This window comes from Vulpes lagopus, chromosome 1 (genome assembly GCF_018345385.1).
Source record: "Vulpes lagopus strain Blue_001 chromosome 1, ASM1834538v1, whole genome shotgun sequence".
NCBI lineage: Eukaryota > Metazoa > Chordata > Mammalia > Carnivora > Canidae > Vulpes > Vulpes lagopus.
In genome coordinates, this window is record NC_054824.1 from 57,855,160 (window position 1) to 57,975,551 (window position 120,392).

The 120,392-nt window shown below is 40.1% G+C and overlaps 1 protein-coding gene across 8 annotated transcripts; it reads left to right on the forward strand.

Annotated features, from left to right (window-relative positions):
• Positions 1–42,919: 42,919 nt before the first annotated feature.
• ADGRF1 (adhesion G protein-coupled receptor F1) lies at positions 42,920–119,849 on the forward strand. Of its 8 annotated transcripts, XM_041773051.1 has the most exons (23): positions 42,922–43,025; positions 71,454–71,541; positions 77,153–77,340; positions 77,500–77,632; positions 79,354–79,498; positions 81,755–81,954; positions 82,082–82,165; positions 82,259–82,343; positions 91,121–91,199; positions 93,055–93,147; positions 94,468–94,525; positions 96,703–96,852; positions 98,111–98,284; positions 99,942–100,042; positions 100,888–100,946; positions 104,904–105,064; positions 106,602–106,765; positions 108,411–108,599; positions 110,523–111,896; positions 113,572–113,613; positions 114,610–114,669; positions 118,343–118,409; positions 119,631–119,849. In XM_041773051.1, exons 9-23 carry the CDS (start codon positions 91,170–91,172, stop codon positions 119,702–119,704), a joined length of 2,796 nt encoding a protein of 931 aa, XP_041628985.1. In that variant the 5' UTR covers positions 42,922–43,025; positions 71,454–71,541; positions 77,153–77,340; positions 77,500–77,632; positions 79,354–79,498; positions 81,755–81,954; positions 82,082–82,165; positions 82,259–82,343; positions 91,121–91,169; the 3' UTR covers positions 119,705–119,849. The 8 variants fall into 8 exon arrangements, with proteins under 8 accessions (XP_041628995.1, XP_041629000.1, XP_041629008.1 ...); XM_041773061.1 differs by having other exon boundaries at positions 42,920–43,025; positions 81,755–82,165; positions 118,347–118,409; XM_041773033.1 differs by having other exon boundaries at positions 81,755–82,165.
• The last annotated feature ends 543 nt before the right edge of the window (positions 119,850–120,392 follow it).

Consider the following 120,392-nt stretch of genomic DNA (forward strand, 5'->3'; position numbering starts at 1 on the left):
TCTCTTTATACTCCTTCTGTCTTCTATTCTCCTGGGGAGCAGAGAAAGCACATGCTGTTACTCTTGGGCCCTTGGGGCAAGGTTCTGTTGAACTATTTTTAAGTTAGGGCAATAACATCCGTGAACAGAGCAGTAGCTGCCGTGCAGCTGCTGACCGCAGATCCATGGTAGTGACATGGGGTCCTGTCCAAGAAGCGGCTTCTAGGACTACTTTCATGGTTGAAGGAGAGGAGAGGCCAAGGCAATGGTAAAGGTAGGTATAGAGGCCTTTCATCAGTCCCCTTGAGAACCCCTGGCATCGAGTGCTGCTTCTCAAACTTTGAAGATTACCACACCCAGCTGGATGGATGGCTTGTTCTGACATAGATTGTGCCCTGGGCCTCATTAGGCCGAATTTCTGATTCACTAGGTCTTGGGTGGGGTCTAAGAATTTGCATTTCTAACAAATTCCTGTTAAACCAGCTGATGTTTTCTGGTTTGAGGACCACACTTACAACCACTGGCCTGGTACATTGTTCCCTCAACCTGCTGGTGGCTACAGTGTTATGGAACCACCGTGGGGTTTGGAACCATAGAGGTGTTATTCAAAGCTTGTTCCTATTCCTTCTTGCCTGTATGACCTTGAGCAAGTTCTTGAAACTTGTTGGGAATTAGTTTCCTCATTCATGTGAATACACCAACCTATGAGGTCATTTATACAAAGCCCCTCTGCACAGGGCTTGGCAATTGGTAGGTGTTTACAAAATACTGTTCTTCCTCACCAAACCCTCCTTTTCTCTTACTGCCTTACTAATACAGTTGAAAAGTCATGCTAAGGGCAAGACTGATGCTAGACTGGAGGGCACTCACCCCAACCAGGCCAACCATAGAGCTGGAAACAGTAGGCAGGAGGCAGGAAGTTGGCCGCTACCTGCCCTACCCCTGTACACCTCAGACTGGGGGCCTGCTCGGCTTTCAAGGGGTAGGGAGTGACAAGCTAGTGTCCTGGGGAAGTTGAACTTGATACATGATCTAGTCTCAGTATTCACCAACCTGTGGGCATGCGCCTGTGCCACTGGGCATTCTCAGAGCTCTGTGGGGGAAGGGGAGGCAAGGCACAGCCTTGCCTGCTTTCCCCTGTCTTACCACAGGATTTCCACCCACTGGACTTAGTGACTTTTCTTTTAGCCTCTCAAGGGGTTTCTAGCACTTTCATGATGGGTCTTTGCACACATCATTCCCTCTGCCTCTTAGGCTCTTTCCTTACCTTCTGTCCAACAAGCTCCTACTTTGCACTATCCTCAGATTTCAACTCTGTTGCTGTTTCCTCAGGGATGTCTGACTTTTAGACTATGCCTGAATAGCAAAAGCTCTCTTAAAACTGTGTACAGCTTTTTGATTAAATTTTGAGTAATAGCAGTGTCTCTATTGCACTATACTGGTTTGTGAGGGTAAAGTTCATGCCTACTTTTTCCTAATATCTGTATGGTAGAGAATTATCATGCATTATGGCCATCCAGTATTTTTGGACCACCTTCTTAAATTTGGCCAGTTTTCTTCATTATGAGTTTTTTCAAGAAAGAATCCAGAACTTATGTCTTCCCTTACAACTAGAGTCCAGGCAGGTTACCCAGGTTCTCCCAGTCACACTAACCTATGTGAGATTGATCATGAAGTACTAGGTGAAGAGCCAAGTAGAGGAGGCATCCATCATTGGCCAGGATGCTCTCAGGGTATTAGGCTTTCAGAGGATAGCAGTGATGAAGCTTCTGGCACCAGATGGCCAGCAATACTGGGACAACCTGTTGTGCTTATGCCCATTGTGGGGCAGTGGGGTCTGCCTGGAGTCGGCCTGTGGTTTGACCAGGAATTGTTCACAGGGAGTAGCCTCCAAACCAAATTCTCTGGCCCTCCACATTCTGGGAGATAGCTAAAACACATTAATAGTTCAACACTTCTGACTAAACTGGCTAGAATGGCTTTGTAACTAAGAATCTATGCAATCAATTACACTATACCTCTCTGGTGCTTAGCATAGTACACAGCATATGGCGGGTATTCTGTGATATTTGTTGAGTGGGATAATTTAGTAAGTCTTTACTATGATTAAGCATTATGCCCATAGGAAGTTATGTGGGTTTATCCTCACAAATTTATTAATATCACTACTTATGTATAATGCATAATCTCTTAAGATATTTGCTGTCACTCCTTGGGAGGATTAAATTTATCTGCTTCATTGATATAGGCTTAGCCATGTCTTGCTTTGGCCAGTGAAATCTGAGCAGAAGTGATGTGTATCACTTCTGAACAGAAGCTTTAAGAGCCAGCATGTGATCCTCTGTCTCCTTTTCCTCTCCCTCTCTGCTAAGAGTCAGGCAATACTCCAAAAAGAGGCTGCTTTGTTAGCTGGGGTCCTGGAAAGAATCTGACATAGAGCCAGATGAATCTGACCTGCAGTAAACGTACAACATATTGGAACTGCAAGCCATGGAGATGTTGGTGGTGTTTGTTTCCATGGCGTAACCTAGTCTGTCCTCTAACGGATACACTCATTTACAGATGAAGACACTAAGATCAAAAGATTATCGAGACAGGATTTGAATCTGGGTATTTTTACCTCAGATCCCATTACATCTTAACCATATGCTAACCCTGCCTGGCTTAATCAAGAAGACAAAAGAAAAAAAAATAATCACCAATTATGTATATAATCATAAATGAGAAATTAGAAACAACTACACACTCTAAACATATTTAAAACATTATTAAACAGCATTTTGCAAGATGACTTGGAAGTGTAACTGGAGACTTGGGTGAATAGATATTTTTCTAAGTAACAAAATTAACCTTAGAAGTCATAAAGACACAAAACAACAACCACCATAAAAGAAACTGAAAAGATGATTGTTCCCACCCACTTCCCTGACTCCTACACCTGCTGGCCACTGCTTAAAATATTTTTTAGGCCTAGATTGCTTCATGGGTGAATTGTTTCAATTTCTTAAGTAACAGATAATTCCCTGCTATTTAAACCATTCCAGAGCTTTCATACAAAGCTTTCACGTTTTTTTTTAGAAAGCCAAAGTAACATTGTACCAAGACCTTACAAAATAGCACTAAAAAAGAAATGTAGCATTCAATCTTACTTAAGAATAAGGATGACAAATCCTTAAATTAATTATTAAAAATACATAATTCAGCAAAAGAATAAAATACAGCAAGCAGAATTCATTTTTGAAGAGTAAAGATAGCTTAGTACTTGACATATATTATGATCATACACTATCCTAATGTAGATCAAAGGGAAAATGATGTTCATCTCAGTTAATGGCCAAAAAAAGGCCTTTAATGAATTTCAATAATTAGTTTGTTTCAAGATCTATTATTTATTTTAGAGGAGGGGTATGGGAGGAGTGGCAACGGAAGAGGGAGAGAGAGACTCCCCACTTAGGTTGGAGCCCAACACAGAGTTTGATCACAGGATCCTGAGATCATGACCTAAGCCCAAATCAAGAGTCAGACATTTAACCGACTGAGTCACCCAGGCGCCCTAATAATTAGTTCTGATTTTAAAACATAGATGAACAACTCAAAACACATAAGAAAACTACAATAGATGGATACTTTCTTTACCAAATGATAAAAAAGATATTTCAAACTCTAGTCAGCATCAGGTTTAGAGTGAAAACACTAGAAGCCTTAAAAGCCTTGGCTTTGCACTCTCACACTGTTGTGAGGCACTGTTTGTTGTGCACAGTCTATTATTGTTAGACAAGAATATAATAAGAGATATAAATATTACATTAATAAAACAAAGAGAATAAATTAAAAAACTATTAAAACAAGAGATCTCAAAAATTGATGTTTTTATAGAAGTAATAAGGTCACACACACACACACACACACACACACACACACACACACAGAACTTCTGTTTCTTCCTAAAGTGCAATAGGAGAGACTGAATTTACCATCCCAACTGATATAACCAAACACTGATGCATGCAATATAGGAAACAACAGCTTTGAAACAGTGGACATCAGGTAACAAAGGACATTGATTCCTGAGAGAGACAGAAAACAAATATTATGAGTCCTATGATTGCTCCAGTTTCTTCCATTAGAGAGTTCCAGGTTGTGATGGAGGAAAGGGAATCAGGGAGAGCTTAGCTGACTACCTGAGTTGAGATTGTTTCTGCAAACAGAAATAATTCAAGGAATAGAAGAAAACTTTACAAATGTGTAATTAAAATCTTCAAAGAGTTAAGAGAAGTTTCTGTATCCATAGAATGAGGTCAACATTCTAGGGGAATAAGGCCAACATTTCCATTCAAAGACAGGAAAGAATTCTTGGAAGTTTAAAATATGAGAGAAGGAAAATGAAGGGAGGTTGGAGGATAAAGTTGGAGAAATCTTCTTGGATATGGGGGAAAAATACCAAAAAAGTCCCCCAACAACCCTGAAAAATAGAGGAAAAAAAAAAGAAACTTAGAGAATCGATCTAGTAGATAATAAGGTTCCAGAAATATAAACAAACAAACAAAAACTGAAAGGAAGGAGAAAAGTACTAAAATGATACAAGTTTGAAGGGGGGAGAGGAAAAAAAAATAACACAAGTAAACATCTTATAACACCAGAAATTGAGTTTTCTGATAGAAAGAATCCACCCATGACCTTGTACAATGAACGGAAAAAGACTCATACCAATGAACTTCATCATGAAGTAACCATAAACTGAGAATAAAGAGAAAAATCCTCAAAGTTTCCAGGAGGGAAAAATAGACCATTCATAGCACAAGAAAAAGAATGACATTGTCTTCTCGATGTAAATGGGAAGGAAAAAAGACAATGAAGAAACATATTTATAATTCCAAGGAAATTATCATCATCATTACTATTATTTTGTGTGGAGGAGGAACTGAATTATATACCAGCCAAACCAGCAAAACAAGGGCAAGAGTAGAATAAAAATACATGTTAACACTGGCAGTGTCTCAAAAAATTTCTTTCTCGTAAACTCTTTTTCAAATGCTACTGTAGAATGTTCATTTCAAGAATGAGGAATTAAATGACCAGAGGGAAGCATGGGATCAGAATAGAGATGGAAGGGAGTCCCATAGTGGCAATAGAGCAAGCTATTCTCATTGGAGGACAAGGAAGGATGGCTCAGGTGGGATTTCTTTGGGGGAAAAAAGAATTGAATTGATAGATTCTCTGAGGGAAGTGACCACATGGAAAGAGCTCAGAGGCATTTTATAATTCTTTTGGAGGGCTTGATAGGAATTATCATCAGTAAATTTATCCACTTAAATGTGTTATGTAAGTCTTGCTCTATTTCTTTTTTTTCTTGTGAACACAAAATTAATTATCAATAATTATTATTCATCTGACTCTTGAACAGTGCAGGGGCTAGAGGTACCTTGCAAAGTTGAAGATCTGTGCATAATTTTTGACTCCGCTAAAACTTCACTATGAATTGCCTACAGTTGACTGGAAGTCTTACCAATAGCATGAAACAGTCAATTAACATACTATTTTATATGCTGTATGTGTTATATACTGTATTATCTCGATCATGTAAGCTGGAAAAAAGAAAGTGTTATTAGGGAAATCATTAAGGAAGAGAAAATACATTTACAGTGCGGTGTTGTGAAAACCAGCCTACAGTTATTCACGCATAAGTGCTCCTGCACAGCTTATATCTGTGTCATTCAAGAATCAACTGTGCTTTTCCAACATGGAAGGAAATTTTTCAAAATGGTTACATTATGACTCTCACACAAATATGAAGTAAACACATGTCCAAGATTTCATTGAAGCCATGAATTACAGAGGAAACCAGTAAGATGTTACAATCAGTTCAAGACAGGACAGACCTATGAAGAGACAATAAATAACACTGAAGTAGATTTCCTAATAAACACAAAAACTGTCTTCTGCTAGAGAGAAGTCAGCTGAATTTCCACCGGACACAATTCATTTCCATCTTTGTGGACAATATTCATTGGCAATACTATCAGTTTTCTACAATTTCTAAAGTTATAGAATAGCTCAAAGGCTATTCTATGTGAAAAGCGTAGATTCAATAGAATCAGACAATTCTGGAAGGTCCACTGGATAATGTCTAATATTCCACTAATTTTTTTTTGCCTGTTTCAGTTTTTTATATTCCTTCTGGCACAATATGTAAATTTTAAATCCTGTTTTTATTTAAAAGTATAGTGGGAAAAAAAAGGTATAGTGAAGGAAAGCATTTGTGCTATTAGCAAATTAAAGGGATATATAGTATTTGCATAATTGACCAGAGTTGTGCTAGTAAATTTTAGAGCATTTTATCTAAACTGCAGGCAGAGCTCCACAAGGGACACATTTTTGAGATACACTTTAACATTCCTATGCCCTTATGACAGGAAGCCTGTTGTAGTTAATCCTTATTGCATATTGCTTTTTTGCCGGATTTTATTTATTTCTTTAAAGAGAGAGTGTGAGCTGGGGGAAGGTCAGAGGGAGAGAGAGAATCTCTGTGCTGGGTGCAGAGCCTGACGTGGGACTCGATCTCATGACCCTGAGATCATGACCTGAGCCCAAATCCTTCTTTTTTTTTTAATAATAAATTTATTTTTTATTGGTGTTCAATTTGCCAACATACAGAATAACACCCAGTGCTCATCCCGTCAAGTGCCCCCATCAGTGCCTGTCACCATTCACCCCCACCTCCCGCCCTCCTCCCCTTCCACTACCCCTAGTTCATTTCCCAGAGTTAGGAGTCTTCATGTTCTGTCTCCCTTTCTGATATTTCTTACTCATTTCTTCTCCCTTCCCTTCTATTCCCTTTCACTATTATTTATATTTCCGAAATGAATGAAACCATATGATGTTTGTCCTTCTCCGATTGACTCATTTCACTCAGCATAATACCCTCCAGTTCCATCCACGTTGAAGCAAATGGTGGGTATTTGTAATTTCTAGTGGCTGAGTAATATTCCATTGTATACATAAACCACATCTTCTTTATCCATTCATCTTTCGATGGACACCGAGGCTCCTTCCACAGTTTGTGAGCCGAAATCCTTATTGCATATTCTAAAGGCATCTTCTAGAACCTTAAGGTCAAACATTTTAGTTCATATTGACACCCATGTTTTCCAGGGTATCTAAGTGGCAATAGTTAGGATAATAACAGAAGGGAGAAGACAGGGGCACCTGGGTGGCTCAGTGGTTGAGCCTTTGGCTAAGGTCATGATCCCACGGTCCTGGGATCGAGTTCTTCATCGGACTCCCCACAGGGAGCCTGTTTCTCCCTCTGCCTGTGTCTCTGCTTCTCTTGGTGTGTCACATGAATAAATAAATAAAATCTTAAAAAAAGAGAGAGAGAGAAGACAAGTGCCAGAGAGTTCAGGGTGCAAAGTTCTTAGTCCACAAATCTGGTGTGAGGCACAAAATCTCAGTACTATACTTAGTATATTTAGGATGGGTATGTAGCCAAGTATTTGACTTTGACCTTGGAATTTTCTTCTTTTACCACAGTCTTCCTTTCAGCTGGCCTCTAGGTTCTGTCTATGGAGACAAATATGAATGCAGAGTTGGTGGAGAATCCTAACTCTCTGGAAGAGGATGGCCTCCTAAAAACATCACTATTTTTGAGTAGTAATGATCACGAATGGTGAAAGTTGTTGTAAGACTTGGAGGAAGAGTTGTTGTGACTCACATCCAAGAAATGACCAGAACCAATAAGTAAAATACGGGGGTAAAGAAGGAGAGTGACCACAGCTCTGCAAAACTTAATTGGTAACAACAGTCTTATTGGTAGATTGCTGTCTTTGACAACGGAGAATGTCCTCCTTTCCAGGCACATATAAAATGCTTGTTTTCTCTATTACTGCCAATAACGGTTTCTCTTAAAGGACCCAACCTAGAAGATGTTCTGTTCTATGGATTCAGAGTCCTGTTAATAGCTCCACTCTTCCCTCTCCTAAAGACAGTTTATAGAGTTAAACAAAGGCATATCGGGATCCCTGGGTGGCGCAGCGGTTTGGCGCCTGCCTTTGGCCCAGGGCGCGATCCTGGAGACCCGGGATCGAATCCCACATCGGGCTCCCGGTGCATGGAGCCTGCTTCTTCTTCCGCCTGTGTCTCTGCCTCTCTCTCTCTCTCTCTCTCTGTGACTATCATAAAAAAAAAAAAAAAATTAAATAAAAAAAAAAATAAATAAATAAACAAAGGCATATGTTGAATGTCCTTTTCTCCCCACTAACTTATTGGTGTGTGTGTGTGTGTGTGTGTGTGTGTGTGTAAGAATTTGGAGGTCGGGGAAGGGAATGAAGTTGTGTGAAGGTCTCACCATGCATGAGGCTCATTGGCATGTATCTTATCCTGTGATATAGGGATTTTTATCTTGATTTTATAAATGAGAACACCAAGGCACTGTGCCCAACACAAAACAGCCAGTCATCTTCAGGGTTGTCCTGATTGCAAATTCTCTTCCTGCCATATCAAACTGTCTTGCCAGAGGTGGGGTGGTTGTTCTTGTGTGAGTCTTGTGCTCAGCTGTGATCCTCTTCTGGAGCTCTCCTCTCTGTACCAAGTTTTGTTTTCCAGTGTCATACATCTTCATTCTCTAGCTAACTACCTTCTGAGATCTTTCTTGGCTCCACTCCCACCTTCCCCCTTTAGCATTGTCTGTGACATTTGCAACATGCTACTCAGGCCCCTCTCTCGGGGTAGCTCTGAATGTCCTCAAAGGTCTTCTCTCCCCTTCGACCTCTTGTGGCACTTGACTTTTCATTGGGCATTTATGTACACTTTATGTTAAATGTCACCTTTCCTACAGTTCATGCCTTAGATCCCAAACTAGACCATAAAAACCTGAGGGCAGAGATGTTGTCTTAGGCCTTTCTGAAAGTCTTTCCTTCAATTATAGGACTTTGCACAGGGTAGATGCCCAATAAGCAGTTGTTAAACACTTCATGAATGAAAGCTTATGCAAGCATTTCCCTATATACTTCTTTCCCTGTTAATATGAAAGTAACTATACCTATTTCATCAGAATTCCTGCAAAAGGGTAACTTCTGGTAAATTAAATTTTTCCAAGACATGAATGAGTAATCTGGGCTTCATTTATTCCAATATTCCTAAGAACAGCTGATTAGCTTTTCCACAGGGGTCTGCATGTTTGGTGTTATGGAAATATGTGGGGATTTCAGAGCAGACTGAAGGGAGAACTAATTATCTTATCCAGAGTTGTGTCCACTGTCCTTGTTGGGGAGGCTGGCAAGGACCACCCTGCACAATCCTGGACACAGCAGGGTTGTCAATAACTGATGCCACCACACTTCGTACTCTTCTCCTCCCCTTTGTACCACTCCCCTCAGTTACTCAGTACCACTCTGCTCCTCTTACCTCCAACCCTTGTCTCTCTCTATCCCTGCAAATGGAGGCCATATGGGGCAACCCTGATCCCAGCGACCTCCTTTCCAGGGTGTTCCCAGAAGAGGACATTTGTAACCAATCCTGCCTTGTCCTCTACGTGCCTCCAATAATGACTGGCTTGGCTCAGTCACTTCCTGGGTATTTTCCCACAACAGAAATCTTCAGGGTAACCCCGTGAAACCCAGGGCAGCTTCTGTTACTGAGATAAGCCACTTCATTAGCTTTCATTATGTTCCCATCATTTCCAATAAAATTCTTTCCAAAATACCACTTATAAGACACGCAGCTGCCTATCAGTGTAAAAAAATTTTCCATCCATTTGGTTCCAGGAATTGAATTTCCTCATAGGAGTCATTGCCCAACTTTGTGTAGACACGATTTAAGACAAAACTCTCCCATCTAACATGATGGGCTTTAGGAGAACAGCTTCCAGGTTTCTCTACAAGGAATTTGAGATACCTGCATTGCAAAGCTTTTTTTTTTTTGGCTCTCACAGAACTGGAAAATTAGTGATTGAACCGCAGCTCCCCTCCCCAATGGCTTCGTAAATTAGAGTCATTTGCATTTTTACACTCTTAAACCATTCATAGAAAAATCCCGTTTTGCCTTTTAAAAGCCAAGTAACAATGTTAAAATCATTTGGCAGAAATATGTCATTCAGTCCTCTGATTTAAATAAGGGAGAAGGAAAACCATTCCTCTTACATCCATCCTTAGGGAAGGAGAGGTATTTCTTTAAGAAATTATGGGTGAGAGTAGCTCCCTTTAGAAATCATTCAACTTTCTGAGATGATGTGCTTAATATCAGTTATCCACTTTCCTTTCTCTGTGCCATCCCCAGAATTTTTCCTGAGAAGCTAACATTAATCTGCTTTATTTCAAGGCCTGTATTTGATTAACCTTATTTTTCCTTTCATTTGGGGATGACTGATTAGCAAGCAGAAATTAAATTTAAAAATGAAATTTCTCTGTACAGTGGATTTTTTCCAACCCACTAGACTTTGCCGGCAATACGAATGGGATCTCCTGGAAAACCTTTACTTCATTCTGTACTGTGGCTGAGAGAAAGACAAAATGCATTTGGGACCACATCTTGAATCACAGATACTAGGTGCTATAAACCTAGTCTTCTGACCCTGTGGGGTGAGATTTCCAAGTTCTCACAGGACAGGGTCTTGGAAGGAGGAGGAGAAATTTGTAAAGTCCCGAGGGCAAAGGAATTTGATAAGAAATACTTCAGATAGTTGTCAACTTCAAGACTGGAAGTGACCACATATAGAACTTAACTCCTTTATTTTAAATATTAGGAAAATGAGATGCAAAGGTAATTATTGGTGAAGCCTGGATGTGTCTACAGGTCTGCTTAGGTTTCCCTGTGAGAGATACTTTCTCTAAGACAACGTCTTCTGAATCCTTGCACTGCTGTAGATCTGGTCTACATTCAGCCTATTCTGAATTTTTAAAAAATATTTTATTTATTTATTCATGAGAGACACACACAGAGAGAGGCAGAGACATACGCAGAGGGAGAAGCAGGCTCCATGCAGGGAGCCCGATGTGGGACTTGATTCCAGGACTTGGATCATTCCCTGAGCTGGAAGGGAAGGCAGATGCTTAACAGCTGAGCCACCCAGGGATCCCTTTTCTGAATTTTGATCAGTTGCTCCTTCTTATAGGGAGTTCTCTCAAGTGTCTCCCAATAGCACAGTTCATTCTTTCCTGTCCTCTGTTTTCTTGATCTTCCTTTTTCTCCTGTCTTCAATTTCCTTTCTCTCTGATTACTTATTAAAAGTACCAATATGTAATTCAGGCAAAGGCCGCATCAAGAGCAAGGTAACTGACTTAATGGTCATAATGAAGATGATGGTGTTGATAATGGCAACAATACCTTACCTTGCCGTTGTTTTTTCCAGCATGCACATCTCTTTTGATTTCATGTTCTTATCCCATCACTCCAACCCTGGGAGATGAATACAATTTTTGCCATCTTGTATGGAAACCAAGTCTTGGGTAAGTTAACTGATGTACCTAAGGACTCAATCCAGGAAAGGAGATGAAATCAGGGTTCAAGCCTATGTTTTAGGACTCTGAGTCCAAGACCATACTGCTTCCCTGGAAAACGGTCTGATCAGAGGGTACGTCAAAAGATATCTACCTGCCAGCTAGTACAGGGTGATTAAACCACCACAAAGATTTTAGATAAACATAAGGGGAAAATAAATGTTGACAGGTCAATAAAACATGGGAATTGTTCACTAAGGGAGATTGTGTAATCTCTCCCTTAATAGAGAGTTTACCTGAAGCAAGAGTTCCCACTTACTCCATGAAACATTCCAAAGCTTGTTTTCAGAAGACAGTATATATCCAAAACACTAAAAGACATGACTAATAGTAACTTCAGGCATATTACTCAGTATCTTCAAAGTCAGTTTCTTCATCTGTGAATAATAGGGTTTGGGGCAGGATCACCCAAAGTAATAGAAGTAAGTACCCTGGCACATAGCAGGCATTCAATAAACATTACCAATATTTAATGATGGTAATATTTCACTTGTATGAGGAAATAATAGGCACAAAGTTTTGGCAATAAGGACATTCTCAGCTGTGTTTTTGTAAATAATAGTGAGAAATTGGGAACAACCTAAGGTCCAGAAATAGGGAATTGGTCGAAGAGAGCCTGCTGGTACATCTAGGTGCTGTACTATTAGACAGTCGTTTAAAAGACTATAAAATATGTTGCTACATGGTGAGATGTTTGCAATTTATTGTATTCTAAAAGGCAAGCTACAAAATATTAAGGACGATGTGATGTTTTTTGGCTAAAGTGTGTGTGCATGTGTAAATCTGGATTGGTTTACCTTACTATGGTAACAATAAAAAATTATGAGTGCTTTTAATTTTCTTGTTTTTGCTTATCTGTTTTAAATTCTTTCCTCAATATTGAACATGTTTTTACAAGTTCCAGGCTTTGTTGCTGCCCCATATCTTCCTTAGTTCTTCAGGTCTATGCCGTAGACGTCATTCACTAAGTCCTCAGTTAACAAGAGTTTTCTTAGTATCCACTGTAGGCTAGGCTGTGCTCTAGGCACTGGATGTAGAGGTAAATGAGAGGGACAAAGCTGTTCTCAAAGAGCTGCTTGCATTTCAGTGGAGGGAAGATCCAAAATAAACACATAAAGAAGGTGGGGTGACCCCACTTCCAAGTGAGGTGTGTATTTCTGGGGAAGCCACTCCTAGCAACAGCCATTCCCAGCTCCTTCAAGTACCCTGCAATCTGAGGTCCAACGTCATTTATCAGTCTAGAGGCTGCTTATCTCTTGTTAAAGTGCATGATCCCCTTAGGGGTCAGTGCTGTGTCAGTGCTGGTAATGTATACCTTGTATGAGTCATTTCCTGAAAGTAGATGATCTGACCTTGAAAGGATGAGGGGGAGTCAGTGAAAGCATACTAAGAGATGGGGATCACAGCCTTGCCAGTTTTAGAAAAGCAAAGGACATGAAGGTGGAGTCCGATAGGGCCTGGGTGTGCAGGAAACACTGAAGTGCAGTGAGCATGCCATTGGGGTTGAACGTCGTGTCCTTTTTGAAGTTTCCATGAACTGATCTTAGTTCCAGCAGCTTTCCCATAGATCTGAAAACCCATGTCACTTTCCCTTCTTTGTCCCTCCCCCAATGCTTCCCTTCTAGTGTTAAAATTTTTTTTCATTTTTTTCAGGTGCAGCATAACTGTTATTGATGCCTTAAGCCTTGGTTCTTTGGATTTCCTGACACCACTTTATCAGATGACGTTTCTCCTATAATGATTAACTTTTACGATTGTGTTGTAGTTATGCACATAAGTACTCCACTTCTCTTATAAAGATAGATGATCATTAAGGACAAAATTTATGTCTATGGATCCAATATGGTTCAATGACAACTTTCAATGGACATAAAAATAGTGTCCTTGTGATGGCAGTTTCTGTACGTGTTCGGTGTTTGACAAGTACTCATGGCTTGAAATGAATGTAAAATATGCTACATTATGAGTGTCACCCAGTCATTCACACAGGGGTTTTACTCAACAGCAAGTTGCCATGGCAATGGCCAGATTGGATCCCCTGCCATTGTGATTCTGCAATCCCATACTTGCCTCTGGGCCACAACCCTGAGAAAGAGGCAAAGCCTAGGTCTGAAAGTATTTGAGCCAGGGGGCTGGTATTGAGCCACATGGTGAAAGAGAAGATCTAGCCGCCAATCTGACTGGCTCAGTGGAGTCAGTACTGTGGCATTTGCTCCATAATCTTGTGTAGATCAAAGGGATCTTCCATTTTTTGGAGGGTAAGGGAGAATCAGGAGAAAGAGAAATATATTTGGATGGCAGGAGATTTCAATGACCAGCTATGTATTCAACAACTGAGTTGAATTTCATAGGTGTCAGTTGAAATGCCTGCGAGGTTATTTTTCTTCCCCCAGCCAGACTTTTGAGGCCCTTGAACAACAAGTAGAGAGGGTTGAACCTTTGGCATGTATATTTACAGACCATTAGAGACATGAGACAATCACAATAATTCCTGGAGGTAAATCTCATCCTCTCATAGTCCAAATCAACTTTACCCAGCAGCGTGGATATTCTAAACCCTTCTTCACCCAGCACTTTATTGTTTCCCTAGCAACCTGACAACTGGGGAAGCAGGATGGGGAGGCCACAGCAAACAAAATGAATTACAGCAGAGGTGTATGGCTGGCGGAAAGGGCACAGTAGAAGGTGGAGGGACTTGATGTTTCAAGCCAAGGAGAGCTCCTGTGCCCGAGACACTACAAAGCCCAGCACTGTGAGTTTGCAGTAAGGAAGGAAGTTTAAATCACCAGGCAGCCAAGTGAATGAGGAGAGGGAGAAAGATCTCTAGGCCAAGATCTCAAATTCCCCTTCTCATAAAAAGTGGTCTCGAGAATTTATAGGATTTTAGAGAAAGCATGAGTGAATGGGATTGGAAGCTAGAAAAGGTGACTAAAGATCAGGGAATTGTTGTTCTATGATGGTGCAGTCCATCATCATGGTTCCTCACAGGTTGCCTGTTCAAAGATGGGGTATTGACATGATCAGGGTGTGGAGATTTGAGGCTCCTCCATGTCAAAAGTCACCTGTGGGCATTTGTGGAGGCCCAAGTAAGAAGGTCTTGACCCATCTGAACTGGATGGCAGTGGCCTCTTAGCTCCTGGAAAACAACTTAGGCAAGTATCATGTGACTTGTACATCAGAGAGCTTTCATCTGGAGAGGCAGTTATCTATCTTTACATTGTGTTACATGGGCTGCCTACGTTTGGAAGCAGACAGTTAGAAAGTTTATTGTTTAAAAAAAATGGGCCCCTGGGGAACCTGGGTGGCTCTGTGGCTGGGCATCTGCCTTCGGTTCAGGTTGTGATCCTGGGGTCCTGGGATGGAGTCCCGCATCAGGCTTCCCGCAAGGGGCCTGTTTCTCCCTCTGCCTGTGTCTCTGCCTCTCTCTGTGTCTCTCATGAATAAATAAATAAAATCTTTTTTAAAAAATGGGCTTTAGGTTATAGTTTACTTCCCTTTAGCTACCCTAAACATAAGGCAACAATAATTGAGCCTTGTTTTAAGTAGATTGAAAGTAAAACTTAAATTATAAAGCATCCATTTTGATCTTACATGGTGTCTTTTCTTTCTTTTCTCTCTCTCTCTCTCTCGTGTTTATTTCTCATCTCTTTCTCTCCTAATACTCTTGGCTATGTTAGTTCTCATATCTGCACCAGGTAGACATTTGAGCATTGGCAAGTTTCAATTTTTAGGAAGAAATAGCTCAGGGGCACCTGAGTGGCTTAGGAGGTTAAGCCTGGGACTCTTGATTTTGGCTCAGATCGTGATCTTAGGGTCATGAAATGGCTCTGTGCTCAGCAGGGAGTCTGAGATTCTCTCTCCCTTTCCATTTGCCTCTCTACTGTTGCCCCAAAGAAATAAAAGAACGTCTTAAAACAACAACAAAAAAAGAAGGATAACTCAAGGAAAAGCAAAGTGTGAGGAGTCATTTTTCCTAAATCATCAAATTTGACCATGATTATTTTTAGATACTTAGCATTTTTATTGTTATTTTTATCTGTTTCCAGTATTCCACTGGTACCAGTGATACCACTGGTGTGCTGTGGTATCACACATGGAAGTGCTGTATAGGTGTTTTAAACATATGATGGTGTTGAGGCATCTGGTCCTGCTTTCTACAATTTCCTCCTTCCACTCCATGTGGCATACTTTATTTCCTGGTCAAGACCCTTCTTTTGTTGTTGTTGTTTAGTACCCAATCAGGAGTGAGTAAATTAAAAAGAAAAAAAAGTCCAGATGTAAGGGATCCCTGGGTGGCGCAGCGGTTTGGTGCCTGCCTTTGGCCCAGGGCGCGATCCTGGAGACCCGGGATCGAATCCCACGTCGGGCTCCCGGTGCATGGAGCCTGCTTCTCCCTCTGCCTGTGTCTCTGCCTCTCTCTCTCTCTGTGTGTGACTATCATAAATAAATAAAAAAAAAAAAATAAAAAAAAAAATAAAAAAAATAAAAAGAAAAAAAAAAAGGAGTGAGTAAATTATGGAACGCACACCCCTGTGATGTCGTGCAGTAATTTTCAAGTGGTGCAAAAATAATTTGTTTTCATAGTTCAACATTTACTGTGCATGGTTTGTGTTCTAGGCACTGATCTAAGCCTCTGAAATACAGAACAAACAGATGAAAAGCTCTGCATATATTCTTGTTGGGGGAGAAACAGTCACTATTGAACACTATAGATTAACAAAGTGACATAATTTCCCACCAACAATGCAAGAGCGATTCCTTTTCTCCATATCCTCTCCAACATTTATTATTTCCTGTCTTGTCAATTTTCACCATTCTCATTTGCATTGTTGGTGGGAATGCAAACTGGTACAGCTACTCTGGAAAATAGTGTGGAGGTTCCTCAAGAAGTTAAAAATAGAGCTACCCTATGACCCAGCAATTGCACTACTGGGTATTTACCCCAAAGATACTGATGTAGTGAAACGCCGGGACACTTGCACCCCAATGTTCATAGCAGCAATGTCTGCAATAGCCAAACTGTGGAAGGAGCCATGATGTCCTTTGACAGATGAATAGATAAAGCAGATGTGGTCTATATACACAGTGGAATATTACTCAGCCATCAGAAGAGACAAATACCCACCGTTTGCTTCACCGTGGATGGAACTGGGGGGTATTATGCTGAGTGAAATAGGTCAATCGGGGAAGGACAATCATCATATGGTTTCACTCTTACATGGAATATAATAAATTGTGAAAGATATTATAAAGGAAAAGGAGGGGAACTGAGTGGGAAGAATTAGAAAGGGAGACAAATTATGAGAGACTCCTAACTGGGAAACAAACAGAGGGTTGCAGAAGGGGAGGTGGGTGGTGGGATGGGGTAACTGGGTGATGGGCACTAAGGAGGGCACTTGATGGGATGAGCACTGGGAGTTATACTAAATGTTGGCAAATTGAATTTAAATTAAAAAATGTAAAAAATATAAAATAAATGTACGATTATTAAAAAGAAAGAAAGTGACATACTATGTGAGATGGTCACAAGTGCTGTGAACAAAATAACATGGAGGTGAGGGCAAGGGAAAGTGAGGCATGGTGGTCTTAATTTTAAAATTGGTTTGTAGGGTGTGCCACACTGAGAAGGTGACATTTACTAAAAGGTTGAAGAAAATGAGGGACAGAGTCATTTTGAAATCTGGGGAAGGGCATTCCAAACAGAGCAGGTCCGCTTTGGCAAAGGCCCTTGGTTTGGACTGTGTGGCTGGTGGGTTTGGAGAAGGGGGTTGGGGCTTAGGGTAGCTCACAGAATGCACTGGATAAAGGGTAGCAGGTGGGGGCTCAGATGAGGCAATGGGGCAAGGCTTGTGGAGTGGGATAAATACTTTGACTATGAGGGAAATGGGACTGTTTAGAGGACTCAGGCAGAGAAGGAACCTGCATTTTTTTTAATATCTTAAAGAGAATAAAAAGACCATTTAGAGGGTACTAAAGAGTCCAGGCCAAGGATGAGGCTTCTCAGACCTGGGTGGTCATGGTGGAGGGAGTGAATGATCAGATTCTGGATGTACTGCTAAAAGATTTTTCTGATGGGTTGCATGTGGACTTAAAAACAGAAATCTCAGTACAATAGGCATATGTACAGTTGCTTGGTTATACTGGCACATGGTAGATAGAATATATGCCAAACTGTTAATAATAGTAGCTGGAGGGCTGGCAAGGATGGTTGGGAGGAGAGTTTTGGCCTTATAGTTGTACATTTGATTGGCCTGCTGGAAATCACACCATTGCTTTCTGTGGCATGAAACAAAAAATCAGTGACTTCTTTGTAAAAAGATTCATCTCTGATGCCTTTACCTGTGTTTACATATTGGTGGTGCCCACAGAGCAGGCTGTCCGAGTCATTTTATTCACCACCTGCCAAAGTTGCTTGGTACAGCAGGGATAGATGCGTACCCTTTGGCCTGACGTATATTAAACACAAAGAGAAGACATCATCTTGAATGCTTTTGCTGTCTATGGTGGCACGGGGGTCTCTGAAGGAACCCCTCAAGCAATTTGAGTGCTTTGTGCCTGTGGTTACCCAGTTGCTTCTTAATATCTGGTGTCATTAACACGGGGGAAAAAATGCCGTGTGATGCACTCAGCCTCTCAGTCAAGAGATTCTGTTGGCGGTGGGGGGTTGGGAAGGAAGATGGTTACCAGTGTTTCCCCTTGAAACTTCTTCCTTACTTTTCCTTTTCTCTATCTCCTTTATTGCAAGTCTGATGAAACCAAGATGACAATCAGAGGAGACAGCGCTAGCTTTGTCCTGTGACTGTCTTCCAGAAACATTCCTGCCTGGTTCACGGAATTATCATCGCGGTGAAAGGAAGGAATGCTTTCTACAGTGCAAGGAGTTGTGGAACCTCTGTTTATCCTATTCCATGGTGTGTGTGAGTGTGGGGGAGAGCAGGGTGTTGTCCACATCCTGCATAAAAGTATTTCCAGTGTGCTTCAAAATATCTGTCATCCATACAGAGAAACCTGCAACTCCTCACCATGTGGCCTTGGAGAAGAGAACATGGACATTTTTGCTGAGGACTTGCCTTCACCTGTGTCTCCCGACAGCACTTCTAGAGTGTGAAGGTCGTTGTCTTCTAGATCTGGAGCTTGGTGTTCTGCATTTTTTGTATCAGATTTTATTCTGTCCTGTTTACTCTGCTGGAGGTAAACGTGAAGGAAGCGTTCGACCCATTTCCCCACGATCCTGAGATTCTTTAGGGCATGAGAGGCACATCACAGCCAGGGGACAGTCCCTACCTCCCCGGTTAGGTGTTGCCTGGTCTCCATCAAATTTGCCAAAACCTCCCAGGCACCACCCTGTCGATGTCGTTGTTCGGTCTCTGCTGAGGACTTGCGCGTGACATCCCCTTTGGCACATAGGTATGTGCCACCCTATCCTTTTCTCACGTAGTAGAAGCTGTGTGTGTGGAGTTAAGACACTTCCATCTATGATTGTAAACGACTTCTGTTAATGTCGGTGTGCCTTTTCAATAGATGCTCCAGTCTCTGGGTCTGAGAATGCCATTTTGGTGGTCCTCCAAGCTGCGTGTCCCCAGACTTGAACTTACAGAGCACATTGGCTTTGCTCACCCTTCATTGTCTAGGAACCTTCTAGCCACCAGCAGGTTTCCCTTTTGTCTTTTTTCCCCCTTTCAACGTGCACAAAATCAATTGCTGCTGAATCCCTAAAAGCAACATTTCCCTAAATTCTCTGAACTGTGACAAGACTCCTGATTTCTTCCCTCAGCTCTCTTCTGATACATTACTTCTGTCTTTATTTATTTCTCTGGTTAATTGGAAACAATGAGAGAAACCAAAGGGTTCCTTCTCCCATCCGTTGTAATTCACGCATATTTTCCCTGTGCTAAGATAAAATTCGACTCTTGTTCCTAAAGAGGGCATTGGTGTGAGAATGCAGCTACCCTTTCACACTGCCTTGGTTTATCCACACATAAACTGTGCATTATGTCTTTGACTCCGGTGTCTACTCATTAAGTCATCCAGCTGTTACTGAAACAGCTCTTAGGCCATGCATCCTTCTGCTTCCTCCAATTTACTGTTGTTGTTGTTTTAAAGATTTATTTCTTTATTGATTGGAGAAAAGAAATAGAGAGAAAGAGGGCGAGAGCATATGTGCAAGTGGGGGGAAGGGCAGAGGCAGATGGAGACGATGAGAAGACGACTCTCCCCTGAGCATGAGCCTGACCTGGGGCTCAATCCAATGACCATGAAATGAGGACCTGAGCCCAAATCAAGAATTGGATGCTTAACTGACTGAACCACCCAGGCATCCCTCAACTTACTGTTTTTGACCTTACCTCCAGAGGTAATCTTTTCTGTACCCCAGGGAGGAAGAGGGGAAATGTCCCTTATTCAGTGGGTCTGCAGAATATAGATGTGAATTGTGACATGTATTATGATCCTCAGAACAGAGGACCGGAAAAAGTGAAAGTATCACTACGGTTACTATGATGAATAATAATGGAAGTGTATATTGCCAACAGGACTACACATAGCTTTTCCCTAGCCAGTCTTCAAACTTCTGCTTGTAATAACTGGTGCTGTAGTTTTTCTGAGCATTAACGAAATGCACACTCAGGCGGAGAGAGCCATGTAAGATCAACTGGAATCCTGGTCTTGCCATTAACATGTGTGAAGTCAGCCATATCAATCGATCTTCTTTTACAACCTGTAGGATTCACAGGCCAGAACCCAAAATAAGGGAGTTATTCATGATCTGGAGAGCTAGGGCCAAAAAAATAAAGAGAGAAGGAGAGAAAGGGAGAGACAGAAAATTTTACCCGTAATTTCACCATTTGAAAGAAGAGGTATGGGCAAATTATCCATTTATCACCCCCCAACATTGGATGGGTTATGGTCAACTCATTACTCCTTTGTTTACAATATTGATAAGGACAGCATTAAGTAATTATAAATTTATCTATAATCCTTTCTGAAAAACTGTACAAAGTAATTTAAATGGCAGAAGATTATTTTTCCCATTTTCGACACCATGAAAAATCTGAAATAAAATTTTGAAAACAGCCTGTCTTAACCTGAAACTTTCATAAATTTCTAGCAAATAAAAGTCATAAGTATAGAGGTTAAGTGCATGGGCTCTGAAGTCTGGTTATGCCGTTGGGTGGCCTTGGAGGAGTTGCTTCATGTTGGTTTTGTCATCTGTAGATTGGGTGTGATAAAAACAGAGTTAAGGCAGTTCAGAGGCTTTAACAACAAACAGCATTTCTTAAGCAGGTCCTGCTTATTGAACACTTTTGGCGTATTTCATTTCCATAACGACCCCAAGAGGCTTACTCATATAAGTCAATTAAGCCATGCATATAGAGCCCTTAAAACTGTGCCTGGCCATGGCAAGAGTCAATCAAGGCTACCTAGCATTTTTGTGTCCCCACAGAGGGCGAAAATTGAAGTCAGCATAACTTTGAAGCCAAATTAATAATTTAACAGGAGGGAGGATATTTCAATATGAAGCAATCTCCATGAATAATACTTATGAAGTGAGTTCATTTGAATTTGTCAACAAGCTCCTGCTAAATGAAAACAGCTGGGGAGTGATAACTTAAGGCTATAATTAAAGGGTGAATTAAAAACAGTGCCTGCAGGTTAGGTGGTGCAGAGAGGCCTCACAGTGTGCCAGGCATACTAGCTTTTGCTTCCCATCTTCTTAGTGTGACTTGAGAGTGCAGTGGCTTACAGTGGTGGCTTATAGCAGTATCCTGGGGGTTTATGGCCAGTGTGTGCAGCAGGTTGGATGAAAAGCAAAATGATAAAGGGGCATTAAAATCACTAGAACAGTGATTTTTAAACTTTTAAGTTTCAGGGCCCTTATACACTCTGAAAAAATGATTGGGGACCTCATGAAGCTTTTGTTTACATGGGCTGAAGCTAGAAACACCTAAATGTATGTATGTATTTAGTATGTGTGTTATGTGTGTATTAATTCATTTCAAATTAATAAAAAACTATGTCTTGATAGTATAACATCCTTTCTAATGAATAATACTTACATTTTCCAAAACAAAAAAATATTAAGAAGAAAGCTATTATTTAACATTTTTGCAAACGTTTGGTGTTTTAGTAAATGGCTGGATTTCTTATTCAGTCTGTTGTCATGGATCGTTTTGTTGAGAATCTAGCTTGTTACACATATATTGGTTAGAGAAGGAGAGTATTTTAACAGCCTTTCAGGCAATTATGGATATTCTTTTTTAATAATATAGCAAAATTTGACAGGTGTCTGATTCTTAAAGATAAGCTGCAATGTGAAATTTTAACTGTATCAGTAAGCTTTTCATACTCTGTACACATGTGTGAGAATGCAAGTGGAAAGAGAAAAGGATGCTTTCTCCTCCTCTTCCTCCCCTTTTTCCCCTTCATGTTCCTCTTCTTCCTCTTCTTCTTCTTCATCTTTATCCTCTCTCCTTTAAGTAGTTTCGACCCCAAAGACCTTCCAAAAAGGTCTTTAGACTCTAGGGATTTCCAGAACACACTGTGAGAACCATTGATCAAGGTAAATAATTCCACCTCCCGCTTTCTCTCTTTTTAAAAATTTATATTCAAGTTAGTTAACACATGGTATATATTATTAGTTTCAGGAATAGAATTTAGTGATTCATCAGTTGCATATAACACCCAGTGCTCACTTGATGGAACATCAAGTGCCCTCCTTAATGCCCATCCCCCAGTTACCCCATCTCCTCCCACCTCCCTCCCCCCACTCTCTCTTTGCCCCTTTCGGCTCTGTGGTTGCAGAGAATAAAGATTCCTCAGGTTATCTCAGAAAAGGCAGCTTTATTTTATAGCTACAGTGCCCTGAACTTGACCTGTGTAATCCTCCCTGGCTCACTTTCACGGACTACATATTCTCTTTCCCATAGCACCTGCCCATCGCTATTCTTTTTCCTCCTTTCTCATGCTCCTGCTCCCTCAATTTCATTTACTCATGCCTTCTCTTGCCTCCCTCTCAATATCAAGACATTTTAGCTTAAGCTCCTATGGGTAACTGTACATTCTCTTGATGTTTTCAAGCTCACATATATAAGAGCCCTACTTGTTCATATTTTTGTGCTGTTCATGGCATATTCACCGGAGACAGTATGCATCCATTGCCCTTGAGCCCAGTGCTCTTCTGAGCCCATCAGCTAAGAGTGGTGGACTGGGTCACCTGATGCAGAGTGTACTTCTGTGTTACTTCTAAGGTGGCTGAGAATTGACCCCACTTGGGTTCAACTTGCATTTTCTTTTGAAACGTACACGTAATTTGCAGTATTCTTCAGGGGCTCCCCTTAAGACCTCAACCTACTATGAAGTGTGATACAGTCATGAAACAAGTAGACCATGGAAACACTTGATTGGATAGATTAGGATTTGGTCACTGTTACCTTTTATAAATAAAAAGACTAAAAAAATGGACAGGAGAGGAAAAATTCTCCATGGTTATTTGGACTCATGCAGCTTGAGGCAAGAGTCTATGTTCCCACCCACTGTGTTATATGAATAACACAGTAGGATAAGAGCCCACAATAAACCACCCAGCCTGCACACCCTCAGGACTCCACCAGGAGGCGTGAAATTCACAGTGGTGGGCTTTGACAACATTAAGCACAGATCTTTCTTATTTTTATTTTCCATAATAGTTGGGATTTCAGGGGGAAGTAAGAGAAGGGATTTTGTGACTTCAATGAGCTTTTACAGTCTTACTGTCAGTTGTACATATGAGGTAGAGTGACCAACTCATCCTGTTTGCCTGGGATGTCCCCAGCGTTAGTCTCATGTCCTGGGTGACTTCTTAGTCCCTGGCAAATTGGGGTGTTTGGTTCCCCTAGTGAGAGGCTTCTGTGCATGGATCTGAAGCATTCCTGCCACACTCAGGCCAGAGGAGCCAGAAGGGAGGAGAGAGTCAATGCCTTGCAATGGGCTCCCCATCCAGCCCTCTGTATCTTTCTGTGCCTGTTTCCAGCCTTCTTGCTGATATTTTCAGGGCAGATAGCTTCTGATGCCCTGGCAGTGAGAGGACTTTCTTGTAAGGCCACTGGCCTGGAAAAGCCATAGCAGGGCTGGAATACACTTAGCAACTCAAATCTTGTGATTGCAGACAAGCATGTTTTTGTCTAGGAAGACTAGAGGAGGTAAGGGTATGGGTTAGGCTGGAGATTGTTGCACTGAGGAACTGTGATGATCCTTCAGGAATCCATAGTTGGAAAGAAACTCAACTTAATTCACTCAGAAACCTTTATTAGGTTAATCTCAACTTACAAAAATTTCCCTCTGCCCCCTTTATAATCATACCGAAATATGTCTCATAGCTACTCAAATTCCTTGACTTGAGCTCAATGAGGAACATCATTTTGAGAGGGAAATGATATTTTAAATGGCTTCTTTTTATTACTCTATTTATGTCAAGCCCTAGGGTGATTAATGTGCCTATAAAACCATAAAACATCCAGGAATGTCATTTAGTGATTATCCAGAGTGATTGTCACCACTCTGCTGAGGTTTGAGTAGTGACCTCTTCCAGCCATTGTCAACATCCATGTTATGGATTCTCAATGCTCTTTAGCCTCAATCTTTGATCTAGAGCAAGAAAGTCATTATATCATGAACTCAGATGAGAGCCTCAGGTTGAATATTTTCTGTATTCCAATTTAACAACATATTTTTTTCTTATAATGGAACAGCTACTTATTTCCTTAAGCCAGTGAAGTTCCTCAAACAGGCAGTATAAACATAGCTTATAAAATTTTCAATTACTTATATAATGTAATGGTTTATTTTGTAAGTAAGTGAAGAATACATTAGTAATATCCTGAAGGGGCACCTGGGTAGCTCAGTTGGTTGAGCAACTGCCTTCAGCTAGGGTCATGATCCTGGGGCCTTGGGATCAAGCCCTTCATTGCTCTCTCTCTTTCTCAAATAAATAAATAAAATCTTTAAAAAACATAATATGATCCCAAAGAAAACAGTTGAAAAGGAGGAAAATGGTATCAAAAGCCACAGTGATTTTGGTTTCCCTCTCTCCCAATTCAACATTTTTATCAAATATTTGAGAGAAATCTTAAGTGGCCTGATTATTAGTTTGAGAATGACATAAAGTAGGGGAAGATAGTTAATGAGAAGTCCGAATCCAGAGTTAAATTGGCCAGCCTCTAAAATCTATATAATTTAACAGGGGTATATTTTTACCTTTAGTTAGACAAAAACAAAACAAAACAAACCACATGACTGCTAAAAATCCAGTGTGACATTAGGTTGTGTTAAAGGAAACTGATGAGTACACAATGGGTAATAGATCTCTTAATTTTTCTAGATCATATTGCATTTAGAGGTCTTACTAAAATTCTAGATGCTGTAATTTTCAGAGGCACATTGATAAACTAAAATGTATTCAGAGGTGAATGAGTGTTGAGTGTTCTAGGAACAATCATGTATGGAGAATATTTGATGGAGCTGGGGCTGTTCTGCTAAAAAAATAAAACAGGCTTTTGGGAGATGAGAACTATTGAATACTAAGATTAGCTGAGAATTCAGGGTTGACTTTGGGATGGGGGCATCATTAGCTCCCCTATAATCTCTCCTACAATCTTCCTTTTCTTGGGATATTGTACTGAAAATGAAAGGTTATTATTTTATGTATAAATGTCAACTAAGTTGGAAAGTTGTCTTGTAATATCTCCTTCTGATTCTAGCTACTTCCTGTGACAAACAGTTGCTTCCATGGCAGAGTAATCCCTGCCACCTTAAGCCTTCAGAAATAGTCTTTTTTATATAATGAGATTCATCCTTTCTGGATTCAGAGTGGAGGTCAAAATGCCCTCTAAAATGACTCCATGCCAGAGGAACCCATAAATCTGCTCTTTTGTTGTCCCCACAACCTCAATGTTCTTGGACTTGTTAACTTGCTTATTCTATCAGAGACCAGGCTCCAAACCACAGAGTCACCTTTAACTCATCTTCTTCTTCATCTTTTAGATCTCATGAAGCTCCTGAGTCCTGAGATGCAGCCAGATTTTGTCCATCACACAATGGCCTGGCCGAGCCCAGGTACATTGACCAGAAACCCGAGGCAATGGTATATGTGTTATCAAAGGCTCCGTTAAGTATGAATCAGAGCTTCTGTACATTGGGCCTGAGGCTGGGGAAAAATTGGGAAGCAGCTCCCACTTTCTGACTGCATCAGTATGTCCAACCCTGTTATATATGGAAGCTGTTTAAGGGAAGTCAAAATCATAAAGCCATAAGTGTATCTCATGACTTGAGTATAGCTCCTAAGAGGCAGCAGATCATTCCTAGAGTCCTTCTGAGCCTAAGAGATGTGGCTGTGTGCCTTGTGAAGCCATGACATAGAGAAAGTTACAGATCTGACAGGAAATTGTAGGAGATGGGAATTCAGCAAGAGGCATAATGTCTTGTTTTGCTGTTCTTAGCTTCCTGGGTCTCCAGGGCTCAGGGCTAAAATGTTGGAGATTAAGAAATGCAGAAGAATTTATGACATGAGTCTGCAGGTTCATTTCTTCAGATCAAGGCTTAGACAATCAGTTTCTAACATCTATATTGTGAAAAATTTTCCTGGACTAATCGTGTGGGTTGAGGGAGTAGCTAGAGGTCAACATTTACTTCATTGCTCCCTTTAAAGGCTGAGCTACAGTGCAGAGCATTTAGAAGAGTAGGGAGCTGGCCTGAGGGACATCCAGAGGTCTCTTCCTCCCCATTATAGGTGCTCTATTTTGGACATCCCAGCCAGAAAGTTGTTTTTTTAATAGACCCGGTGAACTTGGGGTCAGCTTTCACACCTCCTTAAGGGTCTGCAAAGAGTTCCCAGCCACTAGGAAGCTTGGCAGGAAACTCTGGAAGCTGGGGACACATGTGACCCCTTGTTCTCTCAGCTTGTGGTTCTAGGACATAGGTCAAAGTTGTGGAGTCTGGGGAAATCTGGGTAATGTTATGAAATACAAGCTGTAGCCTGTCCTCATCTTGCCTCAGATTATCTGCTTCTGATAACCATGTTGTGGGAACCTCTCCCAAACTGACGTGCAGAATCTTCAGGAAAGCTTTCTCGCTCAGCCTCACTCCATCACTGACAATGTGCTTTTCAGAGATTGTCAGGAAGAGCCGGTGAACTCCTAGGACCCCTTGGCCCTGAGGAGTCTCTATGGAGCAGGAGGCCAGTCACATCTGAAGGTTTGGAAGATCCATTAGGGAACATTCACTTGGTCATATCGTCTTGGAGGTCTTTCCCATAGCTTCTGACCACACGGCTATTTGCTCATTGGTGGGAAATTCTTGATAGGACTAGAAATGAAGTTTTGCCTCTATTATGCTGCTGGAATCCTCTTTTTATCCAAGATTATGGCCTTTGGCTTTTATAAGTTTTTTGTTTGCTTGTTTTTTTTGTTTGTTTGTTTGTTTGTGTGGGTTTTTTCTGTTTCTACTGTTTAGTTAGAAATTCTTTTTAAACATTTTTTAATAGCATTGTTTAGTTTCTAATGGAGGCAGATACTATTGGTGCCTCCTCCATATTCCCATGCATGCCAGTCCAACTTTTTTTTTTAGCAGTTTTATTGAAATATAATTGACACTTTAAAAACTACACATATTCAATGTATACAGTTTTATGGGTTTCAACACACACATACACCTATGAAACCATCACCACAATCAAGATAAAAAGCATTTTCATCACCTCCAAACATTTTTTTTTTTCTGTAAGGGCTCTGGTGGAGGAGAAATTTTATGGCAACAATAATAACAACATTACCACTACTACTACTATTTATTGTGTACTTGCCTGGATCCAGTGAGTGTTATATACTTTTATTAGCTTCATTTTCCTGATAGAAAAGCTGAGGCTTAGGTAGGGCAAGGCACCTTTCTAGAGCCACACAGATTAACAAAGGGAAGAAGACCTGAACCCAGATCGTCTTCCCTTTAGTAATTACTTTACATAATATTGTCCTGTTTTCCTGACCTTGCCTTTGACACTGAGCTATGAACACACCAACTATGATGAATTCTCCTGCACAAGATCATGGACATTTTAAGGGGGATAATAGTATAATTTTTTCTTAAGTAATTTTTTTATATCCCTCACCTCAAAATACATTGAAGAAAAGGGAAGAAATTCAGCAAATTACAAGAAAAAAGAAAGAAAGAAAGAAAGAAAGAAAGAAAGAAAGAAAGAAGAAAGAAAGAAGAAAAAGAAAGAAAGAAAGAAAGGAAAGAAAGAAGGAAGGAAGAAAGAAAGAAAGAAAGAAAGAAAGAAAGAAAGAAAGAAAGAAAAAGAAAGGAAGAAAGAAAGAAAAGTGTAAAAAGAAAGAGACGCAGGGAGTCAATACCATACTACTCTTTAGTGATTTTTTTTTCTGTAGTATTTACCTAAGGTATAATGTTTGAAGCATAAAGACTCAAGTAAAAATGTAAAAACTTGAAACTTTACTTGAGATTCAAGCAGCTATTCTAACCTGGCTGAGCATGTATAGCTGGTTTAGACATTCCAATGGGGGCAAAGGTCAATAGGTTATGGGACTAAGATTAGAACACGTGTGTGAAATAGAAAGAAAATGAGGTCCTGGAATTCAAAATTCTGCAGGCTGGTCTCCTCTGGCTTGGGACTGTGGGCAGTCAAAGGTGCTGAAAGCACATGCATGGTTCTGGAATGCAGGTGGAGTCCAGGAGCCAGAGGGTGCATCGTTCTTGAAGTGTCTGCCTGGGATTTTCTCAGTCTGACAAGGTCTGATCCAGTCACTGAGGCAAAACCAGTGGATACTGGTCGTGTTTCTGTCAGTGACAGAGGGAATCACAATTTAGAAGGTCTGAAAGGGTACAGTTAGAAGGAGAAGAGTTAAGATAGGAGAGAACACCATAACCAACTTGATGAGAAGTCATCAGCATCCAGCCCTTTATTTTTTTTTATTATTATTTTTTTATTTATTTATTTTTTATCCAGCCCTTTAATAATTGTCATTAACAACATGGTGTGGGGGTAGATGGAGAGATAAAAACTAGGAGGACCGGCTGGCTTTTTCTTATACACTTTCCTCAGTGTCTTTCCTTTACATCCTGGTGTAGACCTTTTTAGATAGACAATTTTGGCACCTGATTATCTTCTATAATTTGTGTTAAGAAATTTCCTATGAAAGAGAGACCGAAAAAAAAAAAAAAGAAAGAGAGACCGGTTTCCTGAATTTTCTGCAAATATAAATTCAATTACGCCTAAAAGACAATTTCTGAGAGGTCTTTTGTTTCCATAACTGTAATAGAAGATTGTGCAAGATTCTAAAAAAGCCTACGACTTTATTTTAACTTCAGAAGATATATTAAAGGGGCAAGACATAGAAACATAGAACAAATAATAATGGAAGATATTACAGAGCTCAAAATTGTAAAGAATCATCGTATTGGAGATGAGAGACATCTATGCCTCAGGACATTCCATTTGATGGCCCCATGAAGCATGGGTTTCAAACTGTAGGTCTCAACTTTTTAGTGGGTTGCAAAATTTAATTAAGTTGATTATGTCCACCATTTTAAAAATACAGAAAATATCAAATGTCACATCAGAAGGTTGAGCATTACTTTATGGACTTCCTTTTTCTTTAGTTGTAAACATACATGCACATGCATGGGTGTATATGATGCGTTTCCTTATAAAATTTATTTCTTCTCATAGGTTCAATCAGACAAGTTTCAAAGATGCTCTATGAGCCAAAGTAACCCCCAAACTAGATATTTGCTGCTATAATTTATTAAATGCCTAAAAATTTCCAGGGCTGTTAATAATGATGCTTAAAAAAACTTTTCAGGAAATTACAATAACAACACTCCCAGTGCATGAGTCAGCCAGAGGACAGTCTTCATAACAGCATTTCTTGAGCACTGCTCATACATTGGATATTGTGCTAAGTATTTTTCATATATTATCTAATCTACTTCTCATCACAATGTTCTGAGAAGGCTACTATTATTCTTCCTATTTTTCAGATGATAAGCTGAGGTTTCAAGAGACAGAGTAACTTGCCCCTGGTCACTCAGCTAGTAGAACTTAATCCCATGCCTGTCTGGCTCCTAAGACAAGGCATTTGACTACCATACTACAGTATTTTCCAAGAACAAATCCCTCGTGGAAAGCTTTGTGATTTGCAAAACTTCATTTTGCTGTCTCTTTTGAATGTTCTTCAGTTAGCACTAGGATAATTTAAGCCCTTTTGATACTTCTAGAAGGCTGATAAGGGGTGTTTCTATGGTTATGGGTGTGTAGGGTGGGGTGTTGTTGGGGGAAGTTGATTCCTGCTCTGATTCTACAGAACCTGTTCCGTCCTCCTACAGACTCTGTCCTAACAGGCCCAAAGTCTCAGATTCTGAGCTAAGCCTGCCTATCCCCTCAGTATGAATGAAAATCAAGCTATATTGCTAAACTGCTCTCCCTAAAGAAGGAAACATAGAGACTGGGAGAAAGATCTGGTTGTGGGGAGGCTGGTGCCAAGGGACGTGAAGTTGGGCAGGGTGTTGAGAGGGAGGAGACACGCATAAAGATGGTGAGAGCTGTGGGCGAGCAAGATGAGGACTCTCTTCCATCCTCTCTTTGGAATCTTCAGGAACATCCTCAGCCTAATGCATTGTCGAATTGAGTCTCAGTGTTCTGAGTATATAAAGAAACAAGTTAGTACAGTGTGAACAGATCTCTTCACCATGAGACAGTCAATATATATTCTCTCTCTCTTTCCCTCCTTCCCTCCTTCTTCCCTTGCTCTCTCCTTCTCACCCTCCTTCCTTCTCCCCCCACCCCGTCCTGTCTCTCTTTCTCTCTCTCATACCCACCTACTCATGATACATTGTATATGCATTTATGGAAACATTTTCCTTACATAGCTATGTATGGTCTTTTTTTGGGGGTATATTCTAAACTTTGTATATGGAACATATATTGATTTTATCTTTAGAAGAAATGAAAGCAAATGGCTCTTTATAAGTCACTTTCCTCTTAGAGTTTTAGAGGGAGAAGGAAGGGAGAAAGATTTGTGAGGACAGGGAATATATGAGATCTAACTGAGGGTGCCAACAGGGAAACCAGGGGTCCCAGATCTTTCCATAGTCCATGGTCACTAAGGGATGATTGGTTAAGGGCGTTAGAAAAGCATAAATATAGCATTGCATTTCCTTCCTGAAATCCCTCAAGGGAAAAGGCATGGAGTGGGAGTACAAGTGCTGGGGTGATGAGATAGTTTCCCACGTTCTGTGTTCAGAATGAGAAAAGAGGTTGCTTTAAATATTAGATGGCGGGGAAATGGATATTGAACAGGAGCTGCTTATTTTAAATTACTATTATCATACTTGTATGTCATCGCCACCACCCCCAGCCTCTGCTGATTTCAGATGATCTCATTCTCTAAATCTCAAATTGATATTTTATAGAGGATCTGTTTCACATATGGGTTGTTTTGTGTTTTTTGTGTGTTTTCTTGAGGAGAGGCAAAGATAGAGATGTTAAATGAAGAGAAATGAGAAAAGAAGAGGATTGCCAGAGGGTCTGGGCTCCTTCACCCAATTCAAGGAACATTTAGGAAGTGCTCACTTGAAACTCGCCACTGTTTAAGGTAACAGCAGATCAAAGAAGAAGGCGGAAACCCAATCCATCAGATGCATGGTTTAATATAGCATGTAACATCCTAGCAGCAGGTTAGAATCACCCGGGCCTTTTGAAAAACACTGATGCCAGAGCTACTCCCCAGACCACTTGATCAGAATCTCCGGGGTAGAGTCTGAGCATCAGTATTATTTTTTTTACTAAATTTTTAATCTTAATTTGAGTATAGTTAACATGCAGTGTTTTATTAGTTTCAATACTTTATACATCACCTGGTGCTCATCACAGCAAGTGCACTCCTTCATCCCCATCACCTGTTTCCCCAATCCCACCCCGCCCCCCATCTCCCCTCTGGTAACCATCAGTTTATTCTCTATAGTTAAGAGTCTGTTTCTTGGCTTGTCACTCTCTTCCCTTTGCTCATTGGTTTTGTTTCTTAAATTCCACATATAGGTGAAATCCTACAGTATTTATCTTTCTCTGACCAGTATTTTAAAAAATCACTCGAAATGACTCTACCATATAGCAAAGCTTGAGAACGACAGTCTAAAAGCAAATGTGGAGTTGGCAGGAGGTTGCAGCTCCACGTGCTGTAAGCTATGAGAGGAACGTGTGAGTCCTGGTTGGCCAGGATCGAGGAGGAAGATATTAGTTTGGGCCTGGGATGAGATGGCTTTATGAACGAGTCACAGAAGAAGGAACAATTAAGCTAAATCTGGAATGATTAGGAGTTTACCAAATCAGACAAAGAGGGTGGGGTGCAAAAAACTCAGTCAGTGCCAAGGCCCTGAGGCCTGAAATGCCAAAGTACACCCTGGAGCTGTGTGGGGAGGGACAGGCGGTGGATGACTTTGCCCAGGCTGCCATAACAAATACTACAGACTGGGTGGCTTCAATGAACAGAGATGTCTCTCGTGCAATGAGCACGCAGTGTGGAGCATGTGGAGGTAGTGATTTGTTCTTCAAGAGCTGTGGACCAAATGGTAGGGCAATACAAGAAAGGCTTTACACATACACAGGAGCCTTGCTAAGACTTGGGGACTACTTGATATGCCAGGTGGGAATGAGTGGGAAAGGGCGACTGGATTAAAAAGTAACTCAGGGGTGTAGCTGGGAGGATGGTGTTTTATTTATTTATTTATTTATTTATTTATTTATTTATTTATTTATTAGATTTTATTTATTTGACAGAAAGAGGGAGAGAAAAAAAAAGAGGGAGAGAGAGCACAAGCTGGAGGAGCATCAGGCAGAGGTAGAGGGAGAAGCAGGCTCCCCGCTGAGCAGGGAGTCCGATGTGGGGCTGGATCGAGGAACCCTGAGATCTAGACCAGAGCCAAAGGTAGATGCTTAACTGATGGAGTCACCCAGGTGCCCCCAGGTGGTGTTTTATAACAGAAATGGAGCACTGGGTGTTATGCTATATGTTGGCAAATTGAACTCCAATAAAATAAATAAAATAAAATAAAATAAAATAAAATAAAATAAAATAAAATAAAATAAAATAAATAAAATAAAATGTTAAAAAAAAAAAAACAGAAATGGAGAGGTTCTTTTTCAGAAAGGGAAGGGAACAGGGGAAGAGTGAGTTCCCTGTCAGGTTTGGTGGGAATGAGGTGATAGAGGACCTCCAGTGGAGACCTTCAGCAGAGCCCTTGAGACACAGAACTGTAGCTGGAGACCTGGAGAGGAAGCCCATCATGGGGAACAGTGGGTTGAAACCCTGAGCTGTTCATGGCCCAGAGACAACAGCAACACTAACAAAAGGGGCAACAGGCAGCTCCTGTTTTGCTGTCGTTGTACACTCATCTGCTCCTATTCCCCCAGTACATAGGGCTGCTTCTGGAGGCCAAAGATCAACGGTGTCTTGGCTTCTGCTCCTGCCCCAGCTAGGATGGCCATGACCCCTAAGGTGCTGGCTCTTTCAAAGGCTGCCATGGGCTGTGTGAAAGTGTTGGGGACCAGTATCTCAAGGGCTGGCAGGTGTGTTGTCCTTGGAGGACTGGAAATCTGAGCTGCTATCAAAAGGATGGCCATTTAGTTTCCCCTAACATATATTTCAACATTCTGCTGGGCCTCTTAGAGGAGAAAAATGTGGTCTCTAGAGGTACTGGGGACTTCCATGAGAAAAAGAATGACTATGAGTCTTCCTTGGGAGCTCTGTATAAAGGCTGGCTTTCCATTGTGCTCCCTTCCTTTCCAGAAGCAGATCTCACCTAAAGCCTGTGCTCCACTATTTGGACCACTAGGCCAGGAAAGCTCCTTGAATGATACACGGAAAAAGTACTGGATTAACAGGAGACCAGAGTACTCAGTTTCTTTCTTTCTTTCTTTCTTTCTTTCTTTCTTTCTTTCTTTCTTTCTTTCTTTCTTTCTTTCTTTCTTTCTTTCTTTCTTTCTTTCTTTCTTTCTTTCTTTCTTTCTTTCTTTCTTTCTTTCTTCTTTCTTTTTTAAAGATTTATTTTATTTGAAGGGGGGCAGAGGGAGAGAGAGAGTTTAAGCAGACTCTGGGCTGAGCACAGAGCCTCATGTGAGGCTGATCCTGAGATCAGGAGATCACGACCCTGAGAACATGACCTGAGCCAAAAATGAGAGTCACATGTTAAACCGATTGAGCCTCCCTTCCCCCACTGTGCTCAATTTCTAAGACACTCAGCAAATCACTTTGCAGACACTGAGAAGAAATAGACCATGAGTCTATTTCATCTCTAGAGTGAGAGAGGTAGATTATATGGTCTCTAAAACTCCTTGAAGTGCCAAAGTTCCACGATTTATATGTTCTAACTGAAGCTCACACCAAATGGGCAGGTCAGTCTGAAACGGGTAGATTTGTGAGAATGGACAGGTGAACTGATTCTCTTCATGTTGTTTTGCCCTCTTTGGCCTCAAAACTGGTTTCCTTCCCTGTTTTCCTCTGTCACCTGATGTTTACTCGGAGAACTATAATCAACAAAAATTGCTGAATGTGAGCAGTTTTGGCTAGATTGACTTCTGGGCAATTAAATCAAACAGTTGCTCTAAGAATATATTTGCCCTTTCTCAGCCACTGAGGCACCACAGACAAACTTCTTCTGTGGCAGTGGGCCCCATTTGCCAATTCATGCAGGTAACAGGCAGGCTTTTTCCCTGGTCATGGAAGTTTTCCTGCTGTGGCATGAAAGGAAGGCATTGTCAGTTTTATTATTATTTTTGAATGAAAATGTTTTGAATCATTTGTTTGATGACTTCTCCTCTAGAACTTGGTAGCGTGGTGACTAAGTTCAGGGAGGGCCTTACAGGGTAAGCAAGGCCTTCTGGTAATTATGGGAGGATATTTTTTCTTGAACAGCAGATGCCTTCCTTGACTAATTCCAGGTGGCCAAGGGACAGGCATTCCATGCTCCACTGCTCAAATTTTGGTTCTTGAGACCTAAACATGAAATTGGAGAATAACAGACCCATGTTGCAAAGGGGGAAGTACAACATTGATGCTTCTTCATATGCAAATATATGCATTTGGTATCTTAAGGAAGATACTGGGTATAGGCTAACCTCTGCTTTTCCACATGGTCCCTGACCTAGTACTTCAGACTGCTCCATAAAGTAATGCAGAGGAGTGCCTCAGATGCTGCTAAAGACTTGCACTGGGGTGAGTTAGGATGTTTTGGGGCACATGTACTTCCAAAGATCAGAAATAATACCATATTTTAAAAATTCTGAGTTCCATTTCTCCTGTTTACTTCTCTTTTTCTTTTCTTTTTTTTTTTTCGTTGTTGTTGAAGGGATTTATTTTATCTTATTTTCTGCAATACTCCAACAAAAACCAAGCTATTAAGGAGATTAGGCATAGTTTTAAACCCATAGACAATATACCTTAAAAATGTATATTGTCATAGGAGAACCATGGAGAAATGATTTTTCTGAATTCTGAGGTTAGAAGGAAATTGGAGAACCCATAGTGTCCATCCCCCTCCTTCTCTGCCTCCCTCCCCCTGCCCCACATTGTTCTTTGGTCGGGGTTCCCATAGATTTAGGGAAGCCATGCTTGGTGTAGGGACTGCAAGGCCAACTGGTTTGGTAACTCCCTTTAGAAAGACATTTCCAGCACCCTTCACAGTCATTTTCTTCTTTCTTTCTTTCTTTCTTTCTTTCTTTCTTTCTTTCTTTCTTTCTTTCTTCTTTCTTTTTCTTTCTTCTTTCTTTTCCTTTTTCTTTCTTTCTTTCTTTCCTTCTTCTTTCTTTCTTTCTTTTTTCTTTCTCTTTTTCTCCATTCTGCCTCCTTTTCTCTAATTAGCATTGCATATGCTCCGAAAAGTAACAAACATTTGAAAAGCAAGATCTAATCATTCATCAGACTTATTTTCTAAGTTAAATAGCACAAATTTCTTAATCTTTGCTTCAAATCTTTAAAAATATTTTTAGAAGTCTGATGAATTGTCAGTTTATTGCTAACTCCTAGAGCTTTTCTCGTTTCACAACATCTTTCAAATCGTGAAGATGCCTCTCAGATCAGCTCCTACATAACTCAGAGCAGAAATACACGTTTGTCTAAAAGCCCCGAGTGACCCCTCACCTGCCCGGAGAGCTCTTTTTTAGAGCTTCACCTTAGGAGCAAGCATCCTGACAACAGCAAGCCATAATCAGCAATGGAGATGACAGAGAAGCTGTTAAAAGCAAACAACAGATTGACCCAAAGCATCAGGCTGAGGCCAGTTATAAAAAGATCAAGGAGCTCTAAACCACTTTTTGGCTCCTAGGCAGCCAATGGGTTTTAAATACCTTAAAATCAATAATTGATTTTCATCATGAGGACCTTGGGTCATTTAGAAAAGATGATCCTCAAAAAAGAGTATGAGCAGTATAATCCATTTAAAGAGTTGGAGAAGTGTGTTTCTTATTCTAGAATGCTTTCCAACCAAGTTTATTTAAGCACATTTAGTCTTGGCATGAAAAGAGGTCATAGCTAGCAATTTGCTGATATATCCTGTCAGAAAAATGTAAGCCAAGAGATTTTTTTTTTTCTCTTAGCAGTACAAAGAGATAGGGAAAGTGGGGCAAGAGGGAAGAGGAAGGCCAAGTCTCCTTGGGTCATTAGAAATAGGTAGAGGACTAGGTAAGGAGTAGAAAGGATGTGCCTGGCTCTGGGTTTTTATTCTGCTCAGGAATTATTTTGAATACTCAATTTGAGATTGTATGACAATTTCTGTGTTAAACATGGTGCTATGAGTCCTCCGAATATGTATAATAGTGTAGATAGGAGAAAGTAAAATTGGGGTTTCACCTCAAAAGTACCTTCCCAAATACATAGTAGCTACCTGGCTTTTAGCATAAGTCATCCTGTCTAGTGGAATGTACAGGCTTCCAAGGACAGATGGGGTAAAGTTCTAGGAAAGTGGCTAGTTTGAAATTATACCTATATTAGTGACTTACTCAGCTTTGTTGTCAAGTTCATCTTTCTCAAGATCACTTTTTGTTCATTTGGATCTTTCTCAAATATGGAGCTTAGGTCATATCCCTCTTGAGGTTGTCAACTTGAACTAATCTAAGCCCTGGGAAGTTCTGCAAATGTGCGCAATTAATTATTCATTTAACCTTTATGTAACAAATACTGATTAAGTGCCAACTATGTGCCAGGCAGGTTCTAGACCTGAAAGAAGTGGACCAAAATTCCCACCCTAACAGGAGATCACCTTTCTGGAGGACAAACATAGTTTCTGTATGTGCTGTATTCTTTTGTTTCTAACCAAAATGAAATCAAAGAGAGTGAAATGTGAAGCCAGAAAAACAACAACAACAACAAAATACTGATGAAGAGAAAGGGTCCAGCTGTATCAGGGCCTCAGAAGTGAACTCTTCCCAGATCTGGCTACAGTGGCAGGATTGGCAGGGAAGCTACTAGAAATACAGGGTGAGGCCTCACCCAGGGCTCCTCTGAATTAGTAGTCCAGGTGTGAGGTCCAGGAATCTATACTCTCTAAAGCTTCCTAAGTGATGCTGATGTGGCCAGTTCAGAACTGTGCCCAAACTTGTGTTTAGAAATCACTGAGCTAGTTGTTCTCCTGATGTTTATATTTGTCAGCATTCTAGCAGTAAACAAAAACACATTCAGTGTGTGTACAATGTACAAATGTGTGGTCAAGCTTTTGGGAAATTCCAAATGATGGCATAGAGCCCTGAGAGTGATCAAGGGGGTAACCATTAACATCTCCAAGCCTTGAAGGAGTGGGAAGAGCAGGGAAGCACAAATCTGGAGGCCGAGAGAGCTGGGTAGAGAGGGACTCTGGACAGGAGCTGTGACCAGCTGCTCCCTCATGTCCTGATTGAAGGGTTTCCTAGGACATGGAACTTTCAGTGCAAGAACTGGGACAGTCTCAGAAAAACCAGGATGGTTATTAAATGCCAGTGTTTTGTTTGTTTGGAGATTTTATTTATTTACTTGAGAGAGGGAGAGAAAGAAAGAGAGAGAGAGAGAGAGCGAGCACACGAGCAGGTAGGAGAGGCAGAGGGAGAGAGAGAAGCAGACTCCCCACTGAGCAGAGAGTCTCATGCAGGGCTCAATCCCAGGACCCTGGGATCATCACCTTGAGCCAAAGGCAGATGCTTAACTGACTGAACTACCCAGGGATGCACCCCTGTTTGTTTTTAGGATAGCTCAGTTTTGGAATTGAGAGCCTCATGATAAATTCTAAAAGCATTTAAAAACATTTTAAAAATCTAATTTTCTTCACATTTCCCCTCTGTTTAGGCCCTGGTTAGAGCCATCCCTACAGTATTCTAATTCCTGGTCCTTATTCAAGACAAATAAGCTGAGGCACAGAAGTCCCATGATAGGATAGGAACTGAGAGCTCAAAGAAAGTTCAGCCCAGACAGGTCATCTTGGTGACCAAAGATGGGATGGCAAGTGGTGAAGGATGTGGATCGTCCTCAATACAGCCCAGATCCCCATCTCTTGCCACATCAGGCCTAGACATGTGGTACTTGGCTCCAAATGCAGAGCTTATTACATGATGTTGTCATTGCTTGTTTATTACTTGTCTCCCTTGGTAGACAAAGATCTTTGAGGATGAGGGCCCAGCCATCTCAGGATTTAAACTGGGCCTGTTCCATGGCAGCAGCCCAGTGACTCGTTGGGTAATATCCAGGACACAAGGGAGGTATATTTACTCAAGATTTGTTTCTGTACTTTCTCTACTCATCACAGAATTTGACTTTGGTATCACCTTTGAAATATATAAGGCACTTGAGGTGGGGATGAAGGAGTAGGGCGCCTCACATTATAGGAGAATTTTCTGCTAAATAAATTTTCAATATCATTCACTGAAGTTATGTCCTGAGGACTCCACCAATACCGGAGTGTGTGTATACCCAACTCCAGAAGAATCAGGGTACAAAAATGAAGACAGCCCCAGGGCCTCCAGATTTAGCTGGCCTTCTGACTCTCACATGGCCTTCACCCTTCCTTGTTGTTTGGGGGATGCCAGGCTCATGAAAAACGGGGCAAAGATTGGGTTCAAGTGAGTGACTGAAGCTTCAGTAGGAAAACTTGCAGGAATCCACTGATCCTGTGTGGTGTTATCAAAGGTAGAGAAAAGGATGGCAAAGAAGGAACTAATACAAAGTACTTATTTCATGCCAGGTACAGTGTTAGTGTTGCATATGTCCAAATGAATTTGTTCCATGCCAAACTATTAAGAGATTAATTATCATTTCTATTTGCAAGTAAGGCTGAGATGTGGTTGTATAAGCTTTTTTTAAAAAACAAGATTTTATTTATTCATGAGAGACAAAGAGAGAGGCAGAGACATAGGCAGAGGGAGAAGCAGGCTCCCTGTGGGGAGCCTGATGTGGGACTTGATCCTGAGACCCTAGGATCATGCCCTGAGCTAAAGACAGTTGCTCAACCACTGAGCCGCCCAGATGCCCCATGGTTGTATAGCTTATCCAAAGTCATATAGCCAGCAAGAGGCAGAGTTAGGGTCTGAAACCAGGTCTATTAAACTTTAAAACCTCCATCTTCGTTTGTTAACACATAGTTCTGAAGCATCACAGCTGCCTTCTGAGAATCTCTGGACTGGCTTCCTGGGCTACCAGGTTTCTTTCAATTTCAGATGTTCCTCAGAGTAAGCATGACCAAGAAATGTGAGTTTTTCCAGAAAAAGCCTACTAGATACATGGAGCTAATAGTGGGGAGGTGAGGGAAGCTCTGTAAAAGGATGTCAAGGGCAGCAGAAACCATGGGCTTGGGGCTTCCTTATATTATCAGGGGGAAGATATCCCATTTATAAGTGCTAATGATGTCTCTGGTTCAATTTCACCAGCATTAATTATTTACAGAGAATTAACAACTGGTGAGGATCTCCTCACCTTGGATGGCCAACAGCTGACATTCTGTAGGGCCCAGCCTTAGTATTTGGGTTTGGTCTTTTGAGGATCAGTGCCCTCTGGAGGTTGAAGTCAGAGAAGCAAATATTTGCAAGAGAGAAAAAAGGATACTCAAAAGTTTTCTGTCGCTGCTCTTTATCTAAGTCCCTGCCTCCAAGTGCATTAGAACAAAGGCTAGAGGACTTTGGAGGGACATTATTTTCTAGTGGAACCCAAGTGTGAAATACCATGGAACCACTGAAGAAATCAGGTGGTTCCTCAAATCTGAGCCCAGGTGCTAGTTTGTTCTCGCTGCTGGAACTTCCCACGTGCTCTACCCTATGTGCCTGTGTCAAGCTAATGAGGCCTTGGGAGTAACGCTCCACCAAGGTGGATTCCCAGTGAAAAAGCAGTACCACCACACGTGGAGGACTCAGTACTAGCGTTGAGTGTTTTCTTTGGTAAGAAACAGGCTTGGAGATCAGATAGAGATTAGCTCTCTGACTCTGTTCCTGCCTGGCAGTCCCAAGGCAGTGGTGGCAGAGGCTGGAGGGAAACCAGCTTAACATTTGTGAGTACCTACTGTGTGCCAAGCCCTACGTTAACTCACTGACTTCCTTAAGAAGAAGAGTGCCATCCTTTGGCTCTTTTAAAGCCCTGGGTTGAATTTTTTTCCCAAATGACCAATTTGTCCTTTAAATAGGACAGCCCATAGTAAGGAAGAGCTGCTTCAGGTGAGAGTGTACAGCGAGAAAATAAAATGGTAGCACAGTCCCAACAGGGTGAGCCTGGTGAATCTTATGCCGGTGGTTAGGGCGGAGGGGCATGAGAGGGATTCCGAGTCTCTAAGCCTCCTGCTTTTTCTTCCCAGCCAGAGTGAATTGGGAGGTCAGACTTACCATCAGGCCTAGGATGCTTTTCCTACTAGTCTGGCCCTGACCTGAACCCCCATTTGGATAGCTGGGCTTTGATTATGCCCCTCAGTTTCAGATCTGTGCTTTTTTTCCTGTGGCTAAAGCCTTTATGTGATAACTGAAGTGGACAGTTGGCCTCCCCACCCATGTCTCCCCACAACCCATGCCATTTCGGAGTTCATTGGTTCAACTTGCAACCACTAGCACCTGTGTCCACTTGCCTGCTGACCTTCTCTAGAAGAAGGAACCCACTCTGGCCATGTGCTTAGCAAGCCAGAAGTGCTGGGGAGCTGATGTCCACCTCCCTGGTAATCTTCAACCAATAACTGTAGGAACTCCAATTCATCTACAGAATGTAAAGATAATGTGAAACCCAGTACCTCTGTAAGATCATGCTCAGAGGCAATGCTTAGAAGGTTTATTCCTTTAGTGTGCCCACAAGTGTTGTAAAGGCAAAGACTGGACCTTTACTAGTACTGCAAATCCAATGCCAACTCTAGATAACAGTTTTCTGAAAATTGCTGCTGTGGTGTTGGGCAAAACAGTATAGCATTAATTAGAATCTAGTTTTGGTGGGTTTAACAGACTGTAATTTCTTCCATTCAATCCTGGTAACTCAATAGTTTTTATATTAGTTATCATTTGCTGTGTAACAAATTACCCCAAACTTAGTGGCTTAAAACAATAATCACTTATTGTCTCTCACAGTTGGTGTGGGTCAGGAACTCAGGAGTGGTTCCTCTGGGTGGTGGATCAGGATCTCTCGTTAGGTTTTAGTCAGATGTTGGCCAGGGCCGCATTCATTGGAAGGCTTGATTGGGGTTGAGGATCCACTTCCAAGGCTGCTCATTTACATGCCACCCTATAGGTGAGATGCTCCAGCTGTTGTTCATGTGAGCCTCTCTGGGATGCTCAGCTAGTTGAGCATTCTTATGGCATGGTGGCTTCCTGACCCCAGAGTGAGTAATCTAAGAGACCAAGGTGGGAGCTGCAGTGCCTTTTCTGATCTAGCCCCTGAAATCACATACTGTCATTTCTATTCTATTCTGTTGACCACACAAACCAGTAAGGATTCAGTGGGGAGGAAGACTATAGAGGGGTATAGATAGCAGGATATGAGGGTCTCTAGGAGCCACCTTGGAAGCTGGTTAGCATGGATTTATAGGGTAAAGTTCATTTGACACAATGTTTTGAGTGACAAACAAATGGAACAACAGATTCAAATTACATTGGAAAGTGCCTGTTGACAGGATAGCCGGAAACATTTAAAATGTTTTACTTATTTTATAATTTCTCATAATGTTATCTATGACAACGGATAATGATCTGTGACCTATTTGTCAACCATTCTACAGCCCATAGGAAAGCTTTGCCTAAATATGGAGGTGGAAAACCCTAGACATGTATGTATTGAGTCACACTTGAGCACAACAGAGAGTTTTGCTTTTGATGAAGAAGAGCCAGTTCTCGGATGACTGCCTTCCTTTTAAAACCCTAAAATCCATGAGTTCCCAGAGATCTAAGTCAGAACCTTGAATGCAAGAGTCAGGCTAGGCATGGTCTGGGTATTGCTACCTGCAGGCGTGTTCTGGGCCAGGATGTGGCTACACAGTTGAGCCCTTTGTTGTGCTCTGGGCAGATGGAATCCACTGGCCTGATTGCTTCAGGGCTCATTTCCTGAACGGGAAGTTTCTACCACCTGGTGGACAGATCTCTCCAAAACTAACAGGCCTCACACCTCTGAACCTTGAGCCCTGTGCTGAGGCCTGAACCCTGGAGACCAACAGAGACAAACTGTGGACACATCGTCAGTGGTATCAAATGCCTCTCCTCCAAGAAGGTTTTACATTCATTAACTTCCTGTTACCAGAGATCGAGTTCCCCCTGCAGGAATGGGGAAAACAAAACAAAAACAAAAAGCCCCCACACTTAAAGAGGCAACACTGAAAGGACCAAGGGAAAGGGCAATGGCAGGAGCAGGCAATGCTGAGCTTTATTTCTCAATCATGGACACAGCCTGAAAGCCCCACCTTATCTTAGGGGAAGTAGTCCTGTGAGCCATTGAAACGTTCAGCGCTATGGTATGTTTGCTTCATGCTGTAATCTGGTAAAATCCATTCCCTGTTAGCTTTTCCACAATAACGTTCTCAGGGTGATATCATTTGCCCCTGGCCGCTCTAACTGGAATGGCAAGCCCTCCCTCTTTCCCTCTCCTGCTTTATTTATTTTTTCATAGAGCTTATGACCGTCTGGCATGTCATCCCCTGTCCATGTATTTGTTTATTTTCTGATTATCTCTTTGCCTATCTAAAGATATAAGGTCCATGAGAACAGGGGTTTGGTCTGTTTTGCTCTTTGCCACATTCCCAGAGCTTAGTAAATGCTCCATAAATAATTGCTGAAAAATAGCTTTTGCATTGAGTCAGCTAGGAGAGGTTAAATGACATTCTGCGAGGCCTTTTGTGTTCCAAGTTGGTGTACTTTTTATCATGTGCTGCCTTTTGGTTTTCTGTAACAGGAGCCCAAAGCCCAGATTTTAGGAATCTGAGGCCACAGAGTTGCAAAGCTGGATAATGGAGGAGCTCCCACTAGAACCCAAGTCTTCTGGAATTTAGTTATTCAGACTGGATTCTGTTGCCATGGACAAGCTAAGTGTGTTGCTCCACTATACAAAGGTAACATTTAGGTTTGAAGCCGTCCTCTTGTTTTTCCCACTGTGGCCCATTTACCTCTCAGTTGGTTCATGGGTCCGTAAATGCACCTGGGGTAGAACTCAGCATTGTTACATTCCACACCGGTGCCCATTCCACCTCTGTTAAAAACATGGCACGTAGGCACAGAGCTCGAAAGTAGTTACACATGGCTACTCAACCATCTCTATCTGGGCTTCTACGTGGGAAGAGGTTCCGTCTACACCTTGGAGCAAAACATTGAATCAGTGCAGGCATTAAGCCCTATGGAAGTTGAGAATAGATCATTTGTCCTCTGTGTGTCTTTTCAGGGTCATTTGACGATTCCTTATTCATCTTCTGCTTCACCACGGTTTTCTTCTTTGCCCACACCTGGCTTTCTTCTTTGCCTCTCTGTCTGCTCTCTCCCGAGAGCTGCAAGTAGCTGCCAGGATTGAAAACACCCAGTGAACCCCCAGGAGCTTTGGTTGCCAAGTTGTGGAAGCTGTAGCAATCATTCCCTATGGCCGTTTGCTCATAGAGCCAAGAACAACCAAATACATCAGCTGGGAGCCGACCCTCATGAGCAGATCTTGGTCCAGCTTCTATCTCTGAAACAGCTTGCTGGGGAAGTCTTTCTTTTGAGAACAAACACATGTTTATACTCAAACAATGCAGTTCAGCGTGTTCCTACTGGAATAGTGCTGGAGCCCATGAGCCTTTTGTACTCACTTGGTGGATTTGTTGCACTGGACTCACCTTGCCCATCGCTGGTGGCATGAATTTCCTTTCTAAGTTCTCCCTCTGCTCTGCACCTTAGAAGTAGACAAAAACAGATTGCCTAATCAACTACTTGAGAATTGCACCAATTATGCAGAAAATGAGGGATTTTTTTTTTTTTTTGGTCCCTGGATCATGAGGCATCAAGTGATTGCAGAGTTTAAATTTTCCCAATAACTTATCACATTTCCATGTTGTTTTTTTCCCTTTGGAAAGGTAGTATAAAGGGAGGAGAATCAATGGAAAGAGCTCATGAGTTTTGGAATGTGGGTTCAAATCCCACATCTGCCATTTATAGTCTTTGCATCCTTGAGTGAGGTGGCTAACTTTTCAAAATCTCCTTTTTTGTTTCATCTGTAAATCAGGCACAAATAACAATTATCTTGCAGAACTGTTGTTACTGTTTGAAGAATGTGAATATAGAAACTGACAGTGCCCAGAAGATGGCAGGGTCTTCATACATGGCAGTGAATAGCATTAATTATTATTAGTAGTATTGTCAAGTACATACTGTGTAGGTCAGGATTAGGGTAGCCACAGTCTAATGGAAAGTGAGAGAAAGCTGGGGGAAATCTTCCTAACCGCTAACTTCCGTGTTCCTTGGATAAGTCAACCTGACTGAGCCTTTGTTTTTAATATCTTTAAAAGTGGGGGAAATGCCATTCTCCTCACTTAAAAACTAGAGAATTGGTATTTTGGAGAGCACACTATACCAGACACTGTACTTGGTTTTCCTGAAATGTAACCTCTCATCTCACAACCCTGGGCTGTTGCTCAGAGTTTACATGTAAGGATCCAGGATCTCAGAAAGGTTGAGTAATTTAGCCAAAACCATAACACTAGTGAGTGGCAGAGTTGGAATTGGAGCCTGGATTTTTTTTGACATTCCTTTACACATCATTTATAAAATGAAATATCATATTAAAACTTAATCAGTACTAGGTTTATTAGTACTATTTTTGTCAAGGTCTCACTGATTATGTTATAAATACAGGCTAGGTGATTTGGATACAAAGAAAACAGGAAATAAACCCTGGCATTGAAGGACTGAGACTCTCTTAAGGATCTTATGTTCTTTGGCACATAAAACTTACCTCCCTAAAATAGAAATAATGTTCTTATTAGAAAAAAAAGACATTTAAGAAATGTAATTAGTATTTCATTTAGAGAAGGAGAAAGTATAAGACAGGCTACCTCAAAGTGGTGTGCAGATCAAATGAAAGAATATCTACAAGAGGAACTTGAAAAATAAAAGACATGCTTTAGGTATAAGGTGTTGTTCTCTATTATTATTAAAATCTACTATGCATCTATAATGTTGCAATCCCCGCAGAAAGAAGACCAAAAGACAGTACCCCCTGTAAGATGGGGTGCAAGAAGTGTTGAGTAAAGGGTAGAACACGAAGAGCCATAAGAGTTCAGAGAAAGACCCACCATGGTAATGTTCACATATTGTCTAAAACTCAGATTCCTAGACTAAAGTGAAGGACCTTGGAGACAATTCACCCTCATGGTATTTGAAGTGTACACCTAATGCATTTGAAAGGTTCTTTTATTCTTAGATAAACTAGTTTATCTTGGAATGGTGGGGGTAGGTACCAAGGGTACAGATAAGTTTTATCTTACAGAGAGGAAATGAAGTTTCCTGATATGCTCAGAGTCAGATAGAGTGAGGTAGAGACCAGATATCTCCGAGTTTGGTTAATGGGAGTGGAAATGAGGTTAGAGCCAATCCCTCCCTTTAATAGTGATGTGACTACAAACAAGTTACACCGAACATTTCAGAGCATCTTTTTCATCTGTAACAGAAGGGTAAATAACAAAGCAACAAAGGGTAAAGAACAATGATGTCATTGGGTTGGTTTGGGGGAAAGTGAAATAGCACAGTCAAGCATTCACCTTGTCTGGTATAGAAGTGTGTTTCTTTCTACCACTTCTGTCAGTTGTGGTCATGAATTTAACCCCTTCTTTTCCCAGCAAAGGCATTAAATAGCTCACATTTTACAGTGAGAAATATTATACTTCTCTCTTAACTGGAATAAAAGTGTAACCTGCCTCAAAGGCTGGGCTGGTGGGCTTTATTTATGTATTTTCCGTAACTGTAACAGTGCCTGGAACTTAGAAGGTGCTCCAAAAATATTTATGAAGCTGAAAATATCCACAGGTTGCTAATCAAACTTCATAGCTCTCCATCTGCCCTATGCCATTTTCACATTAGAATTATCAACCCAGTATCATTTGAGGGAGTTCTGTTTCTGATTTAAGTAGCTCCTATTGAACCAACTTTCATAAAGATAAAAACTGAACTCAAGACGAAAGATATTGAAAAAAATCCAATTACCTGAAGGCACTAGAGAGTGAATATAAGCAAACAGATACTGGAAGTGAGTCGATTCATGGACAAAGTGGAGGGCACTGGGTATAGTCTCCTCCTGCTCCTTTTTCTAATAGCTACCAATCTGAGGGCTGACCCCAGTCTGTGGCTTGTGGGGATAAATAGAGCAAGTGGAAAATGATAACTTACTGGCTGGGAAAAGTAAATCCTGAAAAGGAAAGGATCAGAGAGGGAAAACCCCAGATTCTAGATTCTAAACTCTGAATCATGCATGTACAAGGAATAGACTTGAAAAGAAAAAAAACATTAATACTCTTCAGAGGAACATAACAGAATCCAGATTCTCTATAACATATTTTCATAATGTCTGGGATATAATCCACAATTAATCGATGTATGAAGAAACAGAAAACATCATCTACATATAACCCCCCCAAATCATAACATTCTCTAATATGGAACTTATAATGTATGTTGATGTAACACATATTAGAACTATAGCATAAGTAATGTGGATTTCTGTATTTTACATGAAGTAGTGCAATATGAAATTGAAGTTGGCTTTCACAAATTAAGAATGTATATTGTAATCTCTGCAGCAAACACTAAAAACAGTGAAATAAGGATGACTAAAAAGTCAAAAAATAAAGTAGAATTCCAAATTATCTTCATTTGGTTCAAATATGAATCCCACTGCAAATGTTCAGACCCATTCAACAGCAGTCTCAGATTATAGTCACAGAACAAAAGGGTAGCAAAATCCAGATGTGAACATCCAAAACAGCTTCCCAGAGACCTGATTCCATCTGGCCTTAATGAGAACAAGAAAGAAAGAAAGAAAAATCAGAAGGCACATCCCAGATTTAAAGATGTGAACAAAAAACTGGAGACATGTAAACAAAAATGGGCAGAGTCACTGGAGAGGAAGTTGGGAAATGTGTAAGAAACTCAGGGTGCTGGTGCTTTAAGCCTGATTCCTGCAGCTGGTTGCCCTAGGACTGAGAGAAGATTGGTCAGGCTTTGAGAGGTGAGTGCCAGTCACAGCCAACCACAACCAGGATTTTGGATTAATTTGGGTAAACAAATGGCTAAGCATGTTGCTAACTACATTTCTAAGATATTGCTGAAAGAAGGAAAAGAGCAAAACAACATTTTTTGGCTCTCTCCAATCTGTTGTTTTTGCACCTGTGTTGGTGTGTTGCAAAGCAGAGGAAGTTGCACAACCTACTTGCCACCAATCCCTCAGTTTATTCTCAGACCACATACTAAATTAGTATGCAATTTCCAAGTCAGCACTGGTTGTTTCAAAATTAATAGCTGTGAGGGAATGAAGGTGCCTGAGAAGGCCATACTGAGCCAGCCGCAAATTCCACATTATTTTTGTCTAAACAAGTTGTCTTAATGCCTGAAAAAGTTTGGGGGATACAAGTTAAACTGGTAACTTCAAACCATGTATTAACATATTGGAATCTCCTTCATATAGTTTTCTAGAGTGTATATTTCTGACTCAGTCCTAAAGGTAATTAAGTCTTGCTCTGATTCTAATTCAGCACCCATAGAAGGAAGAATTGCTAGGCAGAGTGAGAACATAACTCTTTACAAAAGAATTATGATTTGAGGGTGCCTGGGTGGCTCAGTCGGTTGAGTGTCTGACTCTTGGTTTCAGCTCAGGTCATGGTCTCAGGGTCTTGAGATCAAGTCCCACAGCAGCCTCCATGCTCAGTGGAGAGTCTCCTTGAGATTCTCTCCCTCTCCCTCTCCATCTGCTTGTACTTTCCCTCTCCCTCCAAAATAAATGAACAAATCTTTAAAGAAGAGTTATGATTTGAGAGAGAACTCCTTATTGGAGCTTGTGGGAGTAGGTAGATAGGGCTGATATAAATAGTAAAATAAGAATGTGAATAGGGAACAAGGTGGTGGTTGCCAAAGTGATGGAGGGATGAGGGAAACAGGGGAAGGGAATTAAGAGTACAAACTTCCAGTTATGAAATAAATAAGTCACAACGATGAAACGCAGAATGTAAGAGACTGTAATCAATGATATTATAATAATTTAGAGTGACAGGTGGTGACTAAATTGATCATGGTAAACATTTTTTAATGTATATAATTGAATTCTTATGTTGTACACTGGAAACTAATATAATATTATGTCAACTATACTTCAGTGTAAAAAAAATAAAAACACTCTTCTGGAAGTTTCTACTAAAAAAATAAAAACTTGGGCCTTCGGATTTTCAAGGAGACACAAAAGATAAAATACTGGCTGGCTACATGGGCTATTGTATCTTTGGGTTATCTTAAGGACTAGACTGTGTGTAGAAGCCCTAAGTGAGAGATGCTGTTGAGACTGTGCAAGTGAGCAGGAGCCCTAGGGTAAGGTCAGCTGAGTGAGGCACAAAATTTGAGGGAGTGCCAAAAAAAAAAAACCCTCAAGAATCGAGACTCAAATAACTAATAATTATTTTAATCAAAAATACAAATTTTAACACAATACTTAATCAAATTTCATGAAAAAAATCCACAATGAACAAAATCTCAAAATTTTACACAGAAACAAGCTATTGCTCTTTGCCTATTTTACAATCCCGAGTTACTCTGCCATAGGGACATTGTTTTTCATCAGCTCTGGGTTCCTGGAGCTGTATGCTGTTGCTTTCCCACAGCAGATATCTGATGGTTGATAATGGTGAGCAAACAAATTGGGCATCACACAGTCTTATATAGAGATTGTCTTTTTTAATTGTAGAGCTTTCACCAATGTTTCCACTTTGGCTCAAAATCTGGGAGGATGTTTCGGTAAATGTACATAGGTGTGCACGTCTCTCTTCTGCCTCCAGTTCCAGCGGCTCAGCCTGGCATACCATAGTGCAGGATGCCACAGACCAGGGAATAACCAAGAAATTTTTATTGAAAGCTTGCTTCGTGGAGGGGCTTTTGAGAATTCAGGACGAGTTGATTTACAACTGAGGGTCTGAGGAATAGTTAGTTGACTGCAAATTCATAAGATTGAGGACCCATCACAAAGGAAACAGAACTCTGTGTGATAATAGAGCCCAGACGGTAGAAGAGCTCTGGCTGAGGAGTCCACCACTAAGCCTAGTCCTGCCACTGACTTCCTGTGTGATATGCTGCATCAAACCTTTCCTGAGCCTCAGCTTGTAAACCAGTAAAATGAAGAGGTTCTCACGCTTGTTGCAGCTGGGAGTCCCTTTCCAGATAAATCTTATAGGGTGCTACAGGCAAAAGTAGACCTGATCTGGTTGAACTTGGTGTGTGAAACCAAGACCCTCACCTGTTCAGCTTTTCCTGATTCCCCACAGGGACCTTTATGGAAACCTCCTCCACCATCCCAGAGCCTTTTGAGCATAGTTTGGAACACTGTATGAGGGAAACATTGATGTCAATTCTAGTTCTAACATTCAATTCTTGCCCAGAAGAAAGCTCTGCCTGTATTTGCATGGTGACAATTTGACAGTGAAATGTTTACTCATGTTAAGCAACCAGAGGAGCCTCCAGCCTTTGGATTGCACTTTGGGTGTGCCCTGTTCTGTTTCTGGGCTCCTCTAGCCTGCTGGGCCCATGGAATTAGCAGAAGCATCAAGGGGATTTAGTCAGCCTTGCTATGGCCAGGACAATTATACAGTGGAGTGAGGCACACTGCCAGGATTTTAACATGAAGCAGGCACCCCTGGGAACATTGACAAATGACCAGGGGTTGTCTACACATGGCCAGGAGCCAGCAGCAGCCAGCTGGGCCTTACTTCCTGATGAATGTGACAGTTCCAGACCTCCGAATGTTCCAGAACTGAGAGTGAATGAATTCTAGTGGTATTCAAAACAACAACAGGGTCTTTGCCATCTTTCTTAAGATTGTTATCCTCTTAATTACGTTGGCTGTTATTCCATTGTTACAGATCTTCAAGGACATAACAGCCTACTCTTAAAACACAGGTAGCAAGAAAGCAACAGGAACTATATAGAAAAGGAAGGAACCCTAGGGTCTGACAGGTCCAAGTTGGAACCCCAGTTCTACCTCTTACTAGTTGTATGCTCTTGGTCTGTTTTTTTTTTTTCAACTTGTCTGAGCTTCAAATTTCTTAGCTATACAATGGAAATAAAGTGCCAAATAGGGCTGTTGTGAGCACTATAAATGGGATTACATGAATAAAATGCTATTAGTAGGTGTTAGCAGGTGCTCAGTAAATGTTCCTTTCCTTTTTTTCCCCCCTGCAACTGTCATCTCTTTAAAGAAATAGGTCAAGAAAAGTTTTATGTTTTATTCAACTCTGAGATCTCTTGTGTGGGATTATGCTGATTATTTTTTCTTTTTCTATGTTCCAAGTTTTCTATAGGTGAAGGATGCTTGAAATAGTCTAGTATCTAAACAAAACTGAGGTTTAGAAGCAGAATAGGATTTGCATCCTTGACAAAGTGCTAATTTCATTAACATGTAAAGGGCTCCTAGAAATTAACAAAAAGAATAACCAGCAATCCAATAGAATTATGAGTGAAGGAGAAGAATGAGGAATTCGGGAAAAAGAAAATGCAAAGGACTCTTAAAAATGTAAAATAATGCTTATCTGAGTAAGAAAAATATAAATTCAAGTTACAGAAAGATATCATTTTCACCAATCAATCTGTAAAAGTACAAGTTTGAAAATATGTTCTGTTGGCAAAATTCTTTGAAGAATCTTGTACGTTTCTTTGTCTTTGAACAATCTTTGAACAATCTAGTACATTTATATGTATTACAGACATAGCCATGCCTGTGAACTCATATGGAAAGATCTCCAAGATATAAGTAACTAAATAAGCCGTGTATGTTAGAGTGTGAAAAATAACCTACCTTTTGTGTAAAGGAAGACAAAAAGAAAAACTTGTGTTTATATTATTTGCTTGATATGCAACAAAATCTGGAAAGATATGCTAGGAAAAGTGGTGGGAACTGGGCTGATCACAGGAGTGGAAAGACTTTTCATCACACATATTTTGTATTTATAAAATATTTTATATTTTTATATTTATATATGATTTTTAATTTTTTGAATGTAGCCCCAACTTAAAAGTATTTTTTAAAAAAAGTATGCTAAAAAGAGAAGATGGAGAATTTTATATGGCAATCAATATCGACCAACATAGCATGTGTTAGTCTCTAATCAAAAAAAAAAAAAAAATTAAAGACAAACACCTCCCAACATAGGAAACTTTATTCCTGACACACAGTCGGTAGAGCAATCTTTTAATTTGCTACAGTTCTGATTCTACTGGAAAGTTTACCTATACTTTACCAAGGCCACATTCCATCAGTGCATAATTTTTATAACTTTCTTTAAATCTATGCATTTTATATAACATAACATTGATCCATAAGAATGCGTATTTATTATTATTAAAAACCAATAGCACATCATAATTCCATCACTCAGAATAGTAGTGGCTTCAGAATTTTTGTGTTGGAAGAGCTTAAAGACAGTGAATTGGTTGGAAGTTGACAACTAAAGAGGCGTGTTAAAGTTTCACTTGTGACATTTCCTTTTTAAAAATTTTTAATTTTTTTAATTTTTGAAACATTTTCTTTAAATGAGTCATAGTGAGTCTTCTCAGAGGCTTCCACCTTCAGGCAAATCACCCCCAGTCTTCAAGCTATTCCAGCTGATAGCATGGAGAACAGAGATAAACTGTCCCAGAAAAACCTTGCTCAAATTGTAGATTTTTAAAAAAGTAAATGATTGCTGTTGTTTTCAGTTACTGAGTTTGGGGTGGTATGCTACACAGATCACAGATCCCTTTTATCCAGTCGGTGTATCCATCCTCCAGCTGCTGTGAGTGTGGACTGCTAACAGTTTACAGATGCTCCCTTCTCCAGAGAACTGTCCTTTTCTGGCTGGAGTTACAAGGGAGGTTATGTCCAGCACCCTCACCCTAAGGCCAGCCTGCAGCCAATGACTAATTGGTAAGAAAAAAGTGGTCCCTTTGCCTCAAAGCAGAATTGACTCTATGGTGCAATTCCCAATCCAGTGCTTCCTGGGGGATGAGGCTAAAGCTAGATCCCCAGTGAGGCCACATCCTGGTCTAGCTCCTTTTCCTGCCCAGTTCTCTTCTGTCTCTTTCTCCCAAGAGCTTCCTCAATGTATCACATGTGCTGTAATCCTTGTCTCAAGCTCTGCATCAAAGTGCCTGACTTGAAATAGGCACTAATGGAAGTTTTAAGAAGTGTTGTGGAGAAATCTTTATAAGCCATTTCTTGGTGCCTCCACTGCCCAGAGATACCTTTATTATTATTTTTTGTGTGCATGAAATTATCTAATACCTTGCAGAGTATGTAGTACATTCCCTTGGCAAATAACACTCAATAAATGCTAGCCATTGTTGTATTCCTCTAGTGCTGTACCTGTATTTAATATCATATCTATTTATTAAGCACATACCATGTGTCAGGCACTGTTCTAACATATTTCATGTATAACTCAAGTAGTTCTCATAGCAATCCTATCTAGTGATTATTATGATTTCAAAAGAAGCCACTGAGCTTTGGAGAGTTTAAGTAACTGATCCAAGGATGTGCAGCAAAGAAGTGGCAGAGCTGGATGAGTTATATGTATCTGCATTATATTTTAGTCATCATTTCACTGATAACCTCTTTGTGGCCAATTGCTTCAATGTGGGACTGGATGTTTTGCTGTGTTAAAGAATTGCAAGTGTGCATAGTAATTCACTCCACCTGTGACTATCTCCACAGAAGAGAACGGGGCATCCTGGGAACTGCCCTCCTCATAATCTCAGATGGCCTTTCTTCCTGGAATGGCCACCATCCTTTAAGAATCACATCAAATCTCATCTTTCCATGAGTTTGCCCTGATTTCTGTTGTATTTGCTCATCTTCTTTAAAGACCTGTTACAGACCAAAATGTCTAAGTCATTTTGGTCCCTAACAATTTTCAGCCACCACTGGCCCAGATACATTGCCTTTTAATAGAGGTTATGTTTACAGATGGACCTGTTTTCATTAGCTAGACTACAAGCTTTTTTTCCTTTTTTTCATTTTTTAGACGTATTTATTTATTGGAGAGAGAGAAGGGGAGGAGGAGCAGAGGGAGAGGGAGAGAATCTCAAGCAGACTGAGAACCCAACATGTGGCTTGATCCTATGACCCTGAGATCATGACCTGAGCTGAAATCGAGTTGGATGCCTAACCACCTGAGCCACCCAAGCACCCCTAGACTGCAAGTTTTTTAAAGACAAGATCAAACTTATTTGTTATTTCTCTAGTATCTTATACAGTGCTTGGCACAAAGTAGATTCTTAATAAAAATCTGTTGGTTGGTTAAATGAATCAACAAACTATTTCATGGGTGTGTGTGTTTCCTGTTTTTTTTTTTTTTTTTTTTTGTATAGATTGTAAGATTTCTCAGGCCCAGACCTGCTTTTCCAATTTCTTTTGTGACTTCATGTTTAACAAATTGTAGGTTCAGGGCAGAAAGTCCATGAAACTGAATTGGAATTGTCTGCCCTAAAGGATTGGTCACACTTTGGTCTTACTCTGAGAAAAGGACAGCTCTCTGTCATAGGGAAGCAGTCCCATGTAACATCCTACATGGAATTAGAGAAATTTTTAATTTCTAAATTTGTTGCATGGCCAACCCTATGTGTGCTATTATTTCCATAACTCTCCGTGTGACCAAATGTCCTTGACTTGACCTTCTGGGAATATGTAAACCATGAGATTCAAAGAGGGATGTTTGTGGGAGTAGGGGATCATGTGATGTGGAATAATCTTTATTTGCAATTCCCTGACTCAGGAGTGATTTCTGAGAAGTGGCAAGAGGTGACTCTACAGAGAGCCTTGCCGGCCTCTACAAAGACAAGACTTTATATGGGGATGGCACTCTGCCAGCCTGACAGGAAATAGAAAACAAAGGGGCAGCTGACTCCAGGTCCTATCCGGACCAGCACCAGGTTTTTACAGGCTAGTTTTTAGCATAAAACGAAACAAAATCTCCTTCAGGAGTTGAAAGCTGAGCTAAAGGAATACTGGAATGTCCCTTTGTACTGGAAGACTGAATTTGCTTATTTCTATGAATAAAAACTAAATTTTAAAATGCATCAAAGAACTTACATTTCAACATATCTCAATGCACACTTTATCATCAAGAACTATCTGATCCTCCCCAAGTTTATTTTATAAGCATACATGATCAATATTGGGGTTTGTTCACAGAAATATATATTTATTTTCAAAGAATAGGAAAAAGATAGCAAGGTACAGGGGGTTTAGGAAGGTTCATTATACTTTGGAGAATATTTCAACCTTGCTCTTCAAATGGGGTGCTCAGATAGGTTCATGTTCAACCTCAAGGTCATTATCTGTACATATTACTTTAAGCCAGAAAAGATGAGGGCTCTTTGGGTTGGGGTCATGATTGGGATAGGGTAGGGAGAAATTCTGGGCATCCACAGCTGTAGGAAGTGCTTGTTCTCTGTTAGTTTTGTTTACTTAAAAAGAGAAAAAGAAGTCCACATGTCTCTTTGAAGCCCTGTGGGACTGTTTTCACTGTGAGCACACAGAGAAAGCCCGTGATTGTTCCTGGAATGCTGGTCTCACCATTTATTGTCCTTGGATTAAAGCCTGCTTTGCATTTGGGATAAAGATTCATTCATTCTTGTGCCAAGAAATAAAGAATTCTATTGTCTTCCTGCCCAAATTGTTCCAAGACAATCTTTTTTCTGAGCCTGACAAGCCCAGATAGCATCTTGCTTGGCTCCTGATCTGGTCTCCAAAGGAGATGTTATGCCCTGTTTTGTCAGAGCTTTTCCACCACAATACCGTTACACAGAGCAGACCTGTTCCCCTCAGTACCAGGTGGCTCGCTTTTTTTCACAAGGATCTTTAACAACCGCTGAGGATTGCCAGATCAGACTTAACTATAATTCTCCACCATAAGAATGGTTGTGTCACTTGAATAGCCAGAGTGATGATGAGCCCTTGGTGGTTGCTAACTCAATCCACAGGGAGAGATGAGTGTAACTTTTTGCATGCTGTGACATGCTTTATCCCAGAATATTCCTTGATTATTTGCAAGAACAAAGGCCAATTTAATTAAAATGAACATAGAAGTGTGAAAAATAAAGGGCAGAGAAATTGAAATAAGTTGGTTTTCTCTTTAGAGGAAAACCACCCCCAGGTGGGCCTAAACAAATTCCTTTTTCATGTCTCACAGAATGTTCTTGTCCATGTAGAGGGTTTAATTCCAATCATCATGACAGTGGTCATTTGTCACTTCTACATCTGTCCTTCTGAACTTTCCTTACTCCCCTCAAGCCTTCCTCTGCCAGCAGACCTGCTGGCCACTGACCTGTGAGAGAAGGTTGAGGCTGTCTCCCATCACAAGCCTCCCTCTCTTCCTCCAGTTTCAGACAAAGGTAGCCTTTTCCCAGTGTCTTGCTGGTCCCTCCTCTTGTGCTCTTCATCCAAAGAGTCTTGTCCGGGAGCTTGTTTCAAGTTATTTCTGCTTTGTATTGTCATATCCTTTTCTCTATGAACTGGTCCATTCCCATCTTCTATGAAAATGCTCAGGTCTCTCTTATCTTTTACAAACATCCTCTCTTAACCTGTCTTTCTCCCCTTCTTCTCCCAGTGCTTTCCTTTCTCTTCCCTTCCCTTTCCAGATAAGATCCTACAAAGAATCCTTTCTATTTGACATTTGTACTTCTAACTACACTTAGCTACTACATTTTTCATGACTGTGGTTTCCACTTTAAACTCTCAACCTCCCCTATGACAACTTTCCCAGGCCCAGCCCACAATTCCAATAAAATGGTCTGGTATAGAGCGCTCAATACTGTCTAATTGCTAGAGGCAAAGGACTCCTTTTAGTCTCACCTTGTTTGACATTTATATAACACTTGCCTCCATTAATCCCTTTTTTCCCCCTTTTTTCTTCTTGAGATTCTGCTCTTGGTTTCCATGATACCAAGACCTACTAATTCTTCTGTCTCTCTCTCTGACTATTCTTCTCCACTCCCACCCTCAAATGCTGATGTCCCTTATGGTCCTTGGGTTTTGCCCCTTCTTACTCTTTTCTGGTCGTTTATTTCATGTCCATGGTTCCACCTTCTGCCTGTGTACTTCTGCCTGAGTACCCCTATATTTATATCCCCACCTTCAGACCTTTCCCCTAAGTTCCAACTGCTTCCTTCAAGATCTTTCCCCCTAGATGTCACATGTAGGTGGCTCAAACTCAGCATACTCAAAATTGCACTTATCTTTCCTATAAAGCCAGTTCTTCCTTCTCTTCCCCCATCATCCATCTATTCATTCAAGTCAGAATCCTGTGTGTGGGAGAGATCATTATAGCTTCTTCTCTTTCCTTCACTCCTATAGCCAACCAGTTGCCGATCTTATAGACTGGACCTCCTCAGCATCTGTGATATTTATCTGTTGCTCTCTTTTTTCCCCAGTTACTGGCTTCCCTGGATTATTAAAATGCTCTTGCTTTCAGTTTTTCCCTCTGTACCCATGTCCCACAAAGCAGCTGAAGTGAATTTCCTTCAGTAGCTCCCTATTGCTTGCAGGATGAGAGCTGTACTCCTTAGTGGGCCCAATGGAGCCGGATGTCATGTCACCCTAAAGTCATGTCACCTTTAGTGGGCCCCTAAAGCCAGATGTTTCTGCAGATTTGCCTTTCACCAGTACCTCTTGTATTCCACTCACCACACAGACACATGCTCTACATACACATTTTTCACCTTTTCAGAAGGATGCTCTTTATTCTCTGATCTCCTTCCTCATTTCTTTACTTGTCCATTTCCTCTCCTTCAACCCACTTTAAAGCCACATTATCTACATATCTGTTTTAAGACCTGATTCCAGGGTTATTCCATCTCTGAATACTGGGAGGCTTTTCTTGACTAATACCCATCTCCAATTCCAGGAACAACAGTTCTTCCTTTGAATCTTTCTACATTCTTCATCCATGGAATCTCTAGCCCTTTATTACCAACATTGTTCATTTTTGCTTCAGCACTTATTACAGTGCCAAAACCAAATAAATGTTTCTCTAAGTGATTGCATAAATTCTTACCATTTCTAATTGGACAAGTGTCACCTACAAATCTCAAGTATTAACAACCAAGGAGTTTTTTTTTCCTAGAGGACAAATTTGCTACGAGAAGAGAAATAAGGCCATTTGGCTTACCCAATATTTTTAATAATCAAGAATGTGGATTTTCTCTTATTTAGCATTTCTGAAGTGTTTACAGAGTGTTAAGAAGCACAAAAACATACCCTGCTGTTAGTCAAAATTAAAACAGCTCTGTCAGGGTAAGTGCTTTTACGGTTCTTTAATATTTTAAAAATAAAATGAGTTTTTTGGTTAGAGAACACTTTTGCAATTTGAATTTCAAACTCTTGCAAATGGATTTGTATTTTACTTTTCTGTACTAGCATCACAATTAATTTGAATATGGACTGTACTGTTTTACTTTTTGTAAGCACAAGTTCACTCACTGGTAGTTGTGAGGAACACATCCTTAGGTCTTCCTATAGAGAATATTTGCACAGGAAAGACACATCATACCTGCTATAATTTACTGAGCATTTACTCTGTACTCAGCACCGTCTATCTATCATTTGACTTTACAACAACCTCTGGATGCAGGGGTTCATTTATAAAAGAAGAAATTGAGACTCTACGTATGCCATTCAGTGGAAGGATTCCTGCCCAGCAGTGGATCTTTATCAATGGGTTTTGGTGACATCATTGTACAGAATAGGGTAAGGAGGCATAGGTGCTTGCTTGTGAATCCCTGCCAATCACTGGCCTCTAGTACCTGCAATCATCTCGGGTCTTGCTCTACCCTGGAATTTTCAACCTTCTACAACTACCTAGTATAAAGACCTGGTTGCATTGTTCTGCTGTGATTGTTTCATCACTAGTTTTTATGCTCCCTGACTACCTAAGTGTCAGTTTGTTTCATTCTCTCAAATTCAACACCTCTGAAATTCAATTTGAGCCAGATACTGTTTTCAAGATCAGATACTAATCTTCCAATCTTTGAAAACTCATATAAGTGTGTTCTTGAAACCATGTCATACTGTGCCAATGTTGTTTACCCAAAAGATGAGTCTTAGGTACATTTCATGGCATGAAGTGGGAAAGGGTCATGCCACAGCTGGCTCAAAGATAATTTAATTTTTGGAAAGTAGGAGACCTTGAGTTGGGAAAAATCCTCAAATTAGCTAGTACAGTGTTCTTCAATAGAAATATGCTAGTCCCATAGTTACATACATAATATAAAACTTTCTAGGAGCTAAAAATTAAAAAGAAACAGGTGAACTTAATTTTAATAACATACTTTGAAATCTTCTGTGTATTTTACATGCTGGACTAGCCACATTTTAAGTGCTTTATAGCAAGAGGCTACCCTATTGGGTAATGCAGCTCTAGAATCCCAGGGTAGAAAGAAAATTCAAAGTTATCAAATCCCACATCTCTTTGAGGGATGAAACCCATGGAGACTTAAGTGGCTGCACTGCCCATGGCTGAGCACATTAGTAACAGAACTGCTTCCCGACATTGGGATGCTCTGACCTCTAGCAAGTTTTTGAATGCTGATCCCCCAAGTTTAGAGAGAACAAACCTAATACTCTTTCACAGAAGAACCTTTCAACTAACTTAAGAAGACCAATGTGATCCCTGATCTTGTTTTTTCAGAAGGCTTCCCTAATGTTTTCAACTGTTCTTTGTGTGAAGTGGAGGATTTCCAGAGCCAGAGGACATAGAACATGATTATCTCTTAAGTGCTTTCCAGTTCAAATGTTCTATGACTCCAAATATTTAGCTGCCAACTTAAAGACTGTGTATATAGTAGAAGTGAAAAACTTCAAGGGAAGAAATAGGCCAAGTAAATTGATGAGTCATGTATTTCTGTCCACAGGTTAGAGGATTTAGAACCAATTGAAAGGAAAAATCGTAATGTTTCTGTGTAAGTAGCTTCTTCTTGCTATAGTTCTTAACCCTCCATGTGATGCGTTTTCTCTTTTGGGCCACTAGAGCCCTTCAACTGGTCTATCACTTAATCACTCCCTACACCATCCACAGATTAGAGCTCAGCCCCAAAATACCTCAGAAAATAAGGTATGAGTAGTCATTTATTAGTGTGAATTCAAGATAGTGAGCTTCTCTCCCAAGGATAACTGCAATTAAACCTTATCTCTAATTATAGGTATTGAAGAGACAGGAAACTTCTCATCCATGAAACCAATAGTAGAGATTCAGCTATATTTTATTTTAAGCAAAAAAAAAAAATCACTTTTAGGTCTTCAGTTTGTCTTATAGATTGAACAAATATCATGACTTAAGCAGAGCAAACTTTCTTCTTTCACTTTATCTAGGCCTCTTATCTATTTATTCAACAGCTGATGGATTATAAAAAGGTCACTACCACCAGATTATGGTAAGTACAGCAGAAAGAACTCAACCAAGAACTTGGGATGGATTTGCCCAAATTCTTCATTGCTACTGGAATAACAGTTCATATTATTATGGTGAACACAAAGATGGAGGGACTTTTAGAGTTGGAGACAGGAATCACATGTCCCTAATCCTAAAGGAAATACTTGACAATTTTTTTGTCAAATACATAAAGAATATCCCTTATTTTTTGTAAAACTGATGAATTCAGGACAATTTAACACATAAATTCAGGGATGACATGTGAAAGCTCTTATTAAAGTTGGTTATAAAATCTTTTCAATAATACCATCTCCTTTTTTTAAAAAAAAGATTTTATTTATTTATTCATGAGAGACACAGAGACCTAAGCAGAGAGAGAAGCAAGCTCCCTGTGGAGAGCCTGATATAGGACTTCATTCCAGGACCCCAGGATCATGACCTGAGCCAAAGGCAGACGCTCAACCACTGAGCCACCCAGGTGCCCCAATAATATAGTCTCCTAAAGGACTTTTAAGAGATAGCTTTATTTACAAAACACAATCAACCTTTGCAGAAACACATTTTTTTTTAGCAGACTTAGACCTACCATTAGTACAGCATTTTTCTGTTCTTGCACCCCAGAATTAACATTCAGAAAACTCCCGGCAACCATCTCAACATCAACGACTTTTTGAAAAATAGTCCAAGAAGGGGCAGAGACCTAAATAAAGGAAGGTACAGAATAGTTTTGAAAGAGAAGGGATATGATATAGGGCAAAAGGATTCACTCATTTATTCTCCAGCTCTTTTCCAGAAGGGAAAGAGAGAGAGAGAGAGAGAGAGAGAGAGAGAATAGTGGTAAATCACACTCTTGGATTGTGTTTTCCAACGATGGCCACAACATCTCCCATTCCACATGTCTTTCTATAAAGTGAGCTTGTTATGCCTTCATCAATAGGTGAAGTCTAATTCCCCTCTGCTTGAATGTAGAATGGTGTTATGACTCATTTGGAACCCACAGAACTGAGTGGAAGTCAGTTGCATGTCTTTTATTTGTTGTTTGTTTGCTTTCTTAAAAACTTAGTGAATTTACCTTGCATTGCTGCATGATGTGCTCATTTTATTTTTTTAATTAACCTTTTTATTTTGATATAACTGTAGAATCACAAAGGGTTGCAGAAAACAGAGAGTTCCAGTATACTATTAATGGCAACTAAACATATTGTAAAACTACAGTTCAGTATTGCAGTTCATTCAGATACTGACATTGATACAGTCAGGAAGATATAGGACATTTCTATTACAAGGATCACTAATGTTGCCTTTTATAGTCACATCCATTTCCTTCCCATCCATACCCTCTTCTTAAGCCCTGAAAACCACTAATCTTTCTCCATTTCTATAATTGTGACATTTCAAGGATGTTATATAAATAGAATCATATGGCATATAATCTTTCGGGATTGGCTTTTTTCACTCAGCGTAATTCTCTGGGAATTCACTCAGAGCATGTTGCAGGTATCAATAGTTTGTTTCTTTTCATTGCTGAGAAGTATTTCATGGTAGGATGCAACACAGTTTGACCATTCAGCTGTTGAAGGGCATATGAGATATTTCCATTTTGGGGCTCTTATGAATAAAGCTGCTCTGAATCTTCATGTACAACTTTTTGTGTGAACATACATTTGCACAAATGCCTGGGAATGCAACTGCTAGTGTACAGAAGTACAATTGATTTTACATGGGGATTCTGCAAATTTGCTAAATGCATATATTATTCAAAGAGTTGTGTGTGTGTGTGTGTGTGTGTGTGTGTGTGTTTTAGTTCTCCTTGGGATTTTCTAGGTAGGTAATCATGCTATCTATAAATCGGGACAGATTTATTTCTTAATTTCTGGTCTGTACAACTTTTATTTCCTTTATTGCCTTTTTGCATTGCCTAGAACTTTCAGTGTCATACTAGCAAGAGTGATGAGAATAGATATCCTTGCCTTGTTTCTGATCTTAGGATGAAAGTACTGTTTTTTTCCTATTAAGCGAAAGATAAACTAGGCATTTTGTAGATGTTCTTTATCAAATTGAGAAAAATCCTCTTTATTTCTAGTTTTCTAAGAGTTTTTTTTTAAAAAAATCATGAATAGATGTTGAATTGTAACATGTTTTTCTGCATCCATTGATATGATCATTTGATTTTTCTTCTTTCACTTGTTAATATAGTAGTTTACATTGATTTTTCAATATTGAACTGGTCTTTCATTCTTGGAATAAGCTTCACTTGGTCATGGCATATCAGTGTGGAATCTCTGCCTCCTTTTATGTCTCTTTACCTTCTGCTATTTATAATTGTTTCAAGTATTTCCCCCATACAGGTTTAGAACCACATTAAATAACAATATGGTTTCTTATTTCAACATTAAAATATAATTTAGAAAACTCAAAAGAAGAAAAGTCTATTGTATCTATGCATATTTTTACTTACCAAGTTCTTTCTTCCTTTTTGATACACCAAATTTCCTTCTTTGATTGTTTTCTTTCTATTTAGAGAATTTCTTTTAGCCATTCTTTTAGGGTAGCACTGCTATTGATAAATTTTCTTAGTTTTCTTTTGTCTGAGAATGTCTCACTTTGCTCTTCATTCTTGAAAGATTTTTTTAAATATAGAATTCTTTTCTTTCAATATTCAAAAAATGTCTCCTGTCTCATAGTCTCTGATGAGAAATAAACTGTCATTTAGTTGTTTCTTACTATAAGTAAAATATCAATTCTAACTACTTTTAAATTTTTTTTCTATGTCTTAATTTTCGGATGTTTGAATTTGATGTGCCTTGGTGTGGATTTATCTGGGTTTATCCTATTTAAACTTTGTTCAGCTTCTTTAATCTGTAAATTTATGTCATTTGTCAAATTTTTAAAGATTTCTGTCGCTATTATTTTAAGTCCTTTTCAGCCCTGCCTGCTTTCTCCTCTCCTTCTGGAAAGCCAATGACTTTAATGAATGGTAAATCTTTTGTTATAATCCCACAGGTCCCAAGGCTCTGTTCACTTTTTTCCAGTCTATTTTCTCTCTGTTGTCCAGATTGGGTAATTTCTATTGTCATCTTTTCAAATTCATTAATTCTTTCCCCTGTGCCCACTATTTTATTGTTGTACTCAACATTGAGTTTCTACCTCAGTCTTATTGAAAACTATTGGACATATATGTCACTGTATAAGTATAAAGCATACAGTATGATAGTTTGATTTATGTGTATTGTGAAATAATTACCTCAAAAAATTCAGCTAGCATCCATTCTCTCATATAGGTACAATAAAAAGAGAAAAGAGAAAAAGGAAAAAAAAATTGTCCTTGTAATGAGAGCTCTTAGGATTTATTCTCTTAACAACTTTCCTGTATATTAGTGTATAGCAGTGTTAGCTCTAGTCCACATGTAGTACATTACATCCCTAATACTTATTTATCTTATACATTGGGTTTTTATTTTGTTTTTTTTTTTTCACTTCTCCATTCTAAGATTTCCATTTGCTTCTTTGTGTCTTCTGTTTCTTTGCAGAGACTTTTTACTGTTTCATTTGTTTCAAGCATATTTATAACTGCTCATTGAAACATTATCATTATAGCTGCATTAAAATATTTGTTAGAGGGGTGCCTGGGTAGCTGAGTCAGTTGGGCAGCTGCCTTTAGCTCAGAACGTTATCTCAGGGTCCTAGGATGGAGTCCTAGGATGGAGCCTAGGATCAGGCTCCCTGCTCAGCGGGGAGTCAACTGCTCCATCTACCTTTCCCCTCCACCTCACTAGTGCCTGCTCTCGCTCTCTAATAAATAAATAAAATCTTTTAAAAATATATAGCAGGCAATTTTATCATCTCTGTCATCTCACTATTGACATCTCTTGATTGTTTCTTTTTATTCACTCCATGATCTTCCCAGTTCCTGATATGACAAATGATTCAATACTGAAAGCTGGACATTTTGAGCATTATATTATGAGACAATAGAACTTATTGAAACCTTCTGTTTTAGCTGCCTTTTTCTGACACTGTTCTAGCGGAAAAGAGGAACCCCTCATTACTGTGCTGTAGGTGAAGTCCAGGTTCTCACTTGGCTTTTGTTGAAACTCAAATGAGGGGCTTCTCATTACTACTGAGTAGGGGTGAGAGATCTGGCTCCCCATTAAGCTTTCACTGATACCTTCCTGGCTGAGAAGGGTAGGATTGCCTTGTTTCTGTTTCTACTGACACTGGAGATGAGGTGATCTTATTATATCTGGGCACTGGTGAAAGTCCTGACTCTATGCTATACTTCCTCTGACACCCCCCTACAATAGAAGGTAAGCTGTGCCTCATTACTGCCACTGCCAAGTGGGAATAGAAGTCTAGACTATGCATGTGTCTCTACTGAAGCCAGAGGGACAGGGAACAGGACTGGTAGGAATCTGGTGGAATCTGGTAGGAATGGTGTCCCAGGTCCCTACTCCACTTTCTCTGATACCACCTTTGCAGGAGACCTTGGGTGCCTCATTACAGCCTGGTGACAGTGGAATCCTAGGCTCCCCATTTTGCTTTTTCTGGCATGGGTTTGAGGTAGGGCCACAGTTTTTCTATTGTATTTGCCTGCAATAGAATGATTATTGTTTACAGGTTTTCTGCTTTGCTAATTTGCCCTTTTCCTGTAGTACTCCTTGGGTTTTTTTGTGATTATACCCGTTAACATTCCTGGATTGCCAGCTTCTTTAGCTCCATGTCTGGGATGATATGAAAAAAAAAAAAAAAAAGAAAAAAAAAAGAAAACACAAGGGACTCACCAACATGTCATTTTTTGTGTTCAGAGATCCTTAGTGGGTTTGTCTTCTTCTCTTCACTTTTCAGGGCCTTCTTATGTTTGTTTTATGTGTATTATCTAGGACTTTTAGCTCTATAACACTATGGACTGATGTTTGCATCCCTCCCCATTCATGTGTTAAAACATAATCCCCAAATGCAATGGTATTTGAAGATGGAGCCTTTAAAGGTAATTAGGTCATGAGGATAAAGTCTTCATGATGGGATTAGTGCCCTTATATAAAAAGATTCATAAGAGAGCTTGCTTCCTCTCTCTACCACGGGAGGATAGTGTTAAAAAAAAAAAAAGTGCCCATCTGCTACTGAGGAAGAGTGTTCTCATCAGAAACCAAATTGGCCAATACTTTGATCCTGGACTTCCCAGATTCTCAATCTCTAAGAAATAAACTTATGTGTTTAAGCCATCAAGTCTATGGTATTTTTGTTATAGAAGCCCAAACTGACTAAGACTCATGACTTTTGAGGCTAGATCAGAAAAAGCTATGCATCTTTTGTCTGGGTATCTTTGTATGCTTGCTCCTCTACTTTGAGTCCACCATACTGGAAGCCACAAGTAAACACTCCAGTCAACCATCACAGCTGAGCTCTCAGCCAACAGCCAGTATCCAGTGCTAGCTTTGGAAGTAAGTTTTCTTGGCTGTCCAGCCCAGGCAAGCCTTCTGATATTTGCAGTCTTAGATAATATCTAATTGCAAATGGCTGAGAAAATTACTCAGAATTACTCAGCTGCACCATTTCTGAAATTATTGTTCATAAACACAGGAGTAAAACAATTGCTTATTTTTATACCTCTAAGTTTTGGGGTAATTAGATGAACATAAATAATAACCAGAACATTATTTATAAAAGGAAAAATTGAAGAAAAGGAAATTATTTTACCTTCTCAGAGGTCTTTGGCAATTGTTTTCTATTGCTGTTCTAACAAATTACCACAAGTCTAGTGACTTACTCATTTATTATTTCATTATTCTGTAGGTTAGAAGTCTGCAGTGGGTCTTACTGGCTTAAATTCAAGGGGTTGACAAGGCTGTATTCCTTAATGGGAGCTTTGGGCAATAATTCACCTCAAAACTTTTTTAGGTTGTTGGCAGAATGGAATTCCTTGTGGTTGTGGGACTGAGGTTTACATTTCTTTCCTGGCTGTCAGCCAGGGGATGGTCTTTGCTCCTAATGGCTGCCTAATCACTTCTCTTGCTTTCCACCATTTCCCGGAGGCCCCTCTATAGTCCTTGCATTTAAGGCCCTATATCTCAGAATCAGCAGTGATGTGTTAGTCCCTCTCATACTTCATATCTCTCCCACTCCACCATCTGCTGCATTTCTCTTGCTTTCTTCCTTACTACATATCTCTTCTGCTTCTAGCTGGGGAAAGCTCTCAGCTTTAAGGGTTTCTGTGATTTTGATTGAGCCCACCCTCATAATCCAGGATGATTTCCCTATTTTAAGGTCAACTGTAAATTTAGTTATCTTTGCAGAGTTTCCTTGGTCATGTAGGGTATTATATTCACAGATTCTGGAGACTAGGGCATGGACATCTCCAGGGTGAAAGAGGGACATTGTTCTGCCTATTACAGCAGTCAACTAGAAAGGATAATAGCACCTAGGTATACTAATTGTCACCATTTGTGCCTACCAATTTCTATAGGGCAGAGCTAAATAACCTCCTTAAATTCTTCCCAGTCAAAGTTTCTTAAATCTACCCTCCTGGTGTTTTCTGCCATCTCCCAGAATAGCCTGTGATTAATCCCAAGGCCACAATTTAGAAAGAAACAAAGGTTGTGTTCTGAATACAAAGACTCATTGCCACTCCTACCTGCCCCCCTTCCTTCCAGACTGTTTCTGAGTATTTGGAAAGGATCTAGCCATTCAGTATGTGAAAATATATTGGAAACAAGGAGTAGGGGGAAAGGGAAGGAATGGGAAAGGAGGAGAGGAAAAAGAGAATGACTGGAGAAGAGGAAGGGAATGGAAGAAGGAAAGATGAGGAAGGAGGAGGAGGAAGTCATAGCATAGGGAGGTATGGAGGTGAGAGAACAGCCAGCTGATAGGATGCTATGGATCTTCTATTTGGATATCTATCCAGCATGGCTGACAAGAGACACAGACCCACTGAGTGCCCACACTAGCCTTTACAGAGACTTTGTAAAAACCAGAAAAGGCAGCAGGCTGGACAGATGTGACACATGATTTGGCAAGTGGAGACCAAGCTGAGTTTCAGCCCTGACTGTGCCAGGTGCCCTTGGGAAGACACAACCTACACAGTTGTATGCAATGCCCTGATGGTCTTCACAGACAGCTGTGTGCCCACAGTGTGTGTGTGAGTACAGCATTGGCATTGGGCTGTGGGTTACTCTCACCAGGGACCTTATCCTGCATTGTCTAAGGAAGACCTGGAGGTAGACGGGCCTTGCCTGGTTACAGACGGAATCAGAACTCTTCAGTCATAAATCATTTCTTTCTCCAGCCAAAAGAAGTCCCGAGTCCCTTCTTCTGTCTGTCTGTCATTCCTCCTTGAGGTTAGTCACCAGGAAAGAAAGTAAAGAATTAGAGAAGCTGGAGAAAACTCCAGAATCCCCCCCATTTAAAAGAGGTCTAAATGGCAGGGGCTGTCTGTTTTTTTGCTGGTTATTTCCTTTGAGACAGCAGCCAGAAGGAGGGGTGGCCATCGAGGCAGGAAGGAAGAATAATGTTGTTTAATGTTGCCCAGCTCAGCAGATGAAAGCCTGCAGGCCTTTGGCTGAAGATAGCACATAAAGGGACAGACAGAGCCAAACTTCAATCATTCCTCATCAGTATTTACATCAGTGAGCCCTGGGTACTGCCCTGCTGGCAGCCTGGGTTCTAGTAGCTGTTGGCTCATGGCCTGACTGGAGAGAGATTCCAGATTTTGGAGGGAGTAGAGGGAAGTAAGAACAGCATGTCCTGTTCACTCGGAGGGTATGGATGCCTCTGGAGAGGCCAGATGTACTGGCCACCTGGCTTTGGGGTGAGGCACCCTCTCACACCCAGCACACATGTGCCAGGAGAATCTCAGATCAGAGGTGAAGGAGGCCTTTCAACTAGGATATGGTTCAGCTTCCTGACTTCAGCTAGGAGAAATGGGATCCTGCCCATTTTATAGGTAAAGCAACCAAACCTGTCCTTACCTTGAGTTATACAGCTAGAAAGTAGATTGAAGGGGAAGGAGGGGAGGATAGTAGTGCGGTCTTTGATCCCCACTGGTCCCCTCTGGAACACTCCAGCAACCTGGCCAGCCTGGACCAGCATGAGCAACATTATGGAAATAGTGCTTGCCCGTTTGCCCCTTACCCATCCCAACCAACCTCTTTTGTAGGAGTTGTCAGAATCTAATAAGCCTATTATCCAAGGCTTACATGTGTGGTGTTGATTATTTAAGGGAAGTCATCCTATTAAAAGCCAGAATAGCAAGGGAGAAAATAGCCATGGAAAAGAGTACTCGACGCAGGCTTTTAATTCACTGTAGGACTTGATGAGATGGAGAAGAAGGAAATGGCTATTCATTTGAGGAAGCCACATTTTTAAAAGCATTTTTCTATGCTAGTTGTTAGAAAAGCACTCTACATACATTGTCTCATTTAATCTGCACAGCAACCCTCTGAGATAGGCATGAATTGAGGTAGGTTTATGGAGAAGTTTAGGAGTTAAGATGCCTTATTTAGCATCATCAGCCAAAAAAGTAGAATTGACTTCAAAACCAGCAGTTGTACCTCGAGCCCCTATTCTTAACCCTTGCACTATCTGTTTTTCATGGTGCAATAGGAGAGGCAAGAGGGAGTTCTGGGAAGAAATGTGCAGTGGATTTGATTGGCAGAATGGGTGTAATTTATATACATTTTCTGTACTCAGACATGGGTTAGGTGCTCAGTATTTCTTTGGGCATCTGCTGATCTAACACTTAGCTATAATATTAATGTTATAGAAAAGTCAGCTGTAGCAACATAAATAAGATCTCCCAAATTCAGTTTCATTTGATGTAGTGTCAGCTCATTGTGAGGTTGATGAAATGACCTGGATGAGTCTGCTCATCACCAGCTCTATTAGACTCCAATTCCCATTATGATGAGTGAGGTGGTTACACTATTATTGTTTATTTGTCCATGTCCTTTATTAATTATATGTCTCCTGAGGGTAGGGATTGCTAGTATTTAGCTCAGAGAAGTCCCTCAGTAATTAAAGAAACTCTCTTCAGTTCCCTCAGTCCTCTCAAGCTCGAGTTAGTTAAATCAAATTATTTTACGGTGATCATTTCACAATATACACATATATCAAATCATCACATTGTACACTTTAAAGTTACACAATGATATAGGCCAATTATATCTCAATAAAGCTGGAGAAAAGAAAAAAGAAAAATTTTCAGCCATATGATTTTGAGTAAAGTTATGAAACAGCTAGAGTCAGGGCTCTCATTGTCTCCTCAAATGGTCAAACTGCTTTTAAGAATTTAAAGCAGTAATTTAAATTATGTTTTGGGACCCTCCCCTCCAAAAAATCTCTGAAGTGGAATTTCTTTTAACCAATATAGGTCCAGAAACTTTTATTCATTGCACAGATGGGGGAATTTCATCCTTTGAAGTATCCTACAACTGGTAATGTTTCCTTAAAACCATATACTTAAAGTCTCATGATTTCTAAATTTGGACATAGAAGCATTAAGTCATGATTTAAGGATAAATAAGGAAAAGCTCAGAAACCCAAGGTGGACAGACCTAATTTTCAGAGTCAGCTTTTCTGCTGATTCTGTGACCTTCAATGAGCTGGCTAACCTTTCAAAGCCTTTTTCATCATTATAAAATGGAAGAAACAAATAGAACCCTTCAGAGGTGGTTGTTGTGAAATTTAATTGAGTAAATACATGCAGAGCATTTCCTGGAACTACTGTGTTCCTAAACGTGAAATTAGGAGGTGAGAAATAAGTGGAATTGTCTTGGTTATTTCTATTCAAAGGCTATTTGTGTCCTAGGAAAGAGTAAGTGGCACCGGGGGTGGGTGGTTGGAGGAAGCACTGTGGTCCATTTGTTGTGGGACAACCACAGGGAGAAGCAACTTCAACAGGTTCCATGACTCAGTGGGGGAATTACATAGGTATTGTGCCCGGATGAAATTGACTATTCCCCCTATCCACACCACAGAGAAAGGTGGATCCTCACATTTTCTTTGACTGGAGGTTTTCCTTGTTTCTTAGTATAGAAATCTATTCTGTGAATCATTACACCTCTTTTCTGAAGACCTGAAATAGTCTACTCTCAGGAAAAAAAAAAAAAGCTTCTTTTCTTTCTCTTAGATTTTATTTCTTGTATCTAGTAGGCAAGCCAATACTTTAAAGTGCCTTAATGTAGGTAAGCACTGATATTAGTAATTCTCAGTGTATTCCCCATTCCCAAGTATTCACCCTGAAAAGATGTTGCCCTTGGAGACCTCTTGAAATGTTGGGTCATGGTAAACACAGAGTTGATGCTTGTTAAGTGAACCTGAAGGGTCCAGATGTTGTTCTAGCTAGTCAGTTGTTAGGGTCAGTTGGACTGAATATAGGCCTCTTCATGTATTGTGTGTCCAGTTACCTGACACCTACCAAGGTAAGAGGAGTTATCTATGGGATCAGATGGCTAAGGTGATCCAGATGAAGTGCCAGAAATTTTCCATACCATGGATGAAAGATGGTAGCTCTTGATGTACTGATGGCTTTTGTGCAATACCCAATATCTCATTGATTTTCATCTATTTTTGGTTGGTTAAATAGATGAGTCATGAGTCTCAACAAAAAAGTAAAACATTATAATTTTTGAAGAGTGTGATAGAAATCATGTGGAGGCCAATAAGAGTAGCATGAAAAATCCAGAACCATATGGATTGGACCTTTTATGGCAGTTAGCTTGTAACGAGGGTGAGGGTGTTTTTGGATGAGATTCATTTTTGAATTGATAGACTGCATAGGGCAAATTGCCCTCCATAATCTGAGTAGCCCTCAACCAATCAGTTGAAGGCCTGAACAGAACAAGAAAACTGATCTCCCTGTGAATAAGAGAGAATATTGTCACCTGATTGATTGAGCAGGGACAGGTCTTTCCTGGCCCTCAGATTTAAACTCTTCTGAGATCTTGGATCTTGAATTTGTCAGCTTTCACACTGGAACCCACACCATTGGCTCTCCTGGTTCTTAGGGCTTCAGTTCTGAACTGGAGCTGCACATCATCTTACTTGGGTTTCCAGTCTGCCCATGGCCGATCTTGGACTTCTGAGCCTCTGCATTCACATGAGCCAATCCCTTATAATCAATCTCTTTCTATCTACGTACAGCATATTGGCCCTATTTTTGTGGAGGACCCTGACTAATAACACACTTGGTAAATTAAGCATGCTTGTGTTTTTGTTTATTCTGTTCAGGCATTTGATGAGCCATTTAAGTTTGCCTTTCCACTTTAAATAACTGCACCCCAACGTCTGGCCTGCTGCCTAACTGTGAGTTGCTGTCATGAGAGGGAACTAGAAAAAAGAATATGGGTTTATAAAGATAAATTGACACCAGCTCCTAAAATTCTCTATGTGGATTGATGTGGTTTTTTGTTTAAAAGTTTTTGTGAAAAAGTTTTTTATATGACAAATTATAAATTAGGTCTCTAGCTGGCAGAGTCGTTAAGTGTGAGGATGTGTTTGATCAAGTTTATGAATAAAGGCTTACAGAATCTGTGAAAGAGGCATTAAATTTGAGAATACTCCACATAAGAGTCTGCTTTGAGGTCTGAAAATTAGAGTTAAGTCAAGTTAAAATAAGTCTTTTAAGAGAGGTTGTTACTAATCAGTACCAACGCTTGCCAGAGCACTGAACACATACTGCAATAGAGAGCTTTGGGATTTATTCTTCATGATTTGCAGTACCCTCCTCCACCATGCCCTTGCAAGGCAGAGGAACTGCCAAGGTGAGCAAGAGGAGGAAAGGAAAGGGACGAAAAGGTGGGGTGGGTAACAAATATAGATGGATAATTAAGCATGCTCTAACCTTGTTTAAATTTCATCGGTGTGCAGGAAAATAGGAGCTGTCTGCAAACGCACATCATATCCCAGGGCCATAAAGCAGGAGCAGTAACAAATATAAATAGCCAGAGCAGCAAAAGTGAGTATATTTTTTCTGTCTCCCTGGCTTCTTTCCCCTCCCCTGCCACTTTTTCTTTAGGAAATGAATGTATTTCTTTTTAAAGGTGTATCTTTTATTCCCCATTTATCCCAGAAGCTCCTCTTTGCAGTTTCATGGTAAACTTGCAATGGAACATCATCCTGAGTGGAAATATTTCTCAATATCAGGTTAATTTTGTTTTATATTTTAATGACACAGGTGAGCATGCACATATATCTCACAAGCCTGGGATGTAACTAAAAAAAATTCTCTTTTGTGTTCTTTAGTAAATTTGGAAAGTTTCTTCATTATGGATCTTGTATATTTGTTAGAAACATTCCTCAGTATTTTATTCGAGCAAATGGAAAATCAGGCCATATTCTTATTTATGGGAACCCAAGATTCAAAAGCTATTAATTATCCTTATGTTTGCCTTACATTAAACACAATCTCAATAAATATATTAATAGATTTTGAGGGCGCCTGGGTGGCTTAGTGGGTTAAACGTCTGCCTTCAGCTCAGATCATGATCTCAGGGTCCTGGGATTGAGCCCTGCATTGCATCTGGCTCCCTGCTCAGTGGAGAGTCTTCTTCTCCCTTTCCCTCTACCACTCTCCCTGCTCATGCTCTCTCTCTCTCTTAAATAAATAAATAAAGTCTTTAAAAATTAGATTTTGAAGGAGGTAGTATTTGTTGGAGGGAGGGACCACAAGCTGATTTTAAAGTCTATATGGAAAAATTCTCCTAAAGTTTATATAAAAAATTATTAAACAGTAGAAAGAAAAATTTGAAAAGGGAAAATGATAAGGAAGAATTATTATATTGGATATGAAGATGTATAGTGAGGCTACAGCAAATAGTGTTGTTTGTCCTTGAGTAAACACAGATGAATGAAAAGGACAACAAAGGCCACAAATAGACCCCAAGACACATAGGAATTTCATATTTAATGAAAGTGACATCTCAAAACAACGAGGAAAAGGTGGATTTTTCAATCAATGGTGTTGGAACAAATAGTGAGGTAACTGAAAAAACAGTTATTAGCATCATTTAGCTGCTACTGGCTCACTTACACTACTTATTCCAAGAAAACAATAACTGGTTCTCAAGCAGGAGTAAAAAGGGAAGAAAATTTTTAAAAAGCAAAATTTCCAGGCAGAAGATGCAACTAATTCCTACCTCTAACTAGTAAAATATAAAACTGAGATGGACTTCAGTGATTAGGACCAATTACAAGTAAGCCTCCTGACAAGGAACAAGTCAGGGTACGACCATCAAATCTGTTGCTGAAACAATTGGCTTAAGATGCTTTTAAGTAAATCCTTTCATTTGGAAAAAATTGCTCTGGGAACAGAGACCAAAGGTGTGTCCTGATTCCCTCAAGGTATCTGCCAAGAATGGGGGGGCATAGCTATTGGCACTGAAATTTCTGCATCCATTTCCAATGCATGTGGGAGAGAGGACGAGCTTCCCCCACATATCCAAGCAAGACTTGGACACCAGTGGGGCATCCTACCTTTTAACTCAATTCTGACACTGTCAGTCAAGATAGCATCAGACTCCATAGGTTAAAGTCCCACAAGCCTGCCCCCCCACATCCACATCCCCTACTTCAGATGTCAATTGCAACTCCAGGTTGTTACCTATACTTCTGAATAACTGGCTATAAATCAGAGGTTCCCATGACTCCCCGCTTTGGTTTGTTCAATTTGCTAGAGTGGCTCATAGAACTCAGAGAAACATTTTACTTACTAGATTACCAATTCATTATAAAAGGATATTACTCAGGAACTGCCAGATGGAACAGATGCATAAAGCTCCCACCCTCTCCCAGTGTGCCACTGTCCCCAAATTGCCACATGTTTACCAACCTGGAAGCTCTCGGAAACCTGTCCTTTTGGATTTTTAATTTTTTTTAAATTTATTCATGAGAGACACACAGAGAGAGGCAGAAATATAGGCAGAGGGAGAAGCAGACTCCCTGTGGGGAGCCCAATGTGGGACTCAATTCCAGGACCCCAGGATCACGACCTGAGCCAAAGGCAGATGTTCAACCACTGAGCCACCCAGGTACCCCTGTCCTTTTGGATTTTTATGTAGGTTACCCTTGTCCTTTTGGATTTTTATGTAGGTTTCATTACACAGACGGGATTGATAAAATCATTGGTCATTGTGATTGATTCAGCCCTCAACACCTGTCCCTTCCCTAGGAGGTCAAGGAGGGTGGGGCCATAAATTCTAATCCTCCAATCACTCAGTTCTCCTGGCAACCAGCTCCTGCATCCTTAGATGCTAAACAAAAATCATCTCTTTAACATAAGACAATTTTACTGCATCCATCACTTAGGAAATTCCAATGGTTTTAAGTTTTAGGAGCTCTGTGCCAGAAACAGGGACAGAGACCAAACACATATTTCTTATTATTAGTCACAATATCACAGGCCATAGAGCTAATTGGAATAAAATAGTTAAAAAACCAACTATGTTTCTAAGAGAGCTGCACTGTAAGGAAAGCCACTGTTATACTAAAAAGGATTCTAACTTCTTTGCCTAAAGCCACAAGTTTGGTTAGCACATTATCTGCCATCCAGCTTCACTCAAATGTTTCATTGCATTACATATAACACCTCTCTCTATTCTTTTCCAATAAATTTCCTTGCTTCCCATCTGCCAGACTGGAAGCAAATGCCACATACTTTTCATATTTCTCTTATGAAAGCTTGTGTCCCACTCTTGGTACCAATGTCCGTATTAATTTAAGCTAATTTACACTATAGTAACAATTTCAGAATTTTAATTGCTTAAAACAAAAAAAAAATATGTTCTGAACATATAATACATTTTAAACAAATACAATCCACCACATCTATTGATGGACTTTTATACTGCTTCTAATTTTCACATATTACAAAATAATTCTGCACTGGATATATTTGTATAGGTATGCATTTGAATGATATATTTGTATAATTTTGCACACAAGCAAACATATTTGTAGGTTATATTTCTAGAAATACAAGCATACTTTAGAGATACTGCGAGTTTGGTTCCTTACCACTGCAATAAAGTGAATAGAGCAATAAAGCAAGTCAAATGAAAGTTTGGTTTCCCAGTGCACATAAAAGTTATGTTTACACTATACTGTAGCCTATTAAGTGTGCAAGAGCATTATCTCTAAAAAAAAAACAATGTGGTACCTTACTTAAAAAGTACTTTTTGGCTAAAAATTGCTAAGCATCATCTGAGTTTTCAGCCAGTTGTAATAGCTGATCACACGGCACCATAACAAATTCAATAATAATGAAAAAGTTTGCAATTTTGTGAGAATTATCAAAATGTGACACAGAGACTCATGTCTCTGTTTTCCAGCAAATGCTGCTGAAAAAATGAGGCTGATAGATTTGCTTGATTCAGAGTTGCTATAAACCTTCAGTTTGTAAAGAAATGCATTATTTGTGGAGCACAGCAAAGTGAAGTGCAATAAAAGGATGTGTGCAAAAAGAGGAAGTGCAATAAAAGAATTGCTAGTCCAAAGGATGTGTGCATTTTATAATTTGATACAGAATTACTAGTTTATAAACCTATTAGTGGTATATGAGACTGCCTCTTTCCTCCTACCTACAAAAATATTATCATTTCTTTTGATTTTTTTCCCATCTGCGAGGTGAAAAATAATTTTTCATCATTTTCATTTATCTCAAAAGTATTTGTATCCTTTTTTTTGTTTATTCCTATTTGCCCATGTGTCTCTTTGGTTGTGCCTCTTTCTTATTGATTAACAAGAATTACATATTCAAGAAAGGAGTCATTTATGATGTAAATCAAAAATATTTTTCCAGTTGCTTATTTGTATTTGGTTGCTGTTCATTATATTTTTTGGTAGGAAGAATCCCGCCCCTCCCTTTTTAAGTGGTCAAATATCAACTTGTGTGTGATGCCTGAGTTATGGTCTTTCTTTACAAAAGGTCTTTTCCATAAATGAACATATTATTTAAAGAATAAAATGGAAACAATTTTTTTGTTTTCTTCTAGTATTTGTAGTTTCATATTTTGTTTTAAAATTAATAATAAAAATGCAACTAGTTTTGGTGTGGGGATGAGGTAGGAATACATTCAATATCTAACTCACTATTTGTGAGTGCCTTTGTAGGTGATGATTTGTTGGCTTGGAATAAGGCATAGTAGGAGACTAATTTTCAACGAATATATTCTTGTAATTTTGGCTTTTGCATCCTATTCATATGAAATCTACCAAAATTTCATTGAAATAAGTAAATTCTTTGTTGTTATTTTAAAAAGGAACAGGAAAGTAAGCAGCCCCTGCCCAGCTCCTGTTAAATATCATTCTACAGGAATATGGAAATAATGTTGTCAGATCTTCTCAGTTTTCAAAAATAGCTGAAGTCTGGATTTTCATGTGAAATCCCCTGATGTTTACATGTTAGCAGCTAATTCGGAGTTTTAAAAATACTGCATGGGCCAAACAAAACACATCTGCAGGCCAGATGGGGCCCTCAGGGTGCCAGTCTGAGACCTGTGGTTTAGACATGTATTCTTACCCTTGGAGATTTGTTCGAGTGCCTTTTCTATAGACTACTACAGCATAGTGTGGTCTGGCCTTATCACAGTATATTTTAATTGATTGTTGCTAGCCTTGTCTCTCTATTAAGCTACAAGGTCCTTGAAGGCAGTGTATATAAATTATGAGGTCCCCATGGCCTCAGAGTGTCTTGTAGCTAAGTCGATATTTAACACGATTGTTGAATGAATAAATGGATGAGTGAATGAACTTCACAGAGAGTGGAATCCCTGCCAAGCATCTGGATCAGGTAGCTCAGGATCTTGGAGGTTACCTGATTCAGATCATTTCTTCTTTTTCCTCCCTTCTCACCAAGTGTCCCAGTTCACCCTCATGGCATCTAAACCTCTGCACCCTACAGGGATTTGGTAAACAGGTGGCCTCTGCTATGGGGTGAGTCTTGGCCACTAGGTGTCTCCCTTTGCTTAAAGGACATTCTGAAGCCCTGGGGTCAATTGGCGGTTTGCTAAACAGAAACAACACTTGCGCAAAAAAGAATGTCTTAATCTCAGGCCACATCTTCAGATGTTTGTCCTCATGAGGAAGTTGAGTACAGCCACAACGTCAAAGCAAAAATGTCCAGGCACAGAATCAGATTTATTTTGTCCTGGGAGAGCTTCTCACCCACAGGAATTTTTCTCTGGGGGACTAAGTGACAGTCCTTCGGGTTTTAGCCTCTAATCCAGCAGACCCTTGAGTGTACTGGAGCCTTGTTTGTGTTTCTTTTTTCTGCTGTTATAGGACAATGGGGAAATGCATCTTACTGTTAAGGGTCTGGGATTCCAGAACCTGCAGAGTAAAAGCAGGATTCTTGTAAACTGTATCAGATTGAGCTTCATTGAGGCTGCCCTGACCTGCATGTTTTTCCACATCCTGTGAGTGCAGGGAGATGGGTGCTTTCCCTGCCACCCCTGGAAGGTCCTTTGAGCTTAGAGAGGAGGATGCTTGATGCTGTATAATTCTCTTAATGCAGAGTGAAAAAAACAAATTTTACTGCTTTTATAGTCTATAGCTTTCTTTCTTTGTGTTAGCTCTGGCCTTGAAATACTGTACACTCTGAACTGCTGAAAGCCAATGGGGGAATTTTGTCTGGCCCTGCTAAACTTGCCCAGAGCCTTGGATTTTAGTGAAAACTTGAAGCTTCCTCCCTGAATGAAATGGAAATGTGGATTCTGAAGGGCTTTGGTGCCTCTTCAATTTACTGTGAAAGGTCTGGAAGGTAAGAATGCTATGCCTCATTAACAGCTGAGACATCATGTTGCCTTTCACTTTTCTTTGGTTATTTTGGAAGGATTGAATACTCTTCTTATAGATATCTATAGACATATGCGATATATATTATATATCTATAATAATTGCATTTCTCATCTGTCTTTAGAAGTAGCGGAGTATACCTCAGAGTGTACCTCCATTTCCTCACCTGTGAAGTGGAGATGATAGTGGTAATGCCTCACAGGCTGCTGGGAACATAAAAGCACATGGACACTGCTCAGAACAGTACTTGGAACATAGTAAGTACTTAGGAAATGTGAGCTGTTACTATGTGCTTGATCACTGATAGCTTCTCTGGTTTTCTCCCTGGGCCAGAGTTCATGTGTGTTGATTGTTACACTTGTCTCTGATACCAATGGGAAAAGATTTCCTACTGTTTTGTGAACTTTCCGTTTATTTGAATGTACTTTATTTTAAGGCTCATTAGCATTACAATAATTATTAAATGCCACCCCCAACAGTTTCTGATAAGTCCCTTCAACTAAGCTTTATCCTCAAATTGCTTAATAATTCCCTGCCCACTTCTCTTTAAGTTCTAGTTCTGAGTGTGTTAAGAGACTATATCTGTTTTGATAAAATCTTATCATATTAGTTAGGAAAACTTCCTCACTATAATTTACATTTTTTAAAAGATTTTATTTATTTACTCATGAGAGACAGAGAGAGAGGTAGAAACACAGGCAGAGGGAGAAGCAGGTTCCATGCAGGGAAGCCCAACATCGGACTCGATCCTGGGTCTCCAGGATCATGCCTTGGGTCCAACCGCTGAGCTATAGGCTGCCCTATAATTTACATTTTACACTCAACCTTTCTGTCTACTGTTCCTTTCAGGGTTTAAAAAAATATATACCTGAAATATTTCTTTTTATTTTTTCTTTTTTTTTGGGCGGGGGCGGGGAGAGAAAGAGAGCAAGTGAGCAGAGGGAGGGGCAGAGGGAGAGAGTGAGAGAGAGAGACTGCTTAAGAGTCTCCATACTGGGTGTGGAGCCTAATGCAAGGCTTGCTCTCACGACCCTGAGATCATGACCTGAGCTGAAATCAGAGTTGGATGCTTAATTGACTGAGCCATCCCGGTGCTCCATAATGTGAATTATTTTTTTGTAAAGATTTTATTTATTTATTTGAGAACGAGAGCAAGAGAGAAAGAGCATGACCCGGGGTGGGGAGCAGTGGGAGAAAGAGAAGCTCCCTGCTGAGCAGGGTGCCTGAGGTGGGCCTCCATCCCAGGAGCCTGGGATGATGACCTGAGCCACCCAGGCACACACCCTTGAAATAATTTTTTTTAGATTTTATTTATTTAATTATATATTTGAGAGAGAATGAGTGAGTGTGAGTGGGGGCAGGTGGAAGAGCAGAGGGAGAGAGACAAGCAGACTATGCTGAGTACAGAGCCCGATGTGGGGCTTGATCCCTTGACTCCAAGATCATGACCTGAGCTGAAATCAAGAATTGGACACTCAACCGACTGAGCTACCCAGGCACCCATGAAATATTTCTTACTGCATTGAGTCATTTCACAATATGGAATGAAGCCACCTGAAACAGCTCAGGGCCAATCTCACAGAGTCACCATATCATTCAAGGCAACCAATTGTGTTTGCAGCCTGTGGATTAGTTTCTCTAAGACCAAGGGCAAAGAATGCCTAGCATCCCTGATGGATACACACTGTCCTCCAGAGTCTTCTCCAGGTTCACCTGCTGACCTCATTCAGATATCTCCACCCCCCCAGTGATAAGATGGGGTAAGATTTAGAAAACAAGTTCCAACCAAATGAGTGATTCTGTTTGCTAGTGCCTTTCTCCAGGGCCTCAGGTTTGTTGCTGTTTATTCCTGTGACTCTACTCTTGCTGAGAAACCAAAGCCATCAGACCATTCAGAAAACCAGCAGAAGCAAACAAGTGACACAACAGGTCTGCAAGTGCTTCCTCAGCCTCTGATCTTCCTCCTTGTTCTCTCTAGGATGCTGGGCCCAGCCTACCTAGTCAAGGAAGCTCTGTGGTTATGATTACCAGAGAAGAGATGTAAAGTAGAACGAGATAGACCAAAACACATTTGTTTAGCTGCCTTTGTGTGCTCAGGTGAGCACCTTGCTTCTGCTCCACAGGTGAGTTGTGTGTGAGGTTTTGTAGTAGCAGGAGAATTACAATTGTATACCAGAGGAGCAAGGCCTTCATCAACTCTGCCTTCACACATAGCTCTTCCTGGGCTCAGGACAATGCTATGTCACAATGCCACCACAGGGCTCAAAACCCATGCTGTTTTCTTTTGCTTTCCATCCTCTGCAGGGACTGAGGAGCTCCATAACCTAACCAGGAAGTATTGAGGAGTTCAGAGTCTCATGTCTTGGTAGATCATTAGGAGGAAAATAGAAGGGCTGAGTAAGTGGCTTACCAGTGAGTCATCAGTAATTCAAAAGCACACCCTGTTGGTGAAACAACGAAATATTGGGCATACTATGATCTCCTTCCATTAAATATGGAATGAACAAACTTTTACATATATTCATCTGTTTGGATTCAGATTTTTCCCTCAAACCAATATGCTCAAGAAATTATTGATGTCTATTGGTTGCCTAATTTACTACTATCTGCTAAAATGTTTTTGGTCTAATAAGAAACTATAGGGATCTCTTTGGGTCCTAGGGCCATATGCCAGCCCCTGGGAGGTTGCTAGGCTTTGCAACACAATGAGCTGGAGGTCAGTAACAGAGCTTCTTTGTGAGCTTCAAGACCCCCCCCCACACACACACATTAAGCTCCACATTGATTGGCCATTTTGTCTGCCTTACTCGTTCCCTTTTTCCCGTTCCAATTCCACAGCCACTTTCCTCCCTAAGTGATTGGCAGATTATTGGTTCCATTTTATGAACATATTCCCACTAAGGAATTAGTGACTTTTGTGCTCCTACAGGTACTTGCATTTTAATAGAGATAACAGGAAAAGGGCAGCACCAAACTGAAAAGAGAGCATCTAGTCCTAGGACTTCAGGATTGGATCAACTGAATGAAGTCCTTCTGGAAGCTCTTGACTCTCTGTATTTGGTTGGTGGATCAGAAAAACAGGCAAAAGGGCACAGAGGAGAATGAAATTGATTTGATTGAATTATGAGATTAGCTCTATTCTTCCTGGGCTCATGGGAGACAAGGAGGAATGGTTGATGCCTTTGAGCAATTAGGGATTGTCAAGCAGGCTTTGTCCTTTGGACAACTTTTCTACTGGACCAGATTGAGACTTGACCATGTAGAATTGTGCTACAGACCATGTGGTTCACCTGGTGTTGGAAATAAGAAGGTCACATTGTGTTTGGGTCTTCTTGGCCCTAAAAGTCTTAGGGATATTATTCTTTCTAAAAAATATATTTCTATCAGAATTTAGTGCTCTGAAGACCATTTTATCCTTCCTCAGAACTTGAATGCTTCCTCTTTTGTGATAAGAACAATATACCTGATTATCTCCCCCCCCCCTTTTTTTTGAATGCTAGGAAGCTCTGCTCCTAAAATGAAGTTTCAAATTTATAAAATCATGTGGACGCTGCATAGGTTTTTGTTTGCATTCTTTTTCTTAATTGCCACTCTACTTTTATAACTTCTCTTTTTATAGTTTGTGTAGTTTATATAGAAATTTCATAGTTTGTGCTCCCTTATTTCTATTTTAATATCATTTTTTTTGATGTACTAGCCTTATGAGCCACTTTAAGTCATTTGCAAAATAGGGAGTGGCTTAAGGCCACCTCAAAGTCATTTGTAATAAAGATAATGCTAGTTTTCAAATCTGTTGGATCCTTAGGAATGAAAAAAACATTTATTTAAAAAGTTAAAAATCAGATTTAGTTCTAGGTTTTCTAAGAGCAAAGAATATACAGAAAGCATTCACCTTCAGCATGTACACTGTTCTGTTTCACCAGCCTCCATTCCATATTATCCCACCAGCAGGTCTGAGGTTCCTTTGTCTGGGAAAGAGCTAAATTGGTTCTTCGGCTTTGAGTGAGAAAGTCAGCAATGGAAAAATAACATGGACTCCTACCTTCACTCCATTGGAATTACCCACCTGCCCCAATTGGAACGATACATGAAGGATTGCATTCCTTTTGCTTTATGGGGTATGACCCGGGTTGTCCTGAGGCTGGACATGAAAGCTTGATAGAGTGGCATTTGCTAGCAGACTGATCTAGGACAGAAGTGTTCCGCATTCCCCTAGAGCATTTTTCTTCCATTTTCCTTTTGTGGTTTCAGAAATCTGTCTGTGTTTGCTGCAAAATCATTAGGTCTTGGTCTCAGAGCTCCTTCCTCTTACTAGGCCTGGTATTCACTCCAAGTGGGAGGGAGTCAGCAGAAAAGTATTTCTTTTTTCCTTCTTGAAGGGGGTGTGTCTTGGGCTTGTCTGCATACAAGGGCAGCAACATGCACCTGGAGTTCCTTATGTATCAGTGGGCCCGTGTGAATGCCGGTGAGCTGCTGTACAGATATGAACGATGTCTTTCCAAAGAGCATTAAGAAGTGACTGAACCACAAATACACTGGAGGAAAGCTCCCAAAGGCTGTGAAAGAGAGGAATCACCAGGTAAGCCCAATGGCTGTCATTTGATTCCTTAGAATGTGTCTACTATCACCAGTACGGTTGGTTCATTTGAGATGTTCTCCCCTCCACTGTGGGGAAAACTCTGATTTCAAAATCCCATTTCCTGAAGAAGGCTAAATAAATGAATAGAGGATGGAAAAGGCAATGAGCGGAGACAAGAGAGTTCATCTTCTTGGTGACTGTGTAAATTGAGGTGAGTTGCTGATTCACAGACTCCAGGTTTTCTGACACTGTACATACACTTCTCTCTACAAGAGATTAGAACACAGTATCCATTATTTTTCAGGTGTGCCTGGGAAGTAGATGGACTGGAATAAAGAAGGCGCTACCATGGATACTTGTTAAAAATATCAATTTCATGACTTCCCCTGGTCAGTAATACATTAACTTGAGCCATCTCTTAAAATAAAAAGATGCTTGAGCAGATTAAGTATATTTTCACTTTAAGATTAAATCATAATAAGCTTTGCCTGAACCAGCATAAATCTGGAAAGTACTTCCCAATTTAGCTCCTTCCTTGAACTCGGAAAAATCCAAAGATTCATCCATATTATCATTCTCCTGCTCCTTTCCTTTAATAAATATAAAGGCATACACTGTATTTTCTGACTGACAGCCCTTGAAAGTCAGCAATTTTTCTTTTTCTTTTCTTTATTCTTTTTTAAAAAACATTTTATTTATTTATTCATGAGAGACACAGAGAAAAATGCAGAGACATTGGCAGAGGGAGAAGCAGACTCCCTGCAAAGAGCCTGATGAGGGACTCAATCCCAGTACCCCAGGATCATGACCTGAGCCAAAGGCAGACACTCAACCACTGAGCCACCCAGGTGCCCCTCTTTTTTTTTTAAGAAAAATTTATTTATGTAAACCTGATATACTAGATGATGGGAAATAACTGAAGAAAGTATAGAAAGAAGGTCAGAGTGCAGAGGTGTGGAGAAATGATGTCTGTGGCTTTTCCATGTTGCTATTCATTAAACTAATCCTGATAATAATACACATAGGTGAAAAATTAGAGATAGAAAAAAATAATAAAAATAGATAAACATATGTTCTATAATTTATTTGAAGATTAATACAGCCTTTTGTGTTCTTTTTTTTCTGTAATAGAGCCCCTGCTAATTATCCAACCATAACCAAAATTCAAAACAGTCTCACAAAAACGGCCACAAGCATACATTTATTCAACTATTAGCAATTATTGTAACTTTGAGCACATTATTTAACTTTTCATGCTCTGGTTACTTAATTTGCAGAATGGTAGGGACCAGTGTCAAGATTTAAAATAAGATTTAAATTAAGATTTAAAATAAATGTAGGCATGTTGAGGCTTCTCAGGTTGACTTGCAAATCCTTCTATTTTGTGCATGGCCACAAATTGATGGAAACTGTTGCTGACATGCCTCATAGGTATGCATGTCCTACTTCTCTAAAAAGAGAGTAAATTTCTTTAATTGTTTTTTCAAGTAGGGATAGGGTTCCCATTACAGGATTTATCTCTTGTTGTGCTGAAGATACTTTGCATCCATATGCACTTTGATGTCATTCATACCACAATTAAAGGAATGCAAATATTCTCCTAAAAAAATAAATGAACTCGTTCATTTAAACTGGGGTGTAAGTGACTGATGTTAGCACTTTTATTCAGAGCCAGGGCAAACTGGAAGCAGCAAGAGGGTCTTGGGTATTAAAAGGTGTCACCAGTGGTAGGGATGTTAGGAAGGTGAAGAATGCAGAAGGTGGAGAAGTAGTATTCCTGGGGCAGTGTCACTGAATTCTCAGTTTTGCTTACAAAACCATGTTTCACCCAATCCAAACATGTATTTGCAACGTTAACAATATTCTACCTTGTTCTCTCTCTAAGTTCTTGGGCAGGAAATACCCATAGTTACAGAAAAGGGGAAACAGTTCCCAAACACATCGAGGAGTTTGAGTTGTATGTGAGCAAGGAAGTGATCACAGGATGTCAGGGTCTCCACAGTTCAAGAGGAAATAGATACCCAGTCTTCATAGCTGTGAAAATAATCTAGAAATTTGGAGGGATGGTGCAAAAGGTCTACATGGTCTGGCATATATCCTCTCACATGCCCAGCTGGTTCCAGCCTTGAGGAAATCCACAACTGTAGGACACAAACCCTTGGAGAATGGAAGCCTTCCTACCATACCCCTCCTCTGAAAGCCACTGAAAATCTCAGAGGTTCCTGTTCAATGGCAGGTGGAAACCCGGAATTCTAAGATGTCGAGAATGAAAATCCGTAAGAATTAATAAGTGTGAAAGTGCCCTGGTATTTCAGAGAGTTGTCATAAATTCCCTGCAGGCAGTCAGTTGAATAAATAACATGTAAAGAGGAGAACAGCAGTGAGGCATGTAGCCCTCAAACTGTGCAAACGGTAGTTAAATCTTGTTGATGGGGGTTATTGGGCCCCCCTCTGGGTCCTCAGTGCAAATGTCCATTTTTAATTTCTGAGGTCCACAGACTTTGGAAACTCTAGATTTTCATTTTGTTTTAAATAAAGTCTTTTAATATAAAGTCTAAGAGAATTTCCTTATTTGCTTTTTTATTGTAAGATAACATAAAAAAACTGATTGTAAAAGTTCCTTTATTGTTTAGGGATAAGCAGGCATTTACTATAAATTTGTGGTATTAGGTAGCTTGTCACAATGGAACAGATTCACACCTGCGAAGTTTTGGGTAAAGAGACTTTGTATAAGCAGATTATATTTTCCATGAAAACCCTGCACACTTGTGTTTGTAGTTTAGCACAATTTTGCTTGAAGACTTCCCTATGCTTAATCCCTTAGAAAATTAGGCTAATTGTTTCTCATAAGAAACTTAATGATATATTTCTTGGGCATATACCACTCTACCATGTTATTGACCAAAATACTAATTAACCACTAAGTAGTGGAAGAAAAGACACAGTGGTAAAATTTACAAATATTTAAGTCAGAATTTTATTATATGACGAAGGTGGCCTTTAAAACTGATAAAGAATTACTGAGCTATCTTGCTAAAGAATGGTTTGGTCAAGATATGTAGTTGGGATAACTGTTCATTTGGAGGAAAATGAAAGTAAACACTGGTTTCATACCAAAATCTAAAGTAACTCCAAAAGGATTAAAAGTTTAAATGTAAAATTAAAATTAAAGAAGGTTTAGAAGAAAATATATAAGAATATTTTTACAGTCATTTTATAAAAATTTTTTAAAAAAATATTTTACTTATTTATTCATGAGAGACACACAGAGAGAGAGGCCGAGACACAGGCAGAGGGAGAAGCAGGCTCCATGCAGGGAGCCCGACATGGGACTCGATTCTGGGTCCCCAGGATCATACACTGGGCCCAAGGCAGATGTTCAACTGGGGAACCACCCAGGCATCTGTATAAAAATATTTTTTTATAAAAAAATTTTTTATGCATGAATCCTAGTTTAAAATACATACTGGAAAAAGAATGACAGATGTGATTTCATGAACACTTTGAGCTCTTGTGCAGAACATGAAAAGTTAAAAAACCAAAGGCAAATGAACAAATATTTATAACAGAAGTGACAAAGAGCTAATATTCATGTTATACAAAAGTTCCAAAGAAGCAGTTCTTAAGAAAAAGTAAGCATCCCAACAGAAAAACTTTGAACAATGGCTTAAAAAGTCAAGCCAGAAAAACAAACAAAACAAATGGCTAATAAACATCTGACAAAAAAAAAAGGCTTAGTCTTAGTGATAAAAAACCAAAGAGATGGAAGATAAAACAATTAGACAAAAATTTTGCCTATCAATTTGGCAAACATTAAAAAAGATGCTGAGAACATGGTGATGAAATTAGCATTTCTGCACCTCGCTGGGGTGTGTAGATGGGGACAAATAGAGAGGGCATTTGGTTACTTTGATAGAAGTTCAAAATGCATAGACCTTTTGAAGCAGCTCTTGAACCTGGAAAAAAATCTCGGTTTGTCCAGAATTAAGGATGCACAAGACAAAGCTTGATATAAGAAGGAATGTTTGAGGGCAGATTGTAGGAGTCCAGATGACGAATCTGCCACAATAGTGTGTGTACTTTTTATCTGAATCTAGTATGGGGCCTGGGAGGTTTTTGAGTATGGACTAACATAATATTTATAGGATAGGTGGAATGCCAGGAAACTGGTTGTATTTCTAGAAGAATCATTTGGGGAATGTTTTTGGAACTTGCTTTTACTCATTAGGAGATTATTATGAAAATACTGTTAATAGGCATAGGGAAACAAAGAAAGAATGTTTTTAGTATACTTGAAATAGTTAAGATTTATCAGTTTAAGCTCTGAATGAAAGTTGGATATTCATTTTACATTTCTTTAAAAAGATATCCAAGAAGAGCTTATAGCATCTTTAATCTGATAAGTCACATAAGAAGATGCCACAAAGCCTGTTTTCTGGTTCTTTCCAATGGGCCTACTAAAGTGTGTTTTCATCCTTGGGCACTGATGACACTCACATTGCTAGGAGGATAGCTTTGAAAAGTATATTCTTCTTTTTTCTGAACAAAGCAAGCTTATTTGTAAGAAACTCAGATGGAGATCAAATTAACAATCAGGACCTTATTAAAATCATATCCCAAACAATAACATGCATTGGCTCAGAGTCCAAGAGAAATATTAAATTCTTTGGGGAGAGAAATTTAGAGAAAAGGTTGATAAATTCTTTTTACTTAGAATATAGGCCTATCCTTCTCATTTTCTGCAAGTATGTAATGAAAATAATCCCCACTTTACTTGTAAAATTGCCAAAATAACCAAATCTATACATACAAAAGCATTTAGTAAATGACAAAGAATTATACTTATTTCTTATTATGTAACCATCACCTCCCTTAAGTGCTGTTCAAGTATTTTTTCAAGGGAACAATCTAAGAGGAAGTTTAAATTCCATGGGTTTTACCCTAAGTAAGCAGAGTCATGTGAGGAAGATGGGAAATAAATCCGACCTGGGGATTCCAGGAAGGCTGGGTCCCTATCGCTGAGCTGAAGGCTTGGCTGGAAGAAACAGCTTGGCACCTTCTCTGGAATGCCATTAATCGTCCTCTAAGGGCTTGGTGCTAATATTGGCTCTACTGACCCATGAATGACAGGAGAAAATCTTTAGTTACAAGGGGTTGGAAGAGAGCCAACTCCCGAGGCTGGCCATCAGGCTCTTGCAACGGGATTGAGCTGGACTTGTCTGTGGGAAATGTACTCTACTAGGACATCGGAAGAAGTATTGGGTGATGAGCTAAGAACAACAGATCATCCTGTGTCTTTGTTGAGATACAAAGTACAGACAGAAAAGCTTTAAAAAGTCGAGATCTTTGTTGGTGGGGAGCACACAGCCATGCTAGGCTGACAGCACCAGCAATATGAGAAATGCTCTGTAGCCAAAGTTCCCACGAGTGGGAGAGGACACCCACACTTGTAAAAAATAGATTTCTTGATTTTGGGGTCTAAAAGGATCCCACGAGGAGGTAGGGTCATGAACTGGGCTCTGAAGGGAGATCCATTCAAGGAAACAGTGAAGGATTTAAACAAGAAACAAAGAGACCCCAGCCACCCAGCAGTTGTTTTCAAAAGTAGGGCTGGATCACTGCTTTTGGAGTTTCCCAAAACTACGGGAGCTAGAGTGTATGAATGCCTTGCCCAGCTATGCTGTGAACCGCTGGTGTCTGGTACAGTGCCCAGAAAATTGGAGGCTCTCAATATCCAGTGGTTGAACAAATTAGAGTTTAGCAGATGGGTAAAGCATCCTGGGGAAGGAATGACTGAGCTAAGTCGTTCCTTTTGTCTCTCTCAACCTTATAATTCTAAAATTCTCAAAAATCACACCTTTGTTCTCAACCCAAGGACTTCATTCTTAGTAGGTTCCCAGCCTATCTTAACACATATTCCAGAATTTTAATAACCAGTTGGAGGAGAAAACAAGTATAAAGCCCAGTAAGAAATTTTAATCTTTCCCCACTTAGCTTGATGATTGACAGACACCATAGGAGAGAATAATTAAATAAATAATGTCCAAAGAGAAACTGACAAATGGGCATATAACAATAGACTTTGAATGTGAATGGCTCTGGGCTCATACTCCCCTATTGTTTATTTTATAGAGGAAGAAACTGAGTTCCAGCATGTTCTGTTTTTTTTTTCTTTAGCTTCCACAGGTTCTGACAGATCAGAGACAAACCTAGGGTTAGATTCTGTTCATCTAGCTCTTTTCCATTATATTTATACAACAGAAGCATACTAAAATATACTAAAATGTAAAATATGTGCTTAAAATTGTACTGTGCACACATATCTATGCAGATGCTCACTGAGATTTTAAATAACTTTAAATTGTAGTGCTTCCAGAAGAAATTTGTCTAGCTCAAGATTCACCAAACTTCTCAACACTTTTCCAGATGTGAATTGGTTGTCTTCTTTGTCCCTACCTACCTTTTTTACCTGACTTCTACTATAACTGCCTACTTAAAGGAGTACAAAGAAACCCATGTTAAAGGCAAAAGGCCTAAGGCTTCCTCCACAAAGACATATCGCAATGAAAATGTTACCAAAAAGCTATAAAATGAAAGATGAAATAAAACCAAGGTTTTACAGGTCTTCTGCCTATAAAACAATCAGTTCTATTTGAGTTATGATGTCCTTCAGATGTTAGCTGGAGATCTGCTGTTTCAATTAGTGTGTGCATGCACGTGTGTGTGTGTGTGTGTGTGTGTGTGGTATGCACGTGTGCCCATGTGAGTCCAGGACAGAGAAAAGGGGGACATCTCTACTGGGAATTCTTCTATTTATAGAGGAAGAAACAATCCCATAAATATTGGTGCCAGGAGAGCAACCCAAGTGTTCAACAGTGCCTAAGATTAGAATATTGCTAAAAATGCTGGGAAGTGTAGGTATGAGCAGTTCCAACTCAGTACCACTGTTGATAAGGTGACAAGTGTTGACATAAATAAATAATATTTGGGACCCATAAAGACATAACTGGAAGAATGGAGAGACAATGGACAATATTCTCCAGAGGCGTAGTAGTGAAACCTAATGATTGTTCTCTGCAGATTGAAGGACAAGGATTATCAGGAATGAATTCACTTGAATGAATTCAAGGAAGTGAGGGAGGTTCTACCATGGTCAAGCCTTCCCACTGCAGCTGGTGCCAACACAGCTGTGGGTCAGGCATCAGCAGTCCCCAGCTGCTGCCCAGCGAGTGATGTAAACACACGTACTCTGATGTCAACAACAGCTCCTTGTCTGTGGCAGGAGTACACAGATTCTGAGAATTTTTTAATAATCAGAACTTTGAGGACACCTGGGTGACTCAGTGGTTGAGCATCTGCCTTTGACTCAGGACATGATCCCAGGGTCCTGGGATCTAGTCCCTCATTGGGTTCCCCTTGAGGAGTCTGCTTCTCCTTCTGTAATGTCTCTGGCTCTTTCTCTGTGTCCTTCATGAATAAATAAATAAAATCTTAAAAAAAATAATCAGGACCCTTTCAGCTTGGAAAGGAAGTGCTGAAAATACCATGGGGGTCACATTTAGTAAAAGCAAAGTGGGATTTAAGATTACCCAAGACACACAGACAGACAGACACACACAGACACAGTATTTCTGACACGCACACTGTCAAGGACTCTCTTTTGAGTCAGATAATTCAGTTACTGTAAAAAAATATTTTTTATCATTTTGAGGCTGGGATCCATCCTTCTCTTTACATAGTGGTAGCCATTGACTTGGGAGCACCTTTTACTTGGTAAGTTAATCTGACTCACAATTGAAGTCAAATTCTGACACAATTCAACAAGTAACTATAAATATAGGTGATGAAATGAAAATATTAGTAATGCTAATATTAATTGCTGACCATAAATGAGGCTTACTACCGGCCATGCACTGTTTGGTGTACTTTACATGCAATAATGCATTCAAATCTCCTAAGAATCTCTGAATTAATACGATTTCCTCCACATGATAGATAAGTAAACTGAGGTATGAAAGCCTCAATTTGACATTTATCAAGTCAAAGCTGGTATGCAAACCCTGGGCAATCCAGCCACAGTGCTTGGGTCCTGTGCACCTTGAAATTCTATTTTCCCATCTTTGACTAGCTGTCAAATAGAGAATGCCTGGTTAAATTTGAATTTCAGAAAAACAACGAATAATTCTGGATGATCAATAGTGTCTCAAATATTGTGTGGCTCATACTGAACACTAAAAAAATTAGTCATTATTTATCTGAAATTCAGTCTTCCAACCTTATCCCAGAAGTATACACCAAGGAAGCAAAGAAAACCCTTTGATTAGTTTGAGCTTTGGTCCCAAATCCCAAAGTAGAACTCAAATCTCAGGCTTGGCTTCAGTGCTGCACTCCTGTTCCCTATCCCAGAACCAGGCTAGAATAACAACTCTTAAACCTGCATAGAGATCAGCATCCTTTGGTTGATTTAATTAAGCTCTGTTTCACAGAATTGTTCTGTTATTTAACTATTCCGTTATTTAGATGTACACACTCATACATTTTATTATATGTGTATGTATAAATGCACATTATAAAATATATATCTTTTTTATGGGTCCTGATCAGAATGTTTGAAAAACACTGCTCTATGGATAAATGTCCAGCACAGAGCTGGCCAGAGGAAATAGGACCCAGAGGAGATGAGTTTTGAAAAGCAAGATCTAGAAGAACAATCTGGAGCACAGGCTTCTGCTCAATGCTAAATCAGTAGATTTTGAAGGAGTTTTGGCAAGTGGGAATGTAGGGACAGGAGAGGACCAGGGGGGCAGCCCCGGTGGCGCAGCGGTTTAGTGCCGCCTGCAGCCTGGGGTGTGATCCTGGAGACCCGGGATCGAGTCCCACATCGGGCTTCCTGCAGGGAGCCTGCTTCTCTCTCTGCTTCTCCCTCTGCCTGTGTCTCTGTCTCTCTCTTCGCTCTCTCTGAATGAGTAAATAAATAAATCTTTAAAAAAAAAAAGAGAGAGAGAGAGGACCAGGAGGGGAAAAGGTAAACACACAAGTTGTATATGTTTCCTTGCTTATTTTTCATGCTTCCCTTGAAAGCCCTGGAAAGGGTCTCTGCTGACATGTAGGCCATGGCTGTAGTAATTTTTATCTTGTCTCTAGCACCTTTTTTCTTTTTTTGTAGATCCAAGAGTAAAGTGTGAGGCAGCACTGTCAGCCATGGCAGGGTTTGTATGAGGGTTAAAGTGCATCTGGGAAACAAGGTAAGGGCTGGAAGGAAGGGCCCAACTCTGTGTTTTCTGTGCTGCTAACCAAGGACACTTATTCTAGTGGTGGGTTACTGAGTTTGGGGATTAGAGTTTTTCATCTTTTCCCATGTGAAATAATGTTGAGAGGCCAGAGGGAAGTATACCTTCATTTCTATCAATGATATTCAATACTACTTTTCAGAAATTGTGGTAAAAAACCCCACATAACATAAAATGTACTGCCTTAACCATTTTTAAGTGTGCAGTTTCAATAATGTAAAGTATATTCACATACCTGTACATCAGTTCTCTGGAACTTTCTGTTCTGGCAAAACTGAAACTTTTTATTATTATTATTATTACTAAATAACAAGTCTCTATTTTCCCTTCTCCAAGCCCTTGGTGACCACCATTCTATTTTCTATTTCTGTGAGCTTGACTTCTTTAGATACTTCATAGAAGTGGAATCATACAAGATCTTTTTCCCATTGGCTTCTTTTTAAAAAATATAATGCCCTTGAGGTTTATCCATATCTTATCATGTGACAGGATTTCCTTCTATTTTAAGGCTGAATACTATTTCATGCCTAACATAACTTTTGGCAATAATGGAAGTGTTCTGGGGCAACTGGGTGGCTCAGTCAGTTGAGTGTCTGGCTCTCGATTTCGGCCCAGGTCATGATCTCAGGGTTGTGGGATTGAGCCCCAAGTCTGAATTCCCACTCAGCTTGAGATTACCTCTCCTCTCTTCCTCTCTCTGTGCCTTCCCCCTGTGCACTCTTTCTCTCTTTCTAAGTAATAAATAAATCTTCAAAAAAATAATCAAAGTGTTCTGCATCAACACTGCCTAACATTGGTAGCCACTAGCTACATATGGTTGTTGAGCACTTGAAATGTGGCTAGTGTGACAGAGAAATTGAAATTTTCATTTCATTCTATTGTAATTAAAGCTAAAATTTAGATTTCCACATAGCTCCAGTGGCTACCATATTGGACAGAACAGTTCTAACTTACCATGATTTTGTTGTTGTTGTTGTTGACATGAAAATCCTGGGTACACATGGCTAATTTTGTGACCATGACTACGTGTTGATTTTTGTCTAAATTATTCTGACATAAGCATAAAGTCAAGGATAATTTGTTGATAATTACATCAACTATAAGGAAAGAATTTTGTTTGATTTGTTCATTATTATTTCTATGCTTACATACTCTGATTCTGTCCTTATATTCATGGTTCTAAGGATCTTCAGTTATTTATTTATTTATATGTTTGTTTGTTTTTAAATGATGTTATTTATTTATTCATGAAAGACACACACAGAGGCAGAGACACAAGCAGAGGGAGAAGAGACTGCTTTGAGACTCAATCTCAGAACCGCAGGATGATGACCTGAGCCAAAGGCTCAACCACTGAGCCACCTAGGTGCCCCAGATCTTCGGTTATTTTTTTTTTTCGGTTATTTTAATGTTTGTTTTTATGGAGATGAAAAGGAAACCATGAAATATAAAAAGGCTGGATGTTAAATGCATTTGTTTGCAAAGTTAAGCAAGGCATGATTTTAAAATAGCCTGTGTTTGGTCAAATTTCATCACTGAGAAGAGAGCTCTCGAGCAATTTTCTAGGCAGTTTGTAAAGACAGAAACTTACTACTCCTGCTACCAGAGTGGAAATAATGGCATCTCAGGCTACACATGTGAGGTGGAAAAGTAATCAACCACTCAGGGATTCTGACCCACTCGTTAGTCTCTACCGCTGTGTGCATTTTTAAATTCAGGCTTGAATGACCTGTTTTTGTGCCTCAGCCTTGCATGATATATCCATTGTCTAGCCACAGACTGTGACTCTGGTTGTTTACGTTGAATCCAGGATAAGGAGGGAGGCCAACTGAAGATGCAAGTCCACGTGCTCTGGCTCATCTCTTTCTTCACACTCATTGAGGGTTGGGAAGGCTTCCCGGGGGTGAGTTGGCATATGCCCTATTTTCCCTCTCTACCACCTCTCTTCTCTCCCTCTGCCCTTTGAAAACCCATCATTCTCTTGGCAACTGGAACTGCATAATTTAATAGACTTGGAATGAAAAATCTTGGGTTCTTGTCTCCACGTTACCAACATTAGCTGCATAGCCTTGGACAGTTTTATCTCTTGGAATTTAGATGAGCTAACTGCAAAATAAGGAACTCAGACTAAACCATTTTGGAGATCATGTTTAGCTCAGCACATTCCTTCTTATGATTTCTTTGACTGAGGAAAGGCATAAAGATTGGCATGGGCAATCATTGGACTCTCACCCCCAACTACACTCACTCTCTCAATGCTTTCATCTAGGATCATGGTTTTAGTATTCTTTACACCCTGATGACTCCCAAATATACATCTGCATCTCAACCTTCTCCCCTGAACTCTACAGCTATCTGTCTGTCTACTACCTACGTGGGTGTCTCCAGCTGGGTGTCCAATAGGCCCCTTAACTTAATAGGTCCAAAATTAAATTCCTGATTTTTTTCTCACCAAACCTGCTTCTCCTTTCCCATCTCAACAAGTGGCATCATTGTCTCTCCAGATGCTTGGGCAAAAAACTTATTTTCATGTTTGACTCTTCCCATAATCCATATTTAAACCATTGGCTCCTGTTTTGTTTTGTTTTGCTTTATCTTTGAATACACCCAGAATTCAAACATTTCTCACTACCTCTGTGGCTTCCACCTTGATCCACACCTTTAGTATCTCTCGCTTGTGTTATTTCAATAACTCCTGAGATGCTCTCATTGCTTCTCTGCCTGTCTGTTCCCAACATGGCTGCAGGATTGAGCCTTCTAAAAAGTAAAGTAGAGCACTCTCATCTCTTTTGAGAACTCTCCAGTGGGTTCCCATCCCACTCAAGTAAAAATTAAGCTGTTGCCCTATAAAGATCCAACAGCCCACCTCCTTGGAGATACTTTCTGAGTTCGAGTCCTACCATCTCCCCTTCCCCACTCCATTGTGCTACTCTGGCCTCCTCACTCTCTCCTCACATGCCAGACATATTCTTACCCCAAGGCCATTGCATGTGCAGTTCCCTCTGCCAGGAAAGTTCTTTCTCCAGGAATCCTTACTCCACTACCTCCTTCAGGTTTGTGCTCAAAAGTTGCCTCAGAGAAGACTTCTCTGGGCACCTCTCCACTATCCCTGACTTGGATTTTAGATCCATAATTTCAGTTCATCTGGGAGATCCAATAAGGCCTTATGAAGTACAATCATTACAAAACTCTGCCTTAATAATTCTCATTTTCTTTTAAACAGAGAACTGAAGGCATCAAAACAAAAAGAGGACTCATTTTGAATAAGAAAAAGCATCCAGGTAAGCTGAGCCTACCTTAGGGAGTGTGGTGCAGTAGACAAGGAACTAGGGTTCCTACCTCAGTAGGTCTTCTGACTGACTGGAGATCTTTGACACACAATTAAACACCTCAAATCTGGAAAACTAGAATAATAGCCATCCCTACTGGACAAATGCAACACATTTGTGAGAATTAAATAATACATAAAGGCGCAGTAACCTGCATCATATTGGGCAAGTAGCTGTTTCATATTCTTCCTTTCCTTCCTTATCTTAATCCTAACAATGTAATTAGTGGGCCCAACCCTCAGCCTAGGAATAGGTTGCATTCTGAAATTTAATCTGTTGTTCTGATGTTCCAGACATTGAATATATTTCTTGGTGGAAACCATGGTGCACACAGATGGTTGTTATGTTCCTGGGTCAGTCCGCAAAAGCTTTGGTCCAGGGAAGTGATCTGTCATAAAAAGTATGCAAATAGTGTCATTGTACTAACCACTCTGCAAGGTTACACTTCTTCAGAGAATGAAATAAAAATTCAACTTGGAATGCTATGAAAACATTTTCTCTGACAGTGAAAAGACAATATTTAGTGAGGTGTTACTAGGTGCCAGACGCTATGTTAAGTGCATTAGATGAATTAAATCCTCTGATTTAGGTGGAATGGTCATCTTTATTTTATAGACAATAAAATTAAGACACAGAGCTAGGGGGAGGAGGAATGATTCAAATATAAACACTCTGGCTCTAGAACCAGTGCCATGAGCCTCCTCCCACTTCTTACCTGCTTGGGCAGTGGGAGCAGGAGTCCACTTACCTTCGCCTACTTGGTGTAGCTCCCAAGACCTGGGACAGAGGTTCCAGCCTACAAGGAAGAGGAGAGGAGAGAGTAAGAGGCTGGGCTGAAGCTCTATGCAGGGAGATGGTGGAAGCAATGGTAGGCAGGAAATTGTTGTACATGTTCTGGGGCATGTCAGCCTCAGCTGGCTTCCTGCCACCCTCTTGAAAGCCTTCTGAAAAGTCTAGAGGTTGATCTGCTGATTTCCTTCTCTATAAATTTCCCTCCTGCCTGGTGCCCCAGGCTCCTAACAAATGGGCCAGTTTCAGAGAAGCTCCCCATCTCATCCATCCCCACAGAAAGCATGGCTGTCATGAGAAATCTGAGAATTCTAGGAAATTTCAGAGCCAGTGGCAGTCAGAGGAGACCCATAACAGAAGGATGTTCACCCTTTCCTTCTTTCTCTTTAGGGTCCTTATATTCCTAATCTAGGTGTGTAGATGAGCTTAGGACAATCTTGAAACCTCATGAAATCCCACACTATGCTTCATGTGAATGTGCCTAAATGAGTTCTGGGTAGGAGGATCCTCCTAGGATTCATAGTCTCCTGAGTCCAGAACATGTAACTGCCTCTCCTTAGGAAAACAAAAGGTGCTGCTCAGGAGTGATAAGGCAGAGATGAAGGTACATAAAGGCTCAAGTAAGGTCTGGTTTGGTTTTGCTTTTGCATTTCATATAAGGTACTCAAAGTTGGCTAATTACTGAAACCTCCTCATAGGGTCAAAAGGGCTCTTTGGAGAGGGAAGTGTGAGACTGGAGGGTTTTATTTTTTTTTAAAGATTTTATTTATTTATTCATAAGAGAGAGGCAGAGACACAGGCAGAGGAGAAGCAGACTCAATGCAGGAGCCTGACAGGGGACTCGATCCTGGGACTCCAGGATCAGGCCCCGGGCTGAAAGTGGCTAAACCGCTGAGCCACCTGGGCTGCCCAAGACTGGGGGTTTTACATTGGACATGCTCCAAGGAGACTGGAGCTGGGAGAGAAAGAGGGAAGAATAACTAGGATTTTTCTCACCTCTTCTTTCTTGGGTCTTGGTGCCTGAAACTTGACCTTGAATGCATCCTGATGAACCACGTAAAGTCAGGAGGGTGATACCAGGATGGGTCAGGGAGAGTGGAGAGCTGGCTTGGCAGAAATGGGGATAGACATAGATCAAGCACATGTGGAGCTGTCTGCAAGTGTTTCCTCTGGATGCTCATTTTTATTTAGTGTCTGGATGAGTAGAAGTCAGTAACAAGCAGCGTGACATAGCCTATGACCTCCAGGCTACATGTGACAATTGCTTTCTGGTGGCTTCCTTGGCAATATTTCTCTCTCAGATTGAAAAAGGAGGCTCCTGACTATCTTCCTCTCTTTAGGCCCAGTCCGGGAGTATGAGCTACTGCTTCAGGTGTCCTATAGAGATTCCAAGGAGAAGAGAGACCTGAAGAATTTTCTGAAGCTTTTGAAGCCTCCATCATTATGGTTACATGCTCCAGTGAAGATTATTAGAGCAAAAGCCACTACACGTAAATCTGCCCTCTTGGGACTGGGAATGGAAGGGGGAAGGTGGGTAGTAGTCGGGTCAGGTTAGGTTATGCTATGGAGACAATCATCCCCACATTATCTGTGGTTTGAAAGAAGACATTTTTATTTCTTCTTCATGCTACCTCTTTATTGCAGGCTGGCAGCAGGGTTGTGTTTGGGTGGTCACTTGGAAATTCAGGCTAATGAATCAGACACTATCTCAGATGTACTCAGTTGGAGCCAAAAAGAAATAGAACACTCATTGGCAGTTGAATCCTCTAACTCAGAAGTGACACATATTAATTCCGCTTACCACTTATTGGCAAATACTGGTCTTGTGGCCCTATTAAACCTCAGGGGGCCAGGATATGTAATCCTACTATGTGCCTGGAAAAGAGCAAGAAGTAATTGATAGCACTAATGATCACAATGCTGGGTCTCAGAGACATTAAATGATTTGCCTAAAGCAGTAGTTCTCAAAGTGTGGTGCCCAGATTAGCAGCGGAACCAGTATCAGAGAGCTTAATGAAAATGTAAATCCTTGGCCCTGTCCCAGACTTACTGAATCAGAAACTTTGGAATGAGACTCTCCAGGTGATCCTGACACATGACAAAGTCTGGGAATCATTCCCTATCATAATATCACAAAGTTTGAGAATCATTCCCTATCAAATATCATAATGCATATTTCCCCAAAAATGTCTGGTGACTTTGTCCCATTTTTTTGGCCTATTATAAAGGAATACCTTTTGATGGGTGTTTTAGGTCAGTCAGTAGGGAATGAGCACACAGAATTGGCTGATGGAATTTTTCACCATGACTCTCAAGAAGAAAAAACTCTCTTGATGTTTAGCATCACCTGAGAATGGTGCTGGGTGGGTAGGAGGAACCTCCAACAAAATGGTGGTAAAGAACTTTTTAGAATTCTTAAATAGCTGTCAGGTTGACACCCTCTCTTCTGCTTCTCTTTCCCATTCTAAGGGCTATCTACAGGGCATCCGTGGGCATCCATCCTTCTTTTGGATGTCAGGCCCAGCCACTTGATTTTGTGTTTTTATTAGGTGTCTGTTATCAGGCTGAAAATCAATTGAATTAGACATGTATTTACCTTAAACATATTGCCATCCTACTTTCACCCTTCTAGCTCTTGGTGAGAAACACTTGGTTCAGATTCTAAGTCTAAGGGTGAGAGCTCAGGACTGGTCAGTTTATAAACCAGATCTCATGCAACCAAAAAAACCATGTCTGTTTTTCGTGCAGACTGTGGCAACCAGAATGGGAGTTTGCAGTGTGCCTGTGAGGACGGCTACACCTGGTTTCCTCCCTCATGCCTTGATCCCCAGAAATGCTACCTTCACACAGCTGGAGCACTCCAGAGCTGTCACTGTCATGTCAACAACCTCAGTCAGAGCACCAATTTCTGTGAGAGAACAAGTAAGCACATAAGGGTGCCAGGAGGAGAGTTCTGGGCTGGGGCCCCTCCCACCCAACCTGCACAGAGAGGGAACTCTAGTTCCTTGCCCATGTGTTAACTCTTAGTCTCCATGAGCAGAGCTATGGTTTGCAGGATTGTCAAAGGGCCATGACAACATAACCCACTAGGCTTAGCTGGACAGAGAGAGAGCTTTATAAGTGTAGAAAAAAGGGAAATGAGAGTCGATGTTTGGGCATCACTTTAACCTTATGGTCATCCAGCTCAGCTCTGCATTTCAACGATTTTATTGAGATTGAGGGGGATTCACAGGAATCCCAAGTAGGAGAACTGCTTGAGTACACAAAATTTTTTTCCTGCCTTCTTTTCATTTCTTTTGCCAACATCAATTTCCAGAAAAGGGAAGTCTAGAGGTGTGAGAGTAGGGAAGAACACATAGTGGTTATACTGAAATATATGTTCTAGGTGGCCAACAAATATATGTATTGAATGCATTACCAAAACAAAACAGAAGTTAAAAGTCTAGCCTAGGAAACCAGTGGAAGCTGGGGGACCTTTGTTGCCTTAGGGTTATGTTCAGTAGATGATGAAGTGAGCCAAATGATGTGGCCTCCAGGGCTTGAAGGACTTTGGAAAGTCTCCTCAGAGACTACTCCAGTTCTCCTGAAGCTCTGGATTTTGGTAGAGCTGTGCAAAGAGAGGGAGAACTCAAAAAAACCTAGCATTCCTGGGCATTCTTGGCTCCCCTTCCCAGGACCATGCCAATTCATGATGGCCACACATATTTATTAAACGCCATATTTATACCCAGATCTGAGGCGAATTCTGGGAGGACACAATGAAACATTTCTCTCTCTCTATGAATTAGCAGCCCAGTTGGGGAGGTGAGGCTGTAATCCAAGAAAGAAGACAATGTAATTTCTTCAACAAAGTTGAATGAAAGCCTACTTTTTGAAAGGTGGTCTATGTCTGATGCATCTTGAAGAGATACAGAGATGGATCAGACAGGGATTATACTCACAAGGCTCTTTCCCAAGTGGAGTGTGTTTATATAAATGTGAGAAATGCTCACAGATATGTTGGTACAAGAGGTTGTAAAGGGAGTATGAACAAAGTACTGTAGGAATTTAGAGGAGCAAAAGAATTTGCGTTTGGGGGATCTGGGGAGGCCTTGCAGAGGAGGTACATTTGACTAGGTCCTAAATGAAGGATAAACAGAGTTTGTCCATATGAAAATGAACAACAACCTGTCCCAGAACAGAAAAGCAATGGGAGAGTCAGCAAGTAGTGTTTTATAGTTTTTTCTTCTTAAAAAATTTTTCATAGACAGAATGTTTCAGCTCAATGCCTAGATGGACACACATTTTAGTGTTAACTGACTGCCTTTTGTAACCATAAGTGAGTGGCCACACATTTACGTATTTGTAAGGTTATCTTGATCACCAGCACCTTCTCGTTATATTTCAAATCCACAACTGAAAAGTCTAGTTTTGTGTCTGCTTCCTATATTATTTTAGGTGAACATTCATTACATTACAAGAAAAAATTGAAATGCTGCTGTTGAATAGGTGGGCTTCAAATGTACTTCTGTAATTTTATGCTGCAATAAATTCCACTGAGTGATTTTTATATCTATAAACCTCTTTTTATTTCCCATAGAGGTTTGGGGCACTTTCAAAATTAATGAAAGATTTACCAAAGACCTTTTGAGTTCATCTTCTCCTTCATACTCCAAATATGCGACTGGAATTGAAATTCAAGTAAGCGCTTTCTACTTACTACATAAGAAATTGTTGGCTAAACATAAGTTCAGATGTTTTCAATTTAGCGTGTTTATTTAATACATATTCTTAATTATTCATGTTCAATGAGTTATTACAGAGCAGTTAATCGCATTGCCCAGAACTGACGTATGTTGAACATTTTCTTTCTGGGAGATTTTTAACAATTGACTTCTTTCCATTTCTCTTGTGTTCATTTTTGCTAATTTATGTGAGTCATAGTCTACCAAGTCTTCTTGATTATTTTCTGTTTTATATTTGTCAAAAGAAAATTTCATGCTCCGGGCTCAATTGTCAGCATTTGGGATTCATTCCATAAAGAAGCCTCGCTTCTAAACAGAATTACTGAGCAAAATTCTGGACTATGTAATGAAGTCACCAAAAAACTGAATCAGTGTCTGTCTGCTTAGGATGATGGTTCAGATGTCATTTTCACTGAAGACAGACACAATTACTTGCCAGATAGAGTCAGTTTAAATGCATATGGAGATTTATGGCTTATTTTTGTGAAGGAGAAAACAGATTTTGGGTAAATTTGTATCATCTAGCACCCAATCCCCTATTTTCTAAGCAATTGGTTCTCCAATCTTTACTAGCAAACTCAAAAATAAATGATGTGTGTGTGTGTATGTGTGTGTGTGTGTACAATTCTCAACTGTCATTTGAACTCTATTTGTATAATATGCAACTGCCTCCTGTAGTATCTCCTTCATTTGCTCAATGGTTCTATTGGTTTACTTATTATCTGCGTGAGTTTTTTTTCTTAAATATCTTTCTTGTATGGGGTCAAAGATCAATATATTGCCCTTTTTTCTCCTTGTAAGCTTAAGGAGGCATTCAAAAGAATTCAAGATTTTGAGTCAGTTCGTGTCACCCAATTTCGGTAAGTACTCACAATGGCCTTGGAAGGACATCCCCAGAGGGGTGCCTGGGTAGCTCAGTTCGCTGAACTCCCACCTCTTGTTTTCAGTTCAGGTCATGATCTCAGGGTCATAAGATGGAGCCCTGTGTTGGGAATCTGAGCTCAGCAGGGAGTCTGCTTGAGATTCTCTCTCTCTCCCTCTGCCCTCCTCCTTTCACATGCTCTCTCTATATTTCTCTCTCTCTAAAATAAATAGATAAATCTTTAAAAAAGGACATCCCCAGAATTGTGCACCCATCCTGCAGAATGCCTAGTGCCACTCCCAAATGATCTAGACAGAAAACAGGGAAGAACCGGCCTTTCTAGTAGGATTCTCACTAAAACCAGACAAAAGTCTGTGATGCTTCTAAAAGTCAGAAGAGGAAACTTAAATATTGAATGGCATTCTCCAAGCTGTAGATCAGGAACTGGAACTGCAAACCCATTGTTACAGAACTTGGGATGAAACAGGAAATAATGGTATGAAAGGATGGGAAGGATGAGGGGTAAAGATGAGGTTTTAGGTTGCAGAAGGATGATTTCTCTCTGTTCACAAGCACAGAGGGGTATGATACAGTTATATAATTGGGAGCCATACGAGGAGACTTGGGTAAACCATTTTTGTGTAGATATCACCTATGCATAGCTCAAAACTGACTAGGTACTGTCTACAGCAAATAAAGAGATATTTAGTAAATTGTCCTTTTGTTTATGCTTTCATTCCAAAAATTAACTGGTTAGTTAGCCATGTGTACATTGATTACTACTAATAGTCTACTTGATAGAGGAAGGGGCTTAGAGGTCAGAGAGCTTGACTATATATATATTTTTTTCACAGTTAAAGAATAGCTATAGGAAATTTTCAACAGCATTGCTTTAAATATACTGTCCTAGATATTATCCTTCCAATTATCTTATGTTGTTACATAAAGGCCTATATGTATAATTTTCTTTAAAATTCAATGCTAGGAAAGATACTGCTTCTTTTTTCCTAATACCAAGTTCTATATATAATTATATTTTATATAATTATATAATTATATATATATTTATATATAATTATATATAATTATATTTTCTTTTCTGACTGCAGTTACTGAATGCATAGAAAAACTTGAAACAATCACAGTAATTTTTGTATTCAATATTCATATTTTTCTTTACCTTGGTCCTAGTTTTCCATTTATATTTATTTCTTTTTTATAAAATTTATTTATTAATGAGAGACACAGAGAAAGGCAGAGACATAGGCAGAGGGAGAAGCAGGCTCCCTGTGGGGAGTATGATGCAGGACTTGATCCCAGGACCCCAGGATCATGACCTGAGCCAAAGGCAGACACTCAACCACTGAGCCACCCAGGTGCCCTTCCATTTATATTTCTAACACATATTCCATTCCATATATTTTATAAGCTATCTCCTGTAATTTGTAGATAAAATCATAAAATAGGCATAAGTCAATAAAATACAATTATTTAGGTCTTATTGTTTATTTATATGATTTAAAGTAAATCTTAATCTCTTAATGTCTCAGTTTACTTCTCTGGTGAATGGGACTGTTAAAGCCTGTGGAATCTGACTTAACTTGATTAAATCAAATGAAATCATAGGCAGGAAAATATTTTGTAAACAATGTTTTGTTGATAGGAGAGCCATATCAATGCAAAGACACTGTGACTCTCACTACATAAAAGAGTGTTTGGATTTATTCAAACATTGTGAGTGTAGTTCAATGTAGTGATTAAGAATTTGATATTTGGAGCATGAGAGATTCTAATCCATCAGTTAATAATTAATAATTACCTGACCCAACTTCCTTTGGGACTCTAGCTCCCTTACCTATAAAATGGGGGACAATATAATGTTTACTTTATGGCATTATTGCAGGATTTAATATATATGATCTCACTTGTTTTCATGACCTCAAAACACAATGCATTATGCTGATGGTTTCTAAATGTATTACTTGAGCTTAGCCCTTCCCATGAAGTCCAAACCCAAATATCCAACTGCCTATTAACATCTCCATTGGACTTTCTAGTAGTCATGTCAAACATAATGTGTCCAAAACAGGGATCCTCCAACTTTTCTCCTCAAAACCTTTAAGCTACTTCTCCCACTGCTGTGTTCATCCCAGTTACAGTGACGCAAGTCTTCCAGTTGCACACACCCAAACTTGAAGTCATCCTTTGTAATCATTTTTTATTGAGGTATAATTTACATAGTGAGAGCTCAAGCCTTATGTGTACAGTTTCGTAAGCTTTGACAAATGCTTGTACCAGCCACCTTTTAAGGAGACAGAACATTTTCATCACCCCTGAAGTTACCTTGTACCTCCAGACAATTCCATGCCCACCCCTACCTCCCACCAGAAATCACCACTGCTCTTATTTCTATCATTGTAGGTTAGTTTTGTCTATTCCAGAACTTCATATAAAAGGAATCACCCAATGTGTAGTTTTAGTGTGTGTCTGGCTTCTTTCCGTCAGCATAATGTCTTTGAGAGTCATCCTTGTTTTTCTGAGTGCTGAGGGGTTCTTCCTTTTTTTTTTTTTTTAAGATCTATTTATTTATTTTAGAGAGAGAGGGAGAGAGAGTCTTAAGCAGACTGCATGCTGAGCATGGAGTATGTCTTGGGGCTCAATCTCACAACTCTGAGATTTTGACCTGAGCTGAAACCGAGTTGACACCTTACTGACTGAGCCACCCAGGTGCCCTTGGGGAGGGTTTCTTCCTTTTTATTTCCCAGTGCTATTCCATTGTATGAATACACTGCAATTTGTTTTTCCATCCCTTACAGTCATTCTTGACAGGATCCTTTCTCCATTCCTAGTATCCTTCGTGATTCCCATGGCTCAGTCTTCACGTGCAACCTGACCACTTCTCCCCACACACACTGGCCCCCTGATAGATCCTCCTGTTTCCCTGCTTGCCTCCCTTCAGCTCTTTCTATGCAGTGGCTCATTCTGAGCATGACACTGACTTTTACTAAAGAATAAAACCTTTTAATAAAAATACAATTCAAACTCTAAGGCCCTACCCAATCTGGCTTCTGGATACTTACCTAAAGTCATCTCCTACCATTTCTCTCTTGCTCATTGAAACTTAGCTATGCTAAAATTAATTAATTAATCAATTTTGTCTTGTAACTTGTTTTATTGAACTCAGTTTATTCCCCCTAGGATAATTGAAACCCACACTGAAGCCTTTCTGCATTGAGAAACAACTCCAGTTCTTGAGCTGGCAGATAGTCTTTCTATTTGTCTAATTGTCTAACTCATAGCATTTTCCTGCCTCAGGACCTTCACACATGCTGGCACCCTACATCAATGTTTTTTGTAACACTGGACTTTTCTTCTCATTGTTTGGGCCTCAACTTCAGAGACCCTCTGCATAGAAAAGCCTTTTTTGGCCAGCTTTATTTTAATGTGAGCCTCATTGAGGCACCCGTGTGGCACAGTAGGTTAAACAAACAGACCTTGGTTTCAGCTCAGGTTTTGATCTCATGGGTCATGATCTCATCGTGGTGAGATTGAGCCGCACATTGGGCTCTGTGTCAGAAAGGACTCTGCTGGAGATTCTCTCCCTCTGCCCTTCCTCTCAGTCATGCAGGCATGCTCTCTCTCAAAGAAATAAGTAAATATTTTTAAAAATTTTAAAGAAATAAAGTGGGCCTCATCTCCACCTACTATTCTTATCACTGCATTTATCTCTCATAACATTTAACTAAATTTATATATATATTATATACAATTGCATAATTACTTATATATGGTGGTTACTTGCTTCTTGTTTGTATTATCTTCTCTATTAGAATGTAAACTCTATGAAGGCAGGGACCAAATCTATTTGATGTGTTCCTATGGATCCAGTGATGTGCATACATGCAGCAGGCCCTGAGTGACTGACTAAATGAATCTCATTTTTCTTTCCACATAGTCCTTATAGAGATGGAAGAATCGTTGCTGGGTTTGAAGTTGTGAGTTCCAGCAGCACATCTGAGCTGCTGTCAGCCATTAAACAGGTGGCTAAGAAGGTGAAGGAAGGCCTTCACAAGCTGTTCCCACTAGAAGACAGCTCCTTCAGAGTATTTGCAAAAGGTAATACTGAATTCCCATCCCTGGCTTAGGTTATGGGAGTCCTCTAAGTAGCAACTCATTTGTGTCTTCAGGAAGTAGACTGGAAAGGTTTCTTTTTTTTTTTTTTTTTTTTTTTCTTTTTTTTTTTAAAGAGAGAGAGAGAGAGGCAGAGACATAGGCAGAGGGAGAAGCAGGCTCCATGCACCGGGAGCCCGACGTGGGACTCGATCCTGGGTCTCCAAGATCATGCCCTGGGCGAAAGGCAGGCACTAAACCGCTGCGCCACCCAGGGATCCTGGAAAGGTTTCTGATACAGAATTGTTCTAGGACTGACTTTTTTTTAAATTTTTATTTATTTATGATAGTCACAGAGAGAGAGAGAGAGACAGAGAGAGAGAGAGAGAGAGAGAGAGAGAGAGAGGCAGAGACATAAGCAGGCTCCATGCACCGGGAGCCCGATGTGGGATCCGATCTGGGGTCTCCAGGATCGTGCCCTGGGCCAAAGGCAGGCGCCAAACCACTGTGCCACCCAGGGATCCCCTAGGACTGACTTTTAGTAGACACAGGCAGCTGTTTTCCCCCCACCATAATGAAACTCAAGTCCAGCCACCTATTTCAGATCCTTGCTGACCAGAGATCTGATCTCCAGCTCACCAAGGGAAGACTACCTCTCTTTAGGCTCTAATGGACATGACTCAGCAATAGTCCACCAGTACACATGTTGAAAGAGCCCTGGAGGTGACATATTCCTAAACCATAATTCAAGGAACCAAAGAAAAAATGCATGTATCTAGATCTTTAACATGCACACATACATACTCACACACGACACCCCACTACTTTTCTTCAGATTTTTTTCCTTTTCCTTTTTTACATTCAATCTTAAACCTCTTATACCTGCATATGTGCCACTTTCAACAACATCATTCAACAATATTTACTAAGTGCCAAAGTGTCTAGGCACTTAAGACACAGTACTGGGAAAAACAAGTACACATCAGAGCCCTGGAGGATCGTCCATTCAGGGTTTCCTTCTCCTGGTCCCAATCACGGTAAGAATATACTATTAAGGGCCAGCTGCAAGAATAACTAGTGGCTGGCCACAATGTGAAAAGCTTTTAAAAAGGGTAAAAAGTAGAATGTGTCATCCTAAAATGGCAACCGCCCATCCTATAACCATATCATTACTGCTTTGTTCCATAGCTTCTTGAAGATTTTCTGATTTTCCAACACATCCTTATGGAATGAAACTCTTTTCTGAGAGTGATCATCCCTGTCTTATTTTCACCTGATGCTTACTAGTTTATAGCCCATTAAAAGCAAGATTTTTGGCACAGGTCAAACACCTAGAGGGAAAGAGGCTGGCCATGGGGAGGGCATCAGAAAGTAGAAAGAGTACTGATAGGGATGAAGCTGGGCATCAAGGACAAATTTCTATTCCTGAATTTTGTCTGGGTTTTGTCTCTGAACATATGACTTCGAATGCACTGATATATGCTTTGTATAGAGTGCCAGGCTATTTACACCTTTTTCCTTTTGGTTTCCATTTTTTTCCCAGCCCAGTGTAACAGCATTGTCTTTGGATTTGGGTCCAAGAATGATGAGCTTACTCTTCCCTGTAGCAGTGGCTATACTGGAAACATTACGGTCAGATGCCAGCCCTCTGGGTGGCAGGTCCTCAGGGAGATGTGTGTGCACTCTCAGCTGGAAGAATTGAAGAAGGTAAAGCATCTCTGTCTTGCATTTTGAGTTTCACAGTGGGTATCCCTCAGTGAGCATGGCTAGGTGAAGGTTAATATGTTAATTTGTCTCATTGGTCAGTGCACAGAAGTCAGGGGTGTTATCAGACCCTGGTAAATATAGGCAGTGTTGGCATGATTGGCAGGGTCTAGGTGGAAGCCAAGAGAGTTAGAAAAAGTCAGAGGTGATAGTCCTAGTTGGGAGGGTGCTACAGAGTAATGAATCAATGTTAAAATGGTCTATGATAGATGGTAAAACAGCAACTAAGCTGGTCTTAGAAGTTCAGAAAGCCTGGGAAACAAAGATCCAACTAAAGGTGTGAGTCAGAAGCTGCAAACTCAGTACAAGTAAAAATATACACATGTTAGAAATCTGGGCAGCCAGAGATGAACCATATGCAATGATAGAATGACAGTGGATCTTAAGGGTCATCTGGCTTATCAACCTATTATTATAGAAATGAAAGACTAACCAGTTAATGATCCCTCTGGCAGCCAAAGTGTTAAATTAGAAACATGGTCACTTGATTTCCAGTCCAGGACTGTGACCTCCACATGATGTTTTCTTAGGAGGGTTCAAGTTCTTAAGGAAAGGAAAATAAAAAGATGGAAGCAAATGATGAGGAATTAGAACTCAAGTCATGGAAAAGAAGTACTCCAAGACCAGTTCACAGATATTGTTTTGCAAATAGATGTCCATATTGAGCAGAACTTCTCTTCCAGCTAGAGATCCTTCTATTGCAGATGAAGTCAGAATGGTATTTCTCAAGGGACTATAGAAGGTTACTGCTTCCTTTCTGAGGTTTTTTCATCGGTAAACTGGGTGGGGAGAGGTCAGACCCGATGGCTTCTGGAGTCCATCCTTGCTCTTGCTTTCTTTGCCTCAGTTATGGACATGGACCATAGCTGGGACTAGTCCAATCCAGGGTGTGAGGGCAGGCAGATCCCAGGTGCTTTGAGCACAGAATACTACTTTGTATTTGAGTACAAATTCTCTGCTTTGAGCAGAGAATACTACTATCAGCTGAGAAAAGCAAAAAGGAAAACAGATGGTGAGGGGATGCCTGAATGGCACAGTTGGTTAAGTGTCCAACTCTTGATTTCAGCTCAGGCCATGATCTCAAGGTCTTGAGATCAAGCCCCCAGCATGCTCTGCACTGAGCGTGGAGCCTGCTTAAGATTCTCTTTCTCCCTCTCTCTCTGCCCAGTGCCCCCCTAACTCATGCTCACATTCTCTCTGTCTCTCAAAAAGGAAAACAGATGGGATCTTGTTCCTGGGTTGACTTGTTTTTAAGGGAAAGGAATATCCCTTTTTGGCTGCCTTCCAGGATAGCTCAGTATAGTGGAAGTAGAGAGGAACCTCAAGAAAGAAGCAAAACTCCAAACCCAAGACAAAGGGTAGTCAGATCTCCACATACGTCCCTCTATCTTCAAGGATTTCTCAGCATAGCATAGAGAGCATAACAGAATTTATACCAGTAGACCCTACCTTTCCACTTCCTAGCTGGGTACTGTTTGAAAAGTCACTGAATCTCACTGAATATCAGTTTCTGTATAATTAGGGTCATAGTTTATATGAAACACAAGCCTTTCATTGTTCTATAGAACTTAACCATTTTTATTCCTAGAATCTCAGTGTGATGGCAGGCCATGCCACCGAGACAGCTGTGTCATCCTTGGTGCGAAATCTTTCCGTCGTCATTCGGCAAAACCCATCAACCACAGCTGGCAATTTGGCTTCAGTAGTGTCAATTCTGGACAGCGTCTTGTCCCTATCACTGGCAAGCCATTTCAAGGTGTCCAATTCAACAATGGAGGTACAGTCTACCTGTGCTTATAGGACTCACTTTAGAGGCTCAGTCTCAGGAGGAATGACAAAAACCTGAGTTGAAGGTGCACCATTGAAAAAGAACAGAATCATGGAACAGTCATTGTGTGAGCCTTATTGCAGTCTCCACAATGTACAAAAAATTCATGGGATCAATTATATGAATTCAAAGCAAGAAGGGCCTATGTCTAGGCATGCTTAGAGGAAGGGGTGAGCATCTGCACTGTATGACACAGTATGACACTGTATGACACTATGTCATGCTGTATGACACGGTATAACACTGCGTGAGACAGGTGCCCGCTGTTTAATGTCTTTCTACCTGTCGTTCCTGTGGCTGAGAGCTCGGACTTTAGTAGTGCATATTTTAAGAAATCCCTCTTTTAAACAGGGAAATTCATGATTTAGTCGGGATATTTAAAAATTAGCTTAAACTGGGATCCCTGGGTGGCGCAGCGGTTTGGCGCCTGCCTTTGGCCCAGGGCGCGATCCTGGAGACCCGGGATCGAATCCCACATCAGGCTCCCGGCGCATGGAGCCTGCTTCTCCCTCTGCCTGTGTCTCTGCCTCTCTCTCTTTCTCTCTGTATGACTATCATAAATAAATAAAATTAAAAAAAAAAATTAAAAAAAAAATTAGCTTAAACTTTATTCATATAACACTTGCTTACTAAGAATTGCAAATAGGCAAAAAAAAAAAAATGATATGTAATCTGGTCACCCTAGAATAGCCACTGCTTGCATTTTAGGTATCATCTCAGTGCCTAGAAAATGAAAAGTAGCACAAACAGGAACTCAATAAAGATTTGTTAAATAAATGTCCTTCCAATCATTTTGGATGTATGCATTTTATATGGTAAACTATATAATATTTTACAAAATTGGATTGTAGAATTATAGCATTCATGATCACACCATGATACTTTAACCACATAAGGTGACATTATATCAGAGAAGACATTAAATATAAGTTAAAACTCCGTGAATCAAAGAAAAAATACTCAATTTTTTTTAAAGCCTGACTATGTGTTGTTTACAAGAAACCAACTAAAACAAAATGACACAGAAAGTCTAAAAAAAAAATATGAAGGGCACAAACAGGGACAGGCAAATAGAAACCATAAGAAGGCAGAGGTTCCAAGGGGCAGTAAAAGAAGCGCGCTATGGGACTTGGGGCCAGAAGCCACAGAGGGCTCGTTTAGAGTCAGACTCGGAGTGACGATGCCTGGGACAGAATGCCTGCAAACCAGAACCATCGGCCAGAGACAGGGTCCTGTTGGAGAAAGCAGCACCTTTCAAGGACTTGTTTGGTAAAGGAAACTTTTAAACTAAGACGGACCCTTAAAACCCACAAGGGTTTCATGCTTCCAGGTCACTTGTCCAGTGTTTAGGGATTTTTGCTTTATGTTCTCTTCTTTTGCTTTATAGTCTCTCCTATTAATTATCATATGCACACAACTTAAAACTTGAATGTTGACGACATGAATATAGAACTTCTGATGTCAGCAAAACAAATGTAACATTGGAAAGCAGTTTAAAACAATGTCCAATGTCTTGCTCTTTCAGCCTCAGCCCGAGCAGGAAGGCAGCCGTATTTGTCACCTCTGAGGAAGGAAATGGGCCCTGATGCAGCCCACGTCACAGGATTCTTTCTCAGCCATGCTGGCATCCCAATGTGCATACAAACGCTCTGGGGAGATCACTCTGGAACTTTCACAATTCCACTGACCCAAGTTTCTTAACCCAAAGTTTCCACTGTGCAGAGCAACTAAACTCATTTTCGCTGAGTTTGGATGTGGTCAACTGGGCTAACTCTCTGGGCAATAGTGATGCTTAATCCTGACGACTATCCCCTCCTAATCCTCTGACCTGCTTATTCAAAATACAAACTGACTTTCATCCTTGTATTTCAGGATGTCATCAGTATAGCTGACCACATCCTTAATTCAGCATCAGTAACCAACTGGACCGTGTTACTGCAGGAAGAACAGCAAGCCAGCTCGAGGTTTCTGAAGACACTAGAAAACATCAGTAGCCTCGTACCTCCAACAGCTCTGCCTCTGAATTTTTCTCGGGAATTTATTGACTGGAAAGGGATTCCGGTGTCTGCAAGCCAACTTAAGATGGGTTACAACTATCAGACGGAAATGTTCCCCCCAAATGCCTCCATTCCTGTCAAAGGCCATGTGTTGATTGGGTCAGACCAATTCCGGTGGTCTCTTCCAGAAACAATTATCAGCATGGCCTCGTTGACCCTGGGGAATATTCTATCCACTACCCAAAATGGAAATGCTCAGGTCAATGGGCCCATGATATCCACGGTTATCCAAAACTATTCCATAAATGAGATTTTCCTGACTTTTTCCAAGATAGAGTCAAATCTGAGCCAACCTCATTGTGTGTTTTGGGATTTCAGTCGTTTGCAGTGGAACAATGCGGGCTGCCACCTAGTGAACGAAACAGCAGACACGGTGATGTGCCGATGTACTCACCTGACCTCCTTCTCCATACTGATGTCACCCTTTGTCCCTCCTGCCGTCATCCCCGTGGTGAAATGGATCACCTTTGTGGGACTGGGCATCTCCATTGGAAGTCTCACCTTATGCCTAATCATTGAAGCTCTATTTTGGAAGCAGGTCAAGAAAAACCAAACCTCCTACACACGTCACGTTTGCATGGTGAATGTAGCCCTGTGCCTCCTGATTGCTGATGTTTGGTTTATTGTTGCTGCCACTGAAGTTTCCACCGTAAACCTTTCTGGAGTCTGCATAGCTGCAGTGTTCTTTATGCACTTTTTCTACCTCTCCTTGTTCTTTTGGATGCTCATGCTTGGCATCCTCCTGGCTTATCGGATCCTCCTTGTGTTCCATCACATGGCCATGCCTTTGATGATGGCTGTCGGGTTCTGCCTGGGGTATGGGTGCCCTCTCATCATATCTGTCATCACGATTGCAGTCACCCAGCCTAGCAATGCCTACAGAAGGAAAGACGCGTGTTGGCTTAACTGGTCTGATAGGAGCAAACCCTTACTGGCCTTTGCTGTTCCCGCACTGACTATTGTGGCTGTGAATTTGGCTGTGGTGCTATTAGTTCTCACGAAGCTCTGGAGGCCCACTGTTGGAGAAAGACCAGGTCAGGAAAACAAGGCCACTATTGTCCGCATGGGGAAGAGCCTCCTCATCCTGACCCCTCTGCTGGGGCTCACCTGGGGCTTTGGCATAGGAACAATAGTGGACAACCAGAATCTGGCTTGGCATGTTATTTTTGCATTATTCAATGCATTCCAGGTGAGAACAATAACTCTTTCTTTCTTTCTTTCTTTCTTTCTTTCTTTCTTTCTTTCTTTCTTTCTTTTGTAACTTCTTATATCATCAGGTGACTGGAATAATTATAGAGAACTGAGGTTTGTAATACCACTCTGGAGGCTATCTCATCTCTCTGCCTCCAGTGTGTAACCAACACTGCCTGGCAACAGTGAATAGAAAATAAACACATAAGCAACAGGATCCATATTTTCTAATAGTTATTCTCACACTAAAGCAGAATATTAGACTTCTTCAGGAATCCATCCCAGAATTTTAAACATTTGAGTTCATAGAGCTAATATTAATCCCTCTTGCTGCCAACTCAGTCCTCTTTCTCTTGGGCAGACATCTGCAAAAGCACACAGGTGAAGGGAAAGAAATCATGAGTGCTTGTTGACTCTGAATGGTGTCCAGTCTCTAGAACTTGACAGAGGAGGAGCTGGCAAACTGTAGCCAGCTCTGTTTTGTAAATAAAGTTTTATTGGAACACAGCCATGCCCATTTTTGTAGATATAGTCTGCGGCTGCTTTCTTTACACTGGCAACATTGAGCAGTTTCAACTGTATGACTTGCAAAGCCTAAAACATGTCCTATCTGGCTCTTTACAGAAAAAGTTTGCTTACATCTGCTGCAAAGCATGGGTTTTACATTCCACAATCAAAGAATGTTCAGAGACTTGTGGACGAAATAATCTTTAGGTTTCAATGAGTGTGGAAGGGAGCCTTTAACCCTGGTTGGATGAAAGTTTGCTGGTAACCTTTGCACAATGAATCAGGGAAGTGGTGACTAAACATTTGAGCTCTGGAATTAAATAGGTCTGGGCTCAAATATGTCATGTTATCAACTGTGACCTCTAAAAAAAATTACTTAATCTCTCAATTCTCTCATCAGTTAGAGAGGGATAATATAATTACCTAGATCATAAAGTAAATGTGAGGATTAAATGACATAATTTAGCTCTTAGTACATTGCTGGGAATGTAGGAAATGCTAATATGTTTTCTAAAAGCAACCAGTTCTCCACCTACATCAGTGCACCAGTGAACATTTCAGTGGTACCAGAAGGCAAACCCAGGGAGCATGGACCTAATGGAGGCAGATTTAGGGAGCCTTTGTGGAGGGCAAGCCCATGGTGATATGCTGTGTGAACAGACACCAACTGAGGGTGGTCTGACTATGAAGAGGACCTCAAGCTTCAATACAGCCTCTGCCAAGGGTTCCCTGAGGGCCGTATTTGATGCAGGTAGAACAACCCTATGCTTAGGGTTGGACCTCAGTGTCCACTGCTGCCATAGATTTACGTGCACTCAGTAAATGTTTATTTAATGCTGCTCTAAAGAAAGACTAAGATATAGAAGCATATGGAAATTATTTGGGGTTTAGGATGACACAAAGGGAAAAGAAAGCTCCCCATGCATTTAAAATCTTATGCACTCATTTATTTACTTATACATTCAACTGAAAACATTTTTCTGAGTGCTTTGTGTTGTGCCAGGTTTTGTGGAGGCAGCCTGTGTTCTTGCTTTCAAGAAGTGCACAGTCTAGTAGGGAGGCAGGTAAGAAAACAATGTTGGGTGATGGAATAGTATTACACAGGAATGCTTTCTTTTCTGGAGAAAAGCCCATGCATGTGATTTATTTCTTTTTCTTTTTTAAAGGGTTTTTTCATCTTATGTTTTGGAATGCTCTTGGACAGTAAGGTATTGTGCTCATTTCTCTCTTCATCTCTTTCTTCTTCTAATCCAGGGATCTAACTCTTCTTCAATTCTGGGCTCTTATTCACATATAAGAGATGAGACCATGGGTACTCTTGTAATCAAATTCTATAATTTTATAAAAGGCAAACTCAGTGAAAACACTCACTGCTGATAAGAAAACCATATAGAACGAATCACAGAATATAATATAAACATTATAGAAAAAAAGGGAAACTATTTTTACTTTTCATTTTGCTACTTTAATCAATGGTTTGGCAATCATTAAAGAGCAGAAGTGCTTTCTAGAGGGGTGAATTCCCTTTTGCTCCTTTATTAAATGTATGCATTTACATAAGATATGCTGAAAGATGCATCTACTTCTACATTTCTAGAGTTTTATATGGTAAATATTAAATAACCTTTAACATTAAATAAAATCTCTAATGAAGGATGATCAGTATAAGTAAAAGATAATAGAAAAGATATATGTAAACTTGTGTTATCATTTTTCCCACCCATTGAGCAATTCTGTTGAGAGAGGCAAGACAGTAACTTAAGCAATATAGACTTTTTAAGAAGATAAGAATTTTTTATAATTAGTACAATTGTAGAACATGCACAAAATCCCTGTTTATAAAGAAGCAATTTTCTGTCCTTGATTGGACTCAGTAATTCTCTTGATGGCACCATTCACAGGTTAGGAAACCCTTTACTTCAAAGATAAATTTCAATTCAGCAATTATTGCCTATTACTATTGTATAGGATCTGAATTATTCTGGCTTTTGGTACTGTTGTTCTTTGTTTAATCCTAGATTTATTTATAAGTAAAGCAAACAAATAAAAGAAATCTTTTCATCAGGTAGCCATACTTATGGTCTATTAAGTGCTTCCAGGAAATACCTCTGTCAAATAGCAATTCTAATCTATAGTTTTCTTCTGGATTTATGTATTATGATTGTATATGTGTCTCTGTTCAATATTTCTCTGTTGCCCTATAGCTGCGACAGTTGCTGTTCAACAAATTATCTCCTTTCAGCTCTTGGAAGCAAGCATCAAAGGTAATTATCTCCTGCTGCCGTAGGTCCAATGTGTGGAATTCCTGTTTTACTTCTCTCTGTGTGCAGTCCCACAGCAAACCCACTTTTGCAAAAGCTCTGGAGTTTCTGTCACCATTTTATTTCTGCTATCTGGCCTGGTGCTCAACATAGAGTCGCTACTCACAAAGTTGAGTGAGAAAATGAACAAGGGAACGACTGAATGAGAAGCCATGGAAAGTTACAAAGTGGGCAAATACTTTTGGACGGTTTCATTTGCTTAATCTGACTTGCCTTCCAACATCTAGAGTCCATGAGACCCTTTTCTCTACCTGGCTTTCTGCACCTCCTGAGTATCATTTTGGCTTCATGAAAGGAAAGGGCAAAATATTTTATATATATATATATATGTATATATATATATATATTTCAATTTGCCAACATTTAGTATAACACCCAGTGCTCATTCCATCAAGCGCCCTCCTTAGTGCCTGCCTGCCACCCAGTTACCCCATCCCTCCACCCACCTCCCCTTCTGCAGCCCTTTGTTTCCCAGAATTAGGAGTCTCTCATAGTTTGTATTTTTCTCTAATTTTTCCCCACTCAGTTTCCCTCCTTTCCCTACGGTCCCTTTCACTATTTCTTATATGCCACGTATGAGTGAAACCATATGATAATTGTCTTTTTCCAATTAACTTATTTCACTCAGCATAATATAAAGGGTGAAATCTTGATTATCTTCTTTATGTGAATTGTTCTCTGAGTTTTCTCACTTAAGTTGGTATAACTGACTCTGACCCTTGCAACTTGAGCTCTTAAATCTACAAACTGAGACATTTGTATGGAAACAAAGGATTCCTGTTTCATTCTTTGCCATGAAAGTGCAGTCCCTAGGAGAAGAGTATAGTTAACAACAAAAGCACTCATGTTCCTGTTTTGTATTTTTGAAGTTAATTTAGACTTTTGTTCTTCAGCAAAACACTGAAGGCCTTTCAGAAAGAGGTCTATGGCAGGGATTTCTGTGTCTGATAGAAGTCAGCTAACTTAAGTGCCTGAAAACCTACACAGGTGTTAGAGATTTTTACGAGGGGCAATATAATCTTTTGAAATAATAATTTTTAAAAAGTGAGGAAATTAACCTCTAACCTTAAACGTTTTCTCTGGGTCTGCATTTCCTAGTACCTGGCACTGCTGTGAATTAGGGAGCAGTGGTCCAATAGCCAGCAGATCTGCCTTGTATTTCTGACTCCGTAATCATTTGGCTGAGTGATTTTAGGAAAATCACATGGTACTGTTCGGTTTTAACTTTTTTCAACTGTTGACATTAACTGTTGGACTAGTTACTCAAAGCAAAAGTTCTCACTTTCCGTGATTTTGAGTTTCTGTCTTGAAGAATTAAAATCTCTTGAACCAGAGAATGTGAAATGAATAAATCACTATGCTTAAGGAAAGGAGATACAGCCCATGTGGCTGCAGTATAGAAAAACCTGTCAATAGAGTGAGAGAGGACACCCCCATACCGCCAAGTAAGAAGTCAGAATTTTTCTCATTTGAAAACCAAAGAGAGAAACACACCCCAAAGTAAATTAAAACAAGAACAAAAGTAAGGATGCCTGACAGTGTTTTCTCTCCCTGTTTCTAATGTAAAGTGTTGACGCTTTGCAGAACACAGCGGTGGTCATCGAGGTCTTGAGGAGCATTCAGGCTTTGTACTCCCTTTCCAACGTCATTTGTAAATCAGATGACAAAAAAATGGATTTTGTTTTCAGGTTAGGTGGCTCATTTGCTTGAAAATAAATGCATAGTTGGCAGAGGAGAAGATGGGTGTTTTAATTTTCTGAGGGAGTTTAGATGTAAAACAGGAACCCAGATTACAGCAATTGAGAACAGAGAAGGCGAGGACAAGTTACCTCAGTGGGAATGTTCCTGTCAAGAAACTCGTTGTGAGAGAAAAGAGAGTGAGGGTGGAGACCAGATGCAGACTCAGGACCAGCCGTGGTGGTAGAGCTGAGTCACGAGGGTATAAGCAAGTCCATATGCTGGGAGAGATGAGCCAGCAAAGCGAGGCTGAAGACAGATGGGGAGTGGAGGGGAATGACTGAGGGAAGAGGATTCCTGGGGGAAGGCGGATGGAGTGTGTAGTCTGAATATGCAGGGATCTGCCTCTTCCCTGGACACAGGAAGCATCAGTTTGATGCAGATGGACGATGGGTACAGATTGGGTCACCGTGTGAGAGAAGTCAGACCTGGATACCTTTTTGTGTTGTTTTATTTTTAAAGTAGGAGAAAAGGCTATCCACTAAGAGATGTTCAAGAAATGGATGGTAACATAGGAGTCTTAAAAGAGCAATGAAAACTTGGGTTATAGCTGAATGGAATGAAAGAAGCCAACAATGTTCTCAGCAAAGACCATCCCTCAAGACACCATCACACTGTGTGGACGGCCCCACAGTGTGGTTTTTCTCAAAATCCTCTTCCTGCTGGGGTCTCAAGGCTCCTTCTTGGCTCTTCCATTGTCACCCATCACTGAGAGACAGATACTGGGGACCCCTACAGATTCTCCCTCCAGGGAGAAGAGATTTATTTATTAATGGTTCCAGTGACCCAGGCCCTGTTATTTGATCAACAACTTAGCTTCATGTCTGAAGAGGCTGCTTTCCCCCAGATTGCGTAGAGTCCTGAATGTGTTATATAATCTAAGAATCCTTTCTCCAAATGGGGTAGGATGCAATTTTAAATGCAGTGATAACGACTATAGAATTTTTCTTTAAGGGTTACAGTATTATATGTTTACTCAGTCCTGACTTCTAGAAAATCAATTTTGCTTTGGATTTTTTTTGACATATCTCATTCCTCTCTCTATGATAATTTTTTTCCAGAGCTCAATGTGGGATAGCCATTTACATATTTCAGTGAAAATCAGGAGCTATCATTGAGCTGTCCACTGCATACAACAAGAACCTGTTTCTCACATCTTGATTTAGCTTCCTCATGACATGGACTGTGGCAGGAAACAGAAGCTTGTTTTTTTTTTTTTTTTTCAATATTCCTGGTGTCTAGCACACAGTAGTACTCAACAGGAGATATTAAATTAGTGAATAAATCAATTCATGGGTGGACAAAGACACAATGTATCTTAATACTTTTACCTTTCCCCATAAGTACATGCTTCTTATTTAAATATTTTATTTCCTTTAGATAATTCAGTTTTCAAAATTTTGAACTGTTTAGCCTCTGTTCCAGTTACTAAAAGATTATTCACAAAGAGATTTGAATACTAAGATGAGTGAGAATAAGGCAAAGTATTTATTTGAGACCATTTTTATAAAACTATTGTTTTATCTCCATGGTTTCCCCTTTTAGAGATAAATGTGTGAACCAAAGAAATATAAGCATGGACATCAAAAAGATAACATCTTCCTTAAAATTGCTTTCTAGTTTGCTGTTAAAAGTTGTGAGAATAAGCAGGAACACAAGATTCAGTTAGAAATACATTCTTAAGCATTTTAAAGGAGAAAAGTGTCCTAAAGGAGAAAGAGAAAGAAAGGAGTACTCTAATTTCTTGAAAAAAGAATGGTGCCCCACATCAGTGGAGTACTAATAAAAGGATTGCTAATAACATTAAGATGTCAAGAAATATAGAGCATGACTAAAATAATACTATTGATGTCAGAATGACTTGTTTTTCTTTGTGCAGCAAGACTCATCAGATGTATCTGCCAAACCCAAATTCCCAAAGCCTTTCAACCCATTGCAGAACAAAGGTGAGTTAACAATAAGTCAAAGGTTAACAAAAGGTAGATGAAAGAATGTGAATATATCATATGAGGAAAATTGAAGGGGTACTTTTAAAAACCTCATGAGAAATAGGGGAGTATCTGCTGGTCCTGTGTCTGGGGTTCATCAGGATGGTACACGGGGCTGATAGAACATTGTCAGGGAGTTGATGCTCATGGAGACCACTAGTGTCCCTTTTAATTTCATCACAAATCACAGCCATTTCCTCACTTAGACATTCTATAAATGGTGATATTGATCATTGTGGTCACGGGGTACAAAATGTGATTAGACAAACACCAATTGTATCCTTCCTGAAGTTCGAATCAACCTTGTTCCAGCCACTGAGCAGTAGGCCTGGGCCATGTATTTGTGCCCCATTAGACATACCCTCCTCCCTAAAATATTCCCTCATAGGGAGAAGCCACCACTTGCTGTGGGTGAGGAAGCACTGTCCCCTCCACCTGTGACATGCATTGTTTTTATGCTCATTATTAGCTGTTGCTAAAATCAGTGATATTCAGTGCCTGGAGGACTGCTATGTAAGCATTGCAAATAATCCGCCGTATGCCTGGAGGAGAAGAGTGGAACTGGGGCTGAGGAAGAGACATTGCATTGCAAGTTAACCTGAAGTCATCTTTAGGTGCCTGAGTTCCATTTCATGTTAAATTATGTTACTATCTTTATGAAAGCAGGGAAATAGGCTGCTCATTTTAGGTTCCAAGCAACGTTATTTGACTTCCAAAATAAATTCAAGTGTCTGAACTCACAAAGGTACTTCCCTCCCAAAATGTTCAACATGCTCACCCAGAAGCCTTGGGTCCCCTTGTCACTGTCACCGACCAGCCTGAGTGCTTTTGACAAATCTCTTAACCTTTTTGGACATTTGTCCCTCATTAGTAAAATGAAAAACGAAGAGATCACGAAGTTTTCTTCTAGCAACAACATTTTATGATCTCTTATGTCATTTCCCAGCCCTATCTGAGAGATGTGGTGCTTCTTTTCTCGAATGAGAGAGGTCTGACAAATACAAGTCTCTGGCATTAATGAAATGCTGTCAGTCAAACAATTGCATTCTGTATCTTTCCCTACCATCTTCCCGGACCTGGCCAGAGTTGTAAGGAATTGCATAGGCTTCTTTTCATTTTGGTCTCATGCTTGATTCTGACATAGCAACAATAACTCTCATCCTCTCTTTCCTCTCTTAGGCATTTATGTACTTTCTCATACTGGAGAATCCTCAAATGACATCATGCTAACTCAGTTTTTATCAACTGAATAAGGCTGCGAACCATAAAATCAAGGAAAATTTTTTGGTGCAACTTGACATTTAGAGCTAAATGTCAGTGAAAAAATTAGCTTAATCTTAAATGGAATTTTCTGATTTAGAAGTCTTGGAATAAAATAAAAAGGTTTCAGCAGCTTCATCACGGCTCATTGTATCTTCAGTTAAATGGAACCATTTATTTCCATGTGGTTTGATTCAAAGAAGTTGCTTCATAAATGTAGAAAAGTGGGTTTTATTGGAAATTGCGTCAGTGGTACCAGCTTTTCATTGCCGTGAACTATGATTTCCTTTCTCATGAAATAACATTATTCTCATGGAATTTCCAGTTATCTGAATTGGAGTAAGAAAACTTCATGAAATCACCTTAGATAAATTGATGGACCATGCATGCTTTCTATAAAAAAATCATCGGTGCAAATTTCCTAGGGAAAAGGTATTTGCTTCCCAAATTTTTTCTTTTTTTTTCCCTGAATTTTTTCACTTGAATTATATGTTTATTTTTTCTTTTTAGGTTCAGTCACTTAATTTTGAAATTTAATCAGAAATAAAATGAAAAATTCCATTACAGACAGTTTTGTAGCCATTAGTTGGGAAGTATAATAATATGATTTCGTAGGTAATGCAGTCTTTTTCAGTCTACAGGATGCTTTCATCTGGTCCCCAGGCCAGTTAAGTGAGGTGT

Bases quoted from the DNA above. Each gene is read 5' to 3' on its own strand.
- ADGRF1 (XM_041773033.1), top strand. From the start codon at position 91,170: ATGAGGGTTAAAGTGCATCTGGGAAACAAG. The intron at 91,200-93,054 runs GTAAGGGCTGGA...CGTTGAATCCAG, and splicing joins AAGTGCATCTGGGAAACAAG to GATAAGGAGGGAGGCCAACT. The intron at 100,947-104,903 runs GTAAGTACTCAC...CTTTCCACATAG, and splicing joins GTTCGTGTCACCCAATTTCG to TCCTTATAGAGATGGAAGAA.